Source organism: Perognathus longimembris, chromosome 28 (genome assembly GCF_023159225.1).
Source record: "Perognathus longimembris pacificus isolate PPM17 chromosome 28, ASM2315922v1, whole genome shotgun sequence".
Taxonomy (NCBI): Eukaryota; Metazoa; Chordata; class Mammalia; order Rodentia; family Heteromyidae; genus Perognathus; species Perognathus longimembris.
The window spans coordinates 49,986,509-50,130,687 of NC_063188.1; the positions used below are offsets into that span (position 1 = coordinate 49,986,509).

General features: G+C 37.6%; 1 protein-coding gene across 1 annotated transcript; it reads right to left on the minus strand.

Moving 5' to 3' along the window:
* Positions 1-15,958: 15,958 nt before the first annotated feature.
* On the minus strand, positions 15,959-105,866 carry Klhl4 (kelch like family member 4). The gene is made up of 12 exons (XM_048335351.1): positions 105,694-105,866; positions 78,509-79,201; positions 55,147-55,308; positions 54,646-54,782; positions 47,560-47,756; positions 33,258-33,470; positions 31,045-31,231; positions 26,572-26,796; positions 25,921-26,083; positions 24,573-24,785; positions 19,563-19,734; positions 15,959-17,397 (listed from the first exon to the last, which is right to left on the minus strand). The coding sequence occupies exons 1-12, from the start codon at positions 105,864-105,866 to the stop codon at positions 17,338-17,340; spliced, it is 2,595 nt and encodes an 864-aa protein (XP_048191308.1). The 3' UTR covers positions 15,959-17,337.
* Between the last annotated feature and the right edge of the window lie 38,313 nt (positions 105,867-144,179).

Genomic DNA, 144,179 nt, shown 5'->3' on the forward strand with positions numbered 1-144,179 from the left:
CTCCCACTCCCATTTGGACACTTACTAAACCCTATTGGTTTCCCCTCTACTTTCATGTCTTTTACTCCAAGATTTCACATATGAGAGACTCATGAGATATTTGTCTTTCTGAATCTGGTATAACCCATTTAAATCAGGTGATCTCTAGTTTCACCCATTTTTCCTGCAGATAATGTTATTTAATCCTTTTTTATGGTTGAATTATATTGCATTGTGTGTGCATACTACATTTTCTTTATCCATTCATTGGTTGATTTGCTGGCTCCATAGCTTGTTAACTGAGAACTGTGTTGCAATCAATATGAATACACCTGTATCTTGGATACCTATTTACTTACTTCCTTCAGAAATAGGATCAGGAGTAGTCTAGCGGCATCACATGGCAATTCTGCTTTTATTATTTCGAGGATCCTCCATACTGATTTCTACATTGATTGCAATGCTTTATATTCCCATTAAATATGCAGGGTTTCCTTTTGTTCCAAATCATAAGAATTTTCTTTTTATTGACACTTTCAAACTCCCATCATGCAAAGTTCACAAAGATCAAATCTGGCTACAAATGTGACTTGTTTGGCTTTGAAGATTGAATTTGGATAACATTGGAGGAGTTGGTATTTTTTGTGTGTCTGTACTTGATCACACACAGACATACACACACACACACACACACACACACACACACACACACACACACACACCAGTACTGAAGCTTAAATCCAGGCCTTTTTTCCTTTGCTTAAGTTTTTTTTGTTCATAGTTGTCTCTACCACTTGAGTCATGTCTCCTTTTCCAGTTCTTTGCTAGTTAATCGAAGATAAGAGTCGAGAGTCACTAGGATTTGCCTTCCTGGCTTGGCTTTGACCATTGATCCATTAATCTCAGTCTCCTGAATTGCTAATATTATATCCATGAGCCACTTTTACCTGAGCTTGTATTATTAATCCCATAGTACCAATGATATCACTATGTCAATATGTAGTGTGAAGAGATGACATATATGTATATACGTGTGTATGTGCCTACACACACAATCATACACACAACATAATGAACACAAAAAACACTGTTGTAAGAGTTAGATAAAGGAGGCAAGAATTGTGAATATGATGGAGGGAATAAATTTGTTCAGAATATATAGTGTGCATATGTAGAAAGATTAAAATGAATATTACAAATGTGTTAGTTCTAAAATAACAAAATTAAACAATATCTTGGGGTTTTCATTGCTCAAAGTTATTTTCCTAAAAACAAAATTTAGATTCAAGTACTCCACCTGCCAAGCCCAAGTTATTGTTGTCTCTATGTTACTTCTAAAGAAACAGGCATGAAAGCACACACTGCAGGTAGTAACACACCCAACTAGCTCAATTTCTTTCTTTTGTAATTTTTTGCCAGTTCTGGGGCTTGAACCCAGGGCCTAGGTGCTGTCCCTGAGCTTCTTCTTGCTGAAGGCTAGCATTCTACTATTTGAGCCACAGCACCCCTTCCAGCTTTTTCTGTGTATGTGGTACTGAGGAATTGAAACCAGGGCTTCATGCATGCTAGGCAAGCACTCTACCACTAAGCCACATTCCCAGCCATAGCTCAATTTCTTTATGCATTAAAGTATTCCCTATAATTCCTATTTCAATTCTGTGGCAGAGGCTCAGTGATGCCACACATGTCATCAAGTGACATTGATTTTAAAGGATAGAACACATGGAATTTTCTGTTTATTCTTTGCACAACTTAAAAGAAAGGCTTCAATGTATGTGCAGTTGTTAATGTTAAACCACATTACTTTCCATCCTCTATGGACCAGTGAAAGTATATTTTATACAGAGAGACAGGAAATGCTTGTGACTTAACTTCTTAGGAAAGCAATAGCATACTATCTTTTATCATCTTCCTTTCAGTGTCTCCCAAAATCTGGAGAGAAAAAGATAGAGACATAAAAACTAATTCATCTATGGCCATTCTTCTTTTACTATGGTGTGTTCCTGATGACTAGAACTTTTTTGAAAAATGGAAATTATATATGTATGTATGTATGTATGTATGTATGTATGTGTGTGTGTGTGTATAAAATCTTCCTAAGAAATTTCTTTCCTCTACACCAGATACTCTTAAGATCACAGTGCAGTGAAAATAAATGGTATTTCTTACCAGAAAGGAACACTGTGAGAGGTCTGATTCCCTTGGGAATACAATAAAAGAAAAGTAGAAATTATTTTTTTAATTCTCTTAAAATAAATATTAAAAATGTGTCATAACTATTGCATACTATAAATATATTCACAATAGAAATATTGTCAAACATTTTAAATGTCAAATGTTTAGTCACAAAGTCATTGTTTTAAGCTTTAAATGCCTCTATTACTATGACAATTACCATTATATATTCCAATTTTGTCACTGCAATATAAATGAGTTAATGTGTCCCAGTATCCAAGAGACCAAAAGCAAAAAGCCAGTGATGAAAGACGATAAAAGCTGGTGGGATGAAAAAGTTCCTTTTATAAAGTTACATGTCATTCATGTGCCTTTGAAAGATGATCATTTCAGTATGACTTATCTGACATTCCAGAGCATTAGATGTCTACAAATGACAAATTTATAACATTATATGTAACAGATCTCTAACTTCTAATTAGGTATCAAAGTCAATGTTCCTTTTTCTTTAATTTATTTCATCACTGAAGTGTCCCTTGAATTTTGCTGATTAAGAATAGCTTTTTGATCCACATTACTGTACAACTGTGAAACGTAAAATGTTTCATCCATCGCTGGGCATGATGACCAATAAAATAATGAGATTCACCCAAGAGTGACTCATTTGTCCCAGAAATGAGAACAATAAAAGTATGAATTTTTTTCAAAACATTAACAGAAGCTTCCTCTAAGTAAGTCTGTAGAAGTGGGACAACCTAGTTCAAATCATGACCTTTGATTTACCTGTTTAAATTTTGGGCCTTTACCTTGCTAGGGAGGGATTCTCCCTGTCGAACCACAACCCAAGCCCTTTTATTTTTAATGATTTAGTTATTTTTCAGATGGAGTTTCATTTTTATTTCCTTGGGCTAGCCTAGAATTGCTACCCTTCAAAGATATTCCTTCTGCATAACTGGGATTACAGCTCTGAACCACTCCACCAGACTTGTTGAAATGGGGTATTACTAAACACATTTTGTTGTTAGCTGGGATTATAGGAGCATGCCACCATACCAAGCTCTCCATATGTCATTGAGAAAATATGTCGAGTAACAGATCATAACCAGGAAAACACAGACGATTGTTGGAAAGCACATGGTTATTGAGGTTTAATGGCTTTTCATTCATATTCACAGCTGTTCCTAGAACAAACATTCTGATTTCAGTTTTGCCTCTTTATTTTTGCCAGTCCTGGAGTTTTGCACTTCCTAGGCACTTAACCACTGGAACTATGTTCACAGTACATTTTACTTCACTTAATGAATGCCTCTGACATCTTGAATCCCAATCCTCCTACAAAGGAGGTGGGGGTGATAGAGGTGCACTATTACACACAGATTGGTTATTTAAGAGGGAGCCTCTAACTCTTTACTTCGGTTGATTATGATCTGCAATTCTCCAAACTTCCACCTGCCAAGGAGCTGGGATTATAGACATAAGCCACCATGCCCAGATGCAGACTTACCTGGATGCTGTCTCCTGAAATTTGGAATTTGATTCAATAGGTATCATTGTCTCTAAACCTGTTCTCCTAGTCTTCCAAATCCTTGGAGAGAAAGATCCTCAAATCAGGTAGATATGTAAATTTTAATTTCTATGCAGATAATACTTGTGCCAGGAACAATAAGCAAGAGAGACCAGGGTCAATATGAACTGCAAGTTTGGATTATGTTCTCCCTTACTGCTATAAGGTCAGGAAATGAAGAATGTTCCAAAGGGAAGGAATGAAACAATAGTGTGAATGTAGATTAGGCTGAGATTTTGATGGAGGGCCAATGACTCTGTACCTGCTCTCTAGGCCTCAAGTAACAGTTGCTTACACAATAAATTGTGGATTTTGCAGGGCACTACTGGTTCAAGTCTGTAATCCTAATCAAGAAGCTGAGATCTGAGGATAATGGTTCCAAGGCAGCCAAGGCAGGAAAATCCATGAGACTCGTATCTGCAAATAATCACCAGAAAACTGGAAGTGGCACTGTGTATGAAAGTTGTAGAGCACTAGCCTTGAGTACAGGGACAATGCCTAGGCCCTAAATTCAAGCCCCTTAACCAACAACAACAAAAGTGATTGAATCCTAAGTACTGCACGAACTCATTTCTACCAAAACATTATATGGTGAGTGTGTGTATCTGTGAAATTAAAATTTGCATTGTGTGCAAGTCCAACCTTGTATCTTTTGTTCCTAAATATTCATAATAGCTATTTTTTTCTTCTTGTCCTGATACTTGGACTCAGAGCCTGAACATTTCCCCTGGTTGTTTTTCTCAAGGCTAGCCCTCTACCACTTGAGCCACAGCTCCACTTCCAACATTTTTGTGCATAACTGGACATGAAAGTCTCACAGACTTTCCTACCTGGCCTGGCTTTGAACCCTAGATCTTAGCCTTCTGAGCCACCACTGCCCAGCCTATGATAGCTAATTTTATGTGCCAATTTTGCTATTTTTAGGGTGCCCAGATATTTAGCTAAATGTTATTTCTGTGTAGCTTGAATCCATTTCTGAAGGTGATTGGGATATTTTTTCCACTGTGCTGAATAAAATATTTTCCATTCCAGGGTGGGATGATATCACCCCTTCTATCTGCTCCACCTGAGACACTGATTTTCTCCTACCTGAAATTATGATTTACATGACTGATATTTTGGATTCTGAGCCCTTCAATTTAGACTGAAGCTACATCGTTGGCTTTGTGTACTGAAGCTTGCAGATAAAAGGAAGGTGACTGGACTCCTTATCCTCTACAATCACATCAGCAAATTGCTCATAGTAAATATCAACTTTCTATCTGTTGATTTATAGATCGATCAATCTCTATATCTACCCACTATTTTCTACCACACATTTATCATCTATCTATCCATCATATATATCTATATATCATTTATCTACTGTATTTATCATCTATCTTCTATCTGTCCTGAATTTATCATTTATTGTGTGTATATATATACATATATAATGTATCTAGTACATATCTCTCACCTATCACTTGTCTATCTATCCCCCACTCATCTGCTTCTATCCTCCTGTCCATCATCTATCATATTTCATCCATATATCAACTATCATCCATCATGTAGCTATCATCTATGTATCATCTATCAGTATCTCTTGTAATCCATATATTTATCTCTCTACTACCATCTAGCACATATTGCTCATTTATCTATCATCCATTTATCTATCATTGATCTATCATCTATCATTGATTTATCTATCATTGATCTATCATCAATTTATCTATAATGCATCTATCATTTATTACCTATCATCTATCACATATCTAACATTTATTTATCAAGTATCTATCTCACCAAAAATCTATCACATCATTTATCATGTATTGATAACATATATATCATATCACATATCTATCACATGTTTATAATGAATCTCATCACATATGCCGTCACATATATCACATGTCAATTACATGCCTAGTATGTGTCTATTATGCATCTATCACATATCACATCACATATCACATCATGTGTTGTCTTCACATATGTATCAAGTGACTATCATATATATTTTAAGTACCCATCACATCATGTTTTTACACATTTCACTTCACATATCATGTGATTACTGTGTATGTTTCATGTGATTCAAAATGATAGAGTCCTATGTGATAAGGTTTTTTACTTTTTAAAGTAACTTTAAAATACCATTCAATTGTTGACACCCAGTCTTAGTGCATTTACTTAGTGCTTTTACTAGTGCATTTCTCACAGCCCAATTATTTTTAGATTATAATGTCTTTCAACTGAAAAATAGAGATAACAAATAAGATTTTGTTCAGTTTACACATATTAATTCACTCATTAATTTATTATTTATTCACATATTAATTTATTCATTCACTCGGTCAATTCATTTGTTCAACATATTTGTAAGAGTCCTGAAAACATAGGACTCATTTCACAGTACTCAGTTTATAGTAACTGGCAAAAAAGACAGAAGCAGAGATTTCTTTTGATCAAATATTTATTGCATTATAGATTAAATTGTAGCCTTTTAAATTGTGCTCTAGTTTGGCAGAAAGTCCCTGATTGCGTTTGTCAGAGTGGGTTGCATGTCTGTTCCTGGTTCTCTGTGTGTTTACCTCTTCCCACCTGCCATTCGCTACAGCTTACTTCACTATTCCCATGTACTTCAGCCCTTGGGCTTCTGAGCACAATGTACTATTTCCTATTACGAATAAAAAGTTTTAAATTTTTGGAATGAAGAATCAGGATTCTTTTTCCAATTAGCCTACATTTTCAATTTACAGATGTCTCTTCTAATTCTTTTTTTTCTTCTTCTTTTTGGTCTATCATAGGGCTTGAACTTTGGGCCTGGGTGCTGTCCCTGAGCACTTCAGCTCAAGGCTAGTGCCCTACCACTTGAGCCACTGTGCCACTTTCGGTTTTCTGGTGGTTAATTGGAGATCAGAGTCTCATGGACTTTCCTGCCCTGGTGGGGTTTGAACCACTATCTTCAGATATCAGCCACCTGAGTATCTAGGATTACAAGTGTGAGCCAATGGCACCTGGCTTCTTCTAATTCTTAACCCCAAAGCAGGGATCATGTTAATACAGGCATAAAGACAAATCCCATATGGTAGTGTTTGAACCCAAGGCCTCATGCTTGCTAGGCTATTGTTCTACCACTTGACCTATGTCACTAGTCCTTTATCCTACTCATTATTTTTCATATTTGTAACCCATTTTCATATTTTGAATTCACCTTAATAGTTGAGATAATAGGAATGTACCACCAGTACCTAGCTAATGAACAAGTGTAGAGCTCTTCAGCCCTGAGAGAAAGACAAAAGTGTTATTCATGTGGAGACTTTGCTGAGCAGAGGAGCCAGGCAACCAGGGAATTTTACAGATTGTCACAGAAGACTGAAATTATTTTGTTATGTAAACAGTAATTGTATTCTGTGACTAATATCACTAGAACTCTTTAATTGTGGTGAACCAAGTTATTGTAGAAAGGAGCTGGCAGCCTGTCTGATCAGCTTTCAATCTGCCACCGTTAGCACCATAGGCACCACTTGAGCTCCTCTGTCGCCATGTCCATTGTATAATAAAGCTGACATTACAGAAATTTGGAAGCTATGAGAAAATTGAACAAACTACTGCTGGTATCTTGTTGTCCAAACCTTACATCTGAAATCATGTTTAGTCAGTACTTGCTGAAGGAAGGCTCCCTGTAAAAGAGTGTAATTCAGTTCACCTTACTGAACACCTGCTTTGTACATTAAGCTATTTCCAAAAGTCATGGTAAAGAAGATATCAGCAACATGCCAGCCGAACTTTAGATCATTTTATGTAAGTAAATACTATGGTAGTGATACTAAAAAGCATAGTTTAAAAATAGGTATTTTCCATAAGAGTAACATTTCCTCAAAGCATATAATTTTGAAGGGATCAGCATAGCACTTTGCACTGTCCTACCAAAATGGCAACAAATACTAGTACTTGAAGTTATAGCTAGGGAAAATTGTAGAACTCTCAAATAAACAGTATTGGTTTTATTGTGTGATTTCTTTTTACTTATAGAATTTGTGATTATCTTTACTACTTATACGTAGGGTTTCAATTCAAAATATCAGTTTGTGAGCACACTGCATCTTGGTCACCTTCACCTCTTTCATCATCCTCTCCCATTCATCCCAACCATACCCATCCTCTCAAGTTATCTGGTTCCATTTTCACATGTACATAATGAAGGTTATGACTGCATTTTCCTTTACCTGATAATACATGCTCCAACCTTCTGGTATTCATTTTGTTTTATCTGTTGTTTCATACTGCCATATCTTATAGTCACTTTACTACTGGACTGCTGAGACAATGATATGATTAGAAGCAGTGGAGCTTCCTGGGACTCCTTCAGGTCATTGCCTTTCCTACCTGCATCACTTTGGGTATTTTTTTCTCTCTCTTCTTTATTGTCAAAGTGAAGTACAGAGGAGTTACAGTTTCATATATTAGGCAAGAACATTTCTTATCCAACTTGTTACCTCCTCCCTCATTTTCCCCCATCTTCTCCCTCTCCAGACTTTGGGTATTTCCTACAGCTTAGATCCTTACGAATTCACCAAGTGGATATATATGTTTTTGTAACATTACCTGCCTGTCCCTTATTTGCACAAAGAGGAAGGAGTGTGGAAAACTCACTGTGAGGAACTGAGAGTGGGAAAGTCACTGCAGATGTTGAAATGTCTTCCACCATTCTTGCGACAGAAATACTTCCCTTAAATTACCTCTAAAAGTACAAGGTAAAATTACTTGGAAAAATAATTTGACAGAACTCAGCCTTTACAAGTTTCACCTTGCTCTTTTCCCTGATTTAAGTGATATGTCACGCTCCCCACGCTAGCACCCAAGAATAGTTTGGCTGCACTGCTTTAGCAAGCATGCCTCCCATTATCTTTCTGAAAATCACTTGCCAGGTCGGTAGACTTCCCAAAAATTATGATGATAAAAGAAAGATGGCAAAGAGACACCAGCAAGGTGTAAAGTAGGTCTTCCTACCACTCATCCTGGAATGGAAACATCAGTTTGAACAACTATCTATGCATGAAAATACATTCACAACATCCATATGAGACATTCAGTACATCCATATGAGATTATAACAGCTGAGTATATCACAGAAATAAGAAAAGATACATGAATAATGCTCTGAAAGATAACTTCATATTACTCTTTGCAGCAGTGTATCCAGCTTGCACTCAACTCCTGGTAACTACAAGTGGCATTCATTTCCTGTGGCTTCAGGATCCAAAACACTTGAGACTACAACTCCTTCAAAAGACCCCATTTCTAAGACAGCCTGCTAACCAGGATACATATCTACCTAAGCAGGTATAGGCTGGTCGTTTTCCCTAGCACTAGATTGTCCCCTAGGCCTAATGTAAGTCCCAGTAGACCCAAGATCTGGGCCCAATTTCATGAGCCTAAGCCCTAAGCACACCCATCTGCTTAGCCAGGTTTCAGGCTAGATAGACTACATAAGGACATGAACAGCAAGTTTGTTTATGAAGGCCATCACAGCCCTGCTTCATTTTGGCTTTCCATGCCAAAGCCTCCTATGCACCTTGTTGATGTCTCCACATCATCTTTACTTTTTCCTTACCAATGTAAATCCACAAGTACCACAGATAATCAGGAACTCATCATCTTACATAGGAAAAAGTAAAACAAGAGTAACCAATGAAATAGTGTGAGTACATGACAACAATTCCAATTAATTGTCTTACAGAAACTTATTGACAAGAGAACAAAGACAGCAAAAACTTAGGCAACAAATATAGGGAAGAATATGAAAATAAGAAATTCAATGAGATATAATACAAGAAGACAAAACAAATTCTGAAGATAATGAACTGAAGTAGGGAAAAAGCACAGATAGCTTCAATAGCAACATAATCAAGTACAAGGAAGAAATAATTGGAGTTATTTGAAATCAGCTGAGTTTCAGTTGACCAAGATACAAAACAGGGCTAAGATTTATATAATGATCATATATGAATAAAATAAAGCATGCATGGAGATCAGTTAACTTCCTTTATTCACCTGACAACTATTTAAAGACATTTTCTTCTGTTAACTATATATCGATGCTGCAACATATTCCCTATCCTGAGTTTATTAACTTTTAAGATTATCTCCATTACTACAGTTTACGATTCTAAGTTTCCTCTCAGTTCCTGGCAACTGAAGATTTCATTTTATACTTTGAGTTTAGCAATGAATCTAAAATATTGCTGTGTCTTGCATTTTTATTAAAAACAGCAACAAGTGGCACTGTGGCTCAAAGTGATAGCATACTAGCCTTGAGCAAAAAAGCTCAGGGACAGCTCCCATGCCCTGAGTTCAAGCACCACAACTGACAAAAAAAAAAAAGAAAAAAGAAAGAAAAAAGAAGGAAAAAAGCAGCAACAACAATCTCCAATCTCATTAAAAAAATCTATGAATAATTTATTATTTTCCAACACTATTTATTGAACACTAATTTGACACTGAAATCTGCACATGCATTAGCAATACTACCTTGAATAAAACATGAAGCCACTGGAAAGATAAGTTAGTGGAAGAGCATGGTCTGTATCCACCCAGTCAGATCTTCACACATTTGGTCACATTAAAGTTCATTAGACTGGGCAAAGATTGCTTTAACAAAATCAAATGGACTATTCAAACCTGATTTTTCCCCAACTTCATCTCATTACTGCAGAAATTACAAAATTGAAGCCAGTCTAACAGATTCGTGAACATATGACTTTCAAAGATATCCATCTGATTTTATCTTTCTTAGGCATATTTTAAAATATGATGAGAAATGCTCTGATGACCAGAACTTATCTTGCCATTGTAAAATTTAATTTGTTCTGAGTTAGGTAGGATGGTTTAATCACACAGATATGCACTGAATACAGCACATGGAAAGGAGTTGTTTGATGATATTAGATAAAATGGAAACTGGCAAGTTCAGCTGGACTTTGCAGATGTTGAGGCCAATAATTTCTGATTATTATTTTGAATATAATGTGTATTTTATAGGTATGGATTTAGTATAGATTCCATAAATCTAGGCTAATTTATATATGTAGTCTGCAGGACATAAAACACAAATTCTTAATAAGTTCGTATGTCCCAATGATACTATTTTAAAAGAATATGAATATGCTTATTTTGCCATATGTGCCGATTTATCAGGGTTCATGTACACTGTGTTATATCCGCATGCACACATGCATGTTAAATAAGATTATTAGAATGATGACAGGAGAGCTGGGGATATGGCCTAGTGGCAAGAGTGCTTGCCTCATATACATGAGGCCCTGGGTTCAATTCCCCAGCACCACATATACAGAAAATGGCCAGAAGTGGCGCTGTGGCTCAAGTGGCAGAGTGCTAGCCTTGAGCAAAAAGAAGCCAGGGACAGTGCTCAGGCCCTGAGTCCAAGCCCCAGGACTGGCCAAAAAAAAAAAAAAGAATGATGACAGGAATGCACAAATGTTGTCAATATTTAATGTTAGCACTTGGTTTAGGATTTTTTTTCTTCTCAATAACCATCATATTGATAAACAAGTATTGCCAGGGGAGAAAAAGCTTTAAAAATCTTTTTAAGAGGCTAGAGATGTAGCTCATTAGCAAAGCATTTGCTTAGCATGCACAAGGCCATATGTTCAAGTCACAACAATAAAAAGCACTTTGATCAATGTTTTCTTGGTATTCTGAGTTTGAACTCAGGTTCTTGTGATTGCTATGCTGATGTTTATATATACTACTTGAGCCATGCCTCAAACACTGTTTTTTGCTGGTTAGCTTAGAGGTGGAATCTAGCAAACTTTTATCTGGAATGCCTGGAGCTGAGACTCTCTTGATCTCTAGAGTCAGAGGTATAAGCCACCAGTGCTTGGTTTATGACAGTGATGATGATGATGATGATGATGAGGAGGAGGAGGAGGAGGAGGAGGAGGAGGAGGAGGAGGAGGAGGAGGAGGAAGAAGAAAAGGAGGATGACGATGATGATGCAGACCAGGACTTGAACTCAGTGTCATGTTGTCTCAAATCAGCTATCTTGCTCAACATGGCTTCCACTTGAGCCATACCTCCCCTTTGGCATTTTGCTGCTTAATTGGTTATAGAGTTGCATAGACATTTCTGCCTGGAATGGCAAAAAATCAAATTATTGTCACTTCAGATTTGAGCCTACTAGATGCCTATGATTGCAGGGGTGAGCCACTAATTCCATTTGATTGAAAATAATTACATTATCAGGAGTAATGATTTGGAACATATATATGGAACATACCATGTGGAGTGATTCAGGCCAGATAATTATTCATCGCCTCTCTTATTCATTGTGTTTTGTAGTGAGGATTAAAAATTTTAAATCTTTAAAACAATTTCCTTTCACACATAAAGAATCCTTATTTTAAATTAAATACTGCTTAAGCTCTAATCCACGTGCCTTTACTATTACTAGCTATACAATATGCCTTCTGGTTCAAAACAGATTTATAAAATACTCCTGGTTTCTCACTATTGCCTAATACTGACCTAAAATGGCACTATGATAGAAGATGTTTTATACGGCTGTGGCAGAAATCTAATGTCAAAATAATCGGTCTTCGAATTTAACAAGGCCAGAAGATTCCTGAAACTAACTGTAAATTATTTATTATTTCTTAAGTAATAATATTGTTTTTTTTAAAGAATATACTAATAAAGAATCTAGCATTAAAACAATAAAAAATAAATTAAACAGTGCACATAGTATCTTCCATCATTTGATCAGAATTTTGTATCTCCTGCAATCTGGATATGATATAAAGAAATTGCATGGCAAAGAGAAAAAGTGAAAAACTTGTCCCTTCTACTTCAGATTAATTTGTTATGAAAAGGGAAATTTGATGGTGACCACATAGTAAACATGGTTCATGGTTGTTTTTCTCTTTTTAGGTTAAGATCATAGTGTAGGACTCTTATTTGAGAAGTTGAGGCAATCTAAACTCCCAGGAGTTTTTCTTATATATCTCTCTGTGGATATAGGGAGTAACAAATTCAGTTCCTTCATTCTGTGCTCTGACAAAATACTTCTGTGATCAATTGAGGTTTTTTTCCCCTCCTTGAAACAATCAATCAATCTATTCTCCAGAAAACAGCAGCTGTGTGTCCCCTAATTGTATTCAGATCTGACAATATCTACCAAGAGAGAGAGCATGCAATGTCACAGGTGGAGGACTTGCTTTCCAATACTGTCACTGCCTTTTCAGTTGTCAATTTCAAGAAGCAAGTTTCTGATCAACTAACTATAAACTGCACTTCCTTTGAAGCCCTCCTCAGGTTCCATCTGTTGTGTGACTCACACAACTCAGTCAAATGCTTCCACATGCTACTAGATTATGGAGGATGTCAACAGATGTATACTGACAGATGACAAATGAAGAGACAAAGACAGGGCAAGGGATGAAGGAAGCAGTGTGGAGATCCTATGTCCTCTCTGAGCAAACTATGCTCCAGGAAACCCCATAATTTTTAGCTGTCCAGAAGCTCCCACAACTTCTTGCAAATCTTTATTATGTTTCATTTGGCAAAGATGATTGCTTATGTAATTGCCCATTTGTAAGCATTGTAAACATCATCTGCTGTGGGGAGTGAAGAGTTAACGTCCAAATCATTCCGTGGTCTTTCCTGTGACCAGGCTCATCCTGAAGTCACTTAGAAGCTAAAAACCAACAGTCAACTTCTAAGCATACAAAAAAACAATGATTACTTTGAAGATTACAAGTATTTTAGGAGTTGTATACCAGAAAATGGAGATAAAGACAAACTGTTGTTTATTTTCTCAAAATATCAGAACTAAATATGGGACCTCAACAAGCAAACTACATTCTCTCCACATCAAAATGAAGTAACATACATATTTAAGGCTATCAGAGAGAGGACAGCAGTTTGTTGCCCATGTGTCCTTCATCCACCATCAGGTATAGAAGATATTTATATTTTCTCGAATAGCCTGAAGACAGACAGATAAATTGGTGATAGCACTATCCATAAATTTATCATAATGTAGACCAAAGGATACAGTTTTGGCAATTCTGAGCATGGTCACATAAACTATAGAGAAATCAAGAAGCGATTTGTGACTCTGCACCCTCACCCTTCAGGACCTGGCACAGCTAGGTATTAGGGAATTTGCCCTATGGCTTATCCAATCAAAAACATGTCCAGAGGGTTAGGAATGGTTTAGTGGTAGCGTGCTTGCCTGGCATGGGTGAAGCCCCGGGTTCAATTCCACAGCCCACATAAGCAGATTTGTAATCCAGGGGAAGGCGGACAAAATCTAGACATTTCAGAAAAACTTGTGTCTAGTAAGTGCCTAGAATAGGTTTCTCCTTACCAGGAGGACTTCAGCTGTCTTCTGCATTGAACTCAGTTTCATACTGAAGTCTCTTCTCTATTGTACTAATACTGGATAAAAATCTGCTTAAATTTTCCTTAATAGTAGGGACTGACTAGAGTAGATCGGTGCTCAGTCTTGATGAGCAGATATGAGATGGGCTTCTTTAATGTACAAGAAGAAGCTATTAAGAAGAGAGCTAATGGCCTGAGTGAATTTAAAAAGAACTGAAATTCTAGAAGCCAAGGTTTCAGGGAGATTAGCTCATTATTTATATATATACATATATATTCATTCAGTGATGGGGCTTACTATTGTTCCTGAGCTTCTTTTGCTTAAGGCTAGCACTCTACCACTTGAGCCACAGCAACACTTCCAGCTTTTTCTGTTTATGTACTACTGAGGAATTGAACCCAGGGCTCATGCATGCTAGGCAAGCGTTCTACCACTAAGCTACATTCCCAGCCAAGCCCCAAAGTCTTAAAAGCACTCCCAGGCCAGGCTCAGTACGTTTAGCCCCTACTGGGAAGAGAAAGTAAAACACCATAGGCTTTTCATCTGGGTCCCTCTGATTACTTATACTCAACTCTTGGCCTCATCCTTAATGGCCCTCTCCATACCCCACATCCAGTTTTCCCAAAGTCCTGTTGCTTCTACCTTGAACAAATATACATAGCTTGAAAATAGTAAGATTAGAATTAAAATAACTTTGTGGAGGGTGCTGAGTTTGGTAGGAGGAGTTTCACATAAAAAAGCCCAATTGTAAAAAATAAATAAATAAATAAAAGAAAAAAATCAAGAAGCTAATTTATAAAAAACAAAAAAAATCAGGGTGGAATGTCTAAATGGGTGAGCCCATACATTTGTTGGGAGACTAAGTTAATAGTTCCTTCTTATTTCATTTGCTTAAATTACTCAATAGGTCATATTAGCAATAATCTGTCCCTCTTTCCTTTTCCCATTATGCTTGAGTACAATGATGGGTATAGTATAATTCACTTCTTTGAGCCTCTGTAGTTCTCCATTACTTTTGTCAAATCTCAGCTTCTGGCAGCTCATTCTGGTTTACAGGAGCCCAAATATGATTTTCAAATGTACCTATGCAATGGTAACTGTGTAATGTGTTTCTCTTCAAGAAGTCCAAGCAGATGCAATTCGAGCAGAACCATCAAGAACATGGTATTCAAGAACATGGTATTCCATCTCCACTTGATTTAGCAAGCAAGGTTCTGGACAATCAATCTATTGGTACCAAATAGCTGCTTTGATGTCTTTTAGAGCTTGGCCACATGCTTAGCTCAACAGACCAAGCTATGTGCTGGGATAAAGGATTGAATTATTCTACTTTCACATTGATTTGGATAAAATGTTACTTTAAAAGACCTGATATAACTAGGTGCTGGTGACACACATGTAATCTTAGCTACTCAGGAGGCTGAGATCTGAAGATCGTGGTTCAAAGCCAGCCCAAACAGGAAATCCATGAGACTTATCTCCAATAAACTACTCAGAAAAAGCCACAAGTGGCGTTGTGGCTCAAATGGTAAAAGTGCTAGCTTTGATCACAAGGAGGCTCAGGGACAATGCCCAGGCCCTGTGTTCAAGCCTCAGGATGGACCAAACAACAACAACAACAACCAAATATCTAACAGAGGTGTGTGTGTGTGTGTGTGTGTGTGTGTGTGTGTATGTGTGTGTGAAAAATGCTATCACCCTGTATTTGAGCTAACAGAATTAGACACAATTGTAAAAACAAAGGAGGAGGAACTTTATTTTGTCTTTCAATATGCTGCCTATCGTAGCAATATAACAAAAGACTGAACTTGACATATTCTAAAAAGACACTTTATAACTACAGGAAAAAGATTTTTATTTAAATTCAATTTGTCAAAGTACAAATATCTTTGCACAACGTATATTTTTCCATTGTAAATTGAGTAGGTAGTAGTACGTTTATAACCATCACTCTGGATTTCATGTGTTAGTTTAACAGTCTACAATATGAAGTTTGTTTAAAAGAACATGTTATAGAAATTCTAAAATTGAACATTAGTTTGAAAAGTTATTTTCATAAAGAGGTTCACTTCAGTATTTTGCCTTACCATTTTATAACTACATGGACTAACTGGAAATAAGAATTGAAAGCTAAAACACTACTCAAATCGTTTTTGTCACTTTACAATTTAAAAGGGACATTTTTTGAAGAACATATGTCCTCAAGAATCTAATCATGTTATAAATGTAACATTAACATAAAGGCATGTGTTGGTACATAAATCCTAACTATAGAATGGACCATACATATTATATAATTTGGTGTTTCCATATGTCAATACTGTGCTACTTATCAATTTTGATGTACTTTAAAATTGTTATTTTTAAACTTGTTTAACTTAAATGTAGGTGTTTACAAAGATCACACAAACATTTGCAGAGAACATTCCTTTCTCTAAAAGTGAGTCCCCGACACCAGAAAACTGAGGTCACAGTTTGTATCAATATGATAAATATTTAGTGGTTTACTATATGAATTATATTTGTGGCATTACAATGATGTTTTATGTGTAACTAAGTAATAATGCAATATGTTGAGAAATATCAAATCTATATGATAGCTCTGGTAGATAGTTATGGAAAGGAGTAAAATTTTGAAAATGTTGACATAGTCAACATGGCACATTATAATGGACCACTTTTTAAGCCTTGAAAGAGTAAACCCTTCCTTTCAGGTTAATGCAAGATATTATTTAGGTATTTGGGCTACTGTTTGAATAAGACAATGGTATGTTGCTGAAAATCTGCCTTCATGATTTAAGGGTCACACATTTTCTCTTATATTAGGTTATATTCCAAATAACAGAGTACCTTTTCATAAATACGAACTGTTTTTGTCTTTTCAGGCTTTTAACTTGAAAACTGATGATGCTTTTCTCGCCTTCACACTTCAGTCACTATCAATTTTCATTAAGTAGTTTAACATTCTAAGTAATGAGGCAAAACCTAGTGCAGGGGATTTCTGTTTATATTATCAGCTGTGACAACACATATTCAAAATTTGAAGGTAGATCATTTAAAAATGGTTTCAGTTTCACAAATGAGAACAATCCTATCTACATATTACACTGACACAATGGTTTTCCAGTTTAGTTATTAACTGCAGAAAAGATCCTATTTCTTTTTCTCTGTTCCTCTTGCTTTGTTTCTTGAAATTATCCTGCGGCCATTCTTTTGAGTTTTAAGTGAGTTTCACCACCACAACACATGCACCAGCTCTTCCAATGTTAACAGGAACTTCCTAAAACAAAAAGAAGAAAAGAAACACCATGTGAGAGCATTTTAATATAATAAAGAATGTCAGAGTTTTAAAAGTCCTACCTTTTTTGTCCCAGTTTTCACCTTACACAAAAATAAGAAGAGCTGCACCCTAGGAAACACTGTAGTGTTGGTTGAAAAAATGTAACTTTCAAAATGATAACAGACTTGTGTCTGAAGTTGTGTGCCACTTGAACAATTATGGCAAATAATACCCATGAAGATTTTTTTGTGAGAATTCAAGAAAATGATCAATGATAAGTATTTGGTATATGATACCACTATTGTTCTCTTATTACTCTTTACAAATATCACACATTAAAACAGTTAAAACAGTGACAGAGCCAAGAACATAATCTAGAGCTCTTAAGAATCTACCAACATATAATTGGAATTTAATATTATGCTGATAAATAATCTATTGATTATTTTACCTAAATTTCTGTTTGCTTTCTTTTCCTGGTTAGTCCTAAGCAATGCTAAAGTTAAGAACCTACTTAAAGGGTAGAATTTGAGATGTTCTGAGGGGACAGACACAACCCCTTTGTTTACTGTTTTGTACATAGTGAAGTTAATTGTCTGGTGCTGATGGTGCAAACCTATCTATAATCAAGGCCAAGATGTGAAGATTATTGTCTGGATACTATCCAGGAAGAGAAACCTTGAGATTCTTATCTCCAACTAAGTATTAAAAAAAAAAAAAACATGATCTAGAGTGATCGCTCAAGTGGTAGAGCTTTAGTTGTGAGTAAAAATGCAAAGAAAGAGTGTGAGGCCTTGAGTTCATGCCCAAGAACCATCACGGGCACACACAAAACAAGTTAATCATACTTTATTTTATTAACTTATAATTTCATTGACAAATCAATATATACAAATCTAAGCCTATCAGTAGGAAAAATATCTGAAACATAATTTTAGTTTTTTTCATTCTTTAATTTCTTTTTATCTTATAATTTCATGGAAAGATAAATAGCCCTTCTAAGAATGTATAATGTTCTTTACAACGCCTAGAAAATAAATTAATATATAAGAAGTATTCAATTTGCTATCAGTTTGGTGGTTAATTTGCCTCAAATAATTTCTGTGATCAACAATATTATTTTTAAAGAACAGAATATGTTGTTAATTTGGATTTCTTTTTGATAAATGAATTTTTGTCATGGTTTTTTCATATTTTAAAATATGCTACTGGAAAAAATCTTCCCCAAATCTATTACACATGCAGCAATTTCTTATATATTTAGCACTCAGTAAATATCTCTTGGTGATAATGAAGGATCAAGTCAAGCTCTAAAGTGCTCACAGAAGTTCATGTTTTATGGTCCTCTTCAGAGGGTCCCCTTCAACAAATCACAGAAACAAGTGTAGGCATCTCATTAAAAAATGAGCTCTGCCACTTAGAGATTTTTACATTTCTGTCTACATTTAAGTCCTTCCTCATCTCATTCATCTTGCTCAATATCACCCCTTCGCTCACTCTCACCCATTCCTCTCAATCCATCCCTTCCCTTATTTTTCTTAATTGTGTAGTATACACATTCAATTAGTGATTGCATTCTCCCTCCTTCTCTTCCTCATTTGTCTACTCTTCTCCCTTTGACTCCAACTCCAAAAAAGTAATTTTCTTTTAACATCTTCAGTATATAATTAGGGTGACCTTTTTCAGTACCATCCTAGTGAGGTAATCTATATGATTCTTGGCTCTTTTGAGACTATGTAATTCTGCTATTTTGCTGTTTGTGAATAACTGAATTTGTGAATAACTAAAGAAGCTAGGAGTATTGGAAATTACAGTTTGTTTACCAATAATGGAATTAAATTGCAGAAAGAGAGATTGTTCTGCATTTCACAAGTCACAATACCTACATAGTTGCCCAGAGAGAATTTTCGGAACTACTGAAGTAGTTTAACTTCTTTTCGGTGAAGAAATACTTCCATGAAGCCACAGGAATAATCCCTTTTTCATATAGGATCCTGTTAATGTTCAACTAAATCACCTAGTAATTATCTAAGGCATAGATAAAACACATACCATCCATTTCACTAAAGGATATGGTTAAGAACTAAAAAGTAACAATGTACAATTAATACTGAAAGTAAACACGAAAAAGTGAAATATAAAAAGTTAAGTGTTTTGGAGAGTACCTCTTTCCATTCATTATTCTGAGCATCATACGACTCAACAGTGTTCAAATAAGTACGTCCATCATAACCTCCAACCACATATAGTTTCTCTCCAAGGGGACACACAGCAACAGCATCTCGAGGCACACTCAGAGGTGCCACAGTTGACCAGGAATCTATTTTTGGATCATATCTTAAGAGGTTCAGGAAAGAAAATCCAACAATCTTAAAGTATAAAATAATGTCAACAATAAAATATATACATATTAGGACAAACAAAATTAAAACCATTATCAAAGTAAGTTGAGTATGTACATGACATAATTCAATATGGCCACCAGAGGGTGGTGAAAGCATACTTAAAAAACATTTCCTAACTGCTTTTAGAACTCATTCATTTCAAGGAAATTTCACATATTTGGGATTTTAACGTTTTATACACACACACACACTCACACACACATATGTTATATCACAGTACTCATATTAGTATCATTTACTATACAAGTTGATAACATTTTATTTCATATTATTTGGTCATTAACGTTAGATAGACCTGAGACGCCTGATTCTGTATATATTATAGTTCACATTTTAAAGTGCTTCAGGTTTGCTTTTAAATTCATTATCTTACTTTTAATATTATTTTCTAATTGAATGAATAAAGTTATATCTTGTATTTTTCCCTTCTGTGTTCTTTTTTATCTTTCCAGGAGTCTAAGTTTTGTTTTTCCTGTTTTGATCTGGCCTATAGGTAAGGCTAGATCAGACAATAACTTTATTTTATATATTTTTGTTAAAATTAAAATTGTTATAAATACTAAACCTATTCAGAAAACAGAATAAATAATAGAAATTAAAATCCTAAGATTTTTTTCCCTAATGCTTGAGGTCTCAAAAATAAGTGACATTGAAGTCTAAAAGTGTGAACAATAATGAAGTTCATAATTTTTTTTGGGAAATGTTGTTCCTTTTAAAAAATTTTATCAGGGCCGGGAAGGTTGGTTAGCTATGGAGTGCTTGCCTAGCATGCATGAATCTCTGGGTTCAATTCTTCAGGGACCAGTTAAACAGAAAAACCCGGAAGTGGTTCTGTGGCTCAAGAGGTACAGAGACTTGAGCAAAAAGAAGCCAGGGACTGTGCTCAGGCCCCGAGTACCAAGCCCCTGGACCGGTAAAAAAAAAAAATTTATCATGGAAGTAGCACTTGGTTCAAGTGGCAGATCGCTAGCCTTGAACAAAAGAAGCTCAGGGACAACACCCAGGCCCAGAGTTCAAGCTGGAGGCCTAGCAAAAAATAAAATATTATCTATTTGTAAAAGTCCACTGAGGAGCCAGGCACTAGTGGCTCATGACTGTAATACTAGCTACTCAGGAGGCTGAGATCTGAGGATAGCGGTTCAAAGTCAACCCAGGCAATAAAGTCCCTGAGAATTTTACGTTTAATTAGCATTAAAAAGGCAGGAGGTGACGCTGTGGCTCAAATGGTAGGCTTGAGTACAAAAGTTCAAGGACCAAACATTAGTTTAAGTTCCAAGAGCAGGCGCGCACACAAACACACACACACACACACACACCATTGAAGACCTATATCATGGGCTCCCGTGCGTGCACGCACACACATACAAATTTACTTATCAGATTCTAATTTACTTTAGTTCTATAATCTCTAAATTTTTCTTACTTCATCTCTCTAAGTGTAATTTCCTCTCAGCTTCCATACATACTTGAACTCACACTCAAGAATATTTTAGTATTATCTAAAAAGTCATTAAGACAAGTTCAATATCTATTAAATATAATAGTCATGCAGTAGATCATCTTGAGTTTAATGTTAGAAGACACAGAACCAAAAATTCATAATTGCATGTTCTAAGAAGCAGCTACTATCAAGCAAAATTGTACTCAGTAACAGTCTGTGTGCAGAAATGTGTGAATAGGGAGGTGGAACTCATGGCAGGATGGATTGTTTTACAGATTCACACCCAACCACTCAACACTTGTTTGCCTTTGAATGTCAGTTAATGCTCAGAATCATATTCTCAGTATTTTGGTTAACAAGAGGAATTGAGGAAATGTTGACTCATTTAAAGAAAAAAATCATGGTAATATAGCTTATCAACTTTAAAGACGTGCAGTGGTAATTATAAAAGCAAAAGTAGCCATTCTATCATACTGACGTTAAAACAATGTCCTTTCTCTCCCTTTTTGTTTCTTTTCTGCTTTTCTGTCTCACATCACTTATTGGTATACATACATACGTTCTAGTAAAAGTAAAATTGAATTCATCATGGACTTATGCTCCCACTTGAGAGGAATTAGGTACAATTTACTTGAAGTCATAAATTCGATTTGCCTCATTAGCATTATAGAAATAATGTTCTCTGACCCAAACAATATGGTAGTTTTAGAATCATATGAGATAAATATTTATCTGAAATAATTGAGTAAGATACTCTAATGGCACTGGGTAGAACAAAAGTGTTTTTGCAAACAAGTGTCAGAAAATCCATCCAAGAAAATAAATGAGGATATCTGATTCCACAATTTGTCCATCTATGGCTGACTTCTTACTGACACAGCTGTATCACAACTGCATGTGAAGAAGCCAACTTGTAGAATATTGCTTTTCGGGATTCTATGATAATACAAGTGGAACTGTACAATAATACAAATAGATTTGTTATAATACAAATGGATTCATTTCTACCTTGTAGCATTTAGTTCTGCATACTAGACATCAAATGATTCCCAATGGTTGTATCTTATTTGCCTTATATATTAAATCTTTCCATAGCTATTAAGATTTTTTTCCAGCATTCTGTTTTCTAAGTGTGTTTTCTTCACTCTTTTGAACTCATTTTAACATCTTAGAGTTAGTTTATTAGTCAGTAAATCAAATCAAATAACATGGTTCCTTCCATTTTGTATTAGTACAAAAGGTATGATTTTGACCTTTAGAAAATTACACTTCAATAGTTACAATTTTTAAAATGTCTTTTCAATAAAAAATGATATGTTACTAATGGATAATGACATTAATAAAATTTATACTAATTTAAAAAACATGAACAAAAATAACTGCAACTTTATAATACTGATAGAAACAATACTTGTCATTAACTTATGAGTTTCCATTGTATATGGACAATTAGTTAAGTGCATCACGTATTTTTTAACTTCACAACCTATGAGATTAGACTATTCCCATTTTAGATGACGGAACTTACTTTATTTTATACCCCACACCATTAACTTTTCTACAAAAGCAAATAGTAAATAGGTTTATATATTTCTACTGGCATATGATAATTCTTCCTTAAATTCATGTAGATTACAGATGTGTAAACAATTAGAACAAGTGATGAATGATTCAACTGGATTCAGACTTTTATGGATACTTAAATATTTAAAAGTAGCCATTGTGTGAGGAAACACACACACACACACACACACACACACACACACACACACTCCACACAGAGCATTTAAAGAAAAAGCCTAAAATAAGCCTAAAGATTTTATGTTGGGCTGATCTCATATAGAGAACATGACTTGCAAATGCCTTGCAAATTAGTGATGACATTCTTGCACATGAAGCCAATCTAATGTCACAGAGAAATCTGTTTTTCCAAATGTCTAATTTCAACATAAGATTACAGGAATACAATGAAACAAAACAAACAAAAACCAAGGCCTATGCAAAAGAATAAACCTCCAGAAATTGTTCTGTAAAAACACAAAGATATCACAAGAGACGTTACTAAAATACTTGCCAGAACAGTCAAAGAAATACATTTCCCCTCTAAGCTTTTCCTCTATGACCGCAAACAAGATACAGTCTCTACTTCCAACATTTCTAATCAAGATGATACTGCAAGTTTTAGTCAGGACAATTAAGTAATGAAGAGAAATGACAAAAATTCAAATTGAATAGGAAGAAACTGAACAAGGTACTGATAAATAAAAAGATGTCTCTTATGTATGGATTATTGGACTTAATATTAACATGGAAAATACTACACAATGTGATGTGCAATTCCTATGGAAACATTAGTGACAGAGTTTTGGGGCAGAAATATAAATACCCATCATGGATTTATAAGGAATATCAAAAGTATCAAAATTTGGTCTCAGTTGCAATTATTTTGTTGTATATATACATTTTGTCTACCTTGAAAGGGAATGTAAATGGAAAAATAATTATAGTGCCATAAGACCCTTGCATTAGCCAACTTGCCACACCATTAATCCAAATTAATGTCCCGCACTCAAAGAACTTACTTTGAGATAGGAAATACTTATTCCAACAGTCATTGTTCAGAAAATCATCAACAAGTTTCTGAGGAAACTTTGCTTGTATATTTTATGTTAGTGACTTTTCATACTGCTTTCTATTAGCATTGAGTCTGGTGAATTGACTGAAATAGCAGCATAAACTTTCCTTATTCTTTAATCCTTTTGACTCATTATTCTATAATGTGATTATTTTATGAAGTTTTATGGTGAACTTCAATTTTTATTGTATATGTGTACCAGTACTGGGGATTGAACTCAGACTCTGGGTATTGTCCTTGAGTTTTATTGCTCAAGGCTAGCAATTGAGCCAGAGCTCCACCTAAGCATTCCTGGTGGTTAATTGGACACATAGTTTCTTGTCTGGGCTGGCTTCAAACCATGATCCTCAAAGCTCAACTTCCTGAGTAGTCAGGATATAGGCATGAGCAATAGGCACTCAGCTAAGATTTTTTTAAATGACTAAGTAAATATAAGAGATTAACAATTCGGAATATCAGCATAAAATTTCCTTATTCTTTAATCCTTTTGACTCATTACGACTATCATAAAGTGAGATGATTTAAAAGGTTGATACTGAATTTAAATTCATAAGGATTTTAAAAATACTTTAGCCTGAGAATAAAAGTTAAACATTATTTGGAAGATTACCTTGGAGGATTTCAAAGTGCCTCCCCATTTCTAAAAATTAAAGAACTCACTAATCACATGTGCACATAAGTAGAAGCAGTTTACCTTTCCACACAATCAGAAAGCCTGGAGCAATGGTTTGAAGCAGGAGCATCATGGCCCCCTACAACATACAAGTATCCATTGTATGTTGCTACTCCCACACCTCCACGTCTTTTCGACATTGGAGCACACAGACTCCACTTGTTAGTGTGTGGATCAAAGTATTCCATTGATTTCAGGCAAGAGCTTCCATCTCGCCCACCAATGGCATACAATCTATAAAAGGGGGAACAAAACAGAATCACAGAATTTGCTTTAGTAATTTTTTGAATAGGACCTTGAATTTTACCCAGACCAGCCCGATTTCCATCTTCCTACTTATGTCCCCTGTCTATCTGGGATAACAGACAGTCTATTGGTTGAGATAACTACTTGCCTGGGGTTGGCCTCAACTTGTGATATTTCCAGTCTCTGCCTCTGGAATATCTTGCATTACAGTCATGAGCCACTTGTCCATCTGAATTTTTGACCATTCTGATTTACTGTATATGTACTATTACATTACTACCTTGCAATACATACTCTGAGTTTGTTAATAGACCTATCTTTGGCAACTGTTAAGGTCCAGCCTACTCCCAAATGTCTATCATCTTTGTACAAGTAATTTTGATGTAATCTACCAAAAAATCCCAGAAGAAATTTGCGTAGAAAAAAGTAGGTGAACTTAAAAGTAGTATCAGGATGGTCCTAACAATGCATTGCAAAAGTCTTGCAATTTTATCATGGTCTACAAGCCTAACATCAGAAACCCTAATAAAAGCTACTGTACTTAGTAGAAACTACTTACCATTATGATGATAAAAATTTAACAACCAAGTAAGGTAAAACATAGAACATAGAATCTAGATTAACTGGCTAGCCAATTGACTCCCTGTTATAATTTATGTAGTATAAACTATTTATTACTATAAAGCTATTAACTGAAAACCCAATAAAGGAGTGGGATAACGTGTAGAATCTGGATTTTTCCTTAGGAAGAGAGATTGGTTATATCATTTCTCCCATTACCTTTACAATAACAATTCTTCAGATGAGAAGAATTTTAATCTAATTTAAATTTATTCCTACAACAATGAAGGTGGTATGTATTTATTTTACTTTCTAACTGCTCTTCATGCTGAATGACTTGCAGTAGCAATTCAGCAAAATATAAAATTAAATGAGTCAGACTGAATAGCAATAGTCTCCAGAATATTTAATTTAGTGCTTATTTTACACCATTATTGACCATCATGATAAATGAAAATTCCAACAGTTTATAATTGATAACAAAGAGATCCCAGTCATGCATATTGATTTGTGGATTATGACACATGATGTAGGAGTGAACAGCAGGTGTATTAGGACTTACTTGTTGTTTAATGCAACAACTCCAACTGTGCTTCTAGGAGTTGACATACTGGCCACATAGTTCCACTGGCGCCCCTCAGGGTCCCATCTTTCTACAGTATTTAGATAACTCCATCCATCATGACCACCAACAGCATACATTGGTCCTTCAAGAGTGGCCACACCTAAAGAAGAAAAATAGCATGAGGCTCATTTATGTATGTCACACATAATGTATATTATTCAATTTTGGAAGCATCTGAATGCTCAAAAGTTGAGTCTTAAATGGCTTTTCTATATATAGACAAATTGGTTATTCTTTATAAGGTAAATATGGCCTCACCATAGACAATGTGCAACCATAGCTATGGGTCATAACTGTCTCAATACTAAAGTCAACATAAATAAGTAATGGAATGCACTAATTTAAAAAGAAAAATGAATAAATGTAGCCTAGAGAAAACTCTCTCAGTTGTACTTTTAGTGTCTTGAGAATATATCTAGATCCACATTTTCTATCTTTAAAACTGATTGAAGAGACATAATTGAAGAGTTTTGCAATTAACTTTTTTGGCTTAAAGCTTCTCAGCATTTTGGAGTCCATATTGTACAACTAAGTTTTGTGTTTCTAAAGGCTGTATTGTGGAGAAGTTATAAAATATCAAGTTCTTACCTAAACCATGCCTATGTGTAGACATGGGTGGCATTACCATCCACACTTTGACAGCTGGATTAAAGCATTCCACAGTATTCAATGTTTTCAAACCATCTCTTCCTCCCACAACATAAAGCTTGTTATCAATAACTGCTACTCCAAACTGAAGCCTACGCCCATTCATGGTGCCAACATGCAGCCAATTGTTGGTCCTGAGGTCATATTTTTCAATTGTAGTAGTACCTGTTAGAGGTATAGTGAATAGCAGAAAAATCACTTTAGGTAAAATTTTAAACTGACCTCATTCACATATGTTTTAAATCTAACAGCCAAAATTAATTAATTCAACACTAAAATCTGACAGACAAGTCAAAGGACAATAAGTTCACCACTGCTGTAGTGTACAGAGCAAAATTGCTGGATATAAAAAGGTTCCACCATCATAGTGACTTCTTTCATTGTATTATGCTATTAGTTGTACTAAGAAATACAAGTGTCAAACCTTTTATAAGAACTGTTGAAAGTAACAAGTGTCAGGGCTGAGAATGTGGCCTAGTGGTAGAGTGATTGCCTATCATGCATGAAGCCCTGGGTTCAATTCCTCAGCACCACATATAGAGAAAAAGCCAGAAATGGTGCTGTGGCTCAAGTGGTAGAGTGTTAGCCTTGATCAAAAGGAAGCCAGGGACAGTGCTCAGGCCCTGAGTTCAAGCTCCAGGACTGGCAAAAGAAAAAAGTAACAAGTGTCAAGCATCGTGTGTGTGTGTGTGTGTGTGTGTGTGTAATTTGAGTCTACTATTGAATACTTGCACATATTTCACAGTTTTAATTATATATGAACATATGAACATTTAATATATTGTTTCTTTTTAGTTTGGGGTATACATCTATATATGTAGGCATCTGTACTTTCACATCAACATTCCAACTGGAAATATGTAACTATTGCAATCATCAGGTACTACTGTGAAAAAAAAAAAACATATACTAAGTGAAGTGAGCCAGACCCAAAGGAACATAGACTCTCTGATTTCCCTCATTGGGACTAATCAGTACACGTCTAGGATAATCCTAGAAGATCACAATAGCTCAATAGCTATGTACATATGAACACATAAGATGATGCTAAGCAAAATTAACTCAAAATTATAGAAATAATTGTTTTATGATTGTTGTTATTTTCAACATACCATGTGAAATTACGCCTTTTTCTTTTGTCTTTCTTCCCCATGGTTTTACCACTGATATTACTGTAACAGATTTTGGTACCCTGGGTATTTTATATATATATATATACACATATATATGTATGTATGTATTAGAACTAGGGAAGGGAAGGTGAATATCAAAATGGAGAGAAAAAAGATAAAACACAAACCAATGCAACATCAATACTTACAAATCTATATGCTGTAAACCACCTGTACAACTCATGAGGAGAGAAGGAAGTAAAGAGGGGTGATGGTAGGGGAAAAATGAGGGAGAGGGTAACAAGCTGGATAAGAAATGTATGCACTGCCTTACATATGACACTGTAACCCCTCTGGACATCATTTTGACAATAAAGAAATAAATTTAAAAATAAAATATTGAGAAGAAAAATAGTACTGCTTCTCATTGCATTCTAAACCCCTCATAAATCTTCACGTACAATTATTGCAAAAGTGAACAAAATAGGCTGGGAATATGGTCTAGTGGTAAGAATGTTTGCCTCGTATACATGAAGCCCTATGTTTGATTACTCAGCACCACATATATAGAAAAAGGCCAGACAAGGCGCTGTGGCTCAAGTGCCAGAGTGCTAGCCTTGAGCAAAAAGAAGCCAGGGACAGTGCTCAGGCCCTGAGTTCAAGCCCCAGGACTGGTCAAAAAAAGAAAAGTGAACAAAACCCACCTAGCCGCATTACTAAGAACACTTTAGTTCCTGCAATTGTGAATACCTCTGACTACTTTCTTTTACCATTTTGTAAATGACCATAAAGTAACTATATTTGCCTTCACTGTGTTCTTTGCAATATGTTCAAAATCCACTGCTGTTAATTAAAAAAATAGTGATAGTTTTTATGTACAAGTCATTCAAAAGTTATCATCTGACAAGGTTTACCTCAATTCAAGCTTAGAACTTTCTAATGATTCATTTAGGGACATTGTTAAAGTAAGAGTTATTGCCAGCCAATTGTGCAGTATCTATATTTAACAACTAATACAGACTTTATTTTTTGAGTCAGAAAGGAAATTAAATCCTGAGGAAATATTGTATTTCCTAAACATCAAAGGTGAAAGTTCAAACAATTTCTTCAAAGAAACACTGTAACAAACAAGCTAAGAAAAAGTAAACTGGGTGCCAATGGCTCAGGCCTGTAATCCTAGCTACTCAGCAAGCTGATATCTGAGGATCTTGGTTCAAAGTCAGCCCAGGCAGAAAAGTCCCCATGAAACCTATATCTCCTATTAACCACTCAAAAAATGGAAGTGGTTCTATGGCTCAAAGTGGTAGAGTGAGGGCCTTGAGCAAAAGAATTCAGGGACAGCACCCACGTCCTGAGTTCAAGGCCCACAACTGATGAAAAAATAAATGAAAAGAAAGAAAAAAAAGTAGAGGTATAGAATTTTTTTTAGTTTTGTGAAAGAATGTGAAATGGTACATTTCTTCAATACTATATTGATTTACATAAATATATATTAGTTTTTCCTTTTTGTATATGTAGATTTGTTTTAATTTTTTAAATGTTCTTTTCTGTTGTTGAACCTAAGGGCAGCGCTCATCCTGGATGTGTTTTGTTTCTTTTTAATGACAACCCTGGCCCTTGAATTTAGGACTCAGGCGTTGTCTCTGAGTGTTTTTGCTGAAGGCTAGCACTTATGCCACAGCTCCACTTTCAGCTTGTGGGTGATATACTTTGGAGATTAAAGTATCACTCTACAAACTGGCTACAAGCTGTGATGCTTAGATCTCAGCCTCCTGACTAGCTAGGATTATAGGCATGAGTCCCCAGCACCCACCTCACCCTACGTTTTCAACCACCTCAAAGGTAGTTCTTATCCATTCTGTTTGTTATTTCTTCTGCAATAATGGCAGTGTAGAAAAACATCATAGATTTTAGTCAAGAATTTGATTTCCACCATTTCTAGATGTTTTACCTTGGGTTAACTAATGTAAGATGTACCTTTCATAGTATTTAGTATTGTGAAAATTTGAGATTATGTTTTTTAAATTCCAGTGAAGGATTACATACTCAAAGCAATGCAGTTTTTATAGCCAGCAAATTTCCATAAAGAAATTTACCTGTGTCTGTATATAGTAGGAACTCAAAAGTTCTCAAGTGATGGACTGCCACATTAAAGTGTGGTATATGACCTTTCATTACCTTGCTGGCCTTACATGGCCTGTAGGCTGAACATTCACCATCCTCTGTAGCAATAACATAAATTTAAATTCGGGAAAATGGCAAAAACAGAAACACACTAGAAAGCCAAGTAAACACAAAGCTTTGAAAACTCAAACTGTGTATTAAACCTCAAAAATATATCAGAAACTAGGACCTGGAGATGTGGCTCAGTGTTAAAGGACTTGTCTAGCATGTGCAAACAGCTGGCTTTAATATTAGATGCTATAAAACAAACCAAAAAACGGTGCAAAGATAAATGTACCTTCATTTTGTTTTTAGTATCTTTCAATTTAAATACCATAGAAACATTCTAATACACTACTATTAATTCTTTTCAACACAGTACAATAAAACATCAAGTCCCCTGACTTGAAATTAGATGAGTTCATTGTATTTGTATCTTTCTGAGGTAGTCCTACAATTTTAGAAATCACTGCACAATCTTTTTATAGGTCCTGTGGTTAGAAAATATTTTCTGGAAACTGCATTGGAAAATTACTTGACAAAGTGAACAAACTGAGAGAGAGGTTGGATTGTAAGTGGTGATAAGAGTTCTCTCACAAAAGTGTCTTATTTACCATGAGAACATGCTGTGATAAAGCAAAGAGTGATGGAGGGAGAAAAGATAAGAGTGGTAGAGGAAGTGAATATTATCAATATATGTTACATGAATGTGAATATCATAATGAAATACATTACAGTTTGTAGTTAATAAAAGTAGAAAAATATATATAGTTGCCCTTTTCTGTTTTTCTCTTCTACATGCACCTGTAGATTTTCCTTTCCACTTTTCTACCTTCAAAATTTCCATCATCAAAGGGAAATGAATTTTAATATGTCCATTAACGTGTGCAGTGTATCTCCATCAGAGTCACCTCTTCAGTCATTCTCTTTCCTTTCTCCTACCATTTCCCTAACCAGGCACCTCAATTTTCCCACTTCCTTTTTCACATTCATACAATGAGTATTATGACTGTATTGATCAGCTATTCCCTTTTCCATTCATCTGCCCACTCCCTGGCTAGCTCCCTCATTCAATACATATTTGAACCTCCTGATGATATCCATTTGGTTAAACTGTCTGTTGATTGTTCCCTTTTACCTTTCATTGCATCCATGCCTCCTACAGCATAAAGTGCACCCACGGTTGATTTTCTAGGTTTTGTTCGAGGACTTTGCATTAAGGGTCTTCTCTCCGGCAAGAGATGATACTTCATAGCTTCCATCAGGAGCTTCTGGAAGGCGAGGTCATCAGTAAACATGGAACTGTTTTCAAGATCTGCAAGCAACTAAGAAACAATGGTGCCATACATTTATGTCAAAAAAAATTACCGTTGGAAACAAAAAACATCCAAGAGGCTAGTTGTGTCTGCCCAAAGAATGCAGCTCCTAGTCTATTGCACAGTTAATTCAAACTTGTGGTTGACTAGAGGTAGTAGAGTGGTAGTAGGCATGCATTTGGCTCTGTTAAAATAGTCTCACCCATAAGGGACAGCATCTGTCTTATCAAATCACTTCTATGGATCATTCTTAAAGCACATACCTTGAATTGGGTTAAGGTAGTATTTGTTTTGTAGTCAGCCAAGATCTCAGCAAAAGTAAATGGTAAAAGTCATCATCTCACATAAAATAAGATCCTAATGGACACTAATGAAAGTTGATAACACATTTTTTTTCCTGAGGTGAGTGAGAGAGAAGTGAAGAGGATATGTCACGGGGCATCTTAGACTGGCTTCATCCTAGTGTGGAATCCACAGTCTCACAGGACAGGGAGCAAATCTGGCAGAGTGGTAGTGTGAATGTCACACTTTAAAACCACTCTGAGGTTTCTTACTCTAAACCCATCAGCTCCAGATATGTTATTACTGCACTTATAATCACTGATGGATCACTGATGGCCTAATGAGACCCTAGGGAATTTCTTAATTGTCTCTGTAGTTGGAAATAGGTTTGAAGACTAAGATATGTAATTGTTTCATTTGCATACATTCATTATAGAGGTTATTTCATTGTTACATTTCCACATTATGTTTAATCTGTATTGCAATCAATCTTATTCCCTCTCCCTCTGCCACTGGACCAATTTCTCTTTTCCCAAAACAATTTCAACAGGTTTATTTTTTTCATAGTTGTGAATAATGTATTTTGATGTTACTTAACTTGAAGCATCCTCCTTGTTAGCCCAATATGTACCTGCTTTATAGAAATATTTATCACCATCCTCTTCTCACAGTTCATTTCTAAAATATTAGTTTAAGGTAAGTTTTAAATTTATTTTTGAAAGTCTAAACTTGCATGGCATTGCCTATCAAAAACATCCTCAAGAAAACATGATAACCTTAAAGTTAGGAAAAAGCCATTCTCACAGGTGCCATTGGTTGGGTGTATGAGCTGCAAATTCAAGGCAGTCATGGTAGCTCCGAATTGTAATTCTAGCTGTGTGGAAGGTGGAGATTAGATCATGGTTAGAAACTGTGAAGTTCACAAGCACATAAGTCAACCAAGGAAAAGAAGCTAGGTGCGCTTGTGCATGTTTATTATCCCAGCTATCCAGGAAGCGTAGAGGGATCATGGTTCAGGCAGGCTTAGGCAAAAAGGTAAGACCTTGTTTGAAAACAAACTGAAGTACAAAGTTCTGGGAGCATATCTCCCAGTAAGATCATCTGCCTAGCAAGCATGAGACTCTTGAGTTTAAATCTCAGTACCAAAAAAACACCCTCCAAAACAAGAAAACAATTCTTCAAAAGAATAACTGCTGCAAGAATATCAAATAGATATGTGAATGTAAATTTAAGGACTTCCAATGCATTATACCAATGTAGTATCTAATATTTAGGGATGCATAAAAATTATCTGGTGTACTTGTTAAAATATACTCCTCAGCCTGGCTTGTGGACATTGCTTCAGTGCATCTTGATCAGGGCAGGAGAAATTATGTTCCTAAAAATCACTCAGGTGATATCACGCTGCCTCTTAAATACCTTGTGTCAGAGAACAGATAAGTCACTTAGACTCTCTTGCAAGTAACACAACACATACATCCCAAGTCTGCAATACATAAAATTCCTGTATATTCTGAAGTTCATCTATGAATTTTAGGTTTAGAAACTTGGGTTTAAAATTACACTGGTATGTAATTCTTTGTCAGATGTCTTGGCTCTGGATGAATTTTCTGTCTCCAGTGTGGCAGTCCATATTATACTACTGCACATGTGTAAAGCCAAGGAAAATCTATGGTTTCATAGAACTTACTGGAGAGTCAAATAAGTACATACTTAGAACTCTAATTTCTTTGACCCAGATAAAGATCCATACCTGTGGAGGGAGTAGTGGGAGTCTGATATAAGAAAGGAGCTTCGCCAGGTCTTGTTGCCTAGTCTGAGCATCATGACCTACCCACTGCATCAGAGCATGAAAAATTGTTTCTTCATCAGGCACATTAATGTCATCACTGCACAGAAGTTTTGAAATTTCATTAGCTGGAAGCAAGAGGAATTCTTGATGCTTTATCACCTCAATGAAATTTTCCTAGGAAAGAAAGACCAACTACTGACACTTGTATTTGAAAAAGTTTTAACAAAAGAAGCTTATGAAAACATCACTTTGTCAAGCCTCCAAAAGGTCACAGATAGGTACATGAATTTATATACTCAGTAGGTGCTTTTGCTGCCATGATTATTGTATAAGAGCCTTCCAAATTGACAACCAATGTCCACTGGTTTATGTTTATGAAATACAAGGAATACCCTTAAGAACTATAATGACTGAATCAATAAATATTAAATGCATATGGGCAATGTATTCTTCTACATAGTATAAACTATTGATTATACTTAGTACAGTATAATATGGTATACTCTTAAGAGTATCATATCGACTAGAAGGGCTTGTTCTCCCAGCTGTTTTACATGACATCAACTTCAGGCTCCAGAACTATCTAGTAGTTTTGGACTCAAAAGCTCTAAAAGAAAAGCTGACTATTTTTAAGGTGGAATGTTTCAAAGGACTGGAATAGCTAACATTGGGTCTGCATTTGAGGCAGCAACTGGACTTCCAAAAAGAAAAAAAAAACAATGCAAAATTTCCTTCCTGATGTACGAAAGAACTATCTATTGGAAACATGACATATATCCTTTTATGGTACGTAACATCCTAAAGATTCAAGACAAGCAAAAGCCAGATGTGGAGGCTCACATCTGTGATTCCAGTTACATTGGGTGTGGAGATCAGGAGTATGGTAGTTAGATGCCAGCACAGGCAGAATGTTAGCTTGCTTCTATCTCAAGAAATAGCCAGCTATAATGGTACAATGCTAGTTATCTCAACTATGTTGGGGATGAAAGAGAAAGATCATCACATTCTTAGGCTGGCTCAGGTTAAAAACTGATAGACCGTATCTGAAAACTAAAGCAAAAAGGGCTATGGCATGGCTCAAGAAGTAGAGTTGCCTATCTAGGAAGATGGATGACCTGAATACAAATCCCAGTTCTACCAAACAAACAAATAAAAGAAGTTAATGTAAAAGTGACTCTGTTTTGAATGTTTCTCCAACACTGTCATGAAATGGAACTCCATTTTATGCATATTTTATATAATTATATCTCAACTCTTCCTTCTGTAATAATGTTAAGTATCAAAATTGTTTCCATTTTTCTCCAAAACACCACCACCTTATTTGTCCAGTTTGTAAATATTATGTTTTTTCTTTGAAAATCTGGCAAACTTCTAATGTTTTTCACAATTAAGATCTTAAGTAGAAATGAAATAAAATGTATATAAATATGTCTACTAGGGGTAAACTTAATACAACCTGTGAATATTTTGGGGCTATGGGTAAATCAAATCACTCCATCTCCTCCTTAGATTAGTCATTATAGAACTGAATGAGCCTAACAACAAAATTATCCCCACAGCCATCAAGGAGTTTTATGATCCAATAAAGAAGTTCTGAATCCATCTTATTCTAAAGTAACTTGCCAAGTTAGAGAAAGAACCCACTTGTGATTATAGCAAGCAATCAAGAGAAAAAGATCCCCTTACTGTGCCACATCTCTGACTGAAAATATTTTCACTTAGGGAAAATAATGCTATTTATGATGCTGTCATTAATACACTGCAAGTTACTAAATTATTTCACAAACATTAAGTCATCACCAGGGTGCTCTCATGGAGAGCTGAAATCAGTCTGGTGGAAAAGCATAGCCCACATATTATTTGATGTCCTACACAATGAGCTATAAAGTCTAGATCCAAACAGAAGCCTCCAAATAGCATATCTTCAGCCGTATGTTCCAAATTTCATCTGCCTCTTCAAGTGACAAAGAAAACCCTGAATCAGTATGAAACATATGCTTACTTATTACCGGTAAAGAGAATGTGTTGATATGATTTTTAAAACACCATATCTCACTCTCCTTTCTCTTTGTTCTCCAGTGGGAAAACGGGAAATAGGAAAGAAAAAAGAGAAAGAAGAAGAAGGTAGGTAAGGGTGAGATCTCAATTTGTAAGACCTACTCAATGCTAATGTGGACAACAGAACACCTTATCAACATGATCAAGCATTTGAGAGAGCAAAAGCAAATATAAATGGCTATTAGTACACATAGCTACAAATCATATTTTCTGATGGTCACTTCTAAGTTACTGCCTTATGAGATTATTAAGAGTTTCTGAACATTGTAGATTAAAGTAAATGGAAGTAAAGAGACTGATTTAAAATATTTTGCATACCAGAGAGTAGAGCTTATCTTAAATTTTATCTACTCAATAAACTGACACCTGGAGGGTAACAGTTCAAAGTCAGCAAGACTTTGACTCCAATTATTCAGCAAAATGCTGGACTGGAGTCATGCCACAACTGGTAGGGTACTACTAGCTATGAGCAAGAAAGCTAAGAGAGAAGGAAGTTTGTATTGAAGCCCCGAGTTGAAGCCTTAGTAATGCACCCTAGAGTATGTATGTCTAACACAGCAGAATCCACTACTATAGTCAAGTAATTGCCTACCCTAGAAGAGTTAATATGTGGCAGAGTACTCAGGCTTTTTTTATTGTCAAGGTGAAGTACAGAAGGGTTACAGTTGTATAGATTAGATATTGAATGCATTTGTTGTCCAACTTGTTACCCCTCCCTCATTTTTCTCCTACCTTCCCTCCTCCCCTATTGCCCTCTCCCCAAGTTGTACAATTAGTTTACAGCATATTGTCTTGTAAGTATTGCTGTTGCATTGGTTTTCCTTTAACACTTTGTCTCACCATTTTATTATTCCCCTTCCCTTCCCTAATTCAGACAGACAAATTGGATAAGAAATGTACGCACTGCCCTATGTATGGAACTGTAACCCCTCTGTACATCACTCTGACAATAAAGAAATGAAAAAAATAGCAGATTTCTATAACACACACACAAAATAAAGTACCCAGGGTAGCAGAATCAAATACAGTGACAACAGTGGATAAATCATAAGAAAGATGCACAGAAGAAAAAAATAAATAATTTCACATAGTACATTGAAAATACATCAATGCCAAACTTCTCAACAACATTCGGGCCAATCAACTTAAAGAACTCATTAAAAAATTATACAATATGATCAAACAGGATTCATTCCAGGGATTCAAAACTCGTTTAACATATACAACAATTCAGTTTATGTACTCCATCACATCAGTAGGAGCAAGGTCAAGAACCACATGATCATACCCATAGGGGCAGAGAAAACATTTGAGAAGATCCAACACCCATTTATGATGAAAGCTCTGGAGAAACTAGGAATACATGGGAAATTCCTGAATATAAGAAAGGCTGTGTATGACAAACCTACAGCTCACAATACTAGGAGTTTAACACTGAACTCAGAGGCCCGAAATTTTTAGGTAGGAAATTTTAAACTTAAGCCATGCCATCAACCCTAAAGACTAATTTTCAAATGTTTGATTTTGGGATTATTTTGGCTCATTTCAAGGTAAACTTTTTTCTTTCTTCTATATACTTTTCACTATAATTTTCTTCTGTGCACTGGGTTCACCACTCACTTTTTATATCTGTATTTAAATTGTTACAAATTTATTAAATGAATATGATCTATTTTCAGTCATGCTTCATTGATGGAGAGCAACTATTTATATTCTCAAGTAGGTTAATTTTATGTGCCAATTTGAATTGATTATGGGGTGTCCAAACATTTGGTCAAACATTATTGGAGAATGTCTGTGAGAGTATTTCTGGAAAAGATGCTACCAACATAAGAAATAATTTTTTAATTTACTCTTTATCAACTCTCAATTATGATTTAGTTCATTAAAAATTTAAGCATTATTTTCAGACATTGAGTTATTCACTTTTGTGCTAGGTGCTGGTGGCTAATGCCTGTAATCCTTACTGCTATGATCTGTAGGCTTTTAGTCAGAGCCCATCCTAAGAAGAAAAGTCTGTGATACTCTATCCCCAAATCAACCAGCAAAAAGATGGCCTGGAAATAAGCTCAAGTGGTTAGCACACCAGCTGAGCAAGCACATAACATGCGTTCAAACCCAGTGAAGATCCAGACTAAAGCCATTCTGAAGTCAGGCCCCACTTTACCACAGGAACCTGAGATAAGCAGGCCCTGTGAGCAAACACAGGACACGCTTATTAGGGCCCAGCCGGCCAAGAACTCTAACCGCTGGAAATGCTTAACTCTAACTGCCCCCAGAATGCCTAGAGCCCTGTGCCTCGAGCCCTGAGCCAATTAGATTTGTACCCGTGTCCTAATCTTGCTTGCTTGAACACCTGATTGCTGTAACTTTGTTTTTTCTCTTGCTTGAACACCAGATGGATGTAACTTTGTTTTTTGTCTTGCTTGAACACCTGATTGCTGTAACTTTGTTTTTTGCCTTTATAAGCCCTGTGCAATCACAACTTGGGCCTTCCTCCTAACCTCCATTGTGTCGGTGGGTAGGACGAGGCCCAAGTTGCAGCTCACTTGAATAAAGCCTTGCCTTGCTTTTGCATTTTGGAATGTCTGAGTCATGGTGGCCTTCTTGGTGGTCTTCTCGCGACTTGGCATAACATTTGGGGTTTCGTTCGGGATAGCCCAGAGACCCCCGAGACCCCAGATTCTGAAGGTAAGAAAACAGCACTGTTCATTTGCCTTGTCCTGTAATTTGTCTGTTTGTTTTGCTTTTGCTTATTTCTTGGAGGGGTTGTAGAAGCGGATGTGCTTATTCTGCAATACTGGGGAAACTGGGGATGCCCCAGATGCTCCACCCTTGAAGGGGAACTGAATCCCACCTTGAACTTGGGTCCACTCCTTCTGTACCCTTGCAGGAGGTTGTGGGCCAACTTGAGTCCACTCCTTCTGCACCCTTGCAGGAGGTTGTGGGCCAACTTGGGAGATCTCCAACTCATAGCTTTTCTTGTTCTCAGGCCTGTGGGTTTTCCTCCTTTTGTATTGTATTAATTGTTTTGTGGGTTTTTTTGTAGCCTTTTGGACTGAACATCTGATCAGAGCTATGGGTAACGTTCTATCTTGGGAACCTCTATCTAGCCCCCTAGACTTGACCCTGGCTCAATGGAGGGAGGTTAAGGAGATAGCTCAGAACCAAGGTGTGCCCCTTTAGAAGGAAAAATGGATCACCCTGTGCAAGTCAGAATGGACCACCCTTGAGAGAGCTAATTAGCCACCTGAGGGGAGCTTTGACATAGTTAAGATCAGGACTTTACAATGCCTAATCGACGCCCGCCCCTCGTTCGGGCTATCTAGACCAGGTTCCTTATATAGACACCTGGAGGGAACTAGTTGACAGGGACACTCCAGCTTGGGTTCGGCCTTTCTTACCGACACCCTCCTCCACTCCTTCCCCTACCCCAATATTCACTCAAAAGACACGGGGTGACAAGAGAGAAACCAAGAGGGAAGAGAAGAAATTGTACCCACCTGTCCTCTAGGGAGGAAGCATGGAGGAGGAAATGTTTCCCCCTCCATACTCCCCACCCCAGTTAACTCTACAAGAGGAGGACTCTGAGGAAGATGTTTCAGCTGTGCCCTCCGTTCTGGTGGGTCCTGCCCAGTCAACTCGCCAGCGCCAAAGAATTCCATCTCTTCATAATTCTGTTGCCCTTCCCCTGCGCCCTATAGATCCTGGGGATGCAGATGGTCGACAATAATTCCAATACTGGCTATTTGCTACTAGTGATCTTTACAATTGGCGTGCCCAAAATGCCCCCTTTGCTGAGAAACCCCAGGATTTAATTTGCTTGCTTGAAACTATACTTTTCACTCACCAGCCTACTTTGGATGACTGTAGACAGCTTTTACAGGTCCTTTCACCACTGAGGAGAGAGATCGTATCCAAGAAGCAGCCCAGAGATTTATCCCCTGCCCCACCGGAACACCCATCATGAATCCTGCCTTGATTGATACCTATTTTCCGAGACCCGACCAGCATGGGACTACAATATGGCTGAAGGTAGGGAGCGACTCCTTGTCTATCACCAGGCTCTGTTAGCAGGTCTCAAGGCGGCAGCTCGCCCACCTACCAATATGACCAAAGTTTATGATATTAGACAGGGAGAAAGTGAAAGTCCAGCAGCATACCTTGAGAGGCTCATGGAAGCCTTTAGTCAATACATTCCATATGATCTTGAGGCCCAGGAATCTGCTCAGATGATTATGTTTGCCTACATAAATCAAGCCACACCAGACATAAAGCAGAAGTTGCAGGCTCTAGACAGGCTTGGTGAAAAATCTGTTAGGGATCTAGCAGCAGTGGCGGAAAAGGTTTATAATGAGAGAGAAACAGAAGAACAAAGACAGGAAAGGAAGGACAAAGAACGTGGAATCGAGCAAGAAAAGAGGAACAGAGTTAAGGAAAGGAGTTTGGCTAGAATTTTGGAGCAACAACAGGCACAACACAAGAAGGACCTCAGGGAAATCCTGACCACTGTGCTGGTAGGAAACTTTAGACAGTCCTCCTCTCCAAGTAAGGAGAAGGAGCCCAAACCCTAATCAAGAGTGGGGAAGAGGGGCTGGGGATATAGCCTAGCGGCAAGAGTGCCTGCCTCGGATACAGGAGGCCCTAGGTTCAATTCCCCAGCACCACATATACAGAAAACAGCCAGAAGCGGCGCTGTGGCTCAAGTGGCAGAGCGCTAGCCTTGAGCGGGAAGAAGCCAGGGACAGTGCTCAGGCCCTGAGTCCAAGGCCCAGGACTGGCAAAAAAAAAAAAAAAAAAGAGTGGGGAAGAATCAGTGTGCCTATTGCAAGGAGGAGGGGCATTGGATCAAAAACTGTCCAGAGCTAGCCAAGAAAAAGGAGGAAAAACAGAAAGTAGGATCAAGAGTATTGCCAGCCTTAGAGTTGGCTGAGGACAGTGACTGAGGCAGTTGGGGCTCAGACCCCCTCCCTGAGCCCAGGATAACATTGAAAGTGGAGGGGAATCCAGTCATATTCATGGTAGATATGGGAGCAGAAAATTCAGTATTACTAGCCCCGAGAGGGCCGATGTTCACTAAAACAACATGGGTCCAAGGTGCGACGGGCACTAAACCCTATAAATGGACTATCCAAAGAACAGTGGACTTGGGAGTAGGTCAAGTAACCCACTCGTTTTTAGTCATCCCTGACCAACCCTATCCATTGCTTGGATGTGACCTCTTAACAAAAATAAAAGCTCAGATACAGTTCACAGGCAGTGGGGCTTCTGTGACAAACTCAAGAGAAAAGCCTGTTAGTATACTAATAACTAGCAAGTTAGAAGAGGAGAATAGGCTATAGCAGTATCCCAAGCCTGAGTCTCCAGAAAATGAGTGGCTACGGGCGTTTCACCAAGCATGGGCAGAAACTGGGGGAATGGGACTGGCAAAACATCATCCTCCAATCTTTGTGGAACTCAAAGCCAGGGCTGACCCAGTAATAGTTCGCCAGTACCCTATGTCACTAGAAGCAAAGAAGGGGATCACTCCTCACATCAGAAAATTGTTAGATTTAGGAGTTCTGAAGCCCATCCAGTCAGCCTGGAATACTTCACTGTTGCCTGTAAAAAAGCCTAATTCTAATTATTACAGACCAGTGCAAGACTTGAGAGAAGTTAACAAGAGAGTAATGGACATTCATCCAACAGTCCCAAACCCGTATACCCTGCTGAGCTCCCTGTCACCAAGCCATGTGTGGTATACTGTGTTGGATCTAAAGGATGCCTTCTTTAGCCTGCCCTTAGCCCCACAGAGCCAAAGCTTGGCACAATCCTGAGATCGAGATAAGTGGTCAATTGACCTGGACCAGGCTGCCTCAAGGATTCAAGAACTCGCCTACCATCTTCGATGAGGCATTTCCTGAAGACCTGAGTGAGTACCGCTCCAAAAATACTGGAATAAGTCTATTGCAATATGTAGATATATTGTTAATAGCTGCTCCAGACAAAAATAGCTGTCTAAAGAAAACAGCTAGGCTCTTAAAGACTCTTGGCAATTTGGCTATAGGGCCTCCACTAAAAAGTCACAAATTTGTAAACCTGAAGTCACCTATCTGGGCTTCATAATAAAAGAGGGCAAGCTGTCAGATGCACGTAAAGAGACTGTGCTGAAAATCCCTGTGCCTAAGTCAGCCAGACAAGTCAGAGAGTTCCTGGGAACAGCATGCTTTTGCCAGCTCTGGATACCTGGGTTCGCTGAAATGGCCAAGCCCCTATATGAAGCCACCAAAAACCTCCCAGAATTTCATTGGACTGAGCAGATGCAAAAAGCCTTTGAGGAAATCAAGAAAAGCCTTCTGGAAGCCCCTGCCTTAGGCCTACCTGACGTGAATAAACCATTTACATTTATCGTAGCTGAAAATAAAGGAATAGCAAAAGGGGTGCTCACCCAACCAATTGGGCCTTGGAGACGACCAGTCACCTACTTGTCAAAGAAATTGGATCCTGTCACCGCTGGGTGGCCTCCGTGCTTAAGAATAATAGCTGCAGTAGCCCTCTTGGTAAAAGATGCAGATAAGTTGACTCTGGGACAGAACCTGACTGTGGCCACTCCACACACTCTAGAGGGGATGCTAAAACAACAACCCGACTGGTGGATGAGCAATGCCCGCATGGTCCATTACCAGACCTTGTTACTTAACCCCGCACATATCCTCTTCTGTGTACCTACAGCATTAAACCCAGCAACTATGCTGCCAGATCTGGATCTGGAAGCGCCCCTGCATGATTATGAGCAGATCCTGTCCCAAGCACATAGCCTCCAGTGGCCAGACTTGCTGGATTCGCCGCTATCACATGCCGAGCACACCTGGTTCACTGATGGCAGCAGCTTCATTTGGGATGGAAAAAGGTATGCTGGTGAGGCAGTTACTATGGACACTGAGATAGTGTGGGCGGAGGCACTCCCCCAGGGAACTTCTGCACAAAGAGCAGAACTAGTGGCACTAACAAAAGGCTTACAGATGGGAAAAGGAAAGAGACTAAATATCTATACGGACAGCCGTAGGTATGCTTTTTCCACCGTACACATCCATGGAGCCATCTACCAAGAGAGGAGGCTACTGACAGCTGAAGGAAAGAACATTAGAAACAACCAGGAGATTTTAAGCCTCATCCGGGTCCTATGGGAACCAGCAACGATTGCCATTATGCACTGTCCGGGTCATCAAAAGGGAGTTGATTTGGTGACTAGAGGGAATAATCTGGCTGACCAGGTAGCCAAGGAAGCAGCACTCCAGTCCGGAGAAGAAGTATTGACTCTACTAGACCCAGGGCCATGAGCCTCCTGTGCCCCAGTATTCCCAAGAAGATTTGGAATGGATAAAGAAAATTCCCATGGCCCACAAAACCGTGGACAGAGAAGGAAACAATGACTAGTGGAAAACTTGTGAAGGGAACCTTATCTTGCCACAAGGGCTGGGTAAGGAGATCCTTAAGAGAATCCACCGAACTTCTCACATGGGAACCCAAAGAATGCAGGACTTTCTCCGACACTCCAAAGTGAAAATTAGACAAGGAGATCAACTTATTGAAGATATTGTTAAAAATTGTAAGGCCTGTCAGCTCACCAATGCCCCCAATCAACAAGTTACTAAAGGAGCTCGCCTCCGTGGGGATAGGCCAGGCATGTATTGGGAAGTAGATTTCACAGAAATTAAACCTGGAAAATTTGGATACAAATATTTGCTAGTTTTTGTACACACCTTTTCAGGATGGGTTGAAGCTTATCCAACAAAGACTGAGACCGCGAATGTAGTGGCTAAGAAGATCCTGGAAGAAATCCTACCCAGGTATGGCTTCCCATCCACCATTGGGTCGGACAACAGACCGGCCTTGGTCTCAAAAGTAAGTCAGGGAGTAGCCGCTGCACTGGGGACAGATTGCAAATTGCATTGTGCTTATAGACCCCAGAGTTCAGGACAGGTAGAGAGAATGAATCAGACTCTAAAAGAGACCTTAACTAAATTGGCCTCAGAGACTGGCGCAGACTGGGTGTCACTCCTTCCTTTTGCTCTGCTTAGAGTAAGAAATTTTCCCTATCAGCTTGGCTTTACTCCTTTTGAAATAATGTATGAGTACTTCCCGCCCATTATCCCTAGCCTTCAGACTGAATTGCTTGCTGATTTGGATGATGCTGAATTTTTGTGTAAACTTGATTATTTGCAGCTCGTGCACAGGAATATGTGGCCCCAACTTAAGGCATTATATGATTCTGCTTCTGTTCCTACCCCCCATTTATTCAGACCAGGGGACCCCTTTGCCCTCGACGAAGACTATTGTGGTGGAATATGGGAGTTCTCCAAGCACCCGACTCAGCCGCTTCGCCTTCGCCTCAAGAAAAGAAAGTTAGACTGAATATTGTTATAATTTTCTTTTTGCCTTCTTTCCTTGCTACCCAGGCTAATGTTGATGCTATTTTGGCAGCTCACTTCAAAGTGAGATGACCCCCTTATTTTAGCAACTAGCAGGAGTCCTGTAAAGTCCCATGCAAGAAGGCATTGGTAGTTGTGGGCTTGCTCAGGAATACGGGTATAGCCACCCAACCCTTAGAGCACAGCTGAGAAGTTTATGTATTATTTTGTTGCTGACATTTGGATCTTAAACACTATACAGCTAATGGTAAGTCTGTATAGCTGAAAGTTAATTTCCAGTTTGAAGTAATCCTACAGTCCCTTGGTAAAGTAGACTAAGGTTATAGGCTCCTGGCTAGGTAAGGTCAATGTCCTTCAGTCAGCCTGAAGAAGCTACAGAAGATGGATGATCTTCACCCATCAGCCCCCCTTTAAAACCAAGGGACCAGATTTGTTTTTGTTTACTACTTTGGGGCCCTATTGTCCCATGCCTTATCTCTATACCATCCCCTAGACATGCAAGCCATTGACATGGACAGAATGGAGCCATGATTGGCTCCCAAGGTACCAAAGAGAAAAGGAGGAAAATGAAGAGCCAGACTAAAGCCATTTTGAAGTCAGGCCCCACTTTACCACAGGAACCTGAGATAAGCAGGCCCTGTGAGCAAACACAGGACACGCTTATTAGGGCCCAGCCGGCCAAGAACTCTAACCGCTGGGAATGCTTAACTCTTACCGCCCCCAGAATGCCTCGAGCCCTGTGCCTCGAGCCCTGAGCCAATCAGATTTGTACCCGTGTCCTAATCTTGCTTGCTTGAATACCTGATTGCTGTAACTTTGTTTTTTGTATTGCTTGAACACCTGATTGCTGTAACTTTGTTTTTTGCCTTTATAAGCCCTGTGCAATCACAACTTGGGCCTTCCTCCTAACCTCCATTGTGTCGGTGGGTAGGATGAGGCCCGAGTTGCAGCTCGCTTGAATAAAACCTTGCCTTGCTTTTGCATTTTGGAATGTCTGAGTCATGGTGGCCTTCTTGGTGGTCTTCTCGCGACTTGGCATAACACCAGCACCATCAATTTTTTAAAATAAATTTGCTCTGAGTGACAGTGGCTCACACAGTCCTGGCTATTCAGGAGGCTGAGATATGAGCATCATGGTTCCACAACAACCTGAGCAGGAAAGTCCATGAAACTCATTTACAAGTAACCATCCAAAAATAAAAATAAAAAAAGAAGCCAGAAGTGTGTAGCTCAAGTAATATACAATATACTGCAAGGCTTGTGAAAAAAAGCTCAGGGACAGCACTCAGGCACTGACTTCAAGACCCAGGGCTGGCAAATACATATTTTCTTTATTATACTATTTGTACAATATTCCCAAAATATTATTATAACAATATTTTTACTCATTCCACTGTCTTCATAAACTATTGCTAATATAACTGAGGACTGAATTTTTGTACAAATCCTGCATTAGCACATGACAAATTCATTTTGAGCAACAAAAAATATTTCAAGCTGTTCATCTGAATGTATTTTGCCTGCAAGAGTAAGATACTAGAATGGAAGATAGATTAGGTTTTAAAATATCTAGGTTTGTTGTGCCAAGTCGTGAAACCACCACCAAGAAGACCACCGAGACTCAGACATTCTGAAATGCAAAAGCAAGGCAAGGCTTTATTTAAGCGAGCTGCAACTCGTGCCTTGTCCTACCCACCGCCACAGTGGAGGTTAGGAGGGAGCCCTGAGCTGCGATTACACAGGGCTTATAAAAGCAAAGAACAAGGTTACAATAATCAGGTGTTCAAGCAAGCAAGATTAGGACACAGGTACAAGTCTGATTGGCTCAGGGTTCGATTCTAAAATGGGGTTCACATGGTAAAATGGGGTTCACGTGGTAAAATGGGGCCTGACTTCAAAGTCTAGCACTTCAGGTTCAAGTATTTAATAGGAGGTTTTTAGTGTTTGGCTTTTGTGGTAATATTAACTTTGAAACCTCCTGAAGAGTTGGTTCCTTAGATTCTATAGGATATGATCTATATTGGGGACCTAGAATTAAAACAGCATGATGAAATGCCAGATTTGAAAATATTAATCCATTACTATGTGATACTACCACAATGATACCATTTCAGTAACATCACCTGAGGTCGGAAGAAAAAAGGAAAAATATTTAAAGAAAAAATTTCAATCATTCAAATTTTAAAAATTGAAAAATTCTAAATCTCATACAAAGCTCTAGAAAAATATTATTTATTGTTGTGGTCTCTATATCCAAAAATTTCACATGTTCACTTGTATGTACCTTGTATGTGTCTTGTTTCTTTATTCTTAAACAATGTGAATAATTTATTTATCTGAAAAATAAAACCCTTTCGTTTAGATTTCTCATAGAGATTTATCCTTTTTTTTTTTTTTTACTACTTCACAAGTTTAAAAAAAAGGAAAGCCTCTGTTCGGGATCCTGTGTCTCATCTACATCTAGATTTCACGACTGCCACTTGACTGACATACTCACTTAATTATAATTACTAGCAAAATTTAAAACTACTTTAGTTCAAAGATGGAACTGCAAGCTGGGCACAAATGTCTCACACCTGTAATCATAGCTATAGAGAAGAAGGAGGTTGAGATCTGAGGATCACAGTTCAAAGACAGCACTGGCCAAAAGCAAAACAACAACAACAACAACAACAAAAAACATCTATGAGGCTCTTATCTCTGGTTTACCACAAGCTCAGAGAAAGGGCTCAGCCCATGAGCTCAAGCTTCAAGTCTGGCACAAAAAAACGGTTGAAATGCAAATTAGTTAAAACCCCAAGTGTTGACTAAGGCATGAACTCAACTTGGGAAAATTGTTTGAGTTACTAATTTTAGTACTTCTTAAACTCTTCTAATTAATATTGATCCATGAATATTAGCATTTTTCTTAGATGAATAATATTGGTATCTCATTCAAAATCATCATTGGTACACTTTTATGTGCTACATTTCTAATTATGCAAAATCACAGAAGTACTACTTTTCTTTTTCTTGTAGATTCCATTTTAAATGTGCACATACAAAATTCAATTTGGAGCAATCTTTTCATTTTGTCAAGTTGAGATCTAGATAAAAGTTTTTGGGGTTCTGAGTGAAAAACTTGCCAGGTAGTGATTCATATCTCTAATCCCAGCTATTCAAGAGGAAGAAATGACAAGGACCATGCTTTGAGGCCAACCCCATCTCAACCAATAAGAAGCTTGGTAGATCAATCAGGGGATCACAGCTCACGCTGGCCTAAGCACAACAGAAACAAACCAAAAAAAAAAAAAAAGAAAAAGAAAAACAGGTGAATCTATGTAAAATATAACTTGTACAAAAGGTGGGGGGGAGTAAAACTCATATGGTAAAGCTTCTGCCTAAGCAAGCATAAAGCCGTGAATTTAAACTCCTGTACCATTAAAGAAAAGAAAAACCTGGGCTGGGAATATGGCCTAGTGGCAAGAGTGCTTGCCATTCATGAAGCCCTGGGTTCGATTCTTCAGTACCACATATATACAAAAAGGCCAGAAGTGGCGCTGTGGGCAAGGAAAAAAAAGAAAGAAAGAAGAAGAGGAAGCCAGAGACAGTGCTCAGGCCCTGAGTTCAAGCCCCAGGAGTGGCAAAAAAAAGAAAGAAAAGAAAAACCTGTAATATAGATCAGCAAGACAAATATTTTTATGTGATATATTATGTACAAATCACCTGCAAATTATTTGCTTACATTGCTTCCTAATTTAATTTTGTCATGAAAGTTAATACATTACTACTGTGTCAATTTGAAGCAATATTACCATTGTGTATTTATGTGCCACATTTAGGAGCTTGTTACAGCCCTGGGCATCTCCAAATGACCAGATGCCTAAGCAGTTAGAAGGATGGAGTTGCTTTATGAGGAAATTGGAGCAAACTTCAATGACCCAAGTCAGTTGCAGAAGACAAGCTGCAGCCAGCAAATTTTCAATGGTATCTTCATTCAGTTGCAGGACACCTAGAGAATTTGAAAAGGTACAGCATAACTATATATCCAATAAAGACACAGATATGCTAGCTGGGTTAATCCTTCTATTTCTCTCTTTTTCCAGGTATTTATTTATAGGAACTACTTTGAGAATGTTTTGAGGCTGAAACAGAAAGAAGTGTCTATGTGTACTTACTAACAAAGCTACTCTTACTTTTCATTGTTCTAGCCAAGCTATATACCATAAAGCTATATATCATAAATGTAGGGAGCCAACAGCGATGATTATCTCAAAGGTGTGCAAGGTTATGGCTTAGTGAGCCAACAACAAAGTTCATCCTATCTCAAGGGCGTGCAAGGTCATGTCTTAGGGAACTGACAACAAAGTTCATCCTGACCTCTGTCTATGTTGTTATCTCAAGGACGTTCAAGGACATGGCTTACTTGAAGGACAGCACTAATCCACTAATCTGGAGATGTTTTATTATGTCCACAAGAGTCTGTTTTGTGTAAACCATTCAACCTTATCTTGTTTTACTGCCTTTTGTTACCAACTTCAGGGCCTTCTTGTTTTCTTAAACTTTAGTTACTCCTATGCCACTCCCTGGTTCCTAAACTGTATATAAGCTGGAAGTTAAGTATAAACTGGGCAGCAGCCTTGAGATACGTTCTTGAGCTACAGACTTCCTGAACCCCATCCTTTGTCTTTTGTCTTTTGTCTCTTGTCTTGTATCTTTCTTTTTCTTCATTCCTCGCCCCCTCAATCAGGATTCCCTTTCGTTGCCTGCTGGCTCTGACACATAAATAGTATTTCAAATGGCCTACATAAACTATATTTTTTCTGGTCTGATGGTGTAGCACCAGTGATAGAGTGCCTACCTAACAACCACAAGTCTGCATATAATCGGAATAGATGAAGGAGAGGAATACCAAAGCAGAGGATACAACACATATTTATTCAATAGAGTTATTGCAGAAAATTTCCCCAATCTCACAAGGGATAACTTCACCCAAATAATGGAAGCTTATAAGACACCCGGCAGACCAGACCCTAGAAATTCTCACCTAGGCACATAATTATCAAGACCACAGATCTCAAGAATAAAGGGCAAATTTTGAACGCAACCAAAATGAAGAAAGAACTATATTACAATGGAAGAAAGATCAGAATCATGGCAGACCTCTCCACACAAACTTACAATGCACAAAGAGACTGGAAGAACAACTGCCAACCCAGAATTAGATACCCAGCAAAATTAGAATTCACCTTTGAGGGAAAAAACAGATCTTTCCATAGCAAAGGGGATCTAAAGGATTATGTGAATGAAAAACCAGCCTTGCAGTGAATTCTAAGAGGGGAACCCCATCCAACAGAAAATGTACAGGACCTCAAGACAGAAACGGAAAGAAACTACAATAGCTAGAGCCCAACAGCAAGAGCATCTCAATAAAGACAAGAAAGAAGGGAGAGGAAAAACAGCCTAACAGGAAAATGGAAGGGGAAAAAAAAACACACTTATCCATGATCTCTTTGATTATAAATGGTATAAACTCTCTGATAAAGAGGAGCAGACTGACAGAGTGGATCCATAAACAAAAAGTTGCTATCTGTTGTCTTCAAGAGACCCATGTTACAGCAATGGACAAAAACAGGCTCCGAATGAAAGGCTGGAGCAAGATCTTCCAAGCAAACGCAGCTACCAAAACGGCAGGGGTAGCCATCCTGATCTCAGACAAGTTGGACTTCTCATTAAAATCAACTCAAAAAGATAAAGAAGGCCACTACATTTTAATACAAGGAAAAATCCAGAATCAAGACATCACAGTGATAAATTTATACTCACCAAATAAAAGAAGCCCTAAATATCTCAAACAAATTCTCACAGAACTACAGAACAAGATAGACCCAAACACAATCATAGTGGGAGACTTTAATACTCCACTCTCTCCAAGAGACAGATCCAACACACAGAGGATTAGCAAGGGAGCCGAAGACCTAAGTAACACCATATCCCAAATGGATCTGACAGATCTGTACATAGTTTTTCATCCTACAGAGACCAATACACATTCTTCTCAGAAGCTCATAGAACACCCTCCAAAATAGATCATATCATAGTCCACACAAAGAACCTCAGCAAATATAAAAATATTGACATCATGCCATGTATTATATCTGATCACAGTGGAATCAAGGTAACCCTCAATAACAAAGGATACCACAGAGGCTACACAAATACTTGGAGGTTAAACCCCTCACTGTTACCTAACTCTTGGGTCATAGAGCAAATTAGGGATGAAATTAACGAATTCTTAAGCCACAACGACAATGAAAATGCATCAGAAAGAAACCTATGGGATACAGCTAAGGCAGTGCTGAGGGGCAAGATCATTGCTCTCAGCACACATATTAAAAGAATGGAATCAGAGCAGGTGAATATCCTCCCAATGAAACTAAAATATTTGGAGAAACAAGAAATAGTTGAATCTAAAATCACTAGAAGGAGAGAGATCACAAAGATTAAAGAAGAGACAAATCTGATTGAAAATAGAAAGACCATTCAACAAATAAATAAAACTAAAAGCTGGTTCTTTGATAAAATAAATAAAATTGACAGACCCCTTGCAAGACTTACAAAAAAAAAGAAGAGACTCATATCCATAAGATCAGGGACTCCACCAGAAAAATTACAACAAATGCACACGATATTCAGACAAACATAAGGAACTATTTCCAGAACCGCTACTCACTAAAGAACAATAATTTTACAGAAATGGATCAATTCTTAGAGAAGTATAAACTGCACAAATTGAATCAAGAAGAAATAAATCAACTAAATAAACCAATAACTTACAGCGAGATACAGAGGGTAATCAAGAACCTCTCAACAAAGAAAAGCCCAGGCCCGGATGGATTCATCAATGTATTCTATAAAACCTTTAGTGAGGAGCTAATACCAATACTCCTCAAATGCTTCCGTGAAATAGAAACAAAGGGAGAAATCCCAAACTCATTCTATGAAGCTAATCCCCAAACCAGGCAAAGACCCAACAAAAAAAAGAGAACTACAGACCAATATCACTAATGAACACAGACTCAAAGCTCCTCAAAGTATTAACTAACAGGATCCAGAAACTGATCAAGACAATTATACATTATGATCAAGTAGGCTTCATCCCACAGATACAAGGATGGTTCAACATCCGTAAATCGATAAATGTAATTCACCACATAAACAGAGCTAAGACCAAGAATCACATCGTCTTGTCAGTCAATGTCCAAAAAGCCTTTGACAAAATAAAACATCCATACATGTTAAAAGCCCTGGAGAGAACAGGAATAGGAGGAACATTCTTTAAAACAATAAAAGCCATATACAACGGACCAACTGCTAATATTATTTTAAATGGGGAGAAACTAAAAACATTCCCCATAAACTCAGGAACCCACTCTTCCTTCTTCTTTTCAACATAGTGCTGGAATCCCTAGCCATAGCATTAAGGCAACAGGGGGACATCAAAAGGATCCACACTGGAAAAGAAGAAATCGAAGTATCCCTATTTACAGATGACATGATCTTATATCTGAAGGACCAAAAAAACTCAGTCCCCAAACTCCTACACCAAATAAACCATTTTGGCAAAGTATCAGGATACAAAATCAACTCACCAAAGTCAGCAGCTTTTCTTTGCACCAACAATGTACAAGCAGAAAAGGAAATTATGGAAATAATACCACTTACAATAGCTAAAAAAATAATAAATTACCTAGGGATCAACCTAACTAATGAGAACCATAAAAATCTACAAAGAAATCAAAGAGGACACAAGGAGATGGAAAGACCTCCCATGCTCATGGGTAGACAGAACCAATATAGTGAAAATGACCATATTGCCCAAATTGTTATACAAATTCATTGCAATCCCCATCAAGATCCCAGCTACATTCTTCACTGAAATAGTGAAAGCAACCCATAAATTCATATGGAACAGCAAAAGACCTAGAATAGCAAAAGCAATTCTAGGCAAAAAAAAGCAGTGCAGGAGGTATCACAATATCAGACTTCAAGCTCTATTATAGAGCCATCATAACACAAACAGCCTGGTATTGGTGTAAAAACAGACCTGAAGACCAATGGAATAGAATAGAAGACCCAGAAATAAAGCCGCATTCTTACAGTCAGCTGATATTCGACAAAGGAGCTAAAGACACAATAGAAAACACAAAGCCTCTTCAACTATTGGTGCTGGGAAAACTGGGCATCCATATGTAGAAAACTCAAAGTAGACCCAAGCCTATCACCATGCACCAAGATCAACTCAAAATGGATCAAGGACCTCAACATCAGACCTGAATCCTTGAAACTACTGAAGGACAGAGTAGGAAAGACACTAGAACTTATAGGCACAGGAAGGAACTTCCTGAATAGAGTCCCAGGGGCACAACAAATAGGGGAAAGACTCAACAAATGGGACTACTACAAATTAAAAAGTTTCTGCACAGCTAAGGTCATAGCCACCAAAATAGAAAGACAGCCAACCATATGAGAAAGGATCTTCACCAGCACAGCAACAGACAAAGGCCTAATATCTGTCATCTACAGAGAACTCAAAAAACTAACCCCTTCAAAGCCCAGCAAACCAATTATTAAATGGGCAAAGGAGCTAAAGAGAGACTTCACAGGAGAAGAGATAAAAATGGCAAAGAAACATATGAGGAAGTATTCAACATCCCTGGTAGTAAAGGAAATGCAAATAAAAACAACCCTGAGATACCACCTCATTTCAGTTAGAATGGCCTATACTCTGAACTCAGGCAACAACAAATGCTGGGGCGGGGGGGATGGGGGGAAAGAGGAAACCTTCTCCACTGTTGGTGGCAGTGCAAATTAGTACAACCACTTTGGAGAACAGTATGGAGGTTCCTCAAAAAGCTCAACATAGACCTACCCTATGACCCAGCCACAGCACTCCTAGGCATCTATCCTGAACAACAGGTTCTTAGGATATCAAAAAGACATCTGCACATCTATGTTTATTGCTGCACAATTCACAATAGCCAAAACATGGAAACAACCCAGATGCCCCTCTACAGTGAATGGATCCAAAAAATGTGGTACCTATACACAATGGAATACTACAAAGCAATTAGAAATGATAAAATATTGGTATTCGCAGTGAAATGGTCAGAACTTGAATAATGTTGAGCGAGACAAGCCTAGAACACAGAAAACAAAGTGGCATGATCTACTTGATATATGACTGTTAAAGTGTGTGTGTGGCGGGGGTGGGGGGGTGGTGAACACTAGAGACCAGGTCTGCAAAACAAAAAACTTCCTTTCAAATGGCATTTCCCACAGGTGTGGGTCAGTGACCATACATTATGTAACTAAAACCAAACAACTACTAAACATAAAAAGGTCTAAAATAGACCTCTCCGTGGATCACAATAGCTCAAAAGCTATATATATATATGTATATATATATATGATCATATAAGACAAGGATAAGCAAACTCTATTTTTGACGTTATATTTAAAGTTATAGGTGAATTAATTTCCTTTGGTGTATGCCACGTGGCTACTGTATATGTTTTTGGTACACTGGGTATTGTAGATATGCCTACCTGATCTAGGAAAGGGAAAGAAAAACGGGGGTGTAAGATATCACAAGAAATGTACTCACTGCCCTATTATGTAACTGTACCCCTTTTGCACCACACCTTGTCAACAAAATTTAATTAATAAATAAAAAAAGAACTTATTAAAACTATGTAATTCTTTGAAACGTAAAAAAAAAGAATTTTGCAACACTATTTTAAATTAATTTTTATTATCTTTAAAGTAATTTTACAAAGCAGTTGCCATTTAACAAAACAATTTAGGAATACAATGCATCTTAATCAATGTCAACCCTTTCAACATTCTCAACCATACCCCCTGGCCAGCCCTTTCCTTTATTTTTCTTAGTTTTGTAGTATATACATGCAATTCTTGACTGCATTCTCTACCTCCACCTCTCCTCTTCATTCATCTAACTCTTTTCCTGTGGCCCACCCTACCTCTTGCAAGTACCAGTTTCCAGGTGTTTATTTTAACAGTACTGTTTTTAAAAATTACAAAAAATATAGCCACTAGTGTAAAAAACATAAGGGGAAAAGAGATTTTTCAAAATTATTTTAAGGACAATGCAGCCAAATATGTTGGAAAACAATTCTGAAGAAGGTCAGGAAGTATGCTCTAATTTCTACAAAAAGAAATGATACATAATTATATCAATTTAAATAGTAGGAGATCCTAAAGGTTATATATTAATTATGGAAAATCAAAGTACATGTTTGGCCTCCAAGATATTCCAGTTACTTCTTTTGAACTTTTACTAAATAGTTCTTTTAATTCTTTAAAGAAAAACACCAAATAAATCTCAACTATCCAATTAGAAGCTCTCCCCTTCCACTCTACTTTGTACAACCAAGAATGTGGACACCCGGAAGGAAGATAGGGAATGTATACGAGGCAAGCACTCTTGCCACTAGGCCATATCCCCAGCCTGAGATAGGGAATGTAATAAAGGAGCTGAGGTTAATTGGAGTACATTATAAATATGTGTGGGAAGGTAGCAATGCAGTTCTCCCTGTATAACTAATGTTAGTTAATAAAGAGTCCAAAAAGAGTGTATCTACTCAACAGGCATGCTCATGTACTTTTGAGTTAGAATACTTCTCTGCTTTCATGGTGAAAATATTTTCTAGCCCATTTTTTTTATTTCTTGCTATTTTATGTTATTGAATTTAAATTCTTATTACCTTGAGGAAGTTGTTTAGGTTATTTATCCTTCAGTTTTCTCCTCTGTGATTCAGAAATAACAGCATGTTATATGGGGCTATTCTGAGTAAATTTATCTCATCTCAAGGACTTACCTGTGTAAGCATATTGCACCAAGGAATCCAGTGCATTTGGATCTATTCCTTCCATTCTGACCTCTTCCTGTTTGGCTTCAAGCACATCATTAGTAAACATTGCAGCAAAATAATCAGATACTGAACTGAGAACCAGCCTAGAAAGAGAAAGAGTTCATAGGTACTTGCAGCAAAAGTGTAAAATGAACTCAGCAAGCCTTCCAACTTCTCAGTCTGTTTTCTGTATGAAAAGTTCACAAAGAGTAGAGTAGTAAAGTTAGAAAGTTAATGAACTGAGTTTCCTTTTTGAGTTTGTGCTGGTTTTTTCTATTCATCAATCTCTGCAAAGTCTGGCTCTTCTAAACACTGCATTGAGAAGTAGTACATACATTCTCATGTCTTCTCAAAGGAGGAAAAGAAAAGTGCATTTCCCCAATGTTTCAGTTAATACTCAATGTAGTGATCTTTCCTCTGTCATACCTCCTCTTTCCTCTTAATGTCCTGTCTACAAAAAGTACTTACCGATGAGCTGGGATTCGGAGGTGCCCAGCAACAAGGAACACATCACACAGTTGTTTCTCTTTCAAGTAGTTCTCCATTCTATGGAGAGTTTGTTCTGCATGACTTACTGCATAGAAGTTCTCAGATTTGACAGTCATTTCTTCAGTATACTGACTATAATACCTGAAAGTGAAGTGAAAATGACAATAGGCTTCATCAAATCATTTTCTAAACAATTCATTTTTGTTCTAGAATACACTCATGTATCAAAATGAGTCACATCAAATTCCACCTGCAACATGTTGAATCAAAATAAAATTAAGGGGCTGGGAATATGGCCTAGTGGCAAGAGTGCTCGCCTCGTATACATGAAGCCCTGGGTTTGATTCCCCAGCACCACATATATAGAAAATGGCCAGAAGTGGCACTGTGACTCAAGTGGCAGAGTGCTAGCCTTGAGCAAAGTAAGCCAGGGACAGTGCTCAGGCCTTGAGTTCAATGCCCAGGACTGACAAAAAAATTAATTAATCAATTAATTAAATTAAAGTTTGCTCTCTAATCTTTAGTATTTCTCTGTGGTTACTACACAGCCTTCCAGGTAATATTTATCTTCAGAATCAAACCTTAACTGTGTGTACTTCCCAATAGTAACAACTGAGGTATGCATAAAAATAATGATCAAATTACTACCTTATTCCTTTGATTTTTATGGATATCACAATTATGTCATTAGGTATGGAATCTTTATACAAGACTCAAAATAATTTATACAAATCATTCTTAATCTTTTCCATCAAGTATTAATATACCTCAGAAATATTTCTTGAATAATTTCTAGACATGAGCCAGGCACTGGAGGCTGATGCCTGTAATCCTAATTATTCACAAGGTTGAGATCTGAGGATCATGGTTAGGAGTCATACCAGGCAGGGAAGTCTATGGGCTCTTATCTCTAGTTATTCCTCAAAAAGCTAGAAGTAGAGCTATGGCTCAAGTGGTAAGAGCTCTAGCCTTGAAGAAAAGAAACTAAGGGGCAGCACCCAAGCTCTGAGTTTAAGCCCACACACACACACAATTTCTAGACTGTGTGTAGCTTTCTCTTGCAGTATGTCAATCTCTTTAAAAATGAATATAACTCAGCTTCTTAAGTTGTAGTGTAAAATGAAATGGGATTACTATTGAATTTATGATAACAAGAGTTGTCCACATGCATTTTCAATACCATATGATGGTAGAATTTAAACCCAGATGCCCATAGGTAGAAGAGTGGATCAAAAAATTATGGTACAGAGAAGCAGAGGAAGATGGAGGAGCAGCAGCAGAGCCCTACCTAAGCTCTCTCCAAGAACCCAGTTTTTCTTCCACAGGGAAACATCTAACCTTAGAAAGTTAGCCCAAGTAAGGTATAACAGGATAGAGATTCAAGCCAGGAAGGAAAGGGGCAGTGGATCCAAGAATCCAGATTTCAGCCCCGGGAGGCAGCACCATCAGCCCACCGCTTACCCAGTGGAACCAAATCCACACCCACTTCCAGCATGCACCTGTGATGAGGAGAGAAATCTGCCAGATAGGCAGCAGACAGACACAATCCACAAACAGAGCATAAAAGGTCCAAAGAACCAGAGGAAGCGTGAGTACTCCACAAAAGACAGCCTTGCTCAAGTCTACACCCACAGAACACCCTTCGGAAAGTAAGCCCCCACCCACCATAGTGAATCTCCATCTTTTTCTCTGGCATAGACTGCCAGAGCCGATCACAAATAAACTGCGCCAGGGGAAAGTAAGGTCAAAGGGGCCATCTTTGAAAAGGGCAAAGGTGCTGGGGTAGTGAGTCCCAGATTCGCCCAGGGGAAGGAGCCCCTGCCCAGATGGGAGGAACCTCCTATAGCATGGTGAGCAGCTCCTCAATATGGGTAAACACAATAAGAGGCGTGCATCCAGGCCACCATCACTGCAACTGCCGAGCAGCAACAGACTGGTCTTACAGGCCAAGCATTGTCCACTAGTGACTGGGGGCACCCAGTCTCTACCCGCAAACCCCAGGAACTACACACCCAGCTCCGCCCAGGAAAAGACAGCCCCACCAAAGTGGGAGGAACTTCCCTTCCATCATTCCAACCAAAACCCGCCCTGCGCCTTCAGCAACACTGGGTTCCCACCCAGGGAACATGGCAGCCAGCTAAGGGTTCTTGCCCAGGGCCCGCTACAGCCAGGTTGGGGATCCCTCCTGGGGCCTGCTGCAGCCAGTACAAGGTTCTTGCCTGGAGCCTGCCGCAGCCATTCTGGGATGCCATTCTGGGATTCCCGTCTGGGGACCCACCACAGCCAGCTTTGGGCCACCCCCCCCCCGGGACCCGCCACCTGCCTTTGGCAGTCCAGAGTTCCAACCAGCCCCACTACCTCCCGACTACCTCTGAGGTAGAATGCTGCCACTGCCAACACCTTGGGAGCAACAGACTGGTCCCCCAGGCTGACCACAGTCCCTCAATCATTGAGGGCACCCAACTTCTACCCACAATCCTCAGAGAACCACATAATCACCACCACCCAGGACCTCCAGATTCCATTGAGGCCAGGTTAACAGTACACAAGATAATAGGCCACCTGGGACAAGCTGAGTGAGTCAAAGGGGTTCTTAGAGCAATTTCATCAACCCCCTGAAAATAAGAACAAGATTGTAACGGTATATAATCCAGCCACTGAATACAGGGCTCAGGCTTAGTTTTACTTCCAAAGGAAATTTGTGGGGACATGAAATCTGCTGCTATACACATAAAAAGAGAGGGAACTTACCTGTCTAGGATTGTGTACCTATAAGAATACCACAACAGGACTTGGTAGCAGCTTGTTTCAGGTCCTAAACAGTGCCAAAGGGGGCTAGCAGACTAGCATTCCAAATCCAAATGGGCAGAAAAAACACAAAATTATGGCAAGACAGGAAACTCATCACCCACTCAAAACAAACAGGAAACAGAGCATTCGATTGAAATCCTAGAGGAGAACCCTCAAAATGCTCTACCAACTATGCTGATAAAAATGATAAATGAGGGCTGGGAATATGGCCTAGTGGCAAGAGAGCTCGCCTCATATACATGAAACCCTGGGTTCGATTCTCCAGCACGACATATCTAGAAAACGGCCAGAAGTGGCGCTGTGGCTCAAGTGGCAGAGTGCTAGCCTTGAGCAAAAAGAAGCCAGGGACAGTGCTCAGGCCCTGAGTCAAAGGCCCAGGACTGGCCAAAAAAAAATGATAAATGAAAAGTTTGAGTCTCTCCAGACAAGTATTCTAGAGCATGAAGAGTCAAACCAAAGAATAATTCGGGAACGTGATGAATCCAACCTTAAGTTAATATAGGACTTCATGGCCTCCACAAACAGAATAATATACAAACTCCCACAGAAAGAAAAAGAGTACCATGAACAGATAGCTACTCTCCTGAAAGACATTAGAGACAGCACCGAGAGCCAAATTAATGAAGTAAGGAAGTCCATACAGGACCTAAGAGAGAATTACAGCAGGGATATGGAAGCCATAAAGAAAGATCAATTAGAAGGTAGGGAGACAGGAAACCAAGTTGTAAGCTTAGGAAACAGACTGGATGAAGCAGAAGATCGAATCTCAGGAATTGAAGACAGCCTAGACTTTGTGGAGAAAGAACAAAAAACAATACAAAATCAATCCAAAAAGCAAGAGATGTCACTTCAAGAGCTTCAAGATACAATCAGGAAGCCCAATATAAGGCTAATAGATATTGAAGAAAACCTAGAGAATGAAGTTAATGGAATAGGCAACTTATTTAACAGAATATTATTAGCTAAGATCTTCCCAAACATCAAGAAGGATAGGCCCATTCAGATACAGGAAGCACTTAGGACCCCAAACAGACCAGACCAGAACAGGACTTCCCATAGTGACACTGCAATCAAAACAGGATCAATAGAGGCCAAAGAAAGAATTCTTAAAGCCACTAGGGAAAGAGAACAATCACATATAAGGGAAAACCTATCAGAGTTAACCTACATTTCTCAGCAGAGACCATGAAAGCAAGGAGAGCCTGGAATGATGTTTGCCACATCATAAAGAAAAATAACTATCAACCAAGAATTCCGTATCCAGCTAAACTCTCATTCATAGCCGAAGGTCAAATAAAAGTCTTCCATCAAACTAAGTGAAGTGAGCCAGACCCAAAGAAACATAGACTCTGAAGTTTCCCTTATCAGGAATAATTAGTATACATCTAGGATTATCCTAGCAGAAGATCACAATAGCTTAATAGCTATGCACATATGAACACATAAAATTATGCTAAGTGAAATGAACTACAAGTTATAGAAACAAGTGGTTTATCACTTGTTATTTTCAACTTACGATGTGAAATTATACCTTTTTCTTTTGTTTTCTATCCCATGGTTTATCCCTTGATGTCACTGTAACTGATTTTGGTGCCCTGGATATTGTATCTACATGTTTTGGAACTAGGGAAGGAAAAGGGAATATCAAAATCGAGAGACAATGGATAAAAAGACAAACCAAGGCATACCTGATCTAGGAAAGGGAAAGAAAAATGAGGGTGTAAGATATCACAAGAAATGTACACACTGCCCTATTATGTAACTGTACCCTTTTTGCACAACACCTTGTCAACAAAATTTAATTAATAAATAAATTTTTAAAAAAAGACAAACCAAGGCAACAGCAATACTTACAAAACTATATGGTATAAACCAACTGCACAACTCATGGAGGGGAGGGAAGAAGAGAGGGGGGAAAGTGGGGGAAAATGAGGGAGAAGATAACAAGTTAGATAAGAAATGTATGCACTGCCCTACGTATGAAATTGTAAGCCCTCTGTACATCACTCTGATAAAGAAATGAAAAGCATGTATACACAAAACAGGCTTATACTGAGAAGTATAAACAATAGATTGGTGAATATATTCAAATATGTATTGTCACCTTCTAGGAACCACTTACTATTTCTCTCTACTTCAACTTAGCCCGTTGATTTTTGAAGACAATCAAGTCAAAATGATTGTACTCTTTCTGCATGACTCAAATAAATGATTCTCCTCTAAATATTCATAGTCTTATGCTTTAGGATTGGCAGAATCAGCATTGTGAAGCAACCTACAGATTCAATATTCATCAAGGGCCCAAAATAATTGTTCACAAAAATAGCAACATCATTCCAAAAATTCATATGGAATCATAAAAGACACTGGACAGCAAATGCAATCCTGAATATCAATCAAAAGCAATGCTAGGAAAATCACAGTACTTGAAACACATTATTCTATAGAGCCACAGTAACAGAATCCACAATATACAAACTTCCAAACAGTTCAGAAAAGACCAATGAAACCAAATAGTGCATTCCAAAATGAACTCACATACTTATAGCTATTTAATTTTCAACAAAGGTATGAAAAATATACAGTAGAGAAAAGGCATTGTTCAGCAAACAATGATCTCCATGCAGAAGTCTGAAAGTTGATTCCTCTTTCTCACTCTGTACAAAAATAACTTCTAAATGGATCAAAAACTTATAAACACCTGAAACTTTAAGTCTACTAGAGGGAAACATAGAGAAAACCCTGAACAGATAATTCTTTATAGAATTCCATTTTCCCAGAAAATAAAAACAAGCATTTATTTTTGGTGTGAGGTATTGTTTGGCCCCAGACCAAGCTTGGAGCACAAGCCTTCTACCTCAGCCTCCAGTCACTGAGCTGGAGTGATAGACCTGGTGCACCACAATCACTTTTTTTTTTTTTTTGGTTTTTTGGTTTTGGTTTTGGTTTTGGTGTTTGTTTTTTTTTTTTTTTTTTTAACAGATCTTGCTAACGTTCATTGCACTGCGTATCCTCCAGACATGAACCTGCCATTGCCACCTTCTCTGTATCTGGGATAAAAGGCATTCCTGGTGTGTGCCATGATACTAAGAAACTTCTGGTTCTTTCAGTTCAGTTTCTGGAATTGTCTTTTGTTCCTTTAAATAACTGATTTTTCTCTCATTTACTTGTAGCATTTTTTATTTAAGTGACAATCATTACATATATGTATGGAATACATATATGTAGAACGTGATGTTCTAACACATTCATAGATTGTGAAATTAATTTAAAACTAAAGGAAATTTTAGATGCTTAAATACTTCATTTCTTTGTGTTAAAAATATTTAATATCCATTAAGAGATTTAAAGACTTAAGAGAGGTTAAGCACCAGTAAACTCATTGTCCAACCACCAAACCTGGTCCACATAAGTGAAAACCAAGGAAAAGGGTTATTGTGATCGGGAACTGAGTCAACAGGAAGGGGTTAAGAAGGAATTAGTCTGAGAGTTATTGTGTAACAGCTGACAGTGACTTGATGAAAGCACTAAGAGTGAAGCCCAAAGTCAAGCCCCCACCACTCAGTAAAAACTACAAATTATGAACCGGATGCAAGTAGGAGAAAAGTGGGTAGGATGTTTAATACCAGCATCATCGTAACTAGCTTCACTGGGGCATACAACTGATATAGGTGACCTGTGAAACAAGAACCAAAGCAACAAATAAAATTCAGAGTTTGATTTAGTAAAGAGAGGGAGAGAGGGACTAGAGAGTAATGCAGTCAGGATTTAAACAGCTGAAAGGTAAAAGAATTAAGGCAATCATTTTTATTAGTTTATTGTGTTTAATCAGAATGGATTATTTAATCTCAGGCAGCATGATGCTTTTTTAGTTACAACATACTGGGCACCAATGTGTCTCAAATAAGCTTAAATAGTTCAACATGATCACACTAAACATAATTCATATAGAAATGGCAGATTCCTGTATGTGAAGTTTGATGTAATAAGATGGCTCTCTCAGTAATTGGTGAAGCTCCAGACCTTCCAGCGTGAACAGTGGGCCAGGTAAGGGGAAGCAGGGAGTCTTCCAAACACTTTTTTAAATGATGTTAAAGTACTTGCCTATTCGTTACTTCAATGTGGAAACACTTTGAATGCAACGCATTTATGAGTATTCTAAAGACTATGACAGGAAGGTTAGTTGTTTTTGCAAGTGTGTGTGTGTGTGTGTGTGTGCGCGCGCGCGTGCATGCGCGTGCACATATTCGTGCTTGCTACTCCTAGAAATTAAATTCAGGGCACAAGTGCTATACATGAGCTTCTTTTGCTCAAGGCTAACGCTCTACCACTTTAGCCACAATTCTAATTCTGGATTTTTGGTAGATGAACGTATCATGTACTTTTCTGGTTGGGCTGGCTTCAAACTGTGATCCTCAGAACTGAGTCTCTTGAGTAGATAGGATTACAGGCATGGGCCACTGGAGCCCAGTCTCACTAATGGAGTTTTAATGCTGATATGTTTCATTTGTTGTACAAGAAATTCATGACTTACTATTTTATTAAACAAATAGAAAGGCCAAATTTGTAAAGACAGCACTCCAGGGTGGGGAACACATTGTAATAGGAAAAGTAGGCATGTACCAGGCTCTGGTTTCACTCCCAAGTTTGTTGTCTGTCTGTCTGTGTCTCTCTCTAATTCTCTCTCTCTCTCTCTCTCACACACACACACACGCATACACATACACACACGGAATTCCTCTAATATGAATTTTTAAGAATGCAAAACATTCTGATTATCTATAACTTAATTTTAATTTTCCTTATATAAAGTACAGTTACAAATCTACCCTAATCATCATGTTATGTATGGATGTATTTCTATCCAAATAGCAATTTTCATCTACTAATAAAAATTTGACAATTAAATCTGGATAACTTACAAAATCCATTTTAATGATTAAAGTTATGCAGATAAATACTAAATATTGCTATATTATGATTTAAGAAAAGTCTCTATAATTAAAGCATATTTCCTTGTTTCTCATAATACATGTGTATCAAGTATATAATTAACATTAGTGAAAATAGAACATACTTTTTTTCTAAGTTAATCCTTTTAACTTGTAGTGTTTGAATTAAATTTTATCTCTACTTCTCTCATGTGAAACCTCAAGGTTCAGATATTTCAAAAGTGACCAAAATTACATAGCTGGAAAATAGAGTTGGTTCTCAAACACCAAGATATATCTGATTCTAAGGCTGTGATCAGTCCATTGGTCCCAATAACATTCTAGTACTTAATTGCGTCACTCCCTGAACTTATAAAATAATGGATTCTTAGTATTATCTCTAAATTCTAATTTGTAATTTAGATGCTGTTCACTCACACCTGTACTCCTAGCTAATCAGGAGGGCGAGATCTGAGAATTACAGTTCGAAGCTAGCCTAAGCAGAAAAATCTATGACTCTTATGTCCAATTCACCACCAGAAAGCTGGAAACTGAACCGTGGCAAATGGTATAAGCAGTAGCTTTGAGCAGGGGAAGCACTCCCCGCCCCCCCAACACACAAGTTTTAATTTGTGCTGGTACAGAGAAAGCATACGTTTATCAAAAGATGTGTGAAAAATAGATTTAGACAGTAAAATTCTACTAATTTTGAAAGCTTCTCCAGTCGCTCATTATTTCAATAAAATACAACAATTATAAGTTATATTGATCTAGAAATTTCATTTTAGTTTGAGATATCCTAAGTTGAAAAACTAAGAGTTTAAGGACTAGATATATTTGTTGCTTTGGCTAACCTACTGATTTGAGCATTTCAGATACTTTACTATTTTTCTCTTCTTTTTTGCTGGTCCTGCAGCTTGAACTCAGGGCAAGGGCTTTGTTCCTGTGCATTTTTTGCTCAAAGCTAGCACTCTACCACTTGTGCCATACCTCCATCTTTTTGTTGGTTCACTGGAAATAAAACCCCATGGACTTTCTGACTGGGATGGCTGTGAACTGTGTGATCCTCAGGTCTCAGCTTCCTGAATAGTTAGGATTTGCAGGCCTGAGCCACCAGCACTCAGATCGCCATTATTCTGCTTTTAAAACTTCTTTTAAAAGGTAACATTCTTGAAGGAATGCTATTCACTATCTTCTAAAAATGCCTTACAGATATATTTTTATCTATTTCATTGTATTTTTATGAAAAAATAATACTTGCGTATATTTAGGAGTAAAAGTGTTTTAATGCTTGCATATACTGTGAAATGATACACTTTAATTAGCATATTTAACACTCAAATATTTCTCATTTCTTTATGGCAGAAACATTTAAAATAGTCCTTCAGCTGGTACTGATGGCTCACAGCTGTAATCCTAGCTACTCAAGAGGCTTACATATGAGGATTGCAGTTTGAAGCCAGCCCCAGAAATAGAGTCTTGAATGAAAGAGCTAAGGGAAAGGGCCCTGGCCTTGAGTTTAGTTTCAGAACTGACAGCAAAAAAAAAATTTAAACTTTTCAAATGATTTGAATTGTGTAACATATTATTACTATGCATTAATACCATTTTATAGTCACTAAGTTGTACAATACTTCAAGACTTATTGCTCCTTTCAAACTGAAATATTTGGGCCATTTTCTATGGGTATTAGTAAACAAAACCTGCATTCTTCTATAACAGATTTTAGAGGGCACATATAAAAAGAAGAACTATTTCTTTGAGATAATACTTTCACATTGATGAGGATGTCTTCTGATTTTTTTTACTCCTATAGTGTCTTTGATTTGCAGTGTATTTATGAAATGGGAATTCACAGCAAAATGACAGTTTTCCTCTTAATCCAATGTCAGGTTTACTGTATTTCCATCAAGTGACCACTCACTTTCTTCTTTTTTTCAGGGAGTGGCACTATGAGGGATCCAGAGGAGAGCCTTTCATGAGAACATAACAGAAGTAGAAATGCTGAACTGAAGTAATTTCTCCCTCTCAATGATGTGAAAATTCTCTATTCAAAGCAGCACAGGTGGTAACATTCTCCAAATCAGTGTTTGGAATTCAGCAATAATGAAATCACTGTTTTCTTTGCTACTTAAAAAATGTTCAGACTTCTAAACCATTTGTATGATAAAATGAATTTGATTATATGTTCACTTCAGGTGTTTAAGACATTCAAGTCTTAGCCTGAACAACTGCATAGAAGGGACATAAGTAATATTTTCCAGAAATACTTAAATACAGCTGAAAATAAATATAATCAATGCACAGCACCTTGGTTTAATTGAAAGCAATATAGAGTTCCTTATATTCTCAATGATAGGCTATATTTTAACTGAGTAAAGAAAATTATAATGTCCACGCTAAATTGAGTTTTACATGGGTAGGGAGCCAGCTAAAGAAGCAAGTTGACCAAGTGTAAGGCCTTGACTTCAATACCCTATACCATCCTACACAAACACACACACACACACACTCACACACACACACACAATTTAGCAAGATTGACATGGCATCAGTGGCTCATTCCTGTAATCATTGCTCCTCAAGAAGCTTAGATTTAGAGAACTACAGTTTTAATCCAGTTGGGGCAGATAAGTTCTTGCAAGTCCATCTCCAAAATTAGTAGCAAAAAGGCAAGCTAGAAAAATTGTTCAACTTCGAATAGCTTCAACATTTTTGTCATAGGTAGAAAAAAAAACAGTTCAAATTTTGGAAAGTGTAAAACTAATTTAGGAGATAGAGATAGGGGGTAAATTTGAGGGAAATCAGAGCAAAGGTAGTGAGACTCAAAATAACATTTTTAAAAGCTGGAGTGTAGTATTAGAGTGTATGCCTTGAAAGACAGCAAGACCCTGGGTACCATCCCCAGATTATGAAATGATATCAGTACTCTTGCGTAAATTGCAAAATATTCAGGAATATGGAAACACTTAAATGATCATGAATATTTGAATGTGTAAAGAAATTGCTGTTTATATGTATTGTACAATGAAATATTGTAATTTATAAAAGAAAGGAATCTACCTATAAGAAAACATGGATGAACCTGAAATACATTATAAGTGAAATCAGCCAATCACAGCAAAGTAAACACAACATGATTCAACTTACATGTTTTATCCTCCATAATCAAACTCAGAGAAAGAGGCAGTGGTTGCCAGGAACTGGAGGATTAAGACCATTATTAACTGCTGTTCAGCGAGTATAAATTTATGTGAGAATAATAAATTCTAGAGATCTGTTATAAAACAATGTATAGCTAACAAAACTGCTGAGTATAAATTTATATAAGAACAATAATTTCTAGAGATCTACTGTAAAACAATGGGTTTATAGTTAACAACATATTATTCTTTAATTTCTTAAAAGGTTAGACTTCATTTTAAGTATTCTCTCCACAACAAAAAATAATAAAGCAACAACATATGGAAAATTGTATCAGACACCTCCAAATGGACACATTGCTATTGAAAGTGGAAGCAGAAAGGCCATGGCTATTTCTGGATAAACAAAGGACAATGACAGACTTTTGAAAAAGAGGAAGTAATCTCCAAAAATAAATGTGGAGATCAGTGAGATGTTAAAAACAGAATATTTTGGCCTGATGTGTTCTTCTACTACATTAAGTTACATTCTGCTCACCTAAGGGATATATCAGGAGGAATACTGAAGTAAGAATGCATTATTGTCATAGGGCTTTAAAATCAAATGCTAGTTGGCTATACTCTCTTTATCTGGGCCTTACCTTAATATAAATCTATGCTTTGAAAACACATGTGAAGAGCTAATTATTCATGAAAGTACAAGACATCTCATTATAGCCTAAAGGAGTAAGTCTCAAACATACACACTGTGCACCAGTAGTAATTAACATATTGATATTAACAATACAGTTTATATTGGCATTGATTCTAATTTATTTAAAAAGCTTTGTCCATGGTTTGAATATGCTATATTTACAGCACTTATAGCACTCCATATTATAGTATAGCTGTTAGTATGCATATTTAAATTACCTTCTGGTGTGTAAGAAACATTTTTCTGACTTAGGTGTCTTAAACTTATTATGCATTTAAAATATGTACTGAACTTTTGAATGAAATATAATTTGGTTTTAATTTTTCATGAAATTGTGCTCTACATCACTGGCTATAAAAGAAATGCAAATCAAAACATCATTAAAAAGACAAATGATTCTAAAAGCAATATGTACAAAACCATTTGGTGTAAACCAACTGTACACCTCATCAGGGGGAAAGGGAAAGTGGGAGGGGAGAGGCGGGGTAAAATGAGGGAGGAGGTAACAAGTGGAACAAGGAATGTATGCACTGCCTTACATATGAAACTAACCCCTCTGTACATCACTTTGACAATAAATAAGTAAATATTTATATTTTTTGAAAAAAGAAACTTGGAAGCTATGTCATATACATTTTTCTGTTTTAGATGTCAAACTTATGCATTTAAAATATGTACTGAACTTAGGAATTAAATATAATTTGGTTTTAATTTATCATGAAATTGTTTGCTAAATATGGTGGGAATTAACATTAATGAATTAACACTTTCTGGACTCTTATTTTTTGCATCAGTGTATAAACCCTACATCACATTTATTTTAGCTTCTTTTAACACTAGTAAGAGTATTCTGACTTATTACCTACTTGTAAAAATAAGTACTCACCCAGCCAGAGTTTTCAAAGCTCTAAGAATCCCAACTAAAGCTATCAATGTAATAGGATGGCAATAACTTTCTCTTCTAGAGAATATAACTTGTCAGTCTTGCAGTTTCCAGAACAGGGATCGACAAACTACACTCCATGTGCTGAATCCAGCCAGCTAGACATCTGCATACTCCATGACATAAAAATAAGCTTTATACTTTTAATGGTTAAAATAAAAAGGAAAAGAGAAAATTCAGGTTATAACCATTATAAATCAATGTTCATAATGCACTTTTATGGAAACACTGTCACTCATTTACATACAAGTTAATTATGGCTGCTTTCAAGCTAGGGTTGAGTACTTCAACAGAGAACAGCTGGCAAAGTTTTATCTCTCCTCTAGTCTATCTTGATAGTTTAACTTACTACAGTACATATCATTTGATAATGTAGTAAAGAGTTTCTTGACATTTTTTTTATTCCAACTACTGCTTGAGTTACTACCAAATGTTAGCTTCTAAACATTACTAGTCCAGAAATTCTTTTCAGCAAATGAATAAGGTTTATAGCAGAGATATTTTTAAATGAAAAGTTAAAGAAATTATTAAAATTATAATGATGTATCACTACATAAAATAACTTACTGAATGATTAGGCAATGACTATATATCTAGGAAGCAGTAGTTGTTTTTTGTTTGCTTGTTTGTTTTGTTTTGTACTGTTCTTGGCACTTGAACTCAGGACCTGGGCGCTGACCCTGAGTTGTTTTGTCAAAAGCTAGCACTCTACCACTCTAGCCAAAGCTCTACTTCTAACTTTTTTGGTATCAGAAATAAGAGTCTCACAGACTTTCCTGCCCAGGGCTGGCTTTGAACCATGATTGTCAGATCTCAGCTTACTGAGTAGCTAGGAATACAGGTATGAGACACCACAGATACCTAGCTAGGAGGCAGTTTAATAACTTCTAAGCATCTATGATATGCTTAATATTTTACATTATCACAGAAGATGAATAAGGTATCATAAAGTTGTTTAAAATGTAAAATAATAATGCTAACATTTATTGAAACCTATTTATGAGGCAATATTCCAAAATTTTACTATTTATTTTCTCAGTACTTCACAGTCATATGAACAAAGTACATCCACTTTTGTCATTTTACAAAGGAAAGAAATGAGATTCACAGAAGTAACATAATTGGCTGGAAGGCATATGAACAAATAAAATAGTGAAATTGTACTATTTTGACTGCAAAGGCACTTTATTTTGCCTTTTCATAAAGGCCATGACAGGAAAATGTTCCAATACAGGAACACATTTTACATGGGAATATATGTGGGTTTGTAAGTATCCTTTATATTGAAACAATGGATGTTTTATATTAGTTATTATGATTTAAAACTCAATACTTTTTCATATCAATTAATTTGTTCATCAGAGTGTTATTTATTCCTACTAGTTTTAGGAAAGAAATGACCATTGATATTCTGAACAGACTGAATAAACATTGACAAAAACTAAGAAAATTATGTTTCTTCTAAGGAAAACAAATTATTAACTGCCAAGTCACACTTTTTTTTCCTATTATTCGTGTATTACCAATTCATTCCTGTATTAAGTAGTGGAAGCATAAGAATAATCAAAAGAGAAGAAAACTGGCTTACATTTTCCCATCAGCAAGAGAATGTACTTATATAAAAGCACAGGGCTTTTCCTGAGATACCTGTTTAAAATTTATCATATCAATTCCAAAAAAATTGCAGTAACAGCTCACTTTGAAATTTAACCAGATATATATCATGTCATCACAACACATTACATGATTTGCAGACATGATTTTTTTTTTTTTTTTTTGCCAGTCCTGGGGCTTGGACTCAGGGCCTGAGCACTGTCCGTGGCTTCTTTTTGCTCAAGGCTAGCACTGTGCCACTTGAGCCACAGGGCCGCTTCTGGTCATTTTCTGTATATGTGGTGCTGGGGAATTGAACCCAGGGCCTCATGTATACGAGGCAAGCACTCTTGCCACTAGGCCATATCCCCAGCCCTGCAGACATGATTTTATTTTATTGTTGTTCTTTCCATGTGTCACTGTCTGAGCTGCCTTTTAGGAACCTCAGCTTTCTACTTCAAAGTGTGAGAATTATTTAGTGAAACCAATTGTCAGTTGCAAGGTTTGTTAATTAGCAAAGTTTAACCATTCCACAATGCATTTGTACTTCAATACATTATGGTGTAGGCAATATTAATTGTTATTCTATATATAATGTTATTTACAACATAGAGTATAACTTGATATCAAAACTAATGAATAAAGAAAGGAGTGCTGGGCACCAGTGGCTCACATCTGAAATCCTAGCTACTCAGGAGGCTGAAATCTGAAGATCGTGGTTCAAAGCCAGCCTGGGCAGAAAAGGCCATGAGACTCTTATCTCCAATTAACCCCCAGAAAACTAGAAGTGGTATGGTGGCTCAAGTGCTAGCCTTGAGCTGAAGAGCTCAGGGACAGTGCCCAAGCCCAGAGTTCTAGCCCCACAACCTACCTAAAAGAAAAAGAAAAAAAGAAAGAAGAGGAGGCATCTGGCTCTCCAGTCTCATCTTGGCTACCTGGTTTCTATCTTATTGCCCCATTGTAAACTGAATCATTCTGAATGACTAAATGTAATACATTTATAAAAAATATAGTCTCTCTGGGGCTGGGGATATGGCCTAGTGGCAAGAGTGCTTGCCTTGTATACATGAGGCCCTGGGTTCAATTCCCCAGCACCACATATACAGAAAACAGCCAGAAGTGGCGCTGTGGCTCAAGTGGCAGAGTGCTAGCCTTGAGCAAAAAAAAGAAGCCAGGAACAGTGCTCAGGCCCTGAGTCCAAGCCCCAGGACTGGCCAAAAAAAAAAATATAGTCTCTGCCATGTAAACTGATAAACACTACTTTCTTGGGTTCTGACATAAAATCCAGTATAAAGTGATCCATGTTTAAATAATGTAGGTTTCCACCTGCTACATTATTAATTCTGGTAAAGCCACCATTATTTTTATACTTGAATTACCATACATTAATAATATGATGGTGTTTCCCTATGATAATGCCATAGGAAGTTACAATGAGTTTTAAATTACCCTAATAAAAGTTATAGAAAAGAGCTGGGTGTTAGTGGCCCACGCTTGTAATCCTAGCTTTACAAGAGGCTAAGATCTGAGGATTTCAGTTCGAAGCCAGCCTGGGCAAAAAAGTCCCTATGAAACACTTATCTTTAATTAACCACTCAAAAAAAGGAAGTGAGCACTAGCCTTGAGCAAAAGAGCTTCAGGACAGCACCCAAGCCATGAGTTCAAGCCCCACTACTGACAAAAAAAAAGTTACATAAAGATTATGTCATTGGGAAATAACACATATCTGTATAGACTAGGAAATATTCCATGAACATAAATATTCCATGAATCCATGGCTATAGTGGCAATAGTTGATAAGAAAGTCATGCAGAAATTAATATATACTCATCTTGAGGATTGTTATACTTAGCTACAGTTTTTGTTTGGTTCATTTTTTGTTTTGTTTTGTTTTGTTTTGTTTTTTGTCAGTCATGGGACTTGAACTTTGGGCCTAGGTGCTGTCCCTGAGCTCTTCAGCTAAAAGCTAGTGCTCTGCCACTAGAGCCACAGGGCCACTTCTGATTTTCTGGTGGTTAATTGGAGATAAGAGTCTCTGGAGATAAGACTTTCCCTGCCCAGGCTATCTCTGCCTGGGCTGGCTTTGAATCGTGATCCTTAGATCTCAGATTGCTGAGTAGGATTATAGGCATGAGCGACTAGTGCCCAGCTTTAGCTACAGTTTTAATCAGGACCAGTCAGACTATGTTCATTTTATACAGGTCACTATAACTAATGATATAACTATAAGCTAACATACAACAGAATGCCTGGAATACTTTTTGCAGTGAATACGTAGTTCATAACATTTTGAGGTAAAGGTCTTAAAAATTATTTTTATAATTTCCATTTAAAGTTGGAACACTATAAAATCATAGAAAATCCAATAGCATAAAAACCATCTGGTGAAATTCTTCAGAATTCAAATACTGTATGCAAGAGGAGCATTGTTCAGGTCAGTCTGGCCTAAGGAAAAAACTCTTATCTCTAAAACAGGCAGCACAAAAAAGCACTAAATGTGTGATTCAAGTAATAGAGAACCCCCAACTCTGAGACCCTGAGTTTAATCCCCAGTAGCACCAAAAAAAAAATCATCTTTTGTTTTGGTTTATTATCTCTTTTTGATGCAGTCCAATGATTTTTTTTTTTAAAGAACAAGCTGCTCCAAGTCAATAATACCTTGGTACCCAGAAACTAACTTTTAACAAAGGGCTGGGAAACACTGAGGTATATTTATTTGTTGTTTTATTTTTAAATGTTTTCTATTATTTTCTGGCACTATATATTTAATCTTCAGCATAGCAAGTTCTGTTCTGAAAAATATCAGGAGTCATCTTTTCAAGATGACAGATATAGGAAAGAGTAGGTATTACTGTATTAAAAATAATGCATTTCATGTTTTAATTTTTCTTGATTATGCACAGGACATAAAGAAAAGCTTCTGGGAAATAACACTATAGTAAAGAAGAAGCAAGGCTCAGTAATTAAGGTGATTCAACATGACATAAAAACAAAGAAATCAAATATTAAGCTTGAATTCAATAAGGTATATTTGATACAGTGTATATCACACTCAAATGTATTAATAAGTGTTTCCATGTATTCAGAGCTTTAGTGTATAACATAATATACTGTAAATGCCTCTTAACCACACTTTAGTTTTATAATGTGGGGGACTGAACTTGGATTCCTGCCTATTAGGCAAAAGTTCTACCATTTGAACAACATGCCAAGTTCTTATCATTTAGTGTACTTTTCAGAAAGGATATTCTACTAACTTTGTTCAGGCTGGCCTCGATTTATGACCCATCTGTCCCAACTTCCTGAGTAACTGGGACACATCACGATGCTAGACAGATGTGTGTGTATGTGTGTGTGTGTGTGTGCGTGTGTGTGCACGCGCGTGCGTGCTGTGCTAGTACTGGGCTTGATCTTAGGGCCTTATGTACTTCTTCAGCTTTTTCACTCATGTCTGGTGCTTGCACGCTATAGACATACAATCAGTCCAGTATTTTGCTAGACTCTTATAAGAGATTTCATGGTTTAGTGACAGTGCAGAGAGCCCACATATTCTTTACATCTAGTTTTCCCTATTAATCCTATCTTATACTATTATGGTAAATACATTATAAGTAGCTAATCAATATTCATATATCTTTCTTAGCTAAAACCTCTCTTTACTCAAGAGTTTCTTTTGTTTTACAAAAAGTCCCTTTGTCCCATATTCCACACGTTCATCATGTCTTCTTAAGCCCCACTTTGTCAAGAGAAGATTTTTTTTAAACATTTTTTGGTTTTGATGACACTGACAGTACTAGGATTATTGACCAGTATTTGGTAGAATGTCTCCATATTTGAATTTGTCTTGTTTGACTCACAAATAAACCGGGGTGATAGGATTTGGAGAGGAAAAAAGACAGAGATAAAAGTTCATTTCATCACATCATACCAAATACATATTAAACTTGATTACCTAGCTCAGACAGCATGTCCAGTGCCTACCTGATCATATCAATGTGTTCTTCCCCATCCCCTTCCTATATATTTATTCTTTAAAGCTACTAGGTACAGCTTACTCTTAAAGCCCAGTCTTGTGTCCAACTTTCTAAGAGGAGGGTTCCTACCTAAATTATTTGGAACAATTTCTGCCCAAGAGATTTTGTTTTTATGCCTTATTTAATCATTTATTTATATCAATATGTATTTGTAGATGATTATTTTATACACTGGCTTACAATCTAATAATATTATTTTGTAACGTGTTCAAGTTCGGGCGATTAGGAGCTCTTTCAGTTGGTTCCTGTGTCTCTGACACTTTCTCAACAGTATTTTTTAGCATTTCTTGTATGTACCACATACTAACTGCACCACTGGTGCTCCATTTTTTATCATTTCTTATTTTCAGAAACTATAAGGTGGTCCACATTCATCTTGCAGAAAACCATATTAAAGAACTTTTTTATTCACTATCCAGTGATCTCCAAATCTCTCCTTTGTTTCTTTTTCCCTTTTTCTTTATATATAAGAATAGCACACTAATAGATATACGTACACACATATACATCCATAAATACATATAAACATATAGCACAATACTACATATTCATGTGATATAAATCAACTATTTCACTCATAAATTCATAAGAGAAATTTCAATTCAATTAACATTAAGGAAAAATGTCCTTAGAAAGTAGGAAAAAGCACATACAAATTTAAGAAATAACTTAGGCTGAAATATTTCAATGATTAACAGTTATCCAATTAGTAACAGGTCAATATAATTAACATATTGCTCTTGATTTCACTTATAACACAATACATTTGTGTTCATTATATATACTTGCAAATTCAGAAATGAAATATTTTAAATATCAAATAATGACAAGAGATGTTCAAATATAATATCTAAAGAGTCAACCTCTACTACAAGATCCTTAAATTGAATGGAATAGCTAATTATATTTGAAGGCATGCTAACTTAAATATATGTGTAGACCCATACTGCAAGGAATGTAACATAAAGTCCACAGTATTTCATTCTTATTAAAAAGGCTGTGACTAAAATTAATTTTAAAAGTTTCAGAATCATTGCTTGCATTTAAATTATTTCCAAATTTATTAAAGTACTTTAATAGTTCTTAAGCCAGCAAGCAAACTTCAGAGTATATATTAAGCCAAAAGAAAAAATATATAACCTGGACCTTTTAATAAAGGACAAAATTAAAAGTTTGTTCCTAATTCTTTTCTTTGCAATAACAGTTTGGACTACATAGTACAGTAACTAATGCACGTTAAACAGAATTAGTCCTGAACTTCAAAAAGCTATGGTTATTTTGCCTTGTTAGAAGACAAGAAGCAGATTCCTAACAAAATAATGTGAAGAGAAATATCTATTATAGATGTAAATACCATCTTCGTATTTGAATTTTTTTCTTGGCGAGTATGAGGAAAGGCATGTAAAGAGAATTTTTCAGGGGAGTGGTGGCCTAGGACATAATAAATGTGGATGAAAATCTAATTTTGTACCATTATTACTTTTTTATTATTACATTTCAAAAGTTATCTTGTGCCACTATGTTGGGATTTCTACTCCAAATGCACTACCGTGCTTTTATTCGAACACCCTGAGCACATTCCTCAAGAACAGTGAAAAGGTCCTTTCACTTTCTCAAAGGCTCTCCCTACAAATGCTTACATAACTGTGGTTGTACTTCATTAGAAATAAACTTTCAGTAACTCTCACTGGTTTCAATTCTTAGATTTGTCAAAAAAAAAAAGTAGGGGCACTATTGCCCTATTATGTGTCTATTTTGATAAGGGACATGAAGTCTGTTGGTTAAGTGGCCAAATCCCTAGAGGACAAAATGGTAGCTCAATTACAGGATGGCTTAAAGTCACTTTTTTGGTCATGGGACATATGTGTGACTCTTACATAACCATAATGACCAAGCTATGGTATATCTGTGAAGTCACCAGTTGCACTAAAGAATGCTTTACAAATTGATCAGTGGGGTTTTTGGGGACACGTGGCCCTGATATGTGTAAAAACAGGGCTCTCATGTAAAAGAATGCTTAAAATTCTGAAGTCAGACACACTGATTTCTTACTACATGTCATTTGAATCTTCACATGTTTTCATTTCTGCCTGAAAGAGACCAAACCCTTTCACTCTTTGCTCTAATTTTTCTTCATACTATTTATGGTTATTTAAATGTTACATTCTGTTTGTATTTATTGCCCCTTTCAGAGTGTAAATTTCATCAAATTAATTTGTTTTGATCCTGTTTTATTTCTAGCATGTATAATGGCATATAATGAAGTATACCCTATATTTATCAAGTGAATTATTAATGAATTTTAAGTTTTATTCATCCAATCCTGCCTTTACAATTTCAACATCCACAATTAAAGCTACTCTTTTTATCTAGGTATACTTCATTAGAAAATAGAAAGGGCTCAAATGTAGAGACAATTTCATATCATATCTAACAATGCAGTAAGGCTAAAAATATAAAAATTGGTTTATAATTTTGTTTGCCTTTATGTGAACACCTAAAGCCTCAACAGGTAGGATGAAAGCATCATCCCAATTCCACTCAACTCCTTTATACTAAAGAACTCTGTAAACCTCTAATTTTGTACTGAAGCATATGAACACACATATACACACACAGGAGGAGGACCAAGATACCGTGTCACAAAAAAGCATAATAAAAAATAAATTGAGTTTGATTGGAATTTTGTAGCTGAAATAAGGAGGAAAAGACACTTGAACAGGTAACTATAGTGAAGACAAGATGTAGAGTTAGCAGTTTCTTAGGATAAAAGAAAAATGATAATAGAACCCTGGTCTCTGATGATCGACAATATTGATATGTGCTTACTTATAGTGGTTAATCAGTATAAGAGATGTTCTTAAATACAATACATACTCGTATTTCAGCTATGGAGGAATGCATTTGGATTTTTTTTTTTTTTGGCCAGTCCTGGGCCTTGGACTCAGGGCCTGAGCACTGTCCCTGGCTTCTTCCTGCTCAAGGCTAGCACTCTGCCACTTGAGCCACAGCGCCGCTTCTGGCTGTTTTCTGTATATGTGGTGCTGGGGAATCGAACCTAGGGCCTCATGTATCCGAGGCAGGCACTCTTGCCACTAGGCTATATCCCCAGCCCTCATTTGGATTTTTAAATCTCCAAATGAACCTATCAGTTTAATTTTAATCTTGTCTTATATTTTGATCAGACTAATTGTGGAGGTTTTTTCCCCCCTATTATATAGTATATTTGTAACTTGTTCTGTTCTCTATTCAATTCTTATAAAATTTTCACAAAGCAGGATAGTGTATTGAGTCTTATACTTTTTTTGAGTGTCAGGCCTTACCTCATCCATTCTTTAAACTAATTACTGTGTAATTTTATTGTATATCATTTTATATTTATTGTATATAAAGTTTTATATTGAGGAGATGTCAAACTGTTGTAAATTGATCACAATGCTTTCTTCCTACTCCACAATCTTGTTGAAGAAATCAAGAATAAAAGAAACAAATGAGAAATCTCCTCTTGAACTCTCCTGGAAACAAGATGGAGAATTTAGAAGGAGTATTGAGAGGGTAAACGATTAGATTTCATTTAATGAGATCATCAATTTACTCCTTTCCTTCTGCTTAAGAAAACATTGGCACATCTATAAACATTTCCTGATTATATTTTAAGAAAATAACAATTTCCTCTGAAACTCATATGACTGTTACCAGAACATTCCTTTAGACCATGAAAAGTTGTTAAACGTGCAGTGTACACATCTATGGAATGATCACAATGAAGTATCCTTGTAATATTAATAAAAGATGGAAAAAAGTAAAAATAAGATGATGTAAAGAATATAAAGTCAAAATAGATTTACATAATACTTAAAATATCACTCAATACTTCACAATTGATATTTTATCCATCACTTTCTTTTAGCATCTAATTTATTATAATCATTTCCATTTTGGAAAAGCAATTCACAGATTGTTACAAAATTTTTGTTAGGAGAGTACAGTGGGTAATTTAAATTTGTCTAAAGCAGAGTTAAAGCATGTATTAAAATACAAATTCAGCAATTTAAAAAGTACAATGAAAGGAAACAATTGCAAATATACTCAATCTAAATTTATGTATGCTACATTATTTTGAACGTATCATTATCTGTATGAAATGCAACTTGAGATCCTAATTGCTACAGAGTACTTCTTTGGACAAACACAAAATGCATAGAAAATATATTATACTATACTTATTCTCTTTTATCAAAATGTTTGGCATGTTCACATTTCAACAAGATTGAATTCCTATAAAGGCGTAATTCTGAACAAGTTATCTTTTCTTATGATATTTTATTTTGAATTTATGGAAGCAAGACAGTGTTTGGCCAATATAGTGGCCAAACTTGTAATAGGCAAAATTCCATTAGAAACACAGTATGTCAAATATTCAGAATTCCAAATAAATCAATATAGCTTTGTGATGAGCTGTTGGGTGATTTAAAACACATCAAAATGTTTTGTTTTCCTATAGCATCTGAAAATTACAACTGCATTGGAAAAATCACTAATTGTGTGTAAATCATGTACAAACTATAAAAGACATTATGAGACAAAGAAGAAAAAAACAAACAAAATCCTCCTGATAAAGTTACACTCAACATTATAACAGGCCCATACAGAATTTTATTATTTCTTTTTAATGCATTTTAAGGTACTAAAATAGACCACATGTTCCACTAGTTCCACTAGGAGCTAATTGTTGTGAGCACTATTCCTAACTTGTTTGCTTAAGCAGAGTATTTTCATGATTAAATACTAGTTTGTCAAAAGTTGGCCAGCTTCACACAATCCAAAACTGTTTTGCTGCCATTTACTGTGCTTCCACGAAGAATCATCATTATTGGAAAATTGAAGCTTCTGGAGTACAAATGGATTAGTAATTATGAAAATATTTTAGCAATGAAACAGAATTCTGAATGAAGTGGGAATGGAATAGCAGAAGTAAATGCACTAACATAAAAAAGTTTCCATTTATTATCAAAACATGTATGATTACAGCGTCCTTTTTTAGCTGAGAGCATGAGATTTCTTGGAGACACTGACTGGCTACACATGAATTCAGAGAACACTGTAACACTTTCTATTTAACCCGAAATGAGACTTATAGAGAATAAATTAATCTAGGTTGCACCTTCACTTATATAACCAAAAACTCCTACCGTGCTCTAGAATCTTCTATATTGTTATCAGCCATCATCTCCAAATCTCGTACGTGTTTCTCACAAGCTTCTTTGGACAAAATCTCCTCTGGAACTGCTTGAGGAGTATCTTCATTTGCTTGGAGATGTTCTATCAGGTTTTGCTGGTGCCAATATTGAAGGGCTCTTTGATGGACAGGAGCCGGTCCTGGCACGGGTGTCAGTATATTGGGGTGGACAGGATTGCTGCCTTTCTTCAGTTCGTTTCTATCCAGAGAGTGGTTCTTCAACCTGCCCTGAACCGGGGTCCCTCTATGCTCATATCCTTCCTGCTGAAGGCAGCTTCCAGTGTTAGGCGAACCTTGAGAAGGATGACTAAACCATCTCCAGCGCAGCCTTAGGATCTGTTTCACATCAAACTCTTTCTTGCAGGACATGGTTACAGGAGGAAAGACAAACGCCTTCTCCAACAGCAAGGAAATGGAGCCTTTGTTATCTCTTTTTTCTCTCTTCTTATACAGAACTAACAAAAGCACAAGTGCAGAGGGGGAGAGAGAGAGAGAGAGAGAGAGAGAGAGCAGTCTTTGTAGCTCTCTGTCCCCTCCCCCTCTGCCTCTGGCATGCTGTGTGCACTTCTGGCCTTGTAGCTGAAGCAAAAAGCTGCAGCTAACAGTGGAGGTGGGAACCCTTACTGACAGGATGATGAGGTCAGACCTTAAACAAGTAAATCAGCTTAGCACCGGAAAGCAGCAAGCACAACACACTCCAGCTGTTAGATTTGCATGCTCACAGCTCACCCCATCTGGGTTTGTATATATGGATCCCAGACTCTTCTATACTGAAGGACACTAAACGCAGCTCAGCCAAACCAAAGTATTTAAACTCCCTTCAAGAGTTCTTCAACCCTCCCCTTGTCAGATTCATCCCTCAGTAGCCCAATTTTGAAAATGTGCCACTTAGTCCTAGGAGAATTGGTGACAAGGGAATTCATTATGATCTATTTTGGGATTTTTTCCTTGGGGAAACTTTGGAAGTAGTTCATTAAGGAAAAGCGTCTTGTTCCCAGTCCTCTTGCTGAAGACTTGTAGTCATTATAACAAAGAACATCTAAAAATGTGAATGTCTGTATCTTACCTACTTGAAAATCTAAGCAATTGCAGTATCCTAGAAAAATGTTGGGTACCCAGTGTTGTGCCAAGTTGCAAGACCACCCCCAAGAAGACCACCGAGATTCAGACACTCCGAAATGCAAAAGCAAGGCAAGGGTTTATTTAACGAGCTGCCAACTCGGGCCTCGTCCTACCCACCGACACAGTGGAGGTTAGGAGGAAGCCCCGAGCTGTGATTACACAGGGCTTATAAAGGCAAAGAACAAGGTTACAACAATCAGCTGTGCAAGCAAGATTAGAACACAGGTACAAATCTGATTGGCTCAGGGTTCCATTCTAAAATGGGGTTCACGTGGTGGGGCCTGACTTCAAAGTCTGGCACCTCATTTCCCCCTTTTTCTTTTTGGTACCTTGGGAGCCAATCATGGCTCCATTCTGTCCATTTCAATGGCTTGCATGTCTAGGGGATGATATAGAGGTAAGGCATGGGCCAGTAGGGCCCAATGTAGTAACCAAAGGGCCTGTCACCTGTCACCATTTCTTACAAGAATAGTCTCTGTACCTCTGTTTTGCATGCCTCTAGTTTATCCTGCCTCATCTTCACAAAAACAACTCTGGTCCCTTGATTTTAAAGGGGGGCTGATGGGTGAAGATCATCCATCTTCTGTAACTTCTTCAGGCTGACTCAGGGGCGTAGACCTTACCTAGCCAGGAACCTATAACCTTAGTCTCAGTCTAACTTTCTTTTCTTGAGGCAAAGGCAAAGCGGCTGAGTTGGGTGCTTGGAGACCTCCCATGTTCCATCACGGTAGTTGTCATCCAGGGCAAAGGGGTCAGCTGGCCTGGCGTGGAAGCAATGAACCCAAGTGGCGATGCCGTCTAGGGTCCCTTCCACCGTGGTTAATCTGTTGATTGAGGGCATTGGCAAGCTGACAGGCCTTTAACAGATCTCAATAAGGACACAACACAATCTCAGGTCTACAAGCTTTCTTTCCTAAACAGATGTATCAGCTTAAAATTCTTACTGCCAGTCAGGGCTTTGAGTAAATGTGGGGGGTAAGATTTTAATCTATCTCATTTGACAAACGTACCCTTACTAACCACTATCACAGATGACTGGCAAATTCCTGCCCAGTAGACAGACATGTGCATTGGAAAGGCATGCTTATGAACTATTCTTCTAGGACTTCCCGGCTTTGATTAACTTTTGAAAGGCCAAATAGGAGTGACTCTAGGATCTGACACCATCTCTGCCATCTAAGCAGTGGCTTACTGCCTCTGGATGCTCCATCACTTTTGTCCCAGGAGGAGTGACTTTCGACTTGGACTCAGGGCCTGAGTGCTGTCCCTCAGCTCTCCAGCTCAAGACTAGCACCTTACCACTTTTGAGCTCCACACCACTCCGTTCCCAGCACTCTGCTGGCTGATTACAGACAAGTCTCTCACAGGGACCTTTCTTTGCCCGGGCTGGCTTCGAACCGCAGATTCAGATCAATGAGTCTTATAAGGGGCCACTTTACTCCAATTATAAGCAACAAGGTGGTCCACACAGAAGTAGTTTTTAAGCATGCTCTTACCTGGAACTTATTAAGGGTCAGTATTAGATCTTGACAAACTTGTAGGAATCACCTGTGCTTCTCTGTGGGCCTGCTGGAAACTGTTACAAAAAAACCTACAAAGAAGCTGGAATGGCAATTAAACATTTTGGTAGCCATAATTCTCCTTTTCTCACTTTGCAATAATTATTTAGGACAATTTTACTTCCAAATTTCTTCCAAAAGGCTACAAAAACAAAACAATTAATACAAAAGGAGGAAAACACACAGGCCTAAGAAAAGTTACGAGTTGGAGATCTCCCAAGCTGGCCCACAACCTCCTACAAGGGTGCAGAAGGAATGGACCCGAGTTGGCCCACAACCTCCTGTAAGAAGGAGTGGACCCGAGTTGGCCCACAACCTCCTGCAAGGGTGCAGAAGGAGTGGACCCGAGTTACGAGTTGGAGATCTCCCAAGTTGGCCCACAACCTCCTGCCAGGGTACGGGAGGAGTGGACCCAAGTTGGCCCACAACCTCCTGCCAGATAAGCAGAAGGAGCAGACCCAAGTACAAGGTGGGCGGGTTGAGTCTCGTTTAGGAGGTCCTTCTGGTCAGTTCCGGCCAAAAACCAAACTGACTCGCGCCCTACAAGCAAAAGCAAAACAGACAAATTACAGGACAAGACAAATGAACAGTGCTGTTTTCTTACCTTCGGAGTCTGGGATCTCGGGGTCTCTGGGGCTATCCCGGACGAAACCCCAAATGTTGTGCCAAGTTGCAAGACCACCCCCAAGAAGACCACCGAGATTCAGACACTCCGAAATGCAAAAGCAAGGCAAGGGTTTATTTAACGAGCTGCCAACTCGGGCCTCATCCTACCCACCGACACAGCGGAGGTTAGGAGGAAGCCCAGAGCTGTGATTACACAGGGCTTATAAAGGCAAAGAACAAGGTTACAACAATCAGCTGTGCAAGCAAGATTAGAACACAGGTACAAATCTGATTGGCTCAGGGTTCCATTCTAAAATGGGGTTCACGTGGTGGGGCCTGACTTCAAAGTCTGGCACCTCACCAGGACTATGCACACACATACACACACACACACACACACACACACACACACACACACACACACACACTGGATAGATTTAGTATCTTGAGCTCACAAATAAAAAGCTGGAGTAATGTTTTTCTAAGTTAGTTAAAGCAATGTATTCTCTCAGTGCCCCAACATGAAATAGTCCATTTTTGGCTCCATGGGTATAATAAACACTTTTTATCACACTCTTTACTATCACAGGCAAAGTTAATAATTTTTTCTTTGTTCAGAATTTCTTATAAAAGGATGCAGCAGGGCATGTATGAAATTAAGTCCAAATCACCACACTTCTCAAAGGTACCCAAAGTGCTTCGATGTCTAAATAATATTCATCACTTAGTGCTAAAGAAAATAATTCTACAACAAATCAGACTATGTCAGGAGCTGGTTTTGAAATTGAGTTTAAACTATATCTATCTCTTTTGTCACACATATAGATAACAAGCCAGAACTTATACTCGAAGGTATTCTTAAGAAGAACACTGAAGTTTGTAAGGTTTGTGGTCTAGTTCTTCATTAAAGGTAAAGAGTGAGATATGTAGTCCTAGACAAGTCACTTTACATTTTTGGTGGAATTGATTATTGAATTCAGGGCTTTGCTCTTGCTAGGCTAACACTTGAACCTCACCCCCAGACTTTTTTGCTTTAGTTATGTTTTGTATAGCATCTGATATTGTTGACTAGGGCTGGCTTAGTACCAAATACTTCCCACCCACATCAGTCCAGTAGCAGGGATTTCAGAAGCAAGCAATCAATCCCACCTTTTTGTTTAGATAAGAGGGCTTCTGGCAAGACAAATAGGTAAGATGCCAAGAAAACTGTATTATGCTTAATAAATGTAAAAAGGGTCTGACAGGGAAGCTGGAACCAGGAAGCAACTAACAGAACAGAATGCTTAAGCTTCACTCCATTCAAATGCTAAGTTAAGTGGTCTGGATGACTTAAGTGGGAGTTCCTATCAGAAATAGCCTTCTCCTTTGAAAGGCTAAAATCTTGGCTCCTCCACCACTGAATAAAGACAGTTGGACCCACCCAGAGGCTTATCTGAGAAATGGAAGCCATAAATATCACCTATTGTCCCAATGTTTTGCATAGTCTCAAGGACACCTCTATGTTGAAAAAAACAAGTAACATCCATCTCCAACAACTGACTTCCCAGAATAATCGCCAAGTGTCATTTCCTAACTCAAGAGGGATAAAGGCATGCCTGGAGCCCCTAGTTCAAGGCTGCAATCCTAGTGACTCTAGCCTGAGACTTAAGGATCCCACTTTGAAACCAGCTAGGGCAAAAACCTAAGACATATTTTATCTCCAAATTGTTGGGGATTCAGTTTTGGCCTTGGAGGGAGAAGGGCGCCAAGAGCGAGACGCTGCCCTTCCCCCAGCCCTGGGACAGTGTGGGAGGGAGCCCCTCCCACCTTCCGGCCTCAACCAGAAAAGAAGCCCCCCGCCCCTGGGGGGCGAACACGTGTGTGCCACCATGATAGGGTTGTCCAGCCCACAAAGGAAGTTTCATGACATCACCTGATGGGCAGCCTGGCTTAGCCAATGGCCCAAGTCCTTCTCATTTCCGCCATTACCGCTATATAAAACCCCCTCCCAATTAAATCCTTTGAGACTCATTCAACCATCCAGCCGTCTCCCCGTTATCTTTGTCCTGCAGTTCCTGACACATTATGGGGGGCCGAGGAAGGGATTTCGGCATCCCACTTCAGCCTAGAGCAGTCCAGAAAGGACACGCCTTACTCCTTCTGCCGGTATGAGGGGTAGGGCGGAGTTTCTTCCATAGAATCGAGGTTCAGGCATTCCCCCCAGGAGATGGGGGGGGAAGGGGTCCTCAAGACCCCAACATTTGAGCATCTCCTCCAGAGAAGTGAGGAGAAGGGGTCCTCAGAGATCCCGACATCCAATAACTGTTTTTTAAACAAGTCAGGTTGGAGCTGTAGCTCAAACTTTAGAGTGGAAGCCTTAGGCAAAAAAAAAATGCTCAGGGATAATGCTCAGGTCTTGAACTCAAGCCACGGGACTGGCACACACACACACAAAAAAGAATGCAAGAATAAAGGGAATAAAAACAGTAGATAACAACTGCCATGTTGAGTCTTTAACACTCACTTCCTACATGGGAAGCAAAAAATGTTTCTTTGTTTTCCTCCCTAATTTAACTTTGCTAAATCTTATACCTAGTGAGACTCTCCTTTTCAAATATACCCTAAAGTTCTGTTCATTGTTCCATGCAATGGACTAGTGGTTCTGTGTGGAAATCGGACTCTAAGGGAAGCCTGCCACTATTCTTATCACTCTCTGGCGACTGTCTCACACTCTTTTGCAGAGCTGGTATTATGCCTCTGGAATAGCTGGGACTGTAGTCACACACCAGTATATCCCACCTTACTCTATTTACATCTCAGAGCTTTCTATATGTAATTGGAAGACTTACTAATTTTATAGTTAATGAGAAGATTGAACACATTTTTAACTTTCCACCAGCAACAACATAGAATGGATTTTAAAAGAACATAGATAATAAAATAAACACTTCTATTATTTTCTAGGCATTTTGAACTCCAGTATTATGAATCCATTCATACTAAACTTGTATTGCTAATTCCATTGCCAAATTGTGACAGACAGGTTACCAAAAATGTAATGGGTCAATGAAAAGGTAAGAAAAGCATAAAAGAAATCAATCATCAGGTAGCATCAATAAGATATGACCAATTGAACACAAATTCCCATATGAAGACAGAAGTGAAATAATTATCTGGCTTTGGCTTTGATCACAGACTTTGATGAGGAAGTAGGAAATAAAAAGGTAGGAACAGACTATGAATAGAGTAGGGATTTTGAGAGTTCAATATGAAGAAAACTGAGTTTAATATCCCAGTAAAATGTTAATGTGAGTGTGTTCAACCATTGTTGAAAAATCTGGATCTATAACTCAATACAGCATCAAGTACAGATATAAAGATCTGTGAATTTTCAACACAGAGTTGCCAAAAGATGTGTGTGAAAATGTTCAACATCTCTAACCCTGGAAAGGTAAATTAAAATCACAATCAGATATCATGTCATACCTGTTAGCTGCTATCATAAACACAAAAAGTAAGAAAGGTTGGCAAGGCTATGGAGTTAAAGGAAAATATTACAGAAAACAGTATGGAGGTTCCTTGATCATATGAAAATAAGCTGAGTTCTGGCAGCTCATCCTGGTAATAATCGCTGTTAAAGAGGGTGAGGTCTAAAGAAAGTCAATGAGACACTTACCTCCCATTAACCAGAAAAAAAGATGGAAGTAGAGCTGAGACTTAAGTGGTAGAGCAAAAATGTTCAGGGACATTGCCCAGGCCCTAAATTCAAGTCCCAGTATCAGTGTACACACACACACACACACACACACACACACACACACAGAGAGAGAGAGAGAGAGAGAGAGAGAGAGAGAGAGAAAGAACAAACAACTGAAAATAGAAGTATTAAAGGAACTAGCAGTCTCACTACTAGGTATTGAAATCATTAATTTGAAGAGACATCTGGATACCCATGGTCATCACAGCACTATTTATTATAGCTAAGATATGGGAAACACCTATGTGTTTTTATCAGTTGAAGGATACATTAAAAGCTAAGTTTATATACAAACTGGAATTTCATATATATATATATATATATTCTGATACTTGTGAAAACATGAATGAATCTAGAGAATATGTAGAATAAATCACTTGTCACGAAGAGACGAATATAGGATATGCTCTCTTATATGTGGAATCTGTTAGCATTCCCCTAGCCTCAGGTCCTCAGATCCTCCCACTAGACCCCAGACCACCCATACCTAATGAGCCACTCCTACTCACTACCTAACTACTTCCCCTTTGCCCCCAGAGAGAGAAGCTGCCACCTGGATAAGGTGCAGACGCCATGTAGCTCCCTCTCCCGTGGGAACTATGGCCCCACTATTAAACCTCCTTATGAACCTTATTCTCCTGTCTGTGGTTATCTCTGCCTGGTCCTTTGGGATGGCCGAGACCTATGCTTTCAGAATCTAATACAACTGAACACATACAATCTCAAGAGTGATTACCATAGCCTGAATTAGGGATTCATCTTGAAAAGTGGAGAAATTGGCCAAAGGTTTTTATTTAGATATGGCCAATTTCTGATGTCTGGTTATACAATATGGTTAATAATCATTGTGTATTCCAAGATACAAATTGAAAAGGTTTTTACTGGATCCTTACCACAAGTAAAAATATTAGAAGTCATTAATATGAGATATAGCCTGATTTGAACACACATATAGATAAAAATATCACATTGTACTCCTTAAAATGTAATTGTTAGTTAAAAATAAAAATTTTAAAGGTTATAAATGTTGAGCAGCTTGCACAGAGATGATTTTCCGTGGAAAATATGAGATAAATTAAGATACGAGATAAATTAAGATATAGAAAGGAAAGAGGTATTTTTAATGAGGAGCAATAAGTTTCACAAAAATTAAAGAAAAACATAACTAAGAAAACAAGAAGACTAGAATTTTTATAAAAACATCTAGATAAGCCAGGTGTTAGTGCCTCAGGCCTGTAATACTAGCTTTTCAGGAGGTTTTGATCTGAGGATTGAGATTTCAAAGCCATCCCCGGCAGGAAAGTCCATGAGACTCTTATTTCCAGTTAATCACCAAAAACAACCCAGAAGTGGACCTGTAGCTCAGGTAGTGGAGCACTAGTCTCCAGCTGAAAAAACTCAGGAACAGCACTTAAGTTCTGACTTTAAGCCCAGGACCAGCCCCCACCAAAACCGATCTAGATAAAGAAGACATACTAATTCAAAATAAGTTAAACATATAATTAACAAAATACAATTTCAACATAATTTTAAATTATATTACTACATAGGATAGAACACTGAAAATTTCTATTAAGAACCTTTATACTAAGGTGTGTTCTATTAAGATCACAGAGGCTTTTTACTATCTGCTGAGATGTCACAGGGTTTCCTTTTAACAGTTGCAAGTAGGATATATTTCATAAATCATTCTTTTGGTAATTACATACTACAATGCTGATGTGCAAGCTGAGGAAATCTACAAACTGAACCTTATGTAACTGGCCTTTCTGTCTGTCTTGGCCATAGGAATTGGGACAACACACTAAACTAATGAAACAAATGTCAATGCTTACCTGAAACTTCCCACAAGTCACTAGAAATCTCAAATAATATTAAAACTGAATAAGCAAGTATGTATTGAAGTTAATAATAATTTCTAATTATTTCTTTTTGCCAGTACTAGGACTTGAGCTTGTGTGGTCTTGGTGGCGTACCTTACCATTTTTGCTCAAGGTTAGTGACCTTCTATTTCAGTCATACTTCCATTTTCGGATTTTTAGTGGTTAACGTGAGACTTCTGGCAGAATGGCTTTAAAATATGATTTGCAGGATCTCAGGCTTTTGAGTTGCTAGGATTACAGCAGTGAACTGTAATCATTTATCATTTTATTTCTTCTAAATATGATTAACTGCCTGCTTGGTGATGAAGAAACAATGAGCTCAATAAAATATTTTTAGTTTATAGTTGAGATATTCTAAGTCAAATTCCATTTGAAAAGAACAGTTTAAGCCTATGAAGAATCCTGGCTTTAGGACCCTTTCTGGAATAATGGCATTAAACTGCAACCTTCTCAGTTATCTAAAGTAGTATCCTTGACCTGATCTTTTTTTTTTAAGTTTTTATTATAAAACTGATGTACAGTGAGGTTAGAGTTTCATACGTTAGGCATTGGATACATTTCTTGTACTGTTTGTTACCTTGTCCCTCATACCCCCTCCCCCTTCTCCCTTACCATTTCCCCCCATGAGGTGTTCAGTTCTCTTACACCAAACAGTTTTGCAAGTATTGCTTTTGTAGTTGTTTCTCTTTTTTCACCCTGTGTCTCTCAATTTAGTATTCCCTTTAAACTTCCTAGTGCTAATACCAGTATACACGGTTTCCAATATACTCAGATAAGATTACAGAGATAGTGTAGATACAATCACAAGAAGGTGATACAAGAACATCATCAATAATAGAAGTTAAAGATACACATGGGATGTTGAAAGTAGTTATAACTGTGATATAACAACCATTTCCATAAAATGGAGTTCATTTCACTTAGCATCATCTTATATGATCATAAGGGTATAGCTATTGGGCTCTTGTGACCCTCTGCTGTGACTTGCCTAAACTTGTGCTAATTATTCCCAATAAGGGAGACCATAGAGTCCATGTTTCTTTGGGTCTGGCTCACTTCACTTAGTATAATTTTTTCCAAGTCCTTCCATTTCCTTACAAATGGGGCAATGTCATTCTTTCTGATAGAGGCACAAAATTCCATTGTGTCTATGTACCACATTTTCCTGATCCATTCGTCTACTGAGGGGCATCTGGGTTGGTTCCAGATTCTCACTATGACAAATTGTGCTGCGATGAACATTGTTGTGCTGGTGGCATTACTGTGATTTTGTTTGTGTTCTTTTGGATAGATACCCAAAAGTGGGGTTGCTGGGTCATAGGGGAGTTCTATATTTAGCCTTCTGAGGAGTCTCCATACTCCTTGCCAGAGTGGCTGAACCAGTTTACATTCCCACCAACAATGAAGTAGGGTTCCCTTTTGGCCACATCCCTTCCAACAACTGTTATTTTTAGTTTTCTTGATATATGACATTCTTACTGGGGTGAGATGGAATCTCAATGTTGTTTTGATTTGCATTTCGTTTATGGCCAGTGATGTAGAGCATTTTTTCATATGTCTCTTGGCCATTCTCATTTCCTCATCAGAGAAGTCCCTTTGTAAGTCTTTAGCCCACTTGATGAGCAGGTTATTGGTTCTTTGCGGTTTTGTTTTGGAAGAAGGTAATTTTTTTAGTTCTGCATATATTTTAGATATGAGGCCTTTGTCTGTTGAATGGCCGGTAAAGATCTTCTCCCAGTCTGTGGGCTTTCTATTTATCTTGCAAGCTATGTCCTTTGCCGTGCAGAAGCTCTGCAGTTTGATGCAGTCCCATTTGTCCAACCTTTCTTTGATTTGTAGCCTTTCTGGGTCTTTGTTAAGGAAGTTCCGTCCTGCACCAAGGAGCGCAAGTGTTTCTCCTACTTGTTTTCAGAGTCTCTGTTTTGATTTCGAGGTCTTTTATCCATTTGGAATTGATTTTGGTGCAGGGTGATATATAAGGATCTAGTTTTAGTTTGTTGCATGTGTTGAGCCAGTTTTTCCAGCACAATTTGTTAAAGAGGCTATCTTTCTTCCAAACTATTGTTTTAGCCACTTCATCAACGATTAAGTAGGTGTAGTTTTGTGGGTTCATTTCTGGGTCTTCAATTTTGTTCCATTGGTCTTCAGGCCTGTTCCGGTGCCAATACCAAGCTGTTTTTATTACTATAGCTTTATAATACAACTTGAAGTTAGGTGTTGTAATTCCTCCAGCACTGTTCTTTCTGCTTAGGAGTGTTTTTGCTATTCTAGATCTTTTATTATTCCATATGAATTTCTGGATTGCTTCCTCTATTTCATCAAAGAATGGTGTTGGGATATTAATGGGTATTACATTGAATTTGTAGATAGCCTTTGGCAATATTGCCATTTTGATTATATTAATCCTCCCAATCCAGGAGCATGGGAGGTTTTTCCATTTCCTTAGTTCTGACTTAATTTTGTTTTTCAAGGTTATAAAGTTCTCCTCAAAGAGGTCTTTCACTTATTTGGTTAAGGATATTCCTAGGTATTTTATGTTTTGGGGGACTATTGCAAAGGGAGTTGCTTTCCTGATATCATCCTCGGTCTTCAGGTCGTTAGCGTACAGAAAGGGCGTTGATTTTTGAAGGTTTATTTTATATCCTGCAACTTTGCCAAAGCTTTGGATCAGCTCTAGTAGCTTGGGGGTAGAATCTATGGGATTCTTTAGGTATAGGATCATGTCATCTGTGAAGAGAGAGAGAGTTTAACTTCATCTTTACCTACTTGGATCCCCTTTATATTTTCTTCTTGCCTGATTGCTCTGGCTAGGAATTCTAGTACTATGTTGAAGAGCAGGAGAGAGAGTGGACATCCCTGCCTTGTTCCTGATTTTAAAGGGAATGGCTTAATTTTTCACCATTTATAGTTATGCTTGCTGTTGGTTTGTCATAAACTGCCTTGATTATATTCAGGAATGTTCCCTGGAATCCCAGTTTTTCCAGGGCTTTTAGAATAAATGGGTGCTGGATTTTATCGAACGCTTTTTCCGCATCCAGCGATAAAACCATGTGGTTCTTTAGGTTGCTCCGGTTGATGTGGTGGATTACATTAATTGACTTGCGTATATTAAACCAACTTTGCATCCCTGGGAGGAATCCAGTTTGATCGTGGTGTATGATTTTTTTGATGACCTGTTGAAGTCGATTGGCCAGAATTTTGTTGAGAATTTTTGCATCTATGTTCATCAGGGAGATCGGTCTGTAGTCCTCTTTCCGTGATGAGTCCTGCCTGGTTTTGAGATGAGGGTTATACTGGCTTCAAAGAATGAATCTGGAAGTGAACGTTCTCTTTCAATTTCATTGAAGAGTTTGAGAAATATTGGTGTGTGTGTTCTGTTTTGAAGGCTTTGTAGAATTCTGCAGTGAATCCGTCTGAACCTGGGCTTTTCTTGATTGGGAGATCATTTATTGCCGTTTCTATTTCAATACTGGATATGGGTCTGTTTAGAACGTTTAAATCTTCATGGTTCAGTTAGGGGATATGAATTTTTTCTAGGAAAACATCCATTTCTTCCAAGTTCTCGAATTTGTTGGCATAAAGATTTGCAAAATAGTCCCTTATTATTTTCTGAATTTCGGTTATTTCTGCGGTGATGTTACCTGTTTTATCTCTTATCTTGTTTATTTGACTGTGCTGCCTTCATTTTTTGGTCAGGTTTGCCAGGGGTCTGTCTATCTTGTTGCTTTTTCAAAGAACCAACTCTTTGTTTTGTTGATTTTTTCGATGGTTTTTTTCGTCTCTAATTGTTTAATTCTGATTTGATTTTAATTATTTGCTTCTGTCAATTGATTTGGGTTTGGCTTGTTGTTCTCTCTCAAGAAAATTAAGTTGTTTCCTTAAATTATTGAGTTGCTGTTTCTCCAGTTTGTTGATGTATGCACTCAGAGATATAAATTTTCCTCTGAGTACTCCCTTTGCTGTGTCCCAAAGGAGCTGGTACTTTGTGTCCTCAACTTGGTTGAATTCCATAAACATTTGAATTTCCATTTTAATTTCTTCAATGACCCTCTGATGGTTCAGCAGTGTGTTGTTTAGTCTCCATGAATTGTAGGATTTTCTGTGGTGGCTGTTTGAGTTGAGCTCTAATTTTATTCCATTGTGGTCTGAGAGAATGCAGGGAATGGTTTTGATACTTCTGAATTTGTACAGATTTTCTTTGTGCCCTAAGATGTGATCTATTTTGGAGAATGTTCCATGTGTTGTCATAAGAATGTATATTCTGTCCTTGCTGGGTGGAATATTCTGTAGATGTCGATTAAGGCTAGTTGGTCTATGCAATTGTTTAGTTCTGTGGTTTCTTTGTTGAGTTTTTGGCGTGTTGATCTGTCCAGAGGTGATAGTGGAGTGTTAAAGTCCCCAACTATCAATGTGTTTGGGTCTATGAGTGTTTTTAGAGTCAGTAGTGTTTGTTTGATGAAGTTGGGTGCTCCTGCATTTGGTGTGTAGATATTTAGAATGGTTATTTCTTCCTGTTGGAGAGATCCTTTTACTAGTATGTGGTAACCTTCTTTGTCTCTTCTTACCTTTTTTAATTTGAAGTGAATTTTGTCTTATACTAGGATTGCACCTCCAGCCTGCTTATGGGGCCCATTTGCTTGATAGATTTGATTCCAGCCTTTCACTTTTAGAAGATGTTTACTTTTGCTGGATAGATGTGTCTCTTGGAGGCAGCAGAAAGATGGATCTTGATTTTTGATCCAACTTATGAGCCTATGTCGTTTGATTGGAGAATTAAGTCCGTTAATGTTGAGAGTTAGGATTGAAAGATGATCGTTTGTTCCTTTCAATATCACAATCTTGTTTAAGGCTGTGTCTTCCCATGTCTTGGTCTGATGTTTGCTAATTAGGGTTCATTTCACTGTCTATATTGGGATCTTGATTATTATCCCTGTATAGTACGTCTTTGAAGACTTTCTGTAAAGCTGGTTTGGTGGAGATATATTGTTTCAGTTTTTCCTTATTGTGGAAGACTTTTATTTGACCTTCGGCTATGAAGGAGAGTTTGGCGGGGTACAGAATTCTTGGTTGATAGTTATTTTTATATAGAGTTTGGTATACTTCATTCCAGGCTCTCCTTGCTTTCATGGTTTCTGCTGAGAAGCCTGGAGTAATTGTGATTGCTTTTCCTTCATATGTGATTGTTTTCTTTGCCCTAACAGCTTTGAGTATTTTTTCCTTGCACTCTACTGAACCTGTTTTGATCACAATGTGTCGGTGGGATGTCCTATTCTGGTTTGGTCGATTTGGGGTTCTAAATGCTTCTTGTATCTTTATAGGCCTTTCCTTCTGGATATTTGGGAAGTTCTCAGCTAATATTCTGTTAAATAGGTTGCCTATCCCATTAACCTCTTTCTCCAAGTTTTCCTCAATACCTATTATCCTTAAATTGGGCTTCCTGATCGTGTCTTTAATCTCCTGTAGCGATCTGTTTTGTTGATTGGACTGGATTTGTATTGATTTTTTATCTTTCTCCATAGAATCTAAGGAATCTTCAGCTCCTGAAATTCGATCCTCTGCTTCAGTTAGTCGGGACTGTAGGCTAGTTACTCGATTTCGAATCTCTTTTGCTTCTCACTGGTCTTTCCTGGTAATTTCCATGTCATTTCGTAGGTCTTGTATGGACTTCTTTACTTCATTAACTTCATTACTTTGGTTTTGAGAGTTGTCTGTCAAATCTTTAAGCTGGTTAGCTATCTTTTCATTTGACTCTTGAAGTTCATTTATGTTTCTATTTGTGGATGCCATGAAATTCTCCATTAATTTTTGCTTTGCCTCCTCACGCTCTAGAATAATTGACTGAAGAGATTCAAACTTTTCATTTATCATGTTTATCAGTAGACTTTGTAGAACTTTTTGGGGGTTCTCTTCTATGTCTTTGATTGACTGCTCTGCTTCCTGCTTCTTTTGAGTTGGGGATAAGACTTCATTGTTTGCCATCTTTCTTGTGTTTCTTCTGCCCATTTGAATTGGGGATGCCTGCCTACCAGCACCTGTGAGCACCGTTTAAGACCCAAAGCAGCCCTTACCAAGCACTGTTGTGTAAATCTTACAAGTTCACAATTATGTACAGTTACCATGTATACTTGTCTATAAAATTAGATTTGGTGTTCCTAAAGAATACAATTTCATTATAACAACTGATCCTGGGCCCTGTATTCAGTAGTTACTTATTTACTGTTACAACCCCATACGCAATTCTTGTTTTTATATTAAGTTCTTTTAGGACTGGCTTTCTCTATGAACCCCTTTGATTCACTCGTATTAAGCTGGGATACCCTCTATCCAATAACCAGGAGTCATTGGAGACTGGAGGTCCAGGCAGTAAGTCAGCAGGGTAAGTTGTAGGTAGTAAAGGGAATAGAGTAAAATGTATTGGGGAGGGGAGGTGGTGATTTTGGTTTAGTTTCAGTAAAGTGGAAGTGTCGAAAAGAGTAGAATCAGTAGAGAGAATAAGGTTGCAATGATAGATAATGGAGAGTTAGCAGAAAAGAGTGGAGGTGTTCTTCACAGGAAAGTAATTTTTAAAGAAAGAGTACGCAAAGAGAGAAATAAAGTAAAAATAGTGGGATGCACACACAGAGAAAAATTATTTTAAAAAGAAAATAAAATAAAAAGGAAAAAATCAGAAAAGGAACAACCCAAACAAACAGAAAAGAAAAAAAAACTTGATAAAACAAACAAGTAAAAATAGAAAACATGGGGAAAAAACAAAACAAAAAAAAACCGAAGACGTTTCCGAATTGAAAAAAAAAGTTTAAGAAATTTTAAAAAGATAAAGAAAAAAAAAATGGAGTCTTCCTTGTTTGGGTGGTCTTTCCCCAGTCTCTGGTTTCCTTGTGATGGTCTGCAGTCTATATTCCTGATTGTCTGAGTTTGGCAGAATTCAGCTTGCTCCTCTGTCTGCTGCAGGGCTGCAGCCTTTAATACCTGCCTTTGAATAGGCTGTGGACTGAGCAGGGTGGGGAGCCTCTGGCCTGTTTTACCCGGCTGAGAGTTGCTTGCCTGTGTGAGGCTTCTGCCTCTTGGGCGGGCCGACCTCTTTGGAGGAGGTGGCTATGGAAAGCAGCTCCTTTTCAGGCTGGGAATTGGGCTTCCTCTGTGACAGGACCGTTTAACTGTCTCAGGATCCTCCGTCTGGTGTTTACGTGCCGCCGGGAGCTGCTGGCTGTTTTCGTATTAAATTTAGAAGTTCCGGTGGGCAGGGCGGGGCACCTCTGGCTGAGCCCTGGCCCAGGACACACCTCCCACCTGGGCAGGGGGCATTCTCCTGGGTGGAGCTGGCTCTCACTGTTCTGTCCCTCTTGCCCTTTTCAAAGATGGCTACTTTGACATCGCTTTTCCCAGGCCCGCTTAAGTTCCAATCTGGTCTGACCCTATGCCAGTGGCAAATATGGCACTTTGCTCTGGTGATGGGGGAAGGGCTGCCTTGCCGAAGCTGCTCTGTGGGCGTGAGTGAGAATATCTTTCGTGGGGTACTCACGCTTTCTCTGCGATTTCAGGTCATACGTGCTCAGCCGCCGCCTGGTCTCCGCTGTGTGCTTTACCTGCTTGGAGTGCAGGTTGCTGTGCCTGGGCGCTGTGCCAGCGCCGGCGCTGACGACGGCATGGTGGTGGGATACAGCCCAGAGCTCAAATCTGTGTTTTCAGACGGGCAAAGTTGATTTTTCCTTCCTGGCCAGAATCCCTGTACTGTTACAACTTACTCTGGTTGTCTTTCTAGTAGTAAAAGTTTCTATGGGGTGAAAAAACTGCGATGCTGGAGGGAGCTGAGCTAGTGCACTGCAGCTCCTCTGCTGTCTTCTTTGCTTCCCTCCTCCTTGACCTGATCTTATACTCAGTTACTTTTCTGACTTCTTGGGTGAGAGAAATATTAAAATCTGTCTTGTGCCTTATGTTTTCTTGTTATAAAAGAAATTAAAAAATAATATGCCCATTCCCTAGATTGCAAGATGTTCTGATGAAAGAGTACTTAATCTATACCATGTTTCTATTCAACTAGAAATGGAACATGTAAAATTACAATTTCTCATTACAGATATTTTTAAGTATTTGTATTGTTAGATTTGTTTGGATGAACCAATGTGTCTCTTAAGTTGTAATCAAGAAAATCTATAGTTCCCAATGCCAAGTAAGGTGTTAGGTAGTGGACTGACAGATGTATGGGAATAAATGATGGGTGGTTTAGATTTGAAAGAGTTAAAAGTTTTTTTTAAAAGGCCAATAACATACTCTTCCTAGAATTAGCATTTCAGCAAAATAACACCATTTGTCTCTTCTAAGTAAGCTCATAAGCATGGCTGTCAGTTTAGAATGATCACAGCAAAGTAACAAGAAAATGTCAAAAAAATGCAGCACTATTTGTACTGTCAAAGGAAGAAATGCTTGTCTTTATACAACCCAACCTACAGCTTAGCCAGGATCTGTTTTATATTCCTGACATTCACTTTTTAATTGTATGTTAAGTTTCAAGGGACTCTACTCTAGTATTTCATGTATGTATGTTGAATATTTTAATCTGATAGATGCCCCCCTGTGCTCTCATTTTTCCCAACCATACCACTCCTTATTATTCAAGAGCTCTCAGTGAATTCCATTATTCCATTTTCGCTCACAAGTTCAATTGAATCATTGTTTATCCCCTAAAATACTCTTTTCCTTCACAAATTCCCTCAGTCATATAACTTAAAATATGTATATGCATGTATATTTGTATATGTACAGTTTAAATAAAGTTATTATAAAAACCAGTAGACAAAATTCTTCTAAAACTTATAAGGAAAGACACATGCTCTAGCACAGGTAAAATAACCTTGAAAACAAAACTATAGTAGGTAGGAATCTCACTAACTACCTGATATTTAAGATACAATAGTCTAGATTGTGTGGTATTTACAGATTTACATAAAAATTGGAACAAAACAGAAAACAGTAAAAACTTATTTACACAACTACATCAAACTGATATGTTGAGATGGTGCCTTAATGTTTTGCCCAGGCAAACTTTAAAGAGGTAGTTTGTAGGGGCACTACCCTCAAGAATTAACTAATCAAAAGTATAGATTAGTTCTCAAGGGACAAGCTTAGTTTTTGTAAGAGCCAATTTTGATAATACAAGCTAGGTACCTTTCCTCCATCTCTCTCACATAAGTGCTTCTCTTCTGTATGCATCCATTTCCTTTCTACTTCCCTATCATTCATTACAAGAGAAACATGAGAACTCATCAAGTCAAGTGGCTGTCAGTGGCAATTTGTACTTCACTACCTTCAGAACCGTTAGTTAAAATGAATCTCTTTTCTTATCTAATTGTCTATTTTTAAGTATTCTATTATAGTAACAAAAATGGACTAAGACAAAAAGTAGGGTGTTGGCAAGCAGTATAGTGGCTCAGGTCTAAAACCCTAGTGAAATAGAAAATGAAGATATAGAGAATCAACTTTTGAGGCTACCCTTGGCACAAAGTTCATGAAAGTCTACCTTATCCAACAACGGGGTGTTGTGGCATGTGTGTGTCACCCCACCTACAGTGGAAGCTCAATGGCTGGATATGCTGGTTGATTCCTAGAATCACAGCTTCATGAAGAAGCACAAAAAGGAGGATCATGATGTAGATTAGCTGTGCATAGAGTAAGTTCTTATGTAAATGAACACAAAATGGGCTGACAGACTAGTTCAAGCTTTAGACTATTGCCTAATAAGCACAAGGCCCTGAGTTATAAACACAATACCACAAACCAAGGAAAAGTGATTGTGTGATGGTATAATATTACCTAAATATGTTGAAACAGCTTTGAATCTGAAAGATGGGTAGAAAATAAAAAATAGACAGCTGAGAATGTCAAAAATAGAACATTAAGGATGATTTTCTTGAGGACTTGGAAGACAAAATGAATAGAGAAAGTCTGCAGCTCCTTAGAGATAAGTTTAATGGTCATAACCAGCTTCCTGGAAGCTAATTTTAAGAGTTATGAACTAACAATAGGGCTGACCAACCCTTCCTCCACCCTATATTGCATTCAGATAAAAGAAGTTTTTCTTGTCAACTGCACAGAAGACTGACCATGGATAATGATAGTTTTTAAACTAGATAAAATGACTTTGAAATTAGAGTCACAGATGATAATGAGGAGACATATATACTTGCAAAGATTCAAGCATTATACTAAATGTATGTATCATCACAGACTTAAAATTTGTGTTACTAAAACAAATCTCATGAGAGTTTTAAGACAATAATGAGATAGAATTTCTGGCATGAGAAATGTATAAGTAAAACATAAAAGGGGGCTGTGTGGTTACTTTTCACCCATGGACTCTGAGAACAATGGAATGTTTTAAAGGTACAATTTGTAATTTAAAAAGAAGTGCTGAGCACCAATGGCTCATGCCTGTAATCCTTGTTAGGAAAAGGAGGAGAAAGGCAAGAAATAGGCCAGAGTTGATCTTCCACAGGCAAGGACTGTTTATTGAGATAGAGCAGCAAGAGACACAGTCTTCCCATGGCTTGGAGACTGTGCATGGGGGTGAATTTAGGAGCAGGCTTATATGGGGTCTGAGCAAAGAGGCAGAAGTTAGAGAAAAAAGCCAGTAGGTCTAGGAAGTTGGGGGCTTTCCTGTTGGGCCCACAATGGGTTGTTTAAAGCTGGGCTTAGGTAACTTGCCCTGCCTGCACATCATAGCAGGTCAGAGCATGCCTGGGGTTTTTCCTGGTTGCTGTATGCACCTGGGACAATAGGGTGGGGGGTCAATCCTTCATATTCTAGCTTTGGATACATAGAAAGAACGGATCTAGAGGTGAGAGGCATGTCCTTCATATAGGATCCTTGGATATATAAAAAGAACGGGCTGAGAGGGGAACAACATGGAGTTATGAAAACAAAGCAGATACCCATCAATCCTAGTTATTAGGAGGCTTATGTGAAGATCACTGTTGGAAGCTAGCCCAGGCAAGAAAATCTACAAAACTTTCATCTCTAATCACCAAAATTATTGGCACCAGTAGTGAAGCTGTGGATCAAGTGGTAGAGCACTAGCCCATTTGGAATAAAAATCATAATCAAGCCATATGAAGAAGAATTTTTTTTTCCTGGGGCTTGGACTCAGGGCCTACACACTGCCCCTGATTTTTTTTTTGCTCAAGGCTAGCTCTCTGCCACTTGAGTCACAGCTCCCCTTCTGACTTTTCTATATGTGTGGTGCTGAGGAATTGAACCCAGGACTTCATGTATAGAAGGCAAGTACTCCTGCCACTAGGCCATATTCCCAGCCCCAAGAAGAAAATTTAATTTGGGAAAACAAAACAAGTCTTTGGCCAACTGACCAATCTCTGAATGTAAACAATATGATAAGGAAAAACAAGTGCTCTAAGACATTTCAACATCTTCCAAGTTGCCTCCTGCAACACAAACTCAAGATGTTCAGATCTTGAGGACAGAAAGAACATGTTGTCAAGCACTGCTTAAGGCCTCTGTTCCTCCACATCCTGGCAGTGTTCCATGTCCACATTAACCACGGATAAATTGGCTCAAAGTACAATTCAACCCATTATTCTGAAGAACACAATTAATGAGGTTTGCCAGTATGTGCCTAAACATTACAGAAATTCTCCAAGCATGTGAAGTAGGGAGGCTACAGCCATTTTGGTGCTTCTTCTCTACCCAGTGCTGAAAAGCAGAGGTAAGAGAGGCCATTCATTGCATGCAGATGCCTAGCTCAAGGTGAACTTGGAAAACTCTACTTCAGAGAAATGCAGATGTCATAGCCTTAGGAAAGCTTTGTATGTAGAAAATGCTTTGATTCTGCCTTAATTAATTCCCTAAATGGCTTGAATCACCAGCCTCTAAGTAAGCATGCCTTCCCTAGATGGAAAAGTTCTGCTAGTACCTGAGTATGTCCATATAAGGTCTGGCATCTTGTCATTATGGGGGGGAAGATGATCCCACACACACAGGTGACAGGCATACCTGAATCCCTGGGAACAAGGACGGGCACTTGGCTGATAAGTTACTAAGCTTGTCAGTCCAATGCCTGGGACTTAAGAGATTCCTGTGACCCTGCCCCCTTCCTGACCCTATTTAGGCTCTGGACCAGCTCAGGGGCCATTACACCATGCCATGTGTCTCCATGTTCCTGTCCTGTCTTCTGTCTCTTGGCTCGTCTGCAGTCACCGTGATGTCCCCAATTTAGCTCTCCATTGGAACTAAAATGACTTGTTGGTATTGTCTTTCCTCTCTGGCTTTTGTGGTTCAGTTTCCTAACAGTGTTTAGTGTATTTGCTGGCTGCTGGTTTTTGAGACAGGAGTCCATGATGCTGTCACTGGCTTTGTAATAAAGACTCCAAAATTTGACCTCTGCAAAGGATACCTCCACCTGTCTAAAGGACTAGGGATGGATCTACCACCAATTTTCCTACAATGAAAATTAGAGCAGGACTGCATTTTCCAGGACTCTCAACCTGCTGAGCCTAAAGCAGCCCCACTTTAAAAAAGCCAATACCAGTTAGCAACTCTAGAGAAAATTCATGGAGGAAGGGCTGCTCAAGATGATCTTAGGGCCCATTTCCTGCTCAGCAGGTACAGGAGGTTCTACATCAACTGAACATGCTTCCCATGGGTTTTAAAAGATATTTTTTATGGTGGACTTTTGGGCTTGGTTTGAGCAAGTTATTCCTTTCTTTTGAACTATTTCTACATTTTGGATTAGGAATGTTGATACTTTGTTTGCTTCACTGAAAACTCTGTTTTGGGAAAGGTTTATCTATACCAAAACTCATGCTGAGATTTTATCCCCAAAACCTTTATCCCCAAAAACCTCCATTAGTTGTTTAATGTTGAATTTTTTTTGAAAGAATGTTTTACTCAGTCTATTCAGGGGAATAGATGGGTTCCTACAAGAGCAGATTGGTATAAAGCAAACATGGCATCTCTCTTCAGGCTGTCTTCAAATGTATCTGCCTACCTTCTGTTTTTATGCCCTATGTGATAAAAACACAAAGAGCTTACCAGCCAACACCATGATCATTAATTTTCCTTACTTCAGAATTCTGAAACAAAAGAAACCCTTTTCTATGAAATTACCTGCTCTCATGTATTTTGTTTTAGCAAGAGAAGGTATACTAAAGCAACTATCCCTATCAAAATGGTGAAAGTAGGAAATACGAGACCAAATATTGGTGAGAAGTTGAGAAAGAAAAGCACTTACATATTATAAAATGGTAATATAAACTGATACCATCATTCTGGAAAGCACATTGACAGTTCCTTGCACTTTTTCTTTATCATTGTTTGTTTATATTTTGAAATAATGGGACTTGAATTTAAAGCCTTGTATTTTCTAGTAAAATGCTCTACAACTTGAACTAAATGACCATCTTTTTTAAAGTTTTTTTTTTTTGGGGGGGGGTAAGGTCTCACTTTCGTGTGGACAGGGCTTGGGTCACAGCCGTCTTAACTTTACCTCCCAATGTGAGGTATCAGGCATGTACCTCTATGCTTGACCCAATAGTTTCTTATAAAATTAAATATATGAATACTCTGTGATAAATGATAGTATTCTTTTTTTTGTAATTTATTTATTAAACACAAATTTTTTGACAAGGTATTGTGCAAAAAGGGTACAGTTACATAGTAGGGCAGTGTGTACATTTCTTGTGATATCTTACACCCTGTTTTTCTTTCCCTTCCCTTGGTCAGGTAGACATATATACAATATACAATGTACCAAGAACATATACAGTAGCCACGTGGCCTACGCCCAAGAAAATTCACCTAGGGCTTTAAATGTAATGTTGACATTAGACAATATGTCGACAGTAGTCTTATATGGACACACATACATAGCTTTTGAGCTATTGTATGCCACTGAGAGGTCAATTTTTGACCTTTATATGTTGAGTAGTTGTTTGGTTTTACTTACATAATGTGGGGTCACTGATCCAAGCCTGTGGGAAATACCATTTGACAAGCAGTTTTTGGTTTCACAGACCTGGTCTCTACTGTCTTTCCATCACATCCTTTTTTTATTTTTTTTGTCAGTCCTGTTAGTTAATATTTCAAGGAGCTTTGCGTCTGTGTTCATTAGTGATATTGGTCTGTAGTTCTCTTTTTTTGTTGGGTCTTTGTCTGGTTTGGGAATGAGTATGATATTAGCTTCATAGAATGAGTTTGGGATTTCTCCCTCTTTTTCTATTTCACGGAAGAGTTTGAGGAGGTTTTATAGAATTCGTTGGTGAATCCATCTGGGCCTGGGCTTTTCTTTGTTGGGAAGTTCTTGATTACCTTCTGTATCTCGCTCTAAGTTGTTGGTTTATTTAGTTGATTTATTTCTTCTGGGTTCAGTTTGGGCAGTTTATACTTCTCTAAGAATTGATCCATTTCTGTAAAATTATTGTTTTTTAGTGAGAAGAGGTTCTGGAAATAGTTCCTTATGATTGTTTGAATATCGTGTGTACTTGTTGTAATTTTTCTGGTGGAGTCTCTGATTTTAAGTATATGAGTCTCTTCTCTTCTTTTTTTTTTTTTTTGTAAGTCTTGCGAGGGGTCTGTCAATTTTATTTATTTTCTCAAAGAACCAGCTTTTAGTCTTATTCATTTGTTGAATGTTCTTTCTATTTACAATCAGATTTATTTCATCTTTAATCTTTATGATCTCTCTCCACCTAGTCATTTTAGATTTGATCATTTCTTGTTTCTAGAGTTGTTTAAGTTTCATCGTGAGGTTATTCACCTGCTCTGCTTCCATTCTTTTAATGTGAGGGCTGAGGGAAATGATCTTGCCCCTCAAGACTGCCTTAGCTGTGTCCCATAGGTTTCTTTGTGATATATTTTCAATGTCATTGTGGCTTATGAATTCGTTGATTTCATCTTTAATTTGGTCTGTGGCCCAAGTGTTGGATAACAGTGTGGGGTTTAGCCTCCAAGAATGTGTATAGCCTTTGTGGTAACCATTGTTATTGAGGGTTACCTTTAATCCACTGTCGTCAGATATAATGCATGGGATGTTGTCAATACTTTTGTATTTGCTGAGGTTCTTTGTGTGGGCTATGACATGGTCTATTTTGGAGTATGATCCATGGGCTGCTGAGAAGAAGGTGTATTGGGTCTCTGTAGGGTGGAAGATTCTGTATAGATCTGTCAGATCCATTTGGGATATGGTGTTACTTAGGTCATCAGCTCCCTTGCTGATCCTCTGGCTGTTGGATCTGTCTCTTGGAGAGAGTGGGGTATTAAAGTCACCCACTATGATTGTGTTTGTGTCTATCTTGTCTTGTAGTTCTGTGAGAATTTGCTTGACATATGTAGGGCCTCTTTTGTTCAGTGAGTATACATTTATCACCATGATGTCTTGATTCTGGATTTTTCCTTGTATTAAAATGTAGTGGCCTTCTTTGTCTTTCTGAGTTGATTTTAATGAAAAGTCCTGCTTGTCTGAGATCAGCATAGCTACACCTGCCATTTTGGTAGGTGCATTTGCTTGGAAGATCTTGCTCCATCCTTTCATTCGGAGCCTGTTTTTTGTCCCTTGCTGTAAGGTGGGTCTCTTGTAGACAACAGATGGCAACTTTTTGTTTGCGGACCCATTCTGCCAGTCTGCTCCTCTTTATCGGAGAGTTTATACCATTAATATTCAAAGAGATCACGGATAAGAGTGTTTTTTCCTTCCATTTTTTGTTGGTCTGTTTTTCCTCGTTTTTTTCTTGTCTTTAGTGAGTTGCTCTTTCTGTTGGGCTCTGGCTATTGTAGTTTCTTTCTGTTTCTGTCTGTGTGTTCTGTCCAATTTCTGTTGGGTGGGATTACCCTCTTAGAATTCACTGTAGGACTGGTTTTTTATTCACATACTCCTCTTTGCTATAGTAAGATCTGGTTTTCCCCTCGAATATAAACTCCAACTTCTCTGGATATTTTATTATAGGTTGGCAGTTGGTGGCCTGTAGAACTTGGATGGTGTTCTTCCACTCTCTTCGCACTTAGGTTTGTGTGGAGAGGTCTGTTATTCGGATCCTCTTCCCATTTTAGTAAATTTCTTTCTTCGCTTTGGCTGCATTCAAAATTTGCTCTTTATTCTTGAGATCTGAAGTCTTGAATATGTGCCTTGGCGTGGCTTTTCTGGGGTTCTGGCCTGCCAGGTGTCCTATAGGCTTCAGTAACCTGGATGGGGCCCCTTGTGAGATTGGGGAAGTTTTCTGCAATAACTTTATTGAAAATATGTTGAAGCCCTCTGCTCTGGTATTCGGCGCCTTCTTGTATTCCAGTTATGCGCAGATTATATCTCTTGTCTTTGTCCCCTAGCTCCTGGATTAGTCTGACCTGAAGCTTCACCATTTCTTGGAGTGTGGTAATTTTCTGGTTCTTATCGGCTGCATCATTGTCCAAGAGAGACATTCTGGATTCAATACGGTCAATTCTTTGTGCTGTGGATTCAATTGCGGAGTTTATGGATGTCAGAGAGCTATTTATGTTTGCCAGATCAGCTCTGATAGTGGCAATTTCTTCCTTTAAAGAGTTGTATTTTAAATCTATTTTTTCATGCATTTCACTTCTCATGATGTTTAGGTCTTTTTTAACAGAGGTTTGCATTGTGTCCATTTTTGCTTCCATTTCTTTCTTGGCTTCCTGGATGTCCTTCAAGACTTCCACTCTAAACTCCTGGAATTGTTTTCTGATTTCGTTTCTGAAGCGTTCCATCATTTCTGCTATCATAGCCTCAGTTTTTTTTTTTTTTTATATTCTCCATTTTCTCTTCAGTTGTGCTGCTTTTTGGAGCTGGCGAGTTGGCTTGCCCTTTGATGAACTGTGTTTTATTTCTTTGTGATTTGCACATCTGGAGATCTGTGGGTGGCTTCCCTGGTTAGGCTTTGTGCTGGTTCCCGCTGGTCTGTCAGAGGGAGCCTTGTGTCCTGGTGTCCTGGCTCTGTGTTTGGGTTCGGCTGTTGAACCTTGCTGCCCAATGAGTGAGCGTGACCTTCTTGGTTGTTGCTGAGGTGGTCACCCTCACTGCACTTGGGGGTCTGTAGGTTCTGTGTCTTTCTCTGTGGGACAGTGTCCTGCCACTGTGTTGTGCTGACCCTAGCGTGCCCCTGGTGGCGGTTTGCTGGTCAATGATTCAGCGTGGCATGGAGGCTTTTCTCTTCTTTGGTTCTTTTTTCCACTCTATATCTTGGTCAGAGGAGCTCACCTCTCAGGTGGTTTGCCCTCCTGTGTGGGTTGCTCCGGGGCCAGTGTTGTTGAGGGGTGGCCCACCCACTTGGTGTGAAATGCGTCAAACTGAGTGGGAACGGCCGCTGGAGAGCTCTGTCCTCCTGTTTGGGTGCGCCTACCAGAGCGGATGCTGTTGCAGGGGGCCCCGCCCACCTGTGGGATGTGCGCTCACTACAACAGGCGCTGCCCCTGTGGCCCTGCCCACCTGTGCGGGGTACGCCTACCAGAGCGAGCCCCGGGTTGTTAGGGTGTGCTTGTGCCCTCCCGTAAGTCTGCTGTGGGGGGCGGTATGTGTGGAGCCCAGTGGGATCAAGTGTCCGGGAGTGAGTTAGCACCCTCAGACTGTGCTTCCGCTGTGAGGGGGGGGTGTGATCAGGCCCAGGTGTCCCTGCTGGGCTGGTATTGCCACCAGCACCTGTGACTTTATTTGAAAAAGACCCATGAGGCCCAGGTGCCTTGCGTGAGGCTTGTAATGCCTGATATCCCCTGGCCCCTGTTGGGAAGGGGGGGCAGGGACGGTGCGGCCGGTTCAGGCTCCTCTGCTGCCTTGGTGCTGCTCTGCCCTTCCCCTGCTAACTCCTGTGTCTTCCCAGAGCCTGATGGGATCCTGCCACCTGATTTGGGGGTTCTTTGTTCCCTTGGGACGGGGAGGGGGAGGGAGGGAGTTCTAGCTTCTTTGTAGGGTTTGGGTCTCTGATAGCTGGTCTCCCGTTGGGGGAGGGGGCAATGGGGAACTCACTGGTCCTGGATTGTGTGTGTGTCCTGGGCTGCTGTTGGCCCTTCGGGGGTGGGGTGCTGGGTGGTCGTTTGGTGGTGGCAGCCCCAGCTACCACTTGGTTCCCACGCCGCTCACCTCTGATCCCGGCCGTGTGGTCCCGAACTTCCCGTCACAGCCGTCTGTCTCGGTCGGTATGCGCTCCCCGTTCGTCCTTCGGGGGTGGAGTGCTGTGGTGTGGGGAAAGGTCGTGGTGGCAGCCCTGGCTCTTCCCTTTTGCACCGCTCAGTTCCCTCACCGCTCACGTCCGATCCCGGCTGTGCAGCTCCGAAATTCCTGTCACCGCCGTCTGTCTTGGTCTGCGCTCTCCCTGGGGCCCGTGGAGTCCTGCTGTCTGGACTCTGTGCTCCCGGTGTGGGTTTTTGGCAGTCGGTCTTCCATTCGCCGGGTCCCATTTCCCAGCCTGGCCCTGTTTGGGCCAGGGTCGGCTGGTGGGGGGAGGGTACCCCGGAGATTCTCCGGCTCCATGCAGGTTATAGGCTCTTCTTTTTTTGCTCCTTTTTGTTTCCTGCATTTCTCCACTGCTTCTGGCTGCTGGTTTTGTTGGGTTCTTGATGGGGTGTTGGGTGCTGGAGTTCCCAGCTCGCTATTCAGTTGGAGTGAGTTGGGGTGCCTCCCTACTGTGGCGGCGCCATCTTCCTCCCTCTGATAGTATTCTTGAAAATATATTTTCCTAGAAAAATTACAATTTATTTCTATGTAAAATCAATATAATAGTAGCATTCATACCAGGTTTATTTATAATGGACAAAAAGGGAAAACAGCCCAGATGTATTTTAAGAAATGAGTGGTTAAACAGATTCTGTTGTATCAATATCATGAAATATTACTCAACAGTCAAAAGTGAATGATTTCTGATCAGGCTACACTGTATGAAAATATGAACATGTTAAATTGAAACAATCCTGTACAACTAATTGATGCAAATAAAATTTTAATTATAAACTGAACTCTTTATATTAACAGAAGCTTGAGCAAATCTTAAAGAAACTGTGATAAGTAAAAATTGCCGCTCCCAAATGATGATAAACAATGATTCTATTTTTTTTCTTTCAATTTTTTTTTCCAGGGGAGTGGGCAGTCATGGGGCTTGAATGTTGGGCCTGGGTACTGTCCCTGAGCTCTTCAGCTCAAGGCTAGTGCCCTACCACTTGAACCACAGAAACACTTTCGGTTTTCTGGTGGTTAATTGGAGAGAATCTCGGACTTTCCTGCCTGTGCTGGCCTTGACCAGCTATCCTCAGATCTTAGCCTCATGAGTAGCTAAGATTACAGATGTGAGCTACCGGCAACCGGCTTAAAAATTTTCTTTTTAAACTGTCCTTTAAAACACAGAGTTATAGCAGAAAATAATTAATGATTGACAGGAGTCAGGGACAAAATTGTTTTGCCTTATATGTGTATTGTGTATTTTTTTTGCCAGGCAACCACCTGTCATGTGGAATATCACTTATTCTCATAATCTGGAAAAATAGAATAATTAAGAGAAGAAGTGGTCAGTACTGAGATTGATTTTACATTGAATAATAATTGCCTCATTATTGACAATAAATACATGGTCTAATTTGTGAGGATATTCTCACTTCCAGAAACAAAACAAATGAAAAATGAGAATACCAACAGCATTGATTGATGTCCTCATTTTCATAGCTTTGACTCTAAGGGCAGACAGTATTACACATTTGTAGATCAAGCTAAAACATGATTCAAAACTGTAATCTTATTACTTTTAAGAACTTAGGGAAGTGGAGGGTGGCTCAAATAGTCAAGTACCAGCCTTGAATAAAAAGGCCAAATGAGAGCACAAGGCCTAAGTAGCTTAAAAAATAAAAGAATTTAAAAATAAGGTAAAGATAACTTTTTAAAGATGGCCCAGAATGAAGAAAACCCAAATAAGAGAGGCCTTAGAGATGGTCCCACTAATTCTTAACATGAATTCTGCCCCACTCAAACTTTTTGACCATGTCTGTGTAGTGCTAAGGCAAAAAATATAACTGAATATTTCAGTTTAACAGTCTTAAAGTAAATTACACTAAAAGCCAACGCTAAGAAATTTCTGAGCAAAGTTAATCTTCATAAATGAAAACATACATAAATGAAACTCAATTTGAACTATTTTATATAAGTTTCTAGATTAAAGAAATTGGCTGGGAATGTATTTGCTAAGAAATTAAGTATTTTCTACAAGAGTCATAATGAAATGACAATAGTGGATAAAACCTGTGTTGATCAAGTTTTTTAGCAGTGACAGGATATTTCCAAGGTTTAATGTAAGTTTAATTGCCAGTAACAGCGATTAGGAAAAATGTATTCAAATCATCATTTCCAAGATACATGTGGCTGTATCCACAAGAGTTATATTTTACCAAATTCTTCTTTCATTCTTTCTGTTTTTTTGGTTTTTTGTTTTTGCTAGTCCTGGGGCTTGAGCTCAGGGCCTGAGCACTGTTCCTGGGCTCTTTTTGGTCAAGGTTAGCACTCTACCACTTTAGCCACAGTGCCACTTCTGGCCTTTTCTGTTTATGTGGTGCTGAGGAATCGAACCCAGGGCTTCATGCATGCTAGGCAAGCACTCTACCACTAAGTCACATTCTCAGCCCTCGTTCTTTCTGTTTTAAACCAAGGCAGAGTACGTTCCAAAGTTGATCTTGAATTCAAAGCTTCAAGTGATGATCTTGCCTGAGCTTCCCCATCAGCCAGGACTATAGACAAAGATTACCACACAGGTTTAAATTTATTTTCTTTTCCTCTTCTCTTCTCCTCTCTTCCTCCCTCCCTCTCTCCCTCCCTCCCTTTCCTCCTTCCCTCCTTACCTCCCTCCCTCCCTCCCTCGCTTCAACCAAGTATGAGGCCAAGAAATAAAATACACTGTCAAATGTTGATTGCTGGATGAACATTAGAGAACCCAAATTCCTAGAAATGAATCAAATATCTACATTTGCTTAATGAGAAAATATTTGAACATTAGCTTACATTTGGCTTTGGTTCAAATGCTAAACCCTCTCAAAGATCTAATGTGAAATCTATAAAGAAAATAATTGAGTTTCTTATCAATTTAGAAACTGCACTGTTACATATGTTAAATAATCCAGGAGACGTTTCCAGCATTATGACTGTGTTTTGTAAAGGTGAAAATAAATAAACTGGATCCATTTTCTCTCAGCTCCCTATCAGTTTTTCAAGTTTCATCTTTAGTGTAACATCCTCAAGAGAGCTATGTGTAGCCTCACACATGTGGCAGTCAGAGATTTATAGTTTTTTTTTTCTTTTACACAGGGGACTTTTGCTTCATAGTATTTAGTCAAAATTAGGAAATTATGTAATAATAATTATTAAATAATATAGTTAATATATTTACTATATGTGAAACATAATTGTTGATTTGTTTATATCTGTGTCTCTAAAATTCATCAAAATGGCTCCTGGATAGAAAAGTACTCCGTAGTTATAATTATTTATTGAGTGAAAAACAGGCTGATAACATCAGTTCTAATAGTGTCACCAGTTATTTGGAATTAGTTTCTCACTCCCCAGAGGTCATTTTCAAAAATTAGTCTCCTCACTTCTACAAATAAAGGCTAAAATGAGGAAGATACAAGGAGATTGCAGCTAGCTGAATTTGGTCCATGAGGTTGAAAGAATCCTATTTCTATAGTCTAGAAATGCAAGGTGAAATAGCAAAGGGTTGATAAAAAAGCTGTAGGAAACAATTTTAATGTAGCTAAGACTATTGCTGAAGGTGATTTATAAACAGATTTTAATGTAAGAAAAGGTGCTATACTGAATGAAGATACCACCTACGATATTAGTAGCCAGACAGAAGTCAATCTCATCCTTCAGAGCTTCACAGGCTAATTTGACATTGTTTTTAGGAACTAATGATTTTTTTTTTGGTGCCAGTCCTAGGGCTTGAACAGCTTTTATGCTCAAGGCTAGCACTGTATCATTTGAACCACAACTGTACTTCTGACTTTTTGGTGGTTAATTGGAAATCAAAATCTCACAGACTTTCCTACCTGGGCTGGTTTCAAATTGCAGTCCTCAAATCTCAATCTCCTGACTAGACTAGGATTACAGGGATGAGCCACCATTACTCAGTGGGGCTAATGACTTTTAACTTGTAGCTAATGCTCAATTATCACTCTGAAAATCCTAGGAACCCTAATAAATTAAGGCTACCCTATATGTGATTTATAAGTGGAACAACAAAATTTTAAGCCTACCATTGAGACCAAATGTTCAGAAAAAATAATCCTTTGAAAGTATTACTACTCAATGACAATGACCCTGGTCACACATAAGTTCTGATAGAGATAGGCTATAAGATTAATTTTATTTTGTCTGCTAATACAATATTCATTCTGAAACCCCTGAATCAAATAACATCAACTTTCAAGTCTTAAAATACACGGTTCATAAAGCTATAAATGCTATATACAGTGACTCCTTTGATGGGTCTGGGCAAAGTAAATTGAAAGTCTGTGGAAAAGATTCATTATTTTAGATTCTGTTAGCAGTCATGATACATAAGAGATGAGCAAATATCAATGCTAACATGATTTTGGAAGAAGTGATGTCAGTCCATGAATGACTTTGAATGATTCAAGACTCACATTATTGCAATATTCACTTATTTTAGTGATTTGAAACAGAAGCTACAATACCTCTAAGTTATGCCTGTTATAAATATGCCAATAATTATACTTGAGGAATTAAACTTACTTCTTTCTTGAAAAATAGTGTGAATATACTTTATTATTTGAGTTTAGAATCAATATTAAAAATACTGCATATATTTTATTTTGTTAATAGAAACTATGAAATACACTTTTGGAATTTGTTAATAGTATGCTTAGTTCAGAAATATGATAAATACGTTAGTGCTTATGGAATTATTGTCAGACAGCTGCCATTTATGTTGACAGAAGAGGTATGATAGTTCATTTACATGAAGAAAAGTACTGTAAGTACAAGATGATAAAGTGATATTTTTATAAAAAGTTGCCCTCAGTACGCACTAGGATTTATATTATTTGTAAATCATTTTAATTATCTATTTTCCCAGCATAAAAGAGAAATGATACTATTCCAATTTGTCCTTTCAAATACTGGAGTATTGCTAATTTATCTATCTATTTATTTACTTTTGGTAGTAATGGGGCTTAAAGAAGGCACTTTGGTTTTGTGAGGCAAAAATTCTACCATTTGAGCCATGCTCCCCACCCTTTATGCTTTAGTTTTTTTCAGATATGATCTTATTCTTTTTGCTCAAGCCAGACCCTGACTCATACTTCCACCTCCAACACCCAAGTAGCTGGAATCACAATCATGAAGCACAATGTCCAATAGAGTTTTTAATTGAAAGAAGCATTTGTGTGTGTGTGTGTGTGTGTGCATGCATGCACATGCACATGCCAGTCCTAGGTCTTGAACTGAGATCCTGGCCACAGTCCCTGAGCTTTTTTTGTTCAAGATCAGTATTCTGCCCCTTAAGCCACAGCTCTACTTCGATCTTTTTGGTGGTTAATTGGAGATAAGAGTCTCACAGACTTGTGTGCATAGGCTGGCTTCAAATTGTAATTCTCAGATCTCAGCCACTTGAGTAGTTAGGACAACAGGTGTGGCCACCAGTGCCCAGTTAAAGAAGCGTGGTTTTTTTTTTACATTATTTTACTGGCACATGACAAATCTGCACTCAAAATGAAAATATCTCAAGAGTGCTGGCAATATCTCAGGCTGGGAATGTGGTGTAGCAGCATAGAGCTTGCCTAGCATACATCAAGCCCTGGTTTCGATTCCGTAGCACCACATAAACAGAAAAAGCAGAAGTGGTGCTGTGGCTCAAGAGGTAGATTGCTAGCCTTGAACAAAAAGAAGCCAGGGACAGGACTCAGGCTCTGAGTCCAAACCCCAGGACTGGCAAAAAAAAAGAGACTGTCTGTCTCAGTGCAAAATTTTATGATCAATTATCCACATGTATACTATGGAGTATAGTACTGTATGGTACTAAAGAGTGTGTCAGAAATTATCCCTACCCGCTATTATGTCTCCCACAAGTTAGGTATCCTTGAATAGGCAAAAATTGAATTTTCACAAAGTCTCTATTACAGAAATTGGTTAGGGGGCTGGGGATATGGCCTAGTGGCGAGAGAGCTTGCCTCATATACATGAGGCACTGGGTTTGATTCCCCAGCACCACATATACAGAAAACGGCCAGAAGTGGCACTGTGGATCAAGTGGCAGAGTGCTAGCCTTGAGCAAAAAGGAAGCAAAGGACAGTGCTCAGGCCCTGAGTCCAAGGCCCAGGACTGGCCAAAAAAAAAAAAAAGGTTAGAAGCTTCACAAAATATTTTTGAATAATTAATTGTCCAAGTGATTTACAGAGGGGTTACAGCTTCATACGTAAGGCAGTTGGTAGATTTCTTGTACAATTTGTTATCTCTTCCCTCATTTTCCCCCTTCCCCCTCCCCCTTTCCCTCTCCTCCCATGAATTGTTCAGTTGATTTATACCAAATGGTTTTGTAAGTATTGCTTTTGGAGTCATTTGTCTTTGTATCCTTTGTCTCTCAATTTTGATAGTCCTTATACCTTCTCTAGGTCTAATACCTGTATATACAATATCCAGGGTACTCAGATGAGATACAGTGATAGCACGGGGGCAACCACTGGCAGGGGATACAAGAGGATCATCAACAAAAAAAGCTATGGTTTCACATGGCATGCTGGAAGTAATTACAACAGTGATATAACACTCGTTTCCATAACATGGAGTTCATTTCACTTAACATCATCTTATTTGTTCATAAGGGCATAGCTATTGGGCTCTTTTGATCCTCTGCTGTGACTAGCCTAAACCTGTACTAAATATTCCCTATGAGGGAGACCATAGAGTCCATGTTTTTTTGGATCTGGCTCACTAACATCCACTTAGGAAAATTTCACAATTATTTGAAGTGTCTTTTTTTGTTGTTTTGTTTTGTTTTGTTTTGCCAGTCCTGGGACTTGAACTTGTGGCCTGAGCACCGCCCCTGGCATCTGTTTGCTCCAAGCTAGCACTCTACTATTTGAGCCAGAACAACACTTCTGGCTTTTCCTTTATGTGGTGCTAAGGAATCAAACCCAGAGCTTCATGCATGCTAGGCAAGCACTCTACCACTAAGCCAAATTCCTAGCCCCCATTTTTTTTTCTTTTGAATTGATCAAGGTCATTTGTTAAGTTTGCAAATAATCTTCACTATTCATCAAAGGGACATGGCTGAATTTATTTATTATAGTTTCTACTTTATTTCTCCATCTTTTTTCTCATCCATATATAATTATACATTTAACTTAGTTTTCAATATTTACTGATTTTTATTTAAAAAACCCATAATCAGTTTATCCAGTGTTCTCATAGTACGTGTCTTTATAAAGCACAGGTTAACTCTAATAGATAGCTTCAGTAATTGAATTTATGTTTCCAGGGAGAGATTAAATACAACATGGCAAATTCATATGGAACAATAAAAGACCTAGAATAGCAAAAACAATCCTAAACAGAAAGAACAGTGCAGGAGGAATTACAATACCCAACTTCAAGCTGTATTATAAAGCTATAGTAATAAAAACAGCTTGGTATTAGCACCAGAACAGGCCTGGAGACCAATGGAACAGAATTGAAGACCCAGAAATGAACCCACAGAACTACGCCTACTTAATCTTTGATAAAGGAGCTAAAACAATAGTATGGAAGAAAGATAGCCCCTTTAACAAATGGTGCTGGAAAAACTGGCTCAACACATGCAACAAACTAAAACTAGATCCTTATGTATCACCCTGCACCAAAATCAATTCCAAATGGATTAAAGACCTCGAAATCAAAACAGACACCCTGAAAACACTAAAGGAAGGAGTAAGAGAAACATTTGGGCTCCTTGGCACAGGAAGGAACTTCCTTTTTTTTTTATTAATTGAACATAATTTTTTTTACAAGGTGTTGTGCAAAGAGGGTGCAGTTACATAGTAGGGCAGTGTGTACATTTCTTGTGATATCTTACAACCTGTTTTTCCATCCCTTGTCTAGGTCAGGTAGACACATATGCAATATACAATGTATGAAGCACATATACAGTGTTCACAGACTTGGTCTCTACTGTCTCTCCGTCTCCCTTTGTTAACAGTCATATATCAGGGAGATCATGCCCCTTTGTTTTCTGTGTTCTAGGCTTGTCTCACTCAACATTATTTGTTCGAGTTCTGACCATTTCCCTGCGAATAACAATATTTCACCATTCCTTATTGCTATGTAGTATTCCATTGTGTATAAGTACCATATTTTTTGGATCCATTCGTCTGTGGAGGGGCATCTGGGTTGTTTCCATATTTTGGCTATTGTGAATTGTGCTGCGATAAACATGGAAGTACAAATGTCTTTTTGATATATTGGGTTTTGCTGTTTAGGATAGATGCCTAGGAGTGGTATGGCTGGGTCATAGGGTAGGTCTATATTGAGCTTTTTGAGAAACCTCCATACTGTTCTCCAAAGTGGTTGTACTAATTTGTACTCCCACCAACAATGGAGAAGGGTTCCTCTTTCCCCACAGCCCCTCCAGCATTTGTTGTTTCCTGAGTTCAGAGTATAGGCCATTCTAACTGGGGTGAGGTGGTATCTCAGGGTTGTTTTTATTTGCATTTCCTTTACTAGCAGGGATGTTGAGCATTTCCTCATGTGGTTCTTTGCCATTTTTATATCTTCTCTTGTGAAGTCTCTCTTTAGCTCTTTTGCCCATTTCCTAATAGGTTTATTGGGCTTGGAGGGGCTTAGTTTTTTGAGTTCTCTGTAGATGACCGATATCAGGCCTTTGTCTGTTGCTGTGCTGGTAAATATCCTTTCCCATATCGTTGGCTGTCTTTCTATTTTGGTGGCTATGACCTTAGATGTGCAGAAACTTTTTAATTTGTAATAGTCCCATTTGTTGAGTCTTTCCCCTATTTGTTGTGCCCCTGGGACTCTATTCAGGAAGTTCCTTCCTGTGCCTATAAGTTCTAGTGTCTTTCCTACTCTGTCCTTCAGTAGTTTCAAGGATTCAGGTCTGATGTTGAGGTCCTTGGTCCATTTTGAGTTGATTTTGGTGCATGGTGATAGGCTTGGGTCTACTTTGAGTTTTCTGCATATGGCTGCCCAGTTCTCCCAGCACCAGTAGTTGAAGAGGCTATGTTTATTCCATTGTATGTCTTTAGCTCCTTTGTCAAATATCAGTTGGCTGTAAGAGTGCGGTTTTATTTCTGGGTCTTCAACTCTAATCCACTGGTCTTCCGATCTGTTTTTTTTTACCAATACCATGCTGTTTTTGTCATGATGGCCTTGTAGTAGAGCTTGAAGTCTGGTATTATGATACCTCCTGCACTATTTTTTTTGCCTAGAATTGCTTTGGCTATTCTAGGTTTTTTGCTGTTCCATATGAATTTATGGATTGGTTTCTCTATTTCAGTGAAGAATGTGGCTGGGATTTTGATAGGTATTGCATTGAATTTGTATAACAATTTGGGCAATATGGCCATTTTCACTATATTGATTCTGCCTACCCATGAGCATGGGAGATCTTCCATCTCCTTGTGTCTTCTTTGATTTCCCTTATTAGATTTTTGTAGTTTTCATTGAATAGGTCCGTCACGTCCTTGGTTAAGTTGATCCCTAGGTACTTTATTCTTTTTTTGGCTACTGTAAATGGAACTGTTTCCATAATTTCATTTTCTGTTTGTCTATTGCTGGTGTACAGAAAAGCTGCTGACTTTTGTGGATTGATTTTGTATCCTGCTACTTTGCCACAATGGTTTATTAGGTGTAGGAGTTTGGGTACTGAGTTTTTTGGGTCCTTCAGATATAAGATCATGTCGTCTGCGAATAGGGATAACTTGATTTCTTCCTTGCTGATGTGGATCCCTTTGATGTCCTCCTCTTGCCTTATTGCTATGGCTAGGGATTCCAGCACTATGTTGAACAGAAGTGGGGAGAGTGGCATCCTTGTCTTGTTCCTGAGTTTAGGGGGAATGATTTAAGTTTCTCTCCATTTAATATGATATTAGCAGTTGGTCTGTTGTATATGGCTTTTATTGTTTTGAGGAATGTTCCATCTATTCCTGTTCTCTCCAAAGCTTTTAATAGGTATGGATGTTGTATTTTGTCAAAGGCTTTTTGGGCATCGACTGAGATAACAATGTAATTCTTAATTTTAGATCTGTTTATGTGTTGAATTACGTTGATTGATTTACGGATGTTGAACCATCCTTGTGACTGAGGGATGAAGCCTACTTGGTCATGATGTGTGATTTTTTTGATCAGTTTCTGGATCCTGTTAGCTAATATTTTATTGAGGAGCTTTGCGTCTGTGTTCATTAGTGATATTGGTCTGTAGTTCTCTTTTTTTGTTGGGTCTTTGCCTGGTTTGGGAATGAGTATGATATTAGTTTCGTAGAATGAGTTTGGGATTTCTCCCTCTGTTTCTATTTCGCGGAAGAGTTTGAGGAGTATTGGTATTAGCTCCTCACTAAAGGTTTTGTAGAATTCGTTCGTCAATCCATCTGGGCCTGGGCTTTTCTTAGTAGGGAGGTTCTTGATTACCTCCTGTATCTCACCGTAAGTTATTGGTTTATTTAGTTGATTTATTTCTTCTTGGTTCAGTTTGGGCCGTTTGTACTTCTCTATGAATTGATCCATTTCTGTAAAATTATTGTTTTTTGCTGAGTAGAGGTTTTGGAAATAGCTCCTTATGATTGTTTGAATATCGTGTGTACTTGTTGTAATTTTTCCGGTGGAGTCCCTGATTTTACGTATATGACTCTCTTCTCTTCTTTTTTTTTTTTGTAAGTCTTGCGAGGGGTCTGTCAATTTTGTTTATTTTCTCAAAGAACCAGCTTTTAGTCTTATTTATTTGTTGAATGGTCTTTCTATTTTCAATCAGATTTATCTCTTCTTTAATCTTTGTGATCTCTCCCCTCCTAGTCGTTTTAGATTCTGTCATTTCTTGTTTCTCCAGTTGTTTTAGTTTCACCGTGAGGGTATTCACCTGCTCTGCTTCCATTCTTTTAATGTGGGTGCTGAGTGCAATGATCTTGCCCCTCAGTACTGCCTTAGCTGTGTCCCATAGGTTTCTTTGTGATGTGTTTTCTTTGTCATTGTGGCTTATGAATTCGTTGATTTCATCTTTAATTTGGTCTGTGGCCCAAGTGTTGGATTGCAGCGTGGGGTTTAGCCTCTAAGAGTGTGTATAGTGTCTGTGGTTTCCTTTGTTGTTGAGGGATACCTTTAATCCACTGTGATCAGATATAATACATGGGATGACGTAAATACTTTTGTATTTGCTGAGGTTCTTTGTGTGGGCTATAACGTGGTCTATTTTGGAATATGATCCATAGGCTTGAAAAGAAGGTGTATTGGGTCTCTGTAGGGTGAAAGGTTCTATATAGGTCTGTTAGATCCATTAGGGAAATGGTGTTATTTAGGTCCTCAGCTCCCTTACTATTCCTCTGGGTGTTGGATCTGTCTCTTGGAGAGAGAGGAGTATTAAAGTCACCCACTATGATTGTGTTTGCGTCTATCTTGCTCTGTAATTCTGTGAGAATTTGCTTGACATATGTAGGGCCTCTTTTGTTCGGTGAGTATACATTTATCACCGTGATTTCTTGATTCTGGATTTTTCCTTGTATTAATATGTAGTGTCCTTCTTTGTCTTTTTGATTGGACTTTAAAGAGAAGTCCAGCTTGTCTGAGATCAGAATGGCTACACCTGCCGTTTTGGTGGGTGCATTTGCTTGGTAGATCTTGCTCCATCCTTTCATTTAAAGCCTGTTTTTGTCCCTTGCTGTAAGGTGGGTCTCTTGTAGACAGCAGATGTCAACTTTTTGTTTGCGAATCCATTCTGCCAATCTGCTCCTCTTAATCGGGGAGTTTAAGCCATTTATATTTAAAGAGATCAAGGATAAGGGTGTTTTTTCTCCTTCCATTTTCTTGTTGGGCTGTTTTTTCCTCTTTTTTTTTTTCTTATTGTCTTTAGTGAGCTGGTCTTTCTGCTGGACTTTGGCTATTGAAGTTTCTTTCTGATTCTGTGTGTCTTTTACGATCTCTGTTGGGTGGGGTTCCCCTCTTAATATTCGCTGTAGGGCTGGTTTTTTATTCACATACTCCTTTAGCTCCTCTTTGGTGTGGAAAGATCTGGTTCTCCCTTCGAATGTGAACTCCAATTTTGCTGGATATTTGATCCGAGGTTGTAAATTGTTATTCTGAAGTACTTGGATGGTGTTCTTCCACTCACTTCGAGCTTGGTAAGTTTGTGTGGATAAGTCGGATGTTATTCGATTCCTCTTCCCATTGAAAAAAGTTTCCTTCTTCACTTTGGCTGAATTCAGAATTTGCTCCTTAATCTTGAGGTCTGTAGTCTTGAATATTATGTGCCTTGGGGTGGTTTTCCTGGGGTCTGGCCTGCCAGGTGTCCTATAGGCTTTGGTTACCTGGATGGGGTCCCCTGTGAGATTGGGGAAGTTTTCTGCAATAACTTTATTGAGAACATGATTAAGCCCTCTGTTCTGATATTCGGCTCCTTCTTCTATTCCAATTATGTGCAGATTATATCTCTTGTCTTTGTCCATTAGTTCTTGGATTAGTCTTCCCTGAAGCTTCACCTTTTCTTGGAGTGTGGTCATTTTCTGGTTGTTGTCAGCTGCTTCATCGTCCAGGCGAGAGATTCTGGATTCTATATGGTCGACTGTTTGTGTTATGGTTTCAATTGCGGAGTTTATGATGTCAGAGAGCTATTTATGGTTGTCATATCAGCTCTGATCATGGAAATTTCTTCCTTTAAAGAGTTGTATTTTAAATCTATTTTTTCATGCATTTCAATTCTCAGGATGTGGAGATTTTCTTTAAAGGCGGCTTGCCTTGTATCCATTTTTGCTTCCATTTCTTTCTTGGCTTCCTGGGTGTCCTTCCAGATTTCCGCTCTAAACTCCTGGAATTGTTTTCTGATTTCATTTCTGACGCTTTTGATCATTCCTGTTAACATGGCCTCATTTGCTTTTTTACTCTCCGTCTCCTCTTCAGTCGTGCTGCTTTTTGGAGCTGGCGAGTTGGCTTGTCCTTTGATGAACTGAGTTATGTTTCTTTGTGATTTGCGCATCTGGAAATCTGTGGATGGCTTCTCAGGTTTGGTTTGTAGCTCTTTTCTCCCTCCTGTGTAGGCATATCTATGGCAGCAGGTGCTGCCGCTGTGGCCCCGCCCACCAGTGCAGGGTACGCCTACCAGAGCGGGCGCTGTCGCTGGGGGCCCCGCCCTCCTGTGTGCTGTTGTCCACTACAACATGCACTTTAGCGGGATATGCCTCCCAGAGCGAGTTCTGGGTTGTTGGGTTGTGCTTGCGCCCTCCCATGAGTCCGTTGGGAGAGGTGGTATGTGTGGGGCCCAGTGGGATCGACTGTCCGGGTGTGGCTTGGCACCCTCAGACCTTGCCTCTGCTGCAAGAGGGGGACGTGATCAGGCTCAGGTGACCCTGCTGGGCTGGTTTTTCCCACCAGCGCCTGTGATTTTAGTTGTAAAAGTCTGCGAGATCCAGGCGCCTCGGGTGGGGCTTGCACTGCCGGCCGTCCCCCGGCCCCTGTTGGGAAGGGGGCGGGGCCGGTTCTGCCAGTTCAGGAAGCTGTGGGGGCTTGGGGCTGTTCCGCCCTTCCCCTGCTAAACTGGCTTCCCAGCGCCTGATGGGAGCTTCCCGCCTGATTTGGGGGTTCTTTGTTCCTTCGGGGGTGGGGAGGGGGAGAGAGGGAGATCTAGCTTCTTTGTCGGGCTTGGGTCTCTGATAGCTGGTCTCCCATTGGGGGAGGGGATAATGGGGGACTCACTTTTGCTGCTTTGTGTGTGTGTCCCGCACAGCCGTTGGCCCTTCAGGGGTTGGCAAAGTGTCGTGGTGGCTTCCCCGTTCCCTCTTTCTGCCGCGCTGGGTTCCCTTGTCCGAACCCGGTGTGGACCCAAACTTCTCGTCGCCGCCGGTGTGTGTCTTGGTCCGCACCCTGATTTGTGTCCGTGGGGTCTCCCCCTATATAAATTCTGCTCTCCTGGCAGCCTGTCTGCCGATCGCCAGGTTCCCCTTTCCCAGCCTGGCCCTGTTTGGGCCAGGGTCGGCTGGTGGGGGGAGGTACCCCGGAGAATCTCCAGCACCGTGTAGGTTTTCGGTTCTTCTATTTTGCTCCTTTTTGTTTTCCTACGTTTCTCCACTGCTTCTGGCTGCTGGTTTTGCTGGGTTCTTGATGGGGTGTTGGGTGTTGGAATTCCCAGCTCGCTATTCAGTTGGTGCGAGTCGGGGTGCCTCCCTATTCTTTCTGCGCCATCTTTCTCTCCCCAGGAAGGAACTTCCTTAACAAAGACCCAGAAAGGCTATGAATCAAAGAAAGTTTGGAAAAATGGGACTGCATCAAACTGCAGAGCTTATGCACAGCAAAGGACATAGCTTGCAAGATAAACAGAAAGCCCACAGACTGGGAGAAGATCTTTACCGGCCATTCAACGGACAAAGGCCTCATATCTAAAATATGTGCAGAACTAAAAAAATTACCTTCTTCCAAAACAAAACAGCAAAGAACCAATAGTCCCCTCATCAAGTGTGCTAAAGACTTACAAAGATACTTCTCTGATGAGGAAATGAGAATGGCCAAGAGACATATGAAAAAATGCTCTACATCACTGGCCATAAAAGAAATGCAAATCAAATCAACATTGAGATTCCATCTCACCCCAGTAAGAATGTCATATATCAAGAAAAGTAACAATAACAATTGTTGGAGGGGATGTGGCCAAAAGGGAACCCTACTTCATTGTTGATGGGAATGTAAACTGGTTCAGCCACTCTGGCAAGCAGTATGGAGATTCCTCAGAAGGCTAAATATAGAACTCCCCTATGACCCAGCAGCCCCACTTTTGGGTATCTATCCAAAAGACCACAAACAAAATCACAGTAAAGCCACCAGCACAACAATGTTCATCGCAGCACAATTTGTCATAGCGAGAATCTGGAACCAACCCAGATGCCCCTCAGTAGATGAATGGATCAGGAAAATGTGGTACATTAGACACAGTAGAATTTTATGCCTCTATCAGAAAGAATGACATTGTCCCATTTGTAAGGAAATGGAAGGACTTGGAAAACATTATACTAAGTGAAGTGAGCCAGACCCAAAGAAACATGGACTCTATGGTCTCCCTTATTGGGAATAATTAGTACAGGTTTAGGCAAGTCATAGCAGAGCATCACAAGGCCCAATAGCTATACCTTTATGAACACATAAAATGATGCTAAGTGAAATGAACTCCATGTTATGGAAAAAATTGTTATATCACAGTTGTAACTACTTTCAACGTCCCATGTGTATCTTTAGCTTCTATTATTGATGATGTTCTTGTATCACCTTCCTGTGGTTGTACCTACACTATCTCTGTAATCTTATCTAAGTATATTGGAAACCGTATGTACTGGTATTGGAACTAGGAAATTGAAAGGGAATACCAAAATTGAGAGACACAGGGTAAAAAAAAGACAAACAACTACAAAACCAATACTTGCAAAACTGTTTGGTGTAAGTGAACTGAACACTTCAGGGGGGAGAAAGGGAAAGGGGGAGGAGGGAGGGGAGTATGAGGGACAAGGTAACAAACAGTACAAGAAATGTATCCAATGCCTAACGTATGAAACTGTAACCTCTCTGTACATCAGTTTGATAATAAAAATTTGAAGAAAAAAATAAAAAAAATTATAGAGCAATAAAAAACAATAAATAAATAAATACAACATGGCATAGAAATGTTTGTATTTATGACATATGACAAAGATAGGTAGATAGATGAGATATATATACATCATTTTATTAAAACATTGAGACTTATATTATTTGAAATGAATCAATCTATCCCTATACCAAGCAATTTGGCTGAAATAGTTGGGATTAGTATTAATTGACCAATACTGAATTTAGCAAACTTTCTATTTGGTATAAAGGAGGTGAGGATATGAGTACATATACATATATACAAGTATATATGTATATAAATGTGCAAGTACATTTTTACTAAAACTAGTATTATTCTAATACTAGCATTGAACTTTTTCACAATATATATCACAGTTCTATACTTGGACAAACTCCAATGTCTCATTTAAACTTTCTAGAAGTTATCTCCCAGTTTCCTATACTCCAATTTATTTGAGTAAATACCTCCCATCATTTTCAAGAAACTAATACTGAACAGTGTATTTTTAATTATCTGAGCCATTTGCATGGCTGACATTTCTAAAAAGTTCTCCATAAGTCATGACTCAAATGTACTAAGTATTTCGAAACTGGAGCTTCTAAAGAAAATTATTTTAGTAATAATGTATCTAAAAATAAAGTAAAGTCGGCCTGGGGATATGGCCTAGTGGCAAGAGCACTTGCCTCGTACACCTGAGGCCCTGGGTTCGATTCCCCAGCACCACATATACAGAAAACGGCCAGAAGTGGCGCTGTGGCTCAAGTGGCAGAGTGCTAGCCTTGAGCAAAAGGAAGCCAGGGACAGTGCTCAGGCCCTGAGTCCAAGGCCCAGGACTGGCCAAAAAAAATAAAAAATAAATAAAAATAAAATAAAAACTAATAACCGCATGAAGACACTTAGAAGAAAACATATATGTGAATAAATATACCTTTTTAGACATCAGCAGTTAAATCAAATTTTACTATAGATTTCTAGATGTGACAATGTTCAGTGTAGACTATTCACTGTGTCCTCTTTTCTATTTGATATACAGCCTTAAAATAGTCCTTATTTTGTTTGCTTTTCTGACACTAAATGTTTCTTAGAAATGAGTTACTGTTTTCTCTGTTGTTTTGATTGCAGTTTTTATTCCTTACAGCACTGGGTTCTCATCAGAAAGTTCCAGCAATCTTACCATGAATGACTATTTTGATTTAAAATGTCTTATGACATTACAATTAAAAATTTGCCTGTCGTATGTGAGTATGCACTCATTTCTGAGAACCTGCCAAACCAAGAACAAATGTTTTTCAAATATGTTGGCATAGAGTTCAAGGCAGAACTCTTTTTTCTCTCTTCTTTATTGTCAAAGTGAAATACAGAGGGGTTACAGTTTCATATGTAAGGCAAGTACATTTCTTATTCAAATTGTTACCTAGTCCCTCATTTTCCCCCGCCTCCCCCTTACCCATTTCTCCCCCCCCCCCACCCTGCTTGAGTTGTAGAGTTGGTTTACACCAATTCGTTTTGTAAGTATTGATATTGAAATGGTTTGTCATTTTATCCTTTGTCTATCGATTTTGGTATTCCCTTTCCCTTCCCTAGATCCAATACATGTATATACAGTATCCCGGGTACTAAGATCAGTTATAGTGATAGCAGGGGTAAAACCATGGGAAGGGAACAAGAAAGAAAAAAAGGGGGGTATGGTTTCACATGGCATGTTGAAAATAACTACAACAATAACTACAACAATGATATACCACTTGTTTCCATAACTTGGAGTTCATTCCGCTTAGCTTCATCTTATGTGCTCATACGGGCATAGCTATTGAGCTATTATGATCTTCTGCTATGACTATCCTAGACATGTACTAGCTATTCCCTATGAGGGAAACCATAGAGTCTCTGTTTCTTTGAGTCTGGCTCACTTCACTTAGTATGATTTTTTTCCCAAGTCCTTCCATTTCCTTACGAATGGGGCAGTGTCATTCTTTCTGATAGAAGCATAGAACTCCACATTTTCTTGATCCACTCATAAGCTGAAGGGCATCTGGTTTGGTTCCATATTTTAGCAATGACAAATTATGTTTTGATGAACTTAGTTGTGCTCTTTGGTTTAGTGTGGTTCAAGGAGGAACTCTTTTAATAAATAAATCATCCCATTTTTGTGTAGAAGTAATAACATAACCTAATTGTTATTGTTATGTAAAACTAAATAAAACATTTGACATCAATACTCAGTAAAAACTTTTATTTGTGCAAATAATTATTGAGTACCTACCTACACTTGGTAAGGTACTACTGTAAGCTGTATCTGTTCTCTTTACCCAAATCTTAGACACAGTTTTATTTGGAACAATCCTATGTTTCTGTTTTTTTTTTTTTTCTCTCAGGGAATATATTGATGTTCTAAAAATAAAGTGAATTTGCATTTCCTTTCACCTAAAAATATAGCACATATATTCTATAGCACTTCTTAGGAGGAGGCCAGGAGCACTGAGAAATTCAAGATAGGGTATAACTCCAATCACTGAATTAGTAGTAAATTTTAAGTTGTTAAGAAAGTTTAGTTATTCAACCACTCCAAGCACAAACAATTCCTGGCTTACAACAGATTATTTCCTAATAACCTATCATAGGTTGAAAATGTTGTAAGCTAAAAATGCATTTATTTCACTAAACTTCTGAAAAACATAGCTTACCTTAAAGCAAAGATGTGGGAAAAAACAAACACCTGATTTGATGAATACTTATGAAAGTTCCCAGCAAAGAGGTAAAAATGTTTTATAATTGAGATTTCTTGCTTTAGCTTTCATCACATAATGGAGTGCTTTCTCAGTGTATTTAGTGCTGTATGTATTGTATTTTGTGCTTTTGAGTGGTATTTGACATTAAAAAAAACCTCAAATGTAGTGCTGAAACATTATATAATTTTACTATGTACCAGGAAGTTATGGTGAGCATTACCAAAAAATATGTGCTAAATTTACTTCAGATATAGGTTATAGTGTTGCAGGTTATGAATGCAATGTTAATAAATTAATAATCAATATTAAATGGGATGTGTTTTTAAAAAATGTACATTTAATCTTACGTATTAATCAACTTAAGAAAATTTTGTGACAGAGACTCACTGGAACCTATCCTGTATTTCACCAAGAAGTTGTGCTTCAGTTTTTGCTAATTCAGAGTTCAGAGTGACTTTATAGAAAGTAGTACAAGTTGAACAAGAAATGTACTCAATACCTTACATGTGAAACTGAAAGCCCTCTGTACTTCATTTTGACAATAAAGAAAAACAATTAAAAAAAAGAAAGTAAGTACTGCAAACAATTTAATCTGATTGTGTTTGTGTGCATAACTACAAAAATATCAGATTATAAATAATGCTAATAATGCAAAGGCAAATAAACAAATAATAGGAAATTAGAAATGAAAAGCTGATTGTCACATATATTTGAAAGTTAACATACATACTAGATAACCATAAAAGCAACAGTTATCTAATCAGAAATGGCTGAAAGTAAAAATCTACATTTTTGTGTGTGTTGATACTTGGGCTTGAGCTTAGCCCCTGAGTACAGTCCTTTATGTTTTTCATTCAATTCCAGTGTTCTATCACTTAAGCTTCATTTACACTATCAGTTTCAGTTTGGTTAATTGAAACTGAGTCTCATGGACTTTCCTGCCAGTCTGGCTTTGAACTGTGACCCTCAGACCTCAGCTTCCTGAAGAGCTAGGGTTGCAGGTGTGAGTCACTGGTACCAGGTTTGATTAAACAAACAAACAACAACAAAACAAGTTGTGCTGGTTCTGGGAACCCAGAACATTTTTTTACTGAAAGCTAGTACCCTAATACTTGAGCCACAGCTTCGCTTCTGGCTTTATTTCTGGTGGTTAACTGGAGTTAAGAGTGTTGTAGACATTCCTCCCAGAGCTGGCTTAAAACTACATCCTCATATCTCAGCCTCCTGAGAAGCTAGGATTACAGGCCCAAGTCATTGGTGCTCACCATGAGTAAAAATCTTGATGCAGATATTTCTTACCTTGTGTTCGTTCCTTTAATTTGTCTTTTGATAATCAATTTATATGTGACATCCTCCTCTCATGCTCTTCTAGGTTACCCAATTCTCTTCACAGTAAATCTTGCCAGCCTTTGGCTATTCTCAAGGCTAGCTTTATTTTACTTCTTTTGTTGTTCTTGGTGGTGGTGGTGGTGGTGGTCTTGGGTTTTGAACTCTGGGTTTGGGCACTGTCCCTCAGCTGTTCAGCTCAAGGATAGCATTCTAGCACTTGAGCCACAGCACCACTTTCAGTTTTCTGGTGGTTAATTCAAGATAAATGTGTCACATACTTTCCCGCCCAGGCTGGCTTTGAACTACAGTACTCAGATCTCAGCCTCCAGAGTATCTAGGATTAGAGGTGTGAGCCATCGGTGCCTGGTTTCTTTGCCTTCTTTTTTTAACCTGTTCAGGACTATTATCATTAGTCTCAAGAGTATTTTAAAATGAATAGAGGATCAGGATTGAAGTTAAAATAACGATACACGAGTATAGAAGCAAATCTGTGGGAGGATATATATTTGTATTTGCAGATATGTTGAGGACCTTCCAATCACTACTAAAAGATCTACACAGGTAGATCTTTCAACAAAGAACAGAGTTTGTGTATACAACACAGAGAAAAATTTAGGAGAAATTACCTTTGAGGAATATATGTTTGAGAAACTTCATGGCTCAAATACTTAATCTAGAATTTAATAATGGTAGGTGATATTTCATTTACCCTTCATTTTAAAGATAAATTTCATTTATTTCTCTTCCAACATCATATATCTGATGAGCTTAATATCTATCCATGTAACCAATGAATTTAAAGAAATGTATGATTTCCTAACACAAACACACATAAACAAAATGAATGTAACTTAAAGCATTTTTTAGCAATCTATCTCCCATCCAAAGCCAGCCAAACTACAGTATCCTCATCTCTATGTATACTGTATCACTACCCTTGATTACTCAAACAGCTATCTAAATCATTTCTAGCTGAGTCTTGACTCCATTTTTGCAATCTTCATCTTGCCATTGTATCTATCTTTTGAAATCACAAGTCAAATGATGCCATTGTCTTCCTTCAAAAATAATGATGACTCCCTACGGCTTTGTCATACATTTCATACTGTGTAGTATGTCATTAATTAGTGCGTGCGTGCGTGTGTGTGTGTGTGTGTGTGTGTGTGTGCGTGCGCGTGCTTGGTACTAGAGCTTGAACTTGGGGCACAGGTGCTGTCCTTTAGCTTTTTAACTCAAGGTTGGCAAATCATAGACATTTCTTCCTGGGCTGGCTTTGAACTTTGATTCTTAGATCTCAGCCTCCAGAGTAGCTCAGATTAAAAGTACAATCAACCAGCACCTGGCTCATTCATTTTTAAAAATGTTATTTAAACAATATTCTTCCATTTTTCTTGTCTATTTGAAGAAATAAGTCACATATATAAATTAGTATGAGATTATCAATTTACATGGGTCACAATGAGTGAAACTGATTTCACCAAATGTGGATCCTATAATCTAGTGAAGGTTACACAAAAATATGTAATTTAATAAGACACAAAACCAAAATGCAATATGTACAAAGATTTATGAAATCATTATAAATTACAAAAATTAATTAGTACAACCATTTGAAGTGGGGCTTGATGAAAGAGAATGCTTTCACATGTTAAAAATAGTAGAAAAAACACTAATCATAAGTGATGTCATGTGACTAAATTAAGAGTTTCAGTCTGAGTAAAAAAGTAGGGATAATGTGTGATGCATTTCTAATGTGGCATCATTACAACCTTTAATTTATAGAAGATGTAAGAGGACATGCCCAACCTCACAGAATTCTGTCTTATTTAAGTGTTTCAGCAGTCAAAACATGGTCACACACAGGAGGAAGAGAGGATTTGATGAGAAAATATGTGGCACCTATAGGTTATACAATTACAATCCATTAAGAAGATGGAGGTATCAGAGCTCTAGTACACAGTGTTATACAGGGAAAAAAATGCTATACCATAGTCTTGATGCTGCATGAGGGAATTAGCAGGAAATTGTGGCAGGACAGATAATGCGGCCAAGAAGAAAGAAGTAATTGTGAAGATTAATTCACCCTATCACCTTACTCATGGACTGTATGTTTGAGGCTAAGGAAAGAGAGTTGATGATGATGATCTATCAATCTGCATCCAGGTCTGAAGGTAGCCCAAAAGAAAGTCAAAGTCATTTCAAAATTATCAATTGCAGACCCCCACCCTGGCCCACCTAGCTCTTTTCTCTGTTAATGGAGGAGATTTTTGCTTAGTTCGACCAAATAGCATAATTTCATGACTGCATAATTATTTGATGCAGTGTAATAGTTCTCACTGTCATTTCTGTGCATTATAGTGACTCAGCATATGCATAGTTCCCATCTCCACAAGAACAATTTGTCATTTGCTCACACACTAAAAGGTGACTACCATGCATCAACTCATAACATAGTGAAATTAAGACAGGAATTCTGACATTGAGTAAAAGCTGTGAGAAATTTCCTGTGCTTCTGAAAGACATTCTTGTGAATAGCAAGTTTATTATTGCCCAAATCTTTTGTGGCACATTGTGAGAAGTATAGTGTTGTAAATTTTACTCTTAAAAGACGACCTCATTGAAAATGAGGTTGAAAATGAAGAAGTTGAGAAAATGTACAGTTGAAAATGTAGAGTAACTTACAACAAAATTGGAAATAGCACTCAGGTTAGATATTTTTCTTTTCCAATTTCTAATGTTTACAGTATTTTGAACATGGTACCATAGTTTGAAAACAGCACTGATCAATGAGAGAAACAGCTAGTAAAACTGGTAGAGAAAGCACATGATCAATTTCTGAATAGAGCTGAAAATTATTTTGTTTATATCACTTATAGTTATATTAAGCCATCTATATTCTAAACTTAGTTAATGTATGTTTTGCTTACAATTTCCTACATGAGACCCTATGTCCCAGCCATACCGTTGATTTGTTACTAACACTTTACGTCTGCTCATATCATTACATCTGATTTGAAAAGCTACCACTTTATCTCTATCAAAATTTTATTATCTTTCAAGGCCCATCTTAGATCTTACCTACCCCATATTCAGTGGTCACTCCTTATATTAGAAGTTTTTAATCCTTATAATATTCATGAATATTCTTCAGGGGTTCTTGGATTCTCTGAAATGTCTTTATTCTTATTAGGAGAAAGTTCATAACATTTCTGACATTATTAAAGAAATAAACCAGTTAAAATGATCAAGAACAAGTGTCTAAAGTGTTCTGTGTGGCAAAGTTTAAATATCTTTCATAGCTGAATTCCTGTTGAAATATATTACTCTCATCATTTAAATAAGGTCATAAGTTATTCATGTGTCTTATTTCCTGCACTCCACAGATTGGAACCCCATATATATATAAGTAGCGATTTAGTGAGTAGTTGATACACACCAGCATGGAATAACATTTCACTGCTCCATGTGGTTGTTAACGTTGATCATAAGAATTCCTTCAGCCTTTAGAGTTATATGACCACTTAAAAATAATGCAGAAATTGGCCTTTGAAACAGTCTAGGTCATCTCATTAAATTTGCTTCAATAATTCAATTGTCATTCCAACTAATAATAGAAAACTTTAGAGAGCTCTATTTTTAGTACTCAAACCTGTCATTAACATCATCTGTTTTTATTAATATTTTCTGCAAATGGCATGATTCAAAACACTTAACATTTTCTTTAAGGGACATCACAGACATATTCCTCATATTTTAGTAGAATTTCAGGATTTCAGTTTTCAAAGCAGGTACCATGACCACAAAATGACTTAGGAAACACAACAAATATACAGTAAAATGATTTGAATTAGTTTAAATTAACATGGAAATTTTACATAAAATTTGAATATTCACATTAAGAGCGAAATCAAAATGAGATCAAGTATGTGGGTAAGGCTTAGTACCAGGTAAATTAATAAATGTTCTATCTGAATTTTAATATATATGAAATACAGAGAGAGGAGGCAGAAAGTATGGTAGATGTTAAAAAAGAATGAAATCATATTCAAACAAAACTATACAAAATAAAGTATGGTTTGGAAAACCAGAAGTAGAATCTCGGCAAGTAATAGAACATTAAGGAAATCCCTAGTCCTAGACTTTTCATAGACACATCCACTTAACAACTATTCCCAGATAAGAATGCCCTAGCAAAGCAACAACGTTGCTCTGTAAAGGATAAAAGATTAGTTGCCCTTGGTTCCACTGTCTCTCATATCAACCAGTCAAACAAGAGGAGGGTGGAAATGTATACTCATGGCACAAAATTTCCCCTGGAGCAGGAAAGACAAACCAAAGTGAATGTTCCACTGACTTATGATGCTTCCCAAGAGAATCACTTTTGTTGCAGGTGAGACATGGGGGGGGGAGGGAGGCAGTGTTTGTTAGTTACATTTAGGACAGCTAAGAGCAAAATTAGAATGTAGGATTCTTAATGACTAGCGCAAAAATCGTAGGGGTAACTCTGTATACAGTCCTTCAGGAAACTAGTACCCTGGCCAATAATCTCATTCAACCTCAGAGCTCCTCTAATGTGCCTGACAATGGATCCTGGTGTAGTCTTTAGGGAAGTTAAAGACACTACAAAACACATGCAAAAAAATGAGCCTAGGCAAAAAAAAATAGCCTAACCCCGGACTCAGATAACAACCCCACCCTAGCATGGAGCATAGCTAGAAGCCCACCAAAGTCCATGTTTCTTCTGCACTTTGGTAAACAATTTCTGAATTAAAATTTTTTTTAATATTCTCTAGAACTAAACAAACATTATATATCATAATTTGTTAAATGCTATTACATTCTTAGAAGATAACAGATTGAAGCCGAGTGCTCATGGCTCACATCTGTAGCTCCTCAGGAGGCTGAGATCTGAGAATCATGGTTCAAAGCCAGCCTGGCAACCTGGGTAAGAAAGAGCACCCAGGCCCTGAGCTCAAGCCCCACAACCAACCAAAATAATAATAATAATAATAATAATAATAATAATAATAATAATAATAATAACAGAAGATTAAAATGTCTATGTGTTTTTGGACTTCGTGTTTAGCAACAGCTCTTAGATTTTCAAATGTTTAAATAAGCAATGAACTTAAAGCAAGGTATGATGATTTGATATCATAAGCATTCTGGTACTTGCCCTTTTGTAATTGTGAAGTAGCCTCAATGAGCATGTCCGAGTCAGTAAGTAATACAGTTGTAGTCAAACCTTTCTCTCTTTCTCAGGATAAAGTGTGTGTGTGTGTGTGTGTGTGTGTGTGTGTGTGTGTGTGTGTGTGTGTGTGTGTGTGTGTACAGGTCCTAGAGCCTGAACTAAAGCCCTGCTGGCATTCTACTACTTGAGCCACAGCTTCCCTTCAGGTTTTCTTTTGGTTAACTGGAGATAAGAGTCCCATGGGCCATTCTTCCCAGAATGTCTTCAAAACACAATCCTCAGATATCAGCCTCCTTAGTAGCTAAGATTACAGGTGTGAGCCATTGACCACAGGCAAGGAAAATATGCTCTAAGAGCTCCCAGTGGGAGCCTATAATAGGGTTATTTCCTAACTTGTGTGTGTGCATTGTTTTTCATATATATATATATATATATATACATACATACATATGTATATATATATATATGAAGTTTAGTTTTTAGATTAGACATGGAAAAGATGAACAAATCAATATTGCTGTTAAATTCATTTTTTAATTTACTCTTGCCTAAATTAATTGTACCACAGTATTATTTCCCTGAGGCAAGACACCAAAATTATGGCATTTTTACAATTTCCATTGAACCATGATGCTTCTCATAGACCATGAAAATGCAAGTTTTTTTCCTTAAGAGTTTGTTTGATTACAAAATTTTTATTTGAAATATTAGAAAGCATGAGAGTACATAAGTTAATACTGTGTATCAGGCTGGCTTATTTCTAATCTCTTTCATGCTTTTTGGACTCTTGATCAAAACCCCTCTAAGTGACAGCATATACATTTTAGAAAATTAATCATTCTAGGGGATATTATTTCTTAATTATCTTAAGTGAAATTCATGCTTATAGGTACTATGTATTTTATGACAATGTTTGACTCTAAGCAATACAGTTTTCTTAAATATGATAACTTGTGACCTAAGAAAGTATTGAGTAGGAGATGAGCATTTGATAAAGTCCATTATATTTTTTATGAAGTAAACTCATTGATAATATTAGCATATATTTCCCCAGAATATTCTGCCTGAATGTTTTTAATGGTCACAAAACTAAAATGTGTTTTTGTTTGTAATTTATTTAAAAACATCTTATGCACAGGCATTTCTGGTTTCCCTACAAATGGGCATCCATGTCTATATCAATGAACATTGAAGACAAAAATTCTAATTAATATAAAATTCTAAAAACATAAGTTGGAAATGAGGAATATAAAGTACATCCTTAAATTTTTAAAAAAATATGTAGGGGCCTCCTGAGTAGCTACAATTAAAGGCATGAGTCACTGGATCCTGGCTTCTTTGAGACTGTTATTTCCAATTAACAACAAAAGAAGTCAAGCTATGCTAGCCTTAAGTACAAAAGCTCAGGGACAATGCCCAGAACCTGAGTTCAAGCCCCAAAATTAGCACATAAAAAAAGAAATAATAATTGAGGAGACATGTTTAACCTGATTTGAACAGTGCACACGAGATATATATATATATATATATATATATACATATATCACATGAAACTTCATAATATCATAATATATGTTTATATATCAGTTGAAATATAAAAATTAATATTTTCCCAGAAAATAAACAGAATCCTTAAGCTAAGACATTAATATATAATACCAAAATCTTTCTAACATTGACTCCCACTCAATTATTTATTCCTAAGAAATAACATATGGTTCAGGTTCAACTCTCATAATTTTTTTATTGTATAACACAGTTTTGTTTTATTTTTATTTATTTTTCTCAGTGTTAGAAAACAAACCAGGGCCTTGTCAATGCTAAGCAAGCACTCTAGCTCTATATCTATAGCCCCATATAATTTTAATTTAGTGCAAAAAGTCAGTATGAGAGATTTTTTTTCCCCAAGGATAGAACTTTAGAAGTGAAAAATATATCTAAAAAACAAAAGCAGGTAAAGTGTCAAGATACTTGTAAAAGTAGAAAGAGGGCAAGTTACAAAACAAGCCACTTACCATTTTTTTGAGAATAACTGTCAATTCTGTTAGCAGAAATGTTTAGTATACTGAGGAACAATGTATAGAAAGGGGATTACAAATAATTAAAGGTAGTCTCAATTTAAAGCTCATATTTTCCAAATATTAAACCTATAAATGTAGCAAATGTATGAGAAATGATCACAGAAGTGAATTTCCTTACATAATCGCTTTGCTGTTAACCTAAGCACACCAAAATTATCTGACTAACATCATTTTATAACTAAGAGGCAGTGAGCACAGGAGTTTGGTAGTGAGAAGAGTTCTGTGATTGTGGTGTTATAGCTCTCATTAACTGCAACTATGTTATTATTGCCTACAACTTATTTAAAGAAAGCAGTTGACTTCTTTCAAATGATTGCAATCGCAATTAAAATACATGAAAGAGGGCAGAAAATTCTGACCAAAGGATACTAACTTGTGAATTTCTATAAAATCTACCAGAAATCCTGAGGTCTTTTTATAATAGCTAGGGACTCCTGAAAATCTTACAGTATTTTATGTAACATAGCCTCCAAAATATTCCTTTAAAAGTGCCTATCCAACTGTCATGAAAGTGACATGCATTTTCCCTAAGGAAAATGATGATCAATCAAGCTGCTTCTGGTATAAAAAAATGTCTTCATCCAGGCTTCAGGCTTCTAAGATTCAGCACAATTTTTTCAAGGTATTGCTTAATACTTTGGGATTTATCTCCCAAGAACAGAAGATAGGGCTATCAGCTTCTGATGACTTTGAAAATTGTGCCATTAAAGAAAATTTTCATTTGGATATATTTTTTCTCGTATTTCAATTCTTACTGAAGCCTACTACTTTCACCCCTTAAAATAACTTCATAAACGTAATCATTATTTTCACTCTAAGCACTTTCTCATCTGGTGAGTCACTGGTGATTAACTAATGACAGATTCAAAAGTAGGCACAGCATTGTATCATCTGTGCCAAATATGTTAGCCCTAAGACTGATGCTAAGAGATACTATCCTTGTTTCTGTATGTATTTTGAGTCACTTGTGATTTTTTATTTCTTTATCAGAATACATTTGTTTTTAAGGTTTGTAAATTCATAATTATATTAAATAAGTATGTGTGTTTTGAGATGTTTACTGAATATTAAGATCATCCCTAGGATTGAGATAGTATCAAATTTCAATGATACCTGCCAAAACAAAGATGGTTAGATGAGATTATAAATTGCTACAGTACAATAAAAATGATTAAAACAAATACTTGAGTTATCTCACATATCAACTTTTACTGAAATTTTGAACATTAAAAGTATTTCATGAGCCAGACATCAGTGACTCATTCCTGTAATCTTAGTTATGAAACAAGCTGAGACCTTTACCATGTAAGTTTGATACCAGATCAGGCAAAACAAGTCTGAAGACTCCATTTCCAAAATAATTAGCAAATCAGACTGGAGGCAGAATTCAAGACAAATCTCCAAAAGCCTAGGGGAAGCCAGGAGCCAGTGGCTCATGCCTGTAATCCTAGCTAGGCAGGAGGTTGAGATCTGAGGATCAAAGTTCAAAGCCAGTCCAGGCAGGAAAGTCCATGAGACTTTTATCTCCAATTAACCACCAGAATACGGGAAGTGGCTCTGTGGCTCCAGTGGTAGAGTACTTGAGCTTTGAACTGAAGACCTCAAGGACAGCACCCAGGCCCAAAGTTCAAGCCCCACAACCAACAACAACAACAACAACAACAACAAGCCTATGGAATAGTGTGAGGTCCTGAGTTCAAGCCTTGATAGCAGTATGTTTGCAAAGTGTAACAGAATCTTTAGTTCTAGCTCAGAAACAGCAACAACATTTTAGAAAAAATGTCATAGCTAAACTCTCAGTACAGTTTGGTAAGTTCATTTGTCTAAAATACTAAAACATTCTAGTATTCTCTTTTTCGGACATTTCTGGTTTTTTTTTTTCTATTTGTATTAACTTTAAAACAGGATGATACCCAGCTTAGTTAAGGAAGTATAAGTCAGAATGTAAAATGAGATCACTAAATCTTATCTAATTTCAACATCTTTTTATAAAACTAAAAGACTTAGTAGAAGCAAAATCAAAATGTACACCTATATGGGTTGCAGGATGTACAACATATGACCCTAGGTTCATTCCCCATATCTTTCTTGTGTAACACCTTGCCTATATCAAACTCTCTTCCTGATTTATCTACTTAGGATAAACATTTTGCCAAATGATTTTTGTCAAATGTTAAGTTTTCTGAGGACTGTTTCTCATCTCCAAGACAAACTTTGTCCACCTCTTTTATTATTTTTTCATCACAGTTCAGAACAAAGTGTACTATACCAGAAACCACATTACAGTGTGGATCATTTACTTTTGTTTTCCAAGTAAAGCCTCCAACTCAGTCTGTAGCTACACAAACCTGTCCATTATGCTGCTTGAGTATGCCCACCGGATGATTGCTGGCTCACAACAGAGCACGTGATTCAAGGAAGAACAAAAAAGAAGCTACAACATGTTTTATAACTTTGATTCAATAGCCACACATTGTCATTTTTGTGAGATTCTATTGGTTATGGTTGTTACTTCTTTTCAGTATGGAAGTTGGCCACATAAGGATATAAACACCAGCAAGCATGAATCATTTGGTAGTCTTCTTAGAGACTATCTTATTATAGTCTCCATTGCATAGCAACACAGCACAAATTAGGTAATATATAAAGGAAAGAAATTAATTTTGGTTTATGGTTCTGAAAGTTGTAATTTAATGACCAGGCAACTACATCTGGCAAGGGCCTTGTGCTGCATCACTTCAACGTGGAAATGCAGGACAAGTGAAAAAGAGGGTGGACACACTTGCTAATAATCCTTCCTTTCAGTAACTAATTGGGTCCTTTGAGAACTGGAACTCACCCACATCTGAGGATTAACCAAATCCTGAAAGAGGAGCACTAATCCCACTTAATGGCTAATTTGACAGGCTCAACCTCCCAACACTAAAACAATGGCAATCAAATTTCAGTGTAAATTCTACAGGAGAAAAAAACAAATTCAAATGTACTGGCACAGAATTACTCTCATCACTTCAACATTGTCAAGTAAGGAGTAGTTAATAAACCGTTATACTTTGGAATTGAATATACTCCAAACTGCTATTTTTTGCCAGTCCTGGGGCTTGAACTCAGAGCCTGGGCACTGACCCTGAACTTCTTTTGCTCAAGGTTAGCAATCTACCATTTGATTTACAGTGCCACTTCTAGCTTTTTTTGTTTTTGTGGTACTGAGCAATTGAACCCAGGGCTTCATGCGTGCTAGGCAAGCACTCTACCACTAAGCCACATTCTCAGCCCTATACCAAATTCTTCAGACTTGAAGAATGCATATTTAAATTTGAGATTAAATAGATAACAAAATTTCAACTTTATAACCAAGTTAATAATGTATGAACAAAAACTATAGTTATTTTTCTCTTACTATTATTAATACCAATTTCAATCATAATGAACACTTATTATGTGCTAAAAAGCAAAAAAAGCAAAGATATTTGTAAAAACAGTATTTACTTAATAAAAAAGGGGGAAACAAGAGTGGGATACTCCCCAGGACTCGCAAAAAAAAAAAAGAAAGAGTGGGATATTGCTAATTCTATCCTCAATCTCAGCACACAAATTCATAAACCAATAAATAAAAGAACCATCTCTGAGTTACATATCCTTTGATATATATTCACTTATTTCTATCTGTCTTCATTAGGTGGCTCATACCTGTAATCCTGCAATCCTGGCTATTCAGGACACTACATCTGAAGACCATGGTTCAAAACCAGCCCAGGCTTTGAGACTGTTATTTCCAAGTAATCACCAACAATGCAGAAGTGGATCTGTGGCTCAAGTGGTTAGCAACTTCCTTAAGCAGAAAGAAAATCTAAAGGACAGTACCCATGCCCTGGGTTCAAGTCCCATCACCAAACATAAAAAGACATTCTTTGGAAAGCACAAAAATGAAGTGGTACAAAAAGCCCACTGTTACAAACAACAATGACACTTCAACTTAAAACAAAATAGACAACAACAACAAAACTAACTGCAAACTGGGCAATGGCTGAGGAAGGAAACTGATGGGAAAAGTCTTTGTACCAATATTGTTAAATAAGCCCTAGGCCTCTGAAACATTGAATCAGTTCAGAGTACATCTCCTGTACCCTCGGTTCATTTCATTAGGTCTACTTCTCAAGGCAGCAAATATTAGTCACTTTAATTTAATTTCTGAGGGACAGTAACTCTGGTCCTAACTCACTTCTCCAAGGTTGACATCACTTTTCAGATCTTTTTTTTTTCAAATACACGTCCTCCACCTCACTCTACTTTATTTGTACATATAAAAAACTGCTTTGGCAGAATACTGTCTTTTCCATTAGCTGAATGCCTGAAAAGGCTAAGTGAGTTCCCTTGTGGTACTGTAGATGAAACATAGAACCTTGTACATGCACGGTAAGCACTCTAATGAAAGACTATATCCTAAGCCCCTGGACTTTTGAAATAAAGTCTCACTATGTAGCCATACTGGACTGGAATTTGTGATCATTCTGACTTCTGAAGAAAGAAAAAACAATGGGAGGAGAAAGGGGAAAGAGAAGGATACTGAGCATTGTAGAAGATCATGACAATATACTGAAACCCAGAAAGCCCTGATTGAAAAAGGAATTCTGAGGGAGGGGTAAAATGGAAATATAATGGAGGAGGTAAATTTCTTTAAAGTAGTGTATGTATACATGTGTACATGGAATTATCACAAGGAAACACCCTCATATTGCTAATAAATACAAATTCAAAACTAAAATAAAATTTCAAAAGAGAAGTAAAATTTAAGCTAAGACCAGAGCCCCAAATGAGAAATTTTTGTCTTATAAAGCACCAACATAAGACAGAAAATTAAAAATAAAAGAAGTTAGTAATAGCTATAGCATTAAGCAGAAATCAACTTGTTGTGTTCAGTACTGGAAGAAAGTTACACTAACAGAAGCAAAAAGGTGGGGAGGAGCATGAAATGAGATTGGAAAATAAGGAGAAACCATATTAAGCAAGGTATTGTAGGCCACAATAAGGAGTTTAAATTTTATTATAATTGCAATATAGAACAACATTTGATTCAGAGGAGTGAACAAATCTGATTTAAACTTTAAAATACATCTCTACTATTCAGAGAATGAATGCCTTCGCTCATAATTTAAGAAGTACCAATTATTCTTTAAAGTGGATTCATCAAATCCGTGCCAACAAAATTTACTTTAGTTTTTGTTTCATTTTAGAACTTTTAAATTAACTTTATTTTGAAATATCTTAATATATTTTTATTCTTTATTTTAGCTTAGATCTCTTTAGAACTTGAGCTTCAGTATGTGGTTTGATAAAAATTAAAATAAAGCTCATTGTCATTGTCATTTAATTTAGAAGCTCTACAACTAAATGACTGTACTCTATGAAGTCTCACATGATTTAAGCCTGGATACTTATGGAGCCTCATGATAACTAAGATATGCTCATGTCCTTCCTAGGCGCCTAGATTTGCACTGCTAACAATGGAAGTCATGTGTTTCCAGAGGAAAGTCAACATCTTTGGCATTTCCTGCCTGTCATAGTTTGACAGATATTCACCTTTTCTTTGTTTTAGACAGAAGTCTCAAACAAAGTGTCTTCTGAAATAGCTAGCTTAATGCAGTAACTTGGCAAAATCTGTTTTATATTCATTCTCTGTTATATTCATTCCTCTAATTGTTAAAAGTTATATTCTCATTTTGTAGTTTTTGTCAATTTTTATTACTATATCCACCTCAATAAACTTTCAAAATAGTGTATCATAGTGTGCTGTCATGGACAGAACAGGGCTTTGGGCAGGGGAGATTTGAATCTCTATGAGACACTGATATTATCTATATTTCACAGAAGAAAAACAAAGAACAAAATGTCCATTAAGTTCTGCAAGATGACACTGCTTGTAAATAGTACAGGGAGAAATTTCAACCAAGGAAGTCTGGATCTAAGTACATGACATGAGATACTATGCCTCACTGCCTCTCACGGCCTGTTATGCTGTTGACCTCTGATAGGTCACTAAGAAGGGAGCTGTGCTCCATGTCATATACCATCTCGGGAAACCAAACTACAACATAATCCTATTTCTTGGCAAATAGATGATTTCTTGGTCTAGAACTCAAATCAGAATATTATCTTCTTTCAATGACACAATTTATTTAAACATTTAGAATAAAAAATGAACCACAATAAGCAACTCAAACACTCAATTATGACAAGAGAGACTACTACTGTTGTAGCTAAACAAGCAGCTTCAATTGCTCTCTTATAATGGGCTGAGAATAATGCCAAACCTAACGTTTAAAGCAACTATACTTTTCAGTGTCCATTTCTTATTATAACATGGACAGAAATGTTACCAAGATAATCATGGAATAATACAGACAAGGAGCCAAGATAGAATCATGCAACAATGTATGGATAGAAACCACTGATTTGGAAGAAACCCTCACAGCACTTCACATACCCAAAGTTCTCTGACATTTGTTCTTCCTCCTCTTTCAGGAACAAGAATGCATTTTCTCTTGAGTTCTGACAAGGAAAGAAAGACAATTGAATTGCCATTTTTTACCTCCCTCCAAACACACTATGCTGGTGCACATGTGTACGTGCACATGCACACACAACACACACACACACACACACACACACACACACACACACAACTTCCTCACACTTTAGAACTAGGAAAAAAAGGTGTACATTCTTCCTGAAAGTCTGTTCTGGAAGAGAATCACAAACACCTAAGCAGAGCTTTCTGAGACACAACATTTCTCATACTTGTGATTTGAATAGTTTCAAAGCCTTTGAGAAAATCTTTTCTAAGTTAATTTACTTTATTGTTATTATAGAGGTGATGTACAGAAGGATTATAATTACATGAGTTAGGTAATAAGTACATTTTCTTTCATACAGTGTCTTCTGTTCCCTCATTCTCTCCCAGTCCCTCCCTCCTGTTTCCACTGACAAGTTGTAGAGTTCACTTTCTTCAATGTCCAATGAACTCCACTTTTCCACCCAGTTTCTCCTCGAGTTCTGTGCCCTCCCCTCCACACTCCCAAAGATATGCACATGAAAACACAATGCATAAGTTAAAGACAGAATCATCAAAAACTAAAAGGTAAAAAGTCATTTGTTTCCATAATGAATATAGATAATTTTATAAGCATCATATATCTTGTGAAAATGTAAATGGCTGATAAAATCAACTTGAGAATAAATATAACACAAGCCAAAATGAAAGATACTAATAACTGTAACAGCAAAAAATATACATTCTGTATATTTCATGTCATTTGGCACTCATGAGTTAGTAAAAAAATGTCTGAGACTTCAAGTTCTCTGTGAGATCATTATCTAATTTGTGTAATGGGAAAACATTGTTCATTTGACCTATATACTTCAATGATCAATTTTAACCCTGATCTTATATAGTAACATTTTTTAATTCACAGCTATTCTTTTTCTGAATTGCCAAATTGAGTTTTACTGTTAGTTTAACAAAATCGATGCCTATCTTTTAAAAATTAAAATATAGTTTTCCCTCTTCTCTCTCTTTTCCTGTCCACATTCCTGTGTGTGCGTGTGTGTTTATTCAGGAGATCCAACTAATAGTTTCCATTTTGAATGCTATATTTTAATTTTTATCATCAAGGTGATGTACAGAGGGGTTACAGTTATATGTGTAAGGCAATGAGTACATTGCTTGTCAAACTTGTTACCTCCTCCTTTTTTCTCTCACTTTCCCTCTTCCACCATTCCCTCCCTGAATACTATTTTTTTAAAATATTTACAAATATTTATAAAACTCCCACACATTCTGGACAGCCTTTGTTCTGAATTAAAATGCAGCTTTCAGTGCAAATGAAATTTTTGAAAGACTTGGAGTTGGTACCAAATTGTTACCTACACTACTCAGGCATTGTTATGCTGTCAAGAAGTAAAGGAAAACTTCTTTCAGGCATCCTTTTGTCTGAAACAGGAAAGGCAAATACCATAACACAAAAAATGGCCAACCCAAAATAAAGTATTTAGAATGTATGGGAATCCCTGAGCACAGAGATTGTGCTTTTGATCAACTTTCTTTAAGACTTTGTTTAAATAGGCTGTCAGGTATTCCACTGTAGATATGTGACACCCACAGCTTCAGTCTATGTCTAATACAAAATACATTTTTATGTCTTAATATAGACACCTTCCTCATGAAAATATAACTTAAATTAAATATGACAGTACCATGTTAGATCCGAATTTTACAGCTTCACCATATTATTCCTACTTCCCTAACCTAATTATATTTCTGCAATGCATCTGATTCTATTAATTTTTATTGTATGCTGTTTTAATAAAGCAGACATTCCCAAAGTATTGGTAAGTCATGTATTGTTACAAGCCACAAATCCTCTATGTTCCTTTTTTAGTAGAAAATAATAAGTAGAGAAGTGTGATTCACTACACTTTTTGAGAACACTTTGAGCTACAGTTAATACCTGTGAGGCTTTGAGCACATGACTTTCAGAATTTTAGTTTATCTAAAGGTAGTGCAAATGAAAGAATTAGATACATTCAAATGGAAAAAATACTTGTTGATTTTAAAGTACAAAATATAAGGGCTGTACCTTCCAGCTAGTAACAGGGAAGTATTACTACAAAGTGAATAAGAATTTAAACTACTTGTCCTTTGTCACTTTGAAGTAAGAATGAATTTAAAATTAGCAACAGAATTGCTGCAATTAATTCATTAAAGTATTTTCACACAAGTCTCTACCTAAATTCTCTTTGGAAGTATATTAATACAGTATATTAATACTTTACTCAAAGTAGTATTTTATACCTCTAAACAAATTATGACGGTGTGAGGGAGATGAGGAAACAGGTTTAGAAAACAGTATCTGGGCAAAGTTTTTGACACAATTATGAAAATAACAGCACATATTTTTCTTTTTTTAATGGCTTAAAACAATAATCCACAGTCTTTATTACAAAGTATGTATACCCATAGAACAATGGAAACCTTAGCTGCATTTTTATTTTTAAAATTAGAGCACCTAGTGGATATCTGTGGCTCACTCCTATAACCCTAGATATTTAGGAGGCTGAAATCCAGCCTAGGCAGGAAAGTTTGTGAGACTATTATCGCCAGTTGACCACCAACAATGTGAAAGGTGAGCTGTGGCTCATGTGGTAGAACACTAGCCTTGAGCAAGTAATCTCAGGGACAGCAACCAGGTCCTGAGTTGAGGGCTGGCACAAAAAAAAATGTAGCACCTGAAATGCAATAATAAATATAACTGTTGTAAAAATTAGATGTTTTAGTTGGGTACTTGTGAGCCATGCCTGTAATCCTAGTTACTCCAGAGGAATACAGTTACAATGCTGTCATGGGCAGGAAATTCAATTTGACTCTCATCTCAAATTAACTACCAGAAAGCTGGAAATAGATCTGTAACTCAAAGTGGTAGAATGCTAGCCTTGAGCACAAAAGCTCAGGGACAGTGCCTAGGCCGTGAGTTCTAGGCCCTGGGATCAGAAAAAAGAAAGAGAGAGAGAGAGATGTTCTGCTTTTAACACATTTTCACTTAATTATGCAAACATTCATAGGTATATGTGTTGTGTAAATGTATCCAATCACTGCACCCTATGTATTTTTATGTAACTAGCTTAGTTCACTAAAAGAAATCATAGATAATCTTGCAAGTATTCACATACAATTTTACTTCTCCATTTTATGACCTGCATCATACTCCATTGCCACTACACAATATACTGCTGTGCACTCTCCTTGTTGATAGGCCTATTGATGTCATGTAAGGTTCTATTATTTTAAGAATAGAAATATATACCCTTTTCAAGTATGTATCAGTGTATACATTAGTACACTGGCAAAGAAATCTGTGTTTAATATATATTTTATATTTTTCTGATGGAAATTAATTTTTGGTCCATCTTAATGTCTTTTTAAATAATATCGTTTAATTTTCCCCATGCTACTGGTTTCTATCTCAACTGTTATAATTTTATCTATATTAGATAAGGAAAACTGGTCTCAGAGTAGGATAATAATAAAGATAAAATGGCTAAAGGTTTAACATTGTTGCAATACGAAAAGGAGCTATATTAATACTTTGAAATAGGACAAAAAATACTTTGAAGATGGAGTTTAAATTAGGCCAAGATATCCATAAAGGGCTCAATCATCAGTAAATCTGTATGAAATTCTTAGCACATTTGACAAATTTGACATTGTCTATACTATAGGAACATATAAGTAAGAACATATAACCCATTCATTATTTAAAGTAGGATGGTTTATTTGTTTGGATTTTTGTTTATTTATTTATTTATTTTTTGCTGACTTTGCTCTTACACTTGAGCCACACTTCCAGCCCTCTTGGATTTAGGTTGTTTTTCAAAAAGGGTTTTGCATTTGTGCCAGAGAAGGCCTTGAATTACAACCCTACTTTTACATCTTGCATACTGCTTGGATTAAATTCATAACCTACCAACTTGTTGTTCAACTTGTTTTTTCAGGTAGGGACTGGTAAACTTTTTTTAAACCAGACTGCCCTGGAGCCACTCTCCTACTAACCTCCAATTCCCAAATAAATGGAATTAGAGGTATGAGCCACTACACCCAATCTCATGTTTTTTTTGTTTTAACATATTACTTAAATTTACTTCTGAACTACTACGGGAATTATCTCCTTCCAAAGTGTTTATAGAAATGTCATCAAATTAAAACAAACAAAATTCAAACGAATTTTGCTATTTTTTAAATTATATATATATATATATATATATCACATCATAGAATATAGTTGCAATCTAGAATCATCTATAATACAAGAAGCAGATAGTATAAACTAGAACTCTGTTAAGTTCAAACCCTAGTACCACCAAAACAGTTTTTTAAATTATTTATTTTACAGACTTTTCGAATCTTACACTGAACCCACTCTTGGATTTCTTGCTGGGATGATACTCTTAGTATTTGACTCATGCATCTAGCCCTACTATTTAATGATTATTCTGAAGATGGACTCTCAAAATTTCCTGGCTTGGCTGGTTATGAACCACAATACTCTGGATCTTAGACTTCTGAGTAGCTAGGATAATAGGTATGAACCAACAGTGCCTGCTTCAATCAATATATTTTTGTGCCAGTGCTGGGGCTTGAACTCAGGGCCTGTGCACTGTCCCTGAGCTTTTTTGTTCAAGGCTAGTGCTCTACCACTTTGAGCCACAGTTCTATTTCTGGATTTGGGGTAGTTAGTTGAAAGTAAGAGCCTCAAATACTTTCATATGTGGGCTGGCTTTGAACTATAATCCTTGGATCTCACTCTCCTGTGTTACTAGAATTACTGGTGCATGGCACAATCAATACATTTTAACATAGTTCCTGAAGAGGACATTTCATATTTTTTAGTGTCATCCCTTAGTGCCTACAAGTAGTTACTAAATTTACCATTTAATATTCTTAAGTGTGGTATAGAAGAAAATGAGGAGAGTGAGGGAGGACACAATGAGAATTATTTAAAGCAAGTCTATCCTGAAACTCTAAAACAATTATTTAATCTTTCTCAGTGGATTTT

Coding starts and splice junctions, on each gene's coding strand:
- Klhl4 (XM_048335351.1), bottom strand. CDS start 105,866: ATGGGACCCGGCGAATGGAAGACCGACTGCCAAAAACCCACACCGGGA. Junction 26,084..26,571: donor TACACATAGGCATGGTTTAG/GTAAGAACTTGA, acceptor TTTCTTCTTTAG/GTGTGGCCACTCTTGAAGGA. Junction 19,735..24,572: donor CTTTCTGATTGTGTGGAAAG/GTAAACTGCTTC, acceptor GAACCTCTTAAG/ATATGATCCAAAAATAGATT.